Source organism: Epinephelus lanceolatus, chromosome 15 (genome assembly GCF_041903045.1).
Source record: "Epinephelus lanceolatus isolate andai-2023 chromosome 15, ASM4190304v1, whole genome shotgun sequence".
Taxonomy (NCBI): domain Eukaryota; kingdom Metazoa; phylum Chordata; class Actinopteri; order Perciformes; family Serranidae; genus Epinephelus; species Epinephelus lanceolatus.
In genome coordinates, this window is record NC_135748.1 from 28,486,356 (window position 1) to 28,587,639 (window position 101,284).

The 101,284-nt window shown below is 38.6% G+C and overlaps 5 protein-coding genes across 56 annotated transcripts; 2 read left to right on the plus strand and 3 right to left on the minus strand.

The window, feature by feature from the left end:
* Positions 1 to 851: 851 nt before the first annotated feature.
* Positions 852 to 8,633, plus strand: LOC117266930 (uncharacterized). 2 transcript variants are annotated; one of them, XM_033642365.2, is made up of 10 exons: positions 852 to 1,220; positions 1,420 to 1,805; positions 1,903 to 2,036; positions 4,532 to 4,685; positions 4,879 to 5,075; positions 6,960 to 7,048; positions 7,142 to 7,210; positions 7,437 to 7,541; positions 7,631 to 7,705; positions 7,804 to 8,633. In XM_033642365.2, exons 2-10 carry the CDS (start codon positions 1,453 to 1,455, stop codon positions 7,972 to 7,974), a joined length of 1,347 nt encoding a protein of 448 aa, XP_033498256.2. In that variant the 5' UTR covers positions 852 to 1,220; positions 1,420 to 1,452; the 3' UTR covers positions 7,975 to 8,633. The 2 variants fall into 2 exon arrangements, with proteins under 2 accessions (XP_033498256.2, XP_033498257.2); XM_033642366.2 differs by having other exon boundaries at positions 1,208 to 1,267.
* Positions 8,634 to 11,259: 2,626 nt separating this feature from the next.
* Positions 11,260 to 62,247, plus strand: LOC117266976 (uncharacterized). Of its 50 annotated transcripts, none has more exons than XM_078175103.1 (97): positions 11,260 to 11,674; positions 14,279 to 14,470; positions 14,572 to 14,655; positions 14,747 to 14,851; positions 14,929 to 15,084; positions 15,311 to 15,454; positions 15,573 to 15,716; positions 16,025 to 16,168; positions 17,008 to 17,127; positions 17,256 to 17,375; positions 17,484 to 17,528; positions 17,609 to 17,656; positions 17,765 to 17,791; positions 20,096 to 20,233; positions 20,325 to 21,701; positions 24,169 to 24,228; positions 24,403 to 24,468; positions 26,044 to 27,285; positions 27,460 to 27,555; positions 27,786 to 27,878; positions 29,203 to 29,250; positions 29,384 to 29,428; positions 29,664 to 29,720; positions 30,121 to 30,171; positions 30,264 to 30,308; positions 30,998 to 31,048; positions 31,297 to 31,365; positions 31,595 to 31,690; positions 31,821 to 31,871; positions 32,019 to 32,069; positions 32,159 to 32,203; positions 32,461 to 32,511; positions 33,090 to 33,146; positions 33,403 to 33,471; positions 33,718 to 33,813; positions 33,932 to 33,982; positions 34,135 to 34,185; positions 34,589 to 34,639; positions 34,900 to 34,968; positions 35,207 to 35,302; positions 35,425 to 35,475; positions 35,621 to 35,671; positions 35,944 to 36,012; positions 36,266 to 36,361; positions 36,505 to 36,555; positions 36,685 to 36,753; positions 37,183 to 37,257; positions 37,700 to 37,747; positions 37,963 to 38,013; positions 38,401 to 38,451; positions 38,879 to 38,929; positions 39,017 to 39,061; positions 39,357 to 39,407; positions 39,847 to 39,897; positions 40,325 to 40,375; positions 40,463 to 40,507; positions 40,803 to 40,853; positions 41,532 to 41,582; positions 41,798 to 41,866; positions 42,123 to 42,191; positions 42,444 to 42,539; positions 42,685 to 42,735; positions 42,932 to 42,982; positions 43,390 to 43,440; positions 43,591 to 43,638; positions 43,794 to 43,844; positions 44,022 to 44,072; positions 44,567 to 44,635; positions 44,968 to 45,036; positions 45,297 to 45,392; positions 45,523 to 45,573; positions 45,723 to 45,773; positions 46,046 to 46,096; positions 46,229 to 46,297; positions 48,425 to 48,466; positions 48,620 to 48,667; positions 48,754 to 48,816; positions 48,904 to 48,951; positions 49,036 to 49,071; positions 49,153 to 49,194; positions 49,278 to 49,346; positions 49,509 to 49,556; positions 49,814 to 49,864; positions 49,987 to 50,031; positions 50,363 to 50,413; positions 50,498 to 50,542; positions 53,553 to 53,585; positions 53,667 to 53,714; positions 54,736 to 54,777; positions 55,527 to 55,574; positions 56,516 to 56,557; positions 57,142 to 57,189; positions 57,921 to 57,965; positions 59,415 to 59,456; positions 59,551 to 59,595; positions 59,673 to 59,708; positions 59,844 to 62,247. In XM_078175103.1, exons 1-97 carry the CDS (start codon positions 11,665 to 11,667, stop codon positions 59,927 to 59,929), a joined length of 8,715 nt encoding a protein of 2,904 aa, XP_078031229.1. In that variant the 5' UTR covers positions 11,260 to 11,664; the 3' UTR covers positions 59,930 to 62,247. The 50 variants fall into 50 exon arrangements, with proteins under 50 accessions (XP_078031229.1, XP_078031230.1, XP_078031231.1 ...); XM_078175104.1 differs by having other exon boundaries at positions 59,676 to 59,708; XM_078175105.1 differs by having other exon boundaries at positions 49,039 to 49,071.
* A 2,637-nt stretch (positions 62,248 to 64,884) lies between these two features.
* On the minus strand, positions 64,885 to 66,208 carry fabp7a (fatty acid binding protein 7, brain, a). The gene is made up of 4 exons (XM_033642497.2): positions 66,051 to 66,208; positions 65,694 to 65,866; positions 65,491 to 65,592; positions 64,885 to 65,202 (listed from the first exon to the last, which is right to left on the minus strand). The coding sequence occupies exons 1-4, from the start codon at positions 66,121 to 66,123 to the stop codon at positions 65,152 to 65,154; spliced, it is 399 nt and encodes a 132-aa protein (XP_033498388.1). The 5' UTR covers positions 66,124 to 66,208; the 3' UTR covers positions 64,885 to 65,151.
* Positions 66,209 to 71,602: 5,394 nt separating this feature from the next.
* usp40 (ubiquitin specific peptidase 40) lies at positions 71,603 to 88,649 on the minus strand. Of its 2 annotated transcripts, none has more exons than XM_033642650.2 (31): positions 87,939 to 88,649; positions 87,752 to 87,819; positions 86,777 to 86,890; positions 85,771 to 85,935; positions 85,404 to 85,550; positions 85,021 to 85,164; positions 84,647 to 84,775; positions 84,366 to 84,482; positions 84,141 to 84,248; positions 83,830 to 84,030; positions 83,584 to 83,719; positions 83,282 to 83,363; positions 82,274 to 82,445; positions 82,089 to 82,173; positions 81,928 to 81,998; positions 81,437 to 81,846; positions 81,205 to 81,358; positions 81,034 to 81,094; positions 79,656 to 79,709; positions 79,332 to 79,420; positions 79,064 to 79,150; positions 78,933 to 78,969; positions 78,750 to 78,814; positions 77,255 to 77,329; positions 76,336 to 76,569; positions 75,914 to 76,032; positions 75,734 to 75,799; positions 75,417 to 75,627; positions 74,002 to 74,097; positions 73,813 to 73,907; positions 71,603 to 73,543 (listed from the first exon to the last, which is right to left on the minus strand). In XM_033642650.2, exons 1-31 carry the CDS (start codon positions 88,132 to 88,134, stop codon positions 73,435 to 73,437), a joined length of 3,897 nt encoding a protein of 1,298 aa, XP_033498541.2. In that variant the 5' UTR covers positions 88,135 to 88,649; the 3' UTR covers positions 71,603 to 73,434. The 2 variants fall into 2 exon arrangements, with proteins under 2 accessions (XP_033498541.2, XP_033498540.2); XM_033642649.2 differs by having other exon boundaries at positions 83,584 to 83,722.
* A 538-nt stretch (positions 88,650 to 89,187) lies between these two features.
* LOC117267469 (thrombospondin-type laminin G domain and EAR repeat-containing protein-like) lies at positions 89,188 to 100,952 on the minus strand. The gene is made up of 13 exons (XM_033643395.2): positions 100,620 to 100,952; positions 98,081 to 98,304; positions 97,159 to 97,520; positions 96,672 to 96,762; positions 96,423 to 96,579; positions 96,186 to 96,314; positions 96,027 to 96,097; positions 94,582 to 94,740; positions 94,237 to 94,438; positions 93,900 to 94,132; positions 91,203 to 91,381; positions 90,969 to 91,070; positions 89,188 to 90,802 (listed from the first exon to the last, which is right to left on the minus strand). The coding sequence occupies exons 1-13, from the start codon at positions 100,702 to 100,704 to the stop codon at positions 90,649 to 90,651; spliced, it is 2,148 nt and encodes a 715-aa protein (XP_033499286.1). The 5' UTR covers positions 100,705 to 100,952; the 3' UTR covers positions 89,188 to 90,648.
* Between the last annotated feature and the right edge of the window lie 332 nt (positions 100,953 to 101,284).

Sequence of the window (101,284 nt, forward strand, 5' to 3'; positions counted from 1 at the left end):
AACAGCATCCCTAATCAGATCTGCCCCTCCACTGACTCTTTCAAGTCCAGACTCAAAACCTTCCTTTATTCATTAGGGTTTGAGTCCCCCTGATGTGGCTTTCTCTGAGCTGTGTACCTGAAAGTTATGTTGCCTCTCGTGTATTTGTTTTTCAGCATTTTATTCCTTTTGCACAGCTCTTCGGTCAACGTAAGGTGTTTTTAAATGTGCTTTATAAATAAATTTGAGCCGAGGTAAGTTAATATCAACAAAGTTAAGCTAATGTGAACTTAACAGCTTAGTAACTTTATAACAAACTTAGTTTAAGAAATGAATACAAATTTTGAAAAGCGTTCATGATTTTTTTACATATTAATCTGTTGTTAAAATGGCATTTTGTTTGGTGAAGAGTGGATAATGGCTTCTTTAGGACTTGAAATTCAAACTTTAGGACTTGAGACTTGGCTTGTGGCTTCAGTGCAAAGACTTGAGATTTACTTGTGACTTGCAAAACAGTGCCTTGATCCCACCTCTGTTTGTCATTAACTAGTTTAAAAGCTTCCCCGACTGTTAACCTTTTACAGAGAACACGCAGCAGATGTGGAAAAAGGTGTCAACAGAAATCCGTCACTGTTGTGTGAATGCATGCAGCTGGAATAACTGATGATTGAGGGTGATTGATGCTTTGTGGTTTTCCCTCAGGCTGAACTTGATACAAGGGCAACATGACTGAACTCAGGATATATGCAAATCACACAGTAGGTGTCCTCCCGACAATTAGAGTGCATTCAGCAGGATAGTGGAGCAATCTCTAATTTAATACCTGTTGACTTTGTGTTTGTTGTAGATGCATTTTGTCATGGTTTCAGCTTTTTATTTGTTTGGAATTTCTGTTCAGGCTAAAATAGACTATTTTTGTGGAATTTTGTTTGACTTTAGCCTCTTGTTAGTCATTCTGAGTACATCTTAAAAGCATTACAGCCCATGTGTTGTTGTTGCTTCTACATTTGAGCAACATTTCAAGGAAAATCATTTCAGCAAAATGTTTTTTTAACAGGTAATTCTAAGAATAAGACTCCACTTATGAAAGCTATCCTCTAATTCCTGGCTGAGCAACACAAACACTGCATTCTTGCCTCTGATTGGACGCAGCTGAAGCAGTGAAGAATTTGCATACAGCAGTCTGGAGCGCACACAAGCCTCAGCACTCACAGGAGTGTAAAGAATCCAGCAGAGAACAGGTAGGCCATTGTTACTCTTACTTTTCAGGGTGAGCGCTCGTGCCCAGGTGAGGATATCATTTCATGTTCTGTGCGACTGCATATGAGATAATTTCTATGTCTTAGTTCAACCATGTTTTAATCAGACAGCCAAGTTTGCTGTAATTCACTTTTTTTTCTTCTAACTTATGTTTTTTCTGCTTCTGTCTGTCACTTGCAGGACTGCAGGCTGAGCTGAAGTAACCTGGCTGAGATGGAGAAATCTGAAAATGTTTTTTCCACAAATAAGTCAGACAGCTCCCTTAAACTCTTCAGCCCTGACGTCACAGTAAACAGTCTATTTTATGATAATCCACATCATCATGGAGTCACACCAACCTGCTGCACAGATGCAGATTATTTCTGCCAGAAAACGTCACGGAGAGTCGGACATGTTTACCACAAGTTCATGGGTCAGCCGATGCAGCACAGAGAGCCAGAAGACAGAGGAGCAACTCCTGTCAGGATGAATCTCCACCATCGCCCTCGTCCTGCAGAGACCAGAGAGGGAGACGTGAGAGGAGAGAGCTGCTGCTGGGACCAGTGCCGATCAACAGACACAGCTAGGTGACTGAGACAGACAGCCTCAGATAATGGAATATTATTCGTATTCACCTCAGGGTTTAATTTGTGATGAAGTAATTGATCTATTTTTTATCTTCAGGAGTGATGATGACTACAATTCTCAGCTTCAGAGTGATGAAGAGGATCTTGAGCCTCCTCTGCCGCTGAGATCTGATGATGAGTGGCACCACTGCAGACCCTCTCTGCCTCCTCAACACTACATGCACAACTACAGTAAGGAAAAATCTATTAAGTGTGTTTAATTCATTTATTCCACCAAAATTGGCAAAAGTGGTAAATATGCAGCCTGCCTGATTTTAAAAAGATGATGCTGTTCACTTTAACCCTGCTACATTTCCCCAAAGCACCTTAGTTATTTACTACAAGATAGGGAAGGAAGGGAGGAAGTGAAGGAGGGAGGAAGGGATGGGCGGATAAACAAAGAAATGGGAGGGAAACAAAAACTGGATTTTGTTCTTTAAATACTTAAAGTTGTGGAAAATTACCTTATTTTTCTTCAAGTGTAATTCTGGCCTCCATTTTTAAGGCAGTGCACATGTTACGAAGATATAAACTTTATAATTCTCAAAATTTCAACTTTAATAATATTCTAACAGGTGACTTTAACTTCTACTAAAGTAATTTTTTGGTAAGACATCTGTACTTTTACTCATGTGGCTTTCAAGTATGCCGCCTACATCTGGTTACAATGTAAAATTAAAAATTCTACAAGTAAAAGTACATAAGTATCATCTGCAAAATGCACAGTATGAAAAGTAAAAGTGCTCACGTCAGAATGGCTCCTTTCAGAATTGTGTTTGTAGATATTATTGGTTTATTATTACTAAAGCAAAAACATGTCAGTAGAACTTTAAAAGTGCTGTATGAAACTCTGGAGAAAGACAGTTGATTGTTTAGTCTCATTCCCAGGTTTTAAAGTACAGTTTCTTTGGGTTGTTAGACGCACTGAACCACCAACCCAAAACGTCAGTATTTTAAGACCTGGGAATGAGACTCAAGAATCAACTATCTTTCTTCAGAGTGACATACGGCACCTTTAATGCTGTAGCTAATTGAGGTGAAGCAAATTTAAACTACTTGTTATAATGTTGGGTTTGATAATCTTTAGCAATTCTGTACAACTTGAATACTTAAAGCTGAGGTTCGTTCAAGTCACATGACTTAGACTCAAGTCAGACTTGAGTTACAAATTAAATGACTTTAGACACAACTTGACAACATGAAAAAAGTACAGACTTGCAATTCGATTGGCACTTAAACACTAGTGACTTATATACCATTGTATGTCCACTATATGCTGTTTGTCTTGTCACATTTCACAATATAAAAATAAATAAAATAATAATAATAAAAAAAAACACCAGTGACTCGTGACCTCACTTGGATTTGAGCCTTTTGACTTTAAAATACTTAATACCTTTCTCCAAGTCCAAACATTAAAGATTGTGTTATTTCAAAAATGTGCCTCAAATCATTTCTCTTTATTTCTTGAATCAACTAAAATTAACACTACTCATTCCCAGCAAGTCCAAACCTAAGCTGTGTTCACATGGAGTCTGACAGATGATAGACGGCAAACTGGATATCATATTACTCATGTTAGTTGAGAGCAGGACAGTAAAATTAGCTGAGGCTGGCAGAGAATACTTGCAGCAGTAACAGTAGACGGTACTGCCGTTCAGAGTTAAAATATTCTAACTCTTTGCTGTCCTCTGTAGAAGGATTTATGGTGTATCTTAGCTCCTTCACACAAGAAGGAAATCACAGGTAGTCTGGATAATTACTTGACATTACAAGAACAAAACTGAAATAATAAACAACAAATAATTGTAATTTATATCATTTATTCCAGTCTTTGTAAACAATACGGCATCACTATTGCAACATATCATCATGCATGTTTTGTTTTACCATCCTACCATTCTACTGAACAGTTGGATTTGTTTTTCCCACACCGTTCAGAAGGTGCTGTCAGTCAGCTGTCTACTGCCTGCCTGATTCCATGTGAACGTAGCATGAATTCATTTCAAAAAGCTTTCGCACATTTTGTAAATGTAAATGTTTTGTAAATGTTTGGGACTCGAAACTCAAAGTTTAGGCTTGATTTGAATGCAAAGAACTGAGATGTACTTGTGACATTGCAAAACAACGACTTTGTCCCAGCTCTGCTGTAAAGCACCTGTTACCTTTAAAGTAAGAAGTATAATATTTCACTCTGAATCACAGTGAAGTACCAGAAAGTGCTGGGAGTGTGCATGTAAAAGAACCTAAAGTTGAGTGAATGCCTAGCTACTTTCCACCTCTGTCATTGGGAACAATATGGATTGATTACTGAATGGGCCTTCAGGGCACAGGCGCACCCACAACATGTCACTCAAATTAACACATACCGACCAGGAAGAGACTCTAAATGACCACAAAAAGATGCAAAGGAGCTACAAAGAGAAACAAAATGACCACAAAGAAACCAAAAGACTACAAATAGATATGGTATCACCACAAAGTCTGTGTGTATTGCTCCTAAGTAGGGGAAGTGGTGGGCTTGTTGTCTTGTAATCCGCCCATGAGTAGCCCTTGATTTTTTAGCTATTGGGCTATGTTAAAACATAGTTTTCATTTAGCTGACCAGTATAGTCTGTATGTATCTGAGCTGTAACCTCCTTATTGAAGCATTTTCTGCCTTCGTCATGTGCTTCAACCATCCACAGACCTTCATCGCACCATGGATGTCAGGTATTATCACTCTGCAGGAGCAGAGCAGTACAACCGTAATCCAGTCAACAGATACCCAGCCACGCCTCAGCCATGTCACCACTTTGCTCCCTGCCAGCTCAGAAGTCCCTGGGATGACTCCCAAAACTGGTAAAAGCATAAAGACTGTTGAAATGAAGGCCAGGTGCACCCCCTTTGTAACCTCACCCAGCACCAGCAGTACACAAACGCACAAAGTTGCTCCCAGCTCACTGTTAATGTTTGTGAGAAAATATAATAAACCAGGAGCTGAGACTACTTTGCATATTAGCCTTGTGTTTATTTTTCTGTCTCACTGCTTCAGGCTCCAACGTCATCATCACCTTGTGAATGACAGCGTGGCACAGGGAAGTGTCTCAGTGAACGTGCCTCAGTTCTCCGTCCCCCCCGTGGAGGGCGTGTCACAGGTCAGCGTCATGAACCTGGGCCCAACAGGAGCAGAGGCGTCCGTGTCACATCCACAGGAGAAAAGACGGACCATCAGTCTGCCTGATGAGTGCCGTGAGTCACTTTAATCCTCCCATTTAAAGGAAGGTGCTCATGTTTCAGGAGTATGAAGAAATATTTGCATGGGGGAATTAGAAGTGACAGCAGGTCTTATTTGCATGAGGATACAACAGCAGGAAGCAGGGTGTGTTGTTGGTTGTGTGTTGACTTTATAAACCTGCCAGGTCTGTTTAGGGGCTTGGTAAAATAAATCACAGTATAATTGTTACCTCTGTTGTTTATGTAGGAGGTTAACATAAGGTATTCACTAAAGGATTAGGTTGTTGCTGTTGTTTCCACAGGACAAAAGTAGTTTAAAATAATAATCATTTTAAAAATAGCCTCTGATTTGCACTGTTGGAAGACTTATCGTAATATATCTGAGTAAGACAAGCAGTGAGACAAACACCAATCAGTAATAGATAATTATTATTAATGATAGGTTAAGACTTTTGACTTTAGAAGCCAGGATGCAAATCACTGGCATATATTTTGGGAGTGCCCTGTAAGTGAGTCAGTTTAGGTCTGAGATGCACGAAATACTGCAAGACATTTTTAACATAAAAATAACTTTCCTATTTCATACTTTTATTTCAAGAAAAGCTGACTTTCAACCTGGACATTTTAATGAATATTTATTTGGTGTTTTGATATCCGCTTTTTTGCTCAGCTAAACCCTTTAATAATGAAAAAGATTTTAAAAAAGACTTTAGACTTAAATTAGTAGGTATCACCATGAAACTTCCCCAGTTGATAACTTGCAGTAGGACATTTATTTTTGTATTACAAGGTTTCAGAAATTTTATTTTAAATATGCAAATGAGGCATTATCCAATAATATATGTGCTGATTTGCATTCATTTCCAGAACAGAAATCTGAACACTGGATAAAAGCAGGTGTAAAATTCTTGTTTCATTGTGTTGTCTTATTAGGAGTCACATGTGTTACAGAGGGAATTTTTGATATCAGAAAATACTGTCAAACAGCCATATAAAATATATCTTTGCCAAATTTTTTTAATTAAAATGTTATTTAAATCAAGCTATGAATGATGTATGAATAAACCCCTGTGCAAAAACATTCATAATATACTGTAGATAGTAATAAAACTAAGAAGTGTGGTGTATGTAAGTGCAAATTAAATCGACATTTTTGGCTCAGAGTTTGAAACTCATTTTGAGAAAATGGCCTTTAAAGATTTATTTATAGGACACCACAGATGAATAGGGTAAAAATTTTAACTGATAGATATCACCATGAAACTTCCCCTGTTGATTATTTACAGTAAGACAATTATTTTTTGTATTATGTGTTTTCTAAAATTTTAATGTTTAAATGCACAAATGAGGTATTCACTAATTAAATATGTGCTTTATGCGTACATTTCCAGAACAGAAATTTGAACTAAAATAAACACCTAAATGTATATTTCTGACGTTTTCTTCCCACTTCTCTGAAAAGAGACATGTTATGGAAGCAAAATCATAAAACTGAACAGTGCATATGAAAGTATGTTTTTTGCCTTAAAGTCTCAAGCTGGAAAAATAGAAACCACTTTACATCCAGATCAACTTCTTACTGAGTTGTTGTTGAGAGTTTCAGGTTTCAAGTTAATGGTGATTTGTGAGGCCCTAGTTTGTGGTGTTGTATTGGATTACATAAATTATAAGGTGTTCTTCAAAACCTTCCAAACAAAGCAGTAAAGTCTTAACAAAAATGTAATATTTTAACTATAAATCATATTCAGTTTAGCTAAGATATATGTCTGCAGAGCTCTTCTATTGCATGGCTTTACAGCATACAGGTCTTTTGGAACTACAAAACTACAGAAGAATCAGTTCTGAGATTAATTTGATTTTCTGATCTCTTTCTCCTCTCCTCTCCTCTCCTCTCCTCAGGAAACGTCTTTATAACTTATTCTTCGGACATTTCCTCAGAGATAGTCCCGTTTGTAGACTTCCTCACGAAGCGAGGTTTTCGTCCAGCTGTAAGCTCCTTCCTCTTCACTGAAAAGCCAGATTTAGAATAAAAACAAAAACACTCATTGATTAATTAATTAATTACTTAATTAATTCCACAGATTGACATATTTGACAACCCCATCAGACGCATGGATATCAACAAGTGGAAGGACAGTTACCTGAAAGATGTAAGTTTAATCAACCTGTTTTTACTAGATTTAATTTGCTCTGCTTACACTGTCACATGAAATGTTTAAAAGTGGTATTAACAGATAATCAGTGATGACTTAAAAGACGAAATCAGACTAAACATGACTTTGTACTTTAATATTGGATGTTTTGTGTTGTTTTGTGTGTTAAATTTGACTTTTCAGGCAGTAAATGTGTCTAAAATGTGTTCTGTTTTTTTGACAGCCATCAACCCTGATTATCATCGCCATCAGTCCAAAGTACAAGGCAGACATTGAAGGATCTGTAGTGGACAGCCATGGTCTACACACTAAATACATTCACTCCATTGTAAGAACATATTTGTTTAAAAGAGATATGATTTGAATTGAATTGCTTACAGGTAAAATGCTTAAATGTTAAACGTCTTATTTTTCCAGATGCAGAGTGAATTCATCCAGCAAGGCAGCTTGAATTTCAGATTTATACCACTTCTCTTCCTCAATGCATCCCAGGTCTGAAAGGATTTTTGTTTAATAACCTCAGGTTTTAAAGTTACACATTTTTCCACCTTTTCTCTCTTTTAAAACATGTATATGCATACTCTTTACAGATGCACGTCCCATGTTGGCTTCAGAACACACGTATTTACCGCTGGCCACAGGACACTGAGGATTTGTTACTGCGGCTGCTCAGGGAGGAGAGATATGCTCCTCCTCCTGTGCCTCTGGAGCTCACCCTCATCATCAGGCCCGTGACCCCCAGTGCTGCCACTACACTGTAAAAAGACCTCAGACTCTATTAAAGAAGCGGATGTTGTCTCCGACTCTAAAAAGTGAGACCAATGTGGAAGTGCCTTAAACTTGGGTTCTTTATAATGGCCAGCAGGGGGCGACTGCACTGGTTGCAAGAAGAAGTCAGATAATATACAAGTCCATGAGAAAATGACCCGACTTCTGGCTTGATTTATAATCTCTGTAAACATTTTCCTAATGAATTTATGATCTAGATCAATAAGTTCAAGTCTACTCCAATACAGCATGAAGTTCCATTTGTAAATTATGGTTCCTTGTGATTGTCAAGTTGCTACCATGGAGACCAGTCAATCAGAATAGAGCTGTAGCAACGTGAATCCTCCTCAGCTCAGCTCTCTCGTCCAAATGTGGTCACTTCTTGCTCCTAATGCCAACCTCGATGCTTTGAAACAGTAGTCCAAAAGCTTATGACTGACATCACGTTGGTTATGTCCACTTCTTTTATACAGTCTGTGGTGAAGACATATCTGCGTTTATGTATGTCTCTGATGTTTTGTTTCTAGTAGATTTTATTTTGAGTATTGTGCAACGTGTGAAATTAAAAATCTGAATATAAGCTCATGTTAAATAAAATGTACAAATGTTTTTCAAGATGTTTTAATAAAGTCTTTTTGTCTGTAACACAACACATCCACCACTTTTGTTCAGACTGTGATATATAAACAACTATAGAATTAATTCCTGTGAAATTCTGAACAGAAATTCATGCTCCTCAGAGGATGAATCCCAACAACTTTGGCGTTCCCCTGACTTTTTCTCTAGCGCCACCAGAAGGGTTGACATTTGTGGCCTTAACTGACATTTCTCGATAGCTATTGCCTAGATTGTCCTCATCCCAACTCATCAAATATTGCCACTTTGTCAGTGGACTTTAACGTCTACATATGACACGCGAGGTGTCCTCCTGCATCTGCTGACAATCTGGGACACTATATCAATTCATGCTTGTTACATGCATTGTGTCTTTCTAAATACATTTGGGTTTTCATGGGGTATTTACAGTTTCTGCTCATCAGGTTCATACAAAATAAACTTACATAGGTAAAACACCTAATTATTTTTATATTTATTTCCTTGGGTAACAAAAGCAAGTGGTTAGGTTTAGAAAAGACATAATGGTTTGGCTCAACATTGACATGGGAGGCAACCAGTGTCATGCACCACCCCTCCCACCTACCCCACAGGGACTTTCCAGCCCCTATATTACGTATACTCGTTTACAAAGAAAGATTGCATTTAGATTTTGAAGAATTCTATAATTTGAACTTTGAAATTTGTTAAAATATTGTTAATTTTTATAGATTTAATTGTGAAAACCTTCAGTCAAAATTTGTAAAAAAAATTAAATATTTAGACAAGGGAAGGAACAAGCATAACAGGTTATATATTTATTGGATATTGGATTTATTGGATATAGGATATATATTTTTTGTATAATATAATACTATATGTTTCGGTAGTGACAAATTTTGGGAGAGGAAAAACATTCCAATACAATCTGAAAATACAATATAAAAATTTACAGTCATTTTACTAGAAATGTGACCTTTACATATGGTACAATATATACAGGGACAAAGTTTTGGAAATAAAACATACAAAATTTCAAAATATTTCCAGCCTAACTTTGCACACATTCGGTAGAATGCCCCTTATACTGGCAGTGTTTCAAGCTGATGGCACTATAAACTGACGCACCTTTTCTGGCGTTATGATAAGCCACCAGGCGCCATGAGAGGTGCCTTTTCATGTCAGTATCTGATGCTGAAATCACTGACAAAGCGCAGTATTTGATGAGTTCGGGATGAGAACAGGCTTGAAAATTTGGTAAAATAGAGCCTATTTATACACCCTTGCCTTAACTCTCCACTTAGCCCCATCATAAGGTTGTTTTTCTTTTGTCCTACAGTCACTTAGGTTCCTGCATAACCATCAGATTCACCTGTACTTTGTGTTTGGTGCTATTAAGCTAAGAAAACATGTCTTTCAAACCAGTTTGGAAGTAATGTTTTCTTTAAAAAAATGACCATAATTACATCATTTATCAAAGCCAGAAACTGTAAAAACAGAACTTACCACTAGATTTTCAAATGTCCGACGGTCCTCGAACATATTATGTGGGACGAACATCTCTGGCAGTAAAAACCCATAACCAGATCTGAGTTTAAAATAGTGATATTTTATCAAATTCACTTTATTCTACGTCTCACTTAAAATTTTGCCAAAAATAAACCATTTGCGTGAACTAAGCATGCACAAAAAGAGTAAAAAAAGACAACTCCAGATTTTTATCTTCAACTTTTAATTTGTAACTTTCAAACATCAAAAGGTACATTTATCTGCTTATCCTGTTGGGAGGCTAAGCAGTGACTTGCCAGGGATGTTAATTTGCAACATTTCCTCATAATGTCAATAGCAAACTAGTTTGCTCAACATAATGTTTCCCTCAAAATGCTGTTCCAAATTAGTTATATATAAATTTTGATTTAGGAGACAGGGCTGAAGATGGTTAACATTGTAGCTACTTAGCATTAGCGAGTTAAGATTGTCATTGCGAGCATGTTAGCATACTAATGGTAGCATTTAGCTCAGAGTACCACTGTGACAGCACAACCTCACAGAGCAGCTAGCATAGCTGTAGTCTTGTTTTTTTAAGTTTTAAAGAGAAAATGTGATCATTCTTTCTACTTATATCAATATTTTTTACTTATTTACCTTGTAAACAGTCTCAGGAATGTATATTCACAGGAGTAATATAGGAATTCACCTGTTGCAGGTTGCTAAAAGGATCACAGGATAAATGCTAATGCTAGACCTTTCTTTTTGGTTCATTGGTGAGGTAATTTGTAATTTTGGAAACTGCTGCATATAACCAAATGTGACAACACAAAAATAAAGTGATGAGCAATGAAAAACTTAATAAAAAATATGAAGTCACCCACATGAATACCAGGCAATAAGTGTTGTGAACATAACTTTTGCTGCTGGTGTTTAGTGACAAGCTCAGTTTCACCTGTGTTGTTGTCCATTCCTCGTCCTCAGCACCTGATTTGTTCCAGTTTAGTGGGCAGATTAAACTGGCCCGCCAGTAGGGTCTCCCAATTCAGCCAACTGATCTCACACACACACCCTTCAACCGCCAAAAAAGGCCTGCCAGAGCGGCTGGTGTGCAGGGCTCCAGCTAAGAATAACCCGGACCTTCTGGGGGATAAAGTTACCTTGAAGCCTCCCTGTGCTGTACCCTGACCTATACCCATGTGAGGCACCAATAACACTGGGTGGGATATTCTGTCTGTTCCCCCCTCACCCTACCCAGGCTCTCTGCTTAGCCTGGCTCTTTCCTTCCCCTGCCTTGCTTTCCTTTGCCCCACCGTCCCCAGACCCCTCTCTGCAATGCTGCCGCATTGGCAGCTCCAAATTCTGCCACACCTGAAAATCTTTCTTCATTTTTGTTAAATCTTCAAGAAGACCAACCTGAGGATTATACAAATCAGACAACAAGAGTGGAAATGGAATAATTCAATTGACTTGGACACTTTTTACAGATACGTGGATGCTGATTGGATTCCTACTGAAGCTGTGATTGTCCATTCACTTCTGCATGAGGAGGCTTTGCCCCCAACTCAAAGGACTATAACTGAAATTGTCTGCATATCACCATGGCTGAAGGTAGGACTGTTACACCTGCATCAACACTGAAATAAACAACATATACTGTCTGCTACACCACAGAGAGCCTAAGTCATATAGCTTTATAATAACTTAATGGTGGTGTTTTCATGGGGTGCGTCCTCTAAGGAAAATGTGTTGAAAGTAGGTTGCTATAAATACAGGATATCATGTAGCCAGAGTATTAGCATTGCTCTCCTGTGACAGACGTGACTGCTGCTGGGGCTGACCTCTGCTTTGCAACTTTTTCTATTTAAAAATAAGCCTGAACTTCTCATTAGTTTTTGAGCAAACAAGTTTTCCAACCAAATGTTTTGTTTGATGAAGCTTCAGGACTTGAATGTACTGAGTAATAACAAGTGGTGTCATTTAAACTCAGCGCACATTTGTGGTAAAATACTGACACCATCTGACCGTCCTGAATAATTCTGAAGGGACTGTTTTGAGTTTTTTCATATCTCAGCATTTGTATATGAGGAAGTGAATCATGAGTCAGGCATGCTAAGAGTTCATTCACAGTTGGAAGGTGTCTCTAACACCTTGGCACCAGGTCCATTTTGGAAAGTATGTGTGTTGATGATGGTGAGGATGTCACTAAATGCCATCACATGAATTTTCCACTGGACTAAACAGATGGGAATCATATGCGTATATGTTTGGATCTGATGAAATGAGAATGACACATGATTACAGTTTTTTCTGGTCTTTAATCTGACAAAATATAGTCTCAATAGTTCACATATATTATGTGTTGATGCAGTGGACAGGTTGTCATTTGATAAATGGAAATACAGATACGCTCTCCGTGGTATAAAGTTTAATCCTTTTGAGCACAAAGGAAATATCTTTCACCTGTCGGGGCTTAGCTGCAGTGTGTTGAGGATGAGTGTGACGAGACTGGAAAGGTGGCTATGGAAGGGCACTATCGTCCCAAACATGCTACAGGAAACTCAGAGATTTGACTAAACCATGTTACCGTGTTAATGTTATACGTTGTTGCTAGCTCTGAATAGATGGGATAACTATAGATTTTTAAAGCTAGTGGATATTCTTAGTTTGTTTTTTACAAGGTAATATCTTGACAAAGTAATATTCAAGATTAAAAAAAAAAAATCACTGTGGTTAATCAGTTGCTAAACCACGTCGTCACTCAGAGGTCCTAAAAACCTAATTTCTTAACTGACTTTCTACTCTGTGCAACACAGGTCTGCATGAAAACACTGTTTTCCATTAAGTGTGAGAACTTTGAGAAGTTTTGTATAGTTTTTTACCTAAGAGATTTCTGTGTTTGTGTTTTTGTCCTTGCATTTCTTACTGAACTGAAGTTGGTTGTGCTCCATTTAGAGTTTGCGTATGATTCAAGACCACTGTCAATCCAGTCCGTGTGATCGAAACACATCCAAACAGTCCTGATGAAGCTGTTTAGATGAGTTATTGAGTCTTAAACTCTCTACGTGTAATAACTAATGATGTTTTTTTCGAACTTTTACTGATCTTATTTGCTTATTTAAGCGAACAAAACACACAAGATCCTCCACTCTAAAGACCCTGTCAATACTTATATCAACTTTTAAAAGTATAATAAATCAATTAAAAACAATTAGCCAATATTATTTTGTTTGTACAGATACATATGACATAAACAAACATTTTTGAAGGGTCTGTTTAATGTAATAATTAAAGAACTGTGACCAAGATATGTAGTGCAACATTTTACGATTAAAAAAACAAAAATAATGTGTCAGCCCTCTGACACACTTCAGTGAAGTCATACATGCACATGCTGAAATATTTGCAATCTGGATATATTGGTCATGTCGATTTACTGGTCAGGTTCTAGTATTTTTAAAAAGGCCCTTGCACATCCATCCATGCATTGAAGGTCCGTCCATCCATTTTCACCAATTTATCTGGGACCGGATCACGGGGGCAGCAGGCCAAACAAAGCACCCCAGACATCCCTCTACCCAGCAATGCTTTCCAGCTCCTCCTGGGGGATCCCAAGGCGTTCCCAGGCCAGATGAGATATGTAATCCCTCCAGTGTGTTCTGGGTGTACGAGTTGGACGTGTCCAGAACACCTCCAACAGGAGGCACCTTGGCATCCTAGTCAGGGATGCAGGCCGTGCCTTGGGTCATGGGGCTCCACTGGGCTCAGCCCGAATAAATAGTATGGAGCCATCGCCCTGTGGGCCCACCACCCACAGGGATAGGTATCAGGGTCTGGTGCATTGTGTGCTGGGTGGCAGGCAGGGGTCCTGGGCGTGCTGATCCCTGGCATCACATTAAAGGCGTAGGGCATGCAAGGAACACTGAAAAAGAGCAAAAAATACCTGTACACAGCACGTTCCCATAGCACTTACGAACGTAGCCTCTTTGAAACTGTGATCATATTTAACCTGCGTGCCACTGTGCAACGTTATATACTATGTGAATTGAGTCTGACTGTAAAAGAACAAATTAAATATGTAAGAATACATTAGAAACTCAAAAATAACACTTGTTCCAGTGTAGCAGAGGCAACGGTCAAACTAAGCGCCAAAGGTTGAATCCCCACAGGACTGTTCTCAGAGTGAATTTACTGTCTTTTATTTGTTCACGTAAGGAGCCTCCTCCGCAGCCGGTGGGTCCAATGCAGCAGCTGCAGCACAGCCGAGCTCGCTCAAGTCCGCAGGTCTGGGGTTCCTCAGGAAGCTCAAAGTGTCTGCAGAGCTGCTGATTGCCCTGGCTGCTCTCCTGTCCTGGCTGGTGGTGGGAGTGGTGATGTTTGACTTTGTGGAGTACAAGGCCGTCCCCGGTTAGTCACAAATACCATAAAATGTTTTAAAAATGTCTCTTTATTGGAATTTCATTTAATCAGACATTCTTATCATCATATTATCTGTTATTATTCTCAAGACATTCAGCAAATTGTTACCGACCCCGTGCAAGCTGTGAACGACGCTGTTGATGAAGTATCCAGTCTGCTCAATAAGTTTCAAGGTATGTACGAGAGACCGAATGCATGTCACCTTTTTAAAAGTGTTGAAGTAAGTATTGTAATATATGACTCTCATATTTCTGCCCCCCTTAGAATGTGCACCTGATTTAAGTGACCCCATGTCCGTTGCCACCTACGCAGCAGAGGAAATATCGGAAGCAAAAGATGGAGTTGTTCGATATTTTTCAGATGAGGAAGGTATGAAAACACACACAAAAATTTTAGCATACATGTGATGTAACCATGACTCTAATAATCTACTCCCAAACCCACAGGGAACTTCTACCTCAGCTATGTGGACCCTGTGGTCATTGGGAGACAAGCTTTCCATTCAACGAATGACTTCATGGGTGGAGTTGTGGGCACCTTCAGGGACAGACTGTGTGCTATAGTGGACACTGTATTGGACACTATATCGGGTATAAATAAAGGTATGTATCCCATATTTTATTGCTTATTTCTTATTAAGGAATTTGTCTGCCTCCCCCTTTTTTACTAACAAGCAAATAATGTGATAATTGCCTTACTAACCTGAGAAGAAAAAGACTAATGCAAGTAACACTGTATTTCAGTAATACTTGTGTTAATGTTAATGTTAATGTTAAAGTTAATGTTAATAAAATGATTTCCCCCCATAAATGTCCTTGTTTTTCTCAGGAAAAGTTGACCTTAGCTACATAGACCCTGTGGTCATAGGCAGAAATGTCTTCAGTGTTACAAATGAGTACATGTGTGGAGTGGGGCGCTACATCCAGGGTGTGCTTTGTGCCATTTTGGACACATTTCTGGATGTAGTGAAAGGTATTTACTCTACTTGTGTTATATCTTTCTAATCTGTACCTCTTAACAAATTAAAACACAGCCTACAGTATTGTTTTTATACATGCATCCTTATTTGATTTCTATTTGTCCTCCTCAGGAGCTGTGGATATCAGCTACATGGACCCTGTGGTGGTTGGCAGAAGTGCCTTCAGTACCACTAATGAGTATGTCAATGGAATAGTGGGCTCCATCCGGGACGTGCTCTGTGGCATCATAGACAGTATACTGGAAATAACCAAAGGTACCTGTGTCATATTTTAACCTTTGTATTCCACGCCTGTGTTGTTGAATCCTTATTTGTTGCCTAAGTTTATGACTAAATCAACATTATTCCCCATAACTCTTAGCTTGTGTTTGTTGTGAGTTTATAACAGGACTTTTTGTATTGACAATTATTCACTACTGGCCAATATGTTGTCCTAGTTGTCTAATGGGGTCTTTTAAAATGTCCATATAACGTAATAATAATAATAATAATAATAATAATAATAATAATAACAACAACAATAATAATAATAATTTGTTGGCTTGAATGTTTGCTCTTCTCAGGAACCACTGACATTAGCTTCATTGACCCTGTGGTTGTTGGCAGAAATGCCTTCAGTACTATTAACGACTTTGTGAGTGGGATAGCAGGATACATCCAGAATGTTTTCTGTACCATCTTTGATGTAATACTGGACACAATAAAAGGTACAGTATTCTAACCTTTATCTAATCTATGTATGTACTGAGGAGTATTGGGGCCAAGCATAAGGAAAAAAAGATTTTTCAAAATTTTGTATTACGAGAATGAAGTTGAAATGTCGAGAATAAAGTGAAGATGTTGAGGACAAAGTAAAATTGTCTAAATTAAAGCTGAAAATATCTACGATTAAGTTGAAATGTCAAGAATTAAGTTGAAATGTTTAAGAATGAAGTCAAACTTTAGTCTTAGTGCCAGGCATAAGAAATGATAAGTCAGAGAAGGAAGATTTTTTTTCTTGCATTTCGAGAATAAAGTTATATTGTTACAGTCGAACGTTTGAGAATAAATCAGACTATTAGCGTCAGTGCATATAGCTGCCTCCACAAAATATCTAGTGTAGATGAATTGGTGATAGTAACAACAAAAGGATTTCTTTATTAGCCCATAAGCACAGTGTGCTAATTAGCACGCTATCATAACTTTTGAGAGATTGTGCCGAAAACTGCGTCTGTCCAGAAGGAGAAATAACACAATCTTGGAGGAGGTGGCCGCATTTGTGCAAACTTAACTAGCTGGTAATGGACGATGCAAGATGGTTACACCTGCGTGCAATAAATAGAGGATATATTTTGTCACAAGTCACAATTTGATGACCAGAGGAGATGATTTTACTCTTGCCATTTGGCTTCTTGTGATGTGATTTCTTTTTTAAATCTCTGTCGTTTCAATTTTTGTCCCTATGCCTGGACCTAATAATCCTCTGTAATGTTGATCTACCACTACTATGTATGCTCTACTGTAGCCTGCTAACAGCAGTTTTCACTTTGACCTGTCTGCTGATCAGATATCCAGAACGCTGTGGGATTCAGCCCCATGTCAGCTCTGAAGAGAACAGCAGAAATCACCACAGAACAGATTAACATGCTCGTGAGCTACATCTCCACAACGCTGACTGGTGACCAAGGTCTGTTCTAACATATAACGACATATAAATGTTATGCTGGAATATTATTGTGTTTACATTTACTGTAACTACTTTCTTTGTATTATTAACACCAGCTTTCACTGACTCTGTGGTGTTCTGATATTTAGGGATCTTACCTGAAGTGTCCATTGACCCCATGAAAGTTGTGGAAGACGCTGTGTTGGAGTTCACAGACAAGAAAGATTTGTTCGTGGCCTACATGTCCAGTATGCTTGTTGGTGAACAAGGTATGCTGGTTTGCATCAGTTATATACAATAATAACATAAACTTTACTAAAAGATTCATAAATGCGTACTTTGATGCATATATCATCATTTTTTCTTTCTTGTTTCAGGTGAACCTGTTGCTCCTCCAGTTGTAAATGTTGTAACTGAAAAAGGTTTCACTTTTTAGTAGTTTTAATTTACCTAAAAGCATCTTACCTGCAAAACACATCTGATTCTGATTTTCTTTGTTTAGATGAAACTGTAGCTCCCCCAGCTGATATACCTCTGGTACGAAGGAAAGGTAAGCAATGATAATATTTTTACTCCATTTTCTTTGCTGTAACACTAAAATCATGTGTCAAAAATGAAGCTAATTGTCTCTTATTACCACTCTTTCTTTGAAATGTAGGTGAATTTCTGCCACCATTTGAAAAAGGTAAGAAAACACCACCATTTACAGCAGAACTGCACTGTAATGTTTATTTATAGACATGTGCAGTGTGTGCTGCCAGCAGCTAGTCGCCTTTCATGCACGCTTGCATTGATTTTTGTTTTTCATTCTTCTTTGTATGACCTGGTCTGCTCTGTTGAGTGTAGTACACTTAGCCTGAAGTACAATGAAACTGTATGTCAGTCTTGTTTAAACAAACTCCATTTGCACTTTAACAGATATGCCGCATAACCATTGTGTACTTCCACTGTAAATTTCTATGTAAGGATGAAGTGACTGCATCTCCCTCTGTTTGTCACACTGCCCGTTTGTGGGATGTTACATTTCGTGGAACTCTGCATTCATGTGTTTTTCCATTCATGTTCCAGTATTTGTTTTGTTCTATATGTTTTTAAAAATATATATATATATATTTCTATGTCATACTGAGCATGAAAATTTGTCTTTAATATGTGTCCTTTGGAGTTGCATTCCTCTGATTGACCAACTGCCACCTGTATTTCATCCATTTAAACATCTGTGATATTCTGTGTCTGTGTTTGTATGTCTCTGGATTGTTTGTATTGAATGACGTGTTACTGTGTGGAATATTACATTTTATCTTTGCATGGAGTCATTCAAGTGCACTCCACGTGTTTCAGAAGTTAGCCTTTGGAATATTAATGACTGTAGTCATTTTGAGTGGTAAAATTTTGGGGAATGGTGATGGCAGGAAAGAGAGTAAAGGCCTTTACACACCGAGGGCGTGACAAAAAAACAACACACAAATATTAAATACTTGCCTGTAAATATTGTGCATCAAAATGATATATTCTGGCAACGATGTGAATTTGTGGTAACAGATTTGTTGATTCCTGTATTTGCGGGGCGAACACTGAGAAAAATTGACCTTGTTCCAATAGAAGTGACTGCTTAATATTTTCATTTTATGTGAAAGTACTTAAGACAGACACAAAAGTTCAAAAAAATATTTTGACAGGCAGATTAATAGCATGGAAAAAGAAAATGCATCTGGTGTGTGAAGGCCTGAAGTTGGTCAGTGTTCCGTATTTCTCTTTTCATAAACAAATCCCATGAAAAGACTAAAACCAAAAATGAATTAATCCAGCCAGCAAGTCTTTGTCTGTGTAGCCAAAGCCTGATATATTTTATTTGCCTGCACCAAAGACCAGGGATGTTGAGTTCCACGTTTTTCACAAACTTAAAGACTTCACAGACTTTAAGAAAGTTGCTAGCCTAGTAACACTGAAGCTACAAACAACCTACAACTTGACCCTCTTTCCATTCATAATGAATATCTGATGTTCAGTAGTAGCTTATTTATAGAATTTTTAGAAAACTTGATCATGTACATGTGCCATTAGTGATTGATTAATTTAGTATCCTATAAATATACCAGAGACCTCCACTGTTGATGCACATTTTGTTTATTTTATGTCTATGTATTGTGCAATATACACTGTTCTGCTGCTGTAAATACTCACTAGACCAAGAAATGTGTAGTAATATGCTGCTGAAAATAGTCCCCATTAAATCCATTATTTACCACTGTCAGAATGAAGCTTGTTAAAAAGCACAGTGCCAAGCTGTAAGTTTTTTTAAGCTACCAACCTTTTTTAAAAAATTAAACTGTACATGCATGAAACATTGTGTTTCTTTTCTTTTTTAATTTAAGATTTACAACTTCAGTAAGAGGGATGAACTCTTGCATTTTTGGTTTTGGTCATTTCCTAAGATTTGTTTGCGGTAAGCTCATTTTAAAGGAGCTGTGTACAACATTCAGAACATTTTTATGGTTGCAAACAACTATTTGCTCTGTAAAGATATAGTGGAGTAATGGCATCATGAAGTCACACTGCCACTGTGTGTGCTCTACTCTGAGCTTCTCTGTGTAATGTCACTGCTGTTCTGCACTGTGCTCATATGATGGAAGCAAATCAAGCTCTCTAGTTTCCCCCCAGGTTAACCATGTTAGCTCTGTAAGCACTGTTACCATTGTTAGCACTTTTTGAGTTAGCACTGTTAGCTGATGTCTCAGCCACCTCATGTTGATCTGTGTGCAGACAAAGTGTCCCAGACTGTGAATGTTGTATACAGCTCTTTAAGCAAATGGGGAGGGTCATGAACTGCAGCACGTGGTGTGTACTCCAGTATATAATGTTATGAGTGGTCATTGTTCCCATTTCACCCCATCAAATTCTTCCGTACCTGAAAATAAGTTTGGGGCTGCGTGTCCGTGTAAAAGATGAGAAGGTCAGATAAGAAAGGTCACATGGGTTGATGATACAGTTGCAGAGATCATGCAAGCTGCCAGAGATGAAGCTGCTGCTGCTGCAGCACAGTTAAAGACTGAGGAGGAGGAGGAGGCCGAAGTTCCTATTGAAGCCACCAGTGAAGAAGATGTGACAGAGGCAGAGGATGATGATGGTATTCCTTCGGTTTTTCTTTAGTAGTCACATTAATTAGTCAGATACAGGATCAGTAACAGACACTAAATTTGTCACTATCACATCACTAGTGAAACATGTTGACGCCGAGGAGGCTGAACGTGAGCCATCACTGGAAGATGAAGAAAAGGAGACTGATACTGAGGAAGAGGAAATTAAAACAGAGGAGGGTACAGCACACCAGGAGGAGGAGGTAAAAGAAGATAAGAAAAGCGTTGGTACAGAAGAGGAGGAGGAATTAAAACAAAATGATGACGAAGAAGAACAGGAAGAGGGAGATATTAAACCAGATACTGAAGAAGAGGAGACCAAAGCTGAAGAAGTTTTGGTTGAAAGGGACGAGGAGGAAACAACAACAGAAGAAGATGCTGTAAAAGAGAAGGAGGAGGAAGGGGAGGCCACAATGGAAGATTTGGTAGAGGAGGAGGAGGAGACCAAAGCTGAAGAAGCGTTGGTGGAAGATGGGGAGGAAGAGGAGGAGACAAAAACTGAAGGGGACACAGTAGAAGATGCTGATGAGGAGGAGGAGGAGGAGGAGGAGGAGACAAAAACTGAAGGGGACACAGTAGAAGATGAGGAGGAGGAGGAGGAGGAGGAGACAAAAACTGAAGGGGACACAGTAGAAGATGAGGAGGAGGAGGAGGAGGAGGAGGAGGAGACAAAAACTGAAGGGGACACGGCAGAAGATGATGATGATGAGGAGGAGACTAAAACTGAAGGGGATGCAGTAGCAGATGAGGAGGAGGAGGAGGAGACAAAAACTGAAGAAGAAGAAGCAGTAGAAGAGGAGGAGGAGGAGACAAAATCAGAACTTGTGGTGGAAGAGGAAGAGGAGGAGATCCAAACTGAAGAAGATTTGGTGGGAGCTAAGGAGGAGGAAGAGGAGGAGCCAAAAACTGAACAAGTTCTGGTAGAAGATAAAGAGGAGGACACAAAAACAGAAGAAGAGGCTGAGGAGGAGGAGACTGAAGATGAAGATCTTCATGTTGATGAAGAAAACATTGGAATAACTGACACTGATGTCAAAGACCAGTTTGTTAAAACCGACCAGGACGATCAAACTTTAGATCTGGACGATGATGAGACTCCAGAAGAGGAGGACGAAGGAGAAAAACGGGACAAAGTTGAGACGACAGAGGTGGATGATGATGATGACAATGAAGATGAAGAGCCACCTGTCCAACAACTTGATGTAAAAATTCTGTCAGCTGAAAAACCTGATAATGCCAGTGTAGTGCCTGAACCTGACGATGAGGAAGACGAAGAAACAAGTATTCCCGAAGATGACGAATACTCTGACATCATTGTTGATCATGATGAAAACAACAACAACAGTCAAAGCGGGAAAACTGAACACAAACGAAAGCGGAAGTTTCGTATTCCCTTTGAGAAGCTCAGGAGAGCCGGATCCAGAGCTCACAGAGAACACCTTGGCGAGCATGAGAAAGGTACAGCACTCCCACCGTCATCATCATCATCACATAGTTTTCATCCTGTTTTTCATTATCGGGTAATGAACATGTTTCTGAATGGTGAATGTGTTAATGATAAATGTAATGTGTCACCTTTACATTTTCTTAACATATTTTCACGGCCATGTTGAATGCTCTTTGACCTGTCGGTTGAGACATGACTAAACTTAATAGAGCCTGACAGATACCTGTTCAATGACGATTGATGTAACATATTTCAGATTTTCATTTCAGTGCTTTATGTTGTGTGTTCATTTGTTTTGTGTGTTGTTAATCATCAAGGTTTATAGATTAGAGAAATATTCCAACATTTTAGGATATACTATATTTTGTTGTTTTACCCAGAATCAGAGAAGACAAACAGGATGAATTCTAGCTAACGAACTAGCTAAACTGCAGCAACAAAGAGTCACATGCAGAACATGCCTTATAACAAGGGTATTCAACTGAGTGTTCAACAAGCCAAGGACCCCATAGCTTAAAGAGAGACGGAGTACATTGTATAAACCTGAGTTAATCCTCTGAATATTTTTGGGTTTTCTCTCGCTTGAGCTTGCCTGCAGCTGCTGAGTTAGCAGCAGGTGTCGCATGGCTAGGTGCGTTAGCTTCACTCTCTACGTTTTTGCTTTTGGTAAGTCAGAGTCACTTGCTTGAAAAGTTACAAAACAATTCATTTTAGCTCATAAGAATGTCCATACACTTGGAAAAATAATACAGCTAAGTGACCAATATGTTTCAATAGTAGCTAATTTTAGCTAACTGGTTCACCTTGCCGCACAGTGATTTAGCGTTAGCTAGCTTGCATGAATGCGCAAGGAATGGATTCAGCCGTTAGCCTATCATGTTGTGTAACGTTACTGTAAAGTAAATGTTTGGTTTTAATGAATAGGTTGATATATTTATTGTGTATTTTCAGACATTTTTTAATTGTTGGAAAAGAAAAAGAACTTAAACTGTCAAACAGTAATTTGGCGCCCCCCTTGCAGAGTGCCCCAGATATAAGTCCTAAACAAGTTAGCATTTTTGTAAGCTCCTGTGCCCTTGTCTTGAAGTCAATGGGTTTTTAAATGGGTTTCAGGGAGGGAACCAGTGTGATGCTAACTTCTGCGTTAGCTTACGGAAAAACATCATCCCTGCAGCACTCCACTAACTCTGAGGACCCCTTTTTAATGCTTATGCTTTCAAGTTTTCTTCACTAAAAAAGTAATTCAGTTATAGTTGTCTGTGTATCCATGGGTACATTGCAAACAGGAACTGCTAACAGCTTATTCTGCATACTTTTAAAAATGCCAAATTGCCAAAATGTAAACAAATATAGGCCAAAAATAATAGGTCTCAAGTTGTAGGCCGCAGTTGAGCTAAGGAACTCACCTGGACATGTCTTAACTTCAATTTATGTTGCTCACACAGGCCTGCTAAAGTCAAGTGATGTCTTTGCATTGACTGTACTACACTGTAGCCTCTAAATTTAGCTTTGAGTTCAGTCTGGACAGTCGCAGGTGTTCGGGCTCACATAGCTCTCGGATCATAATATACCCCACTTACTTGTGGAAAACAATGTCACCTTTACCATATATATCTCTGTAGATATTTTCTATTCCTCATTCTAGGAAAAATAACTTTGTGCTTGACCAATCTATTTACTGGACTTACAGGGATGTAACTAATATTGATCTTCTCATCTGACTACAGGAAAGATGGGCACATTTACTCATATGCTGGTGTGTTTCTTTAAGAGATAAATTGTCAGTACAGTTTTAACTGAAAGGCAAAGATGGAAATAGCAAGATTAAATCAGGTTTTATATAGATCAGAAACTCATTCTCAATATAGCTGCACGGAAAGAAGATCTCCGGACTAATACAGTACAGGGTCTGCGATTTCGAGCTCGTTTAACCTGCATGCTCCCTCTGATGAATCAGCAAAGACAAATCTATTTTCCAAGGTGCAAATTGTGTACTTATATGTTCCTGCTTTAGACCCAATGGTCACTGCCAGTGAGCCAATAGAGAAAAGGGCAGCTAGATGGAGCTAACAGGCTAAGAAAAACATGAATAGATTTCTGGATGAGGACATGAATCAGCATTCTGATGTACTGTATGATCTTCCCTCCAGAGTGAATTATGTATCAATAAAAAATGATTACCAAATGATCACTTCATTGTAGACATAGCAATGTGATGACAGAAAGACATTGGACAGATGATACTTTTTGTTGGAATGAAAATCCGGTCAGGACAGATTGTTTTAACAATATAACACCATTTAGCTCGGGGTGTGTTTTTGATCATAGTGTTTTTAGCAATGTAGTGCTTATAGTGCTTATGCAAGCATGGTTATTTGTCATGATAACAATATCACACTCTGATTACTGGTCAGAATTGCACTGTTATCTGCTATTTTTTTTTTTTTTTTTTACATATTTCTGCATGATATAATTTAGTTCTCAAAGAGGCAAAGGAAAGACATGCAATAAAAGAAGTTAAAGATGCCATTATTAAAGGTAATACTCTTAAAGTTATGCACCCTCTTCACTTTGCTCACTTCCAACATTCAATTTATATTTCTTAATGTTGTAATTAAATGTATTGATTTGGTATAATTTAGTCAAAACAATAAAGCACTCCACACACACAAGCACCTGATAGTTCTGCTTATGATTTACTGTTGCTAACAGAACTAAAAGAAGAAAAAGTAAAGGAGGAGGCCAAACCCCTGGAGAAGAAACTGCCAAAGCCCAAAGGTAATTACACTTAATGATAAAAGTAAAATATTGTTTAAAAGTACATGTGAAAAAGTAAAAACAAGACTGAAACTTTATGTGGAGTATGTACCAAAGTTCACAACCTAATGTTGATATAGTTTTGTTTTGTTTTTTTTTCTCCTGCATATGACTTTTTCCCACTATTATTACATACTAATTACAGTGGTTAACATGAAAAGCAGGTGTACTGTATACGACTATATTTCTCGAAACAAATTACATTCACTTGCCTCTTTATTAGGTACACCTGTTCAACTGCTTGTTAACACAAATAGCTAATCAGCCAATCACATGGCAGCAACTCAAACCATTTAGGCATGTAGACATGGTCAAGACGACCTGCTGAAGTTTAAACCGAGCATCAGAATGGGAAAGAAAGGTGAGTTAAATGACTTTGAACGTGGCATGGTCATTGGTGCCAGACGGGCTGGGTATTTCAGAAATTGCTGATCTACTGGGATTTTCACGCACAACCATCTCTAAGGTTTAAGGAGGATGGTCCAAAAAAGAGAAAATGTCCAGTGAGCAGCAGTTCTCTAGGTGAAAATGCTCTGTTAATGTCAGAGGTCAGAGGAGAATGGCCAGACTGGTTCAAGATGATAGAAATGCAACTCAAGCTCAACCCGAATAACTGCTTGTCACAACCAATGTATGCAGGAGACCATCTCTGAATGAACAACAAATTGAACCTTGAAGCAGATGGGCTACAACAGCAGAAGACCACGCCAGGGAACACTTGTCAGCTAAGAACAGGAAACTGTGGCTACAATTCGCACAGGCTCACCAAAATTGGACAAAAGAAGATTGGAAAAATGTTGCTTGGTCTGAATTTGGCATAAACAACATGAAAACATGGATCCATCCTGCCTTGTATCAACGGTTTAGGCTGGCGGTGGTGGTGTAATGGTGTGGGGGATATTTTCTTGGCACACTTTGGGCCCCTTAGTACCAACTGAGCATCATTTAAATGCCACAGCCTACCTGAGTATTGTTGCTGACCGTGTCCATCCCTTTATGACCACAGTGTACCCATCTTATGATGGCTACTTCCAGCAGGATAACACACCATGTCACAAAGCTCAGATCATCTCAAACTGGTTTCTTGAACATGACAATGAGTTCACTGTACTTCAACAGCCTCCACAGTCACCAGATCTCAATCCAATAGAGCACCTTTGGGATACAATGAAATGGGAGAGTCGCATCATGGATGTGCAGTCGACAAATCTGCAGCAACTGCATGATGCTATCATGTCAATATGGACCCAAATCTCTGAGGAATGTTTCCAGCACCTTGTTGAATCCATGCCATAAGGAGTTAAGGCAGTTCAGAAGGCAAAGGGGGGTCCAACCTGGTACTAGCAAGGTGTACCTAATAAAGTAGTCAGTCAGTGTATGTTTCAGTATTGGTAACCTTCCAACTTGTACACAAAGGGCACAGGGTACTTTGACCAGCTTCAGTTATTTCTATGGAAAGTGCTTTGCCACATAAATGTATTTTATTATCTACATGGTAAGTGCAGGGAAAACTGACACTTTGATGGTTGCTTTTAGAAGAAGAGCCTATAAAGAAGGAAGAGCCAAAGAAACCAACCAAAGAAGAGAAAGAAGTCAAGATAACACTCAAAGAGGAGGAAAAAGTCAAGAAACCTCTCAAAGAAAAGAAGGAAGTCAAGAAACCTGTCACAAAAGAGAAAGAAGTCAAGAAACTTGTCAAAAAAGAGAGGGAAGTCAAGAAACCCCTCAAAGAAGAGAAGGAGGTCAAGAAACCTCTCAAAGAAGAGAAAGAAGTCAAGAAACCAATTAAAGAGGAGAAAGAAGTCAAGAAACCTCTCAAAGAAGAGAAAGAAGTCAAGAAACCACCCAAAGAAGAGAGAGAAGTCAAGAAACCTCTTAAAGAAAAGAGGGAAGTCAAGAAACCACCCAAAGAGGAGAAAGAAGTCAAGAAACCTCTGAAAGAAAAGGAGGTCAAGAAACCTCTCAAAGAAGAGAAAGAAGTCAAGAAACCAATTAAAGAGGAGAAAGAAGTCAAGAAACCTCTCATAGAAGAGAAAGAAGTCAAGAAACCACCCAAAGAAGAGAGAGAAGTCAAGAAACATCTTAAAGAAAAGAGGGAAGTCAAGAAACCTCTCAAAGAAGAGAAAGAAGTCAAGAAACCTCTCAAAGAAGATAAAGAAGTCAAGAAACCTCTCAAAGAACAGAAAGAAGTCAAGAAACCACCCAAAGAAGAGAAGGAAGTCAAGAAACCTCTCAAGGAAGAAAAAGAAGTCAAGAAGCCTCTCAAAGAAGAGAAAGAAATCAAGAAACCTCTCAAAGAAGAGAGAGAAGTCAAGAAACCTCTCAAAGAAGAGAGAGAAGTCAAAAAACCACCTAAAGAGGAGAAAGAAGTCAAAAAACCTCTCAAAGAAGAGAAAGAAGTCAAGAAACCACCTAAAGAGGAGAAAGAAGTCAAGAAGACTCTTAAAGAAGAGAAAGTAACAAAGCCTGTAAAAGAAGAACCAGAAAAGATCTCCAAAGAGAAGAAACAACCAGTCAAGCCTTCTAAAGTGGTGAAAGAGGAGGGAAAACAAGAGAGGCGTTCCAAAGAAAGGGCAGTACCAAAGAAGCCCTCCAAAGAAAAGCAAGAACCAGAGAAACCTTCCAAAGAAAAGAAAGAGGTCAAGGTGATTCCCAAAGAAGAAAAAGAACTAAAGACAATCTCCAAGAAAGAACCAACAAAACCCTCTAAAGAAGAGAAAGAAATCAAGAAGATTCAAAAAGACAAAGAGCCTGTCAAGAAAAAGGATACTACGACAGGTAGGCGTAGGCCAGCATTGCAATGTTTTTACACAAGGATCCACTGACTATCCCTACCTTGTCAGTTATCAACAGTAAGCACCTGCAGCCATGCTATGACAATGCTAGCATGTTCACTATGCTCACCATCTTAGTTTAGCTTGTTAACTGATCAGCTTTGCCTTTTTATTTAAGATGCTGCACCCAAAAAGGCTGCAAGGAGGGTGAGAGTAGTCAAGAAGAAGGTTGCGCCTGTCCTGAAGAGGGAACATCTGAATGTTACAAAAGCAGGTGAGATAACACAGCACGTACAAAGAACATGTCACAGTGACATTATTTTCTTAATTAGCATTTGATGAATTTTGCACTAACTCAGCTTAAACCCAGTCAATGGAACAAAAAGACATAATTGGCTACTTGTTCAAATGGCTTAAAGCAACCCATGTTTACATTTCTGCTTACATAAATTCCCACAAAAATTGTATTGAAATCAAACTTTGTTTTTCTGCTGTTCATTACAGCTGAAGAGCCCAAGAAGGCAGTAAAGGCACTGAAAGCAAAAAAGCATATAGTTCCTGACCTGAAAAAGGAACACATGAATGTCACAAAAACAGGTAAATAACAGGCCACACTTATTACCATATGCTAACGTTAAGATACAGTGTGTAAGATCACAAACAATAGGCAATCTCGAAAATATAAAGAATCAAGAGTAGACCAAAATTTAAAACTACTGTTCCTCTAATATTGTCTTTAAAACATAGATCTCATTAGACCCTTTTCATCTCCCCACTACAATATGCCTTCATTATTCATGATGCTAACTGCTAAATATGCTTACTCCTTAAAGGTAAAAGCCAACATCAGATTCGCTCTCATTTGGTGTTTTGCATTGCTATATTTGCGTTGTCTTCAGCACTGCATCTCTTGGATGCCTGCTGCTTATGATCTGGCACCTAGTTGCTACCTGACCTCACCTGAGTGCTGTGGAGATACATGCCCAAAAACAACATGGCCTTACTCCAAAGTCGTTGAAATACAGCACTTGGGCAGTGACTTGCAACGTTAGACACTGACAAAAAAGCCGTCCTTTAACGTCAGCATGACAAACGGCCGGTTGCAGTCATAGTTTCATGGTGCTCGGAGACATCAGGGGGATATGTGGCGGGAAATGAATGAAAGTTAAGGGGAAGACAGCCCAAGTAGGTCAGGTGGGAGGGGTGGTGGATGGGTCCAACAAACACCGATTTCCACCCAGGAGAGCAGTGTTCATGTCCCATAAGATTGTAAAGCCAAACCCTGTTCTTTTTTCCTAAACCCTACCACGTGTTTTTGTTGCCTAATCCAACCATGTGGGTTAGTTGTTGAAGGCAAAAAAAACATCAATTTGCTGTGTTTTACCAATGTAGTGCATTTATTTTGAAAGAGACTCCATGAAAACGTTAAATTTGAAAGAAGACAATGCATGTAACAGACATAACTTGACATGGTGTCATAGAACGTCAACATCCAACGCATCAAGGGTACCTTTGAGATCATATCTGGACATGGAAAGTCCATGATACCCTTGGTGAATATGGAGAAGTTTCTTCTTTCCACACAAAACTTATAGTGGGATACATGTACTTTATGACTGCATATTCAACATGTCTCAAAACATATCCCATTTTTATAATGTACAGTCTCTGCCCTGCCATCAGGTGTTTCATTTTGTATATACTTCAGATCATGCCTAATAACTTTAGTGAATATGGAGAAGTCTCTATTTTCATAGTAAACCTTGTAATGAGTCTGCAACATGTATCACATTTTTTGGGGTCTGGTATGATATTTATTGAGGTCTAAAAAACATCTTACAAAGCACTGAATTTGATTTTAAAAATGATGTAAGCCCCTTGGCTTGACTGATATTTTTGTTTTTATTTTTTGCTTTTAAAGGTGAGGTTCCCAAAAAGAGGAGGGCCGAGCCAGTGTCTCCCAAAAAAGGTTTGTGTTTCTTTTGTGTTGTAATTTATTGCACAATGTATTTTCAATCACATTGTAGTTTTGCAGCAGTAATTTACTCTCTAACTGAACTGTATACATTAGAATCAATAGAGCCATGAATGTTTTTTTCTAGCACCTGTTATCAAAGCAAAACCTAAAGCTGCTGTAAAGAAGAAAGGTATGCAGCACAAGTGTGTTTCTGTAGAGCTTTAGTAGCTTTAACATGTGGCTGCTGATGAAAACAGTAATGTTCAGACTGTATTTTCAGTCTGCAACATGAAGAGAAAGTGTGCACAAATTGTTTCAACATTTTTCTTTTTTGTCTCAAAAGGTCTTAAAAAGAATTGAATCTTACTCTAAAACTGATGCAGGACCCCTGGCTTGACAGATGTTTTTGTTATTATTTCCTATAGAAGCTGAAGTTCCTAAGGAGAAGGCCAAGAAGGCCGAGCCAGTGACTCCCAAAAAAGGTTTGTTTCTCTTTGGTACCTTCATTTATTAGTTAATTTCACGATTTCTGACTTAACAGTTTACATTAGAATCAATAGGGCCATGAATGTTTTCTCTAGCACCTGTTATCAAAGCAAAACCTAAAGCTGCTGTAAAGAAGAAAGGTATGCAGCACAAGTGTGTTTCTGTAGAGCTTTAGTAGCTTTAACATGTGGCTACTGATGAAACAGTAATGTTCAGACTGTATTTTCAGTCTGCAACATGAAGAGAAAGTGTGCACAAATTGTTTCAACATTTTTGGAGTTTCAAATAATTTTTCATGAGGCCTTAAAAATGTCTTTGAAAGCACTGAATTAGACCATAAAGTGATACAACACCCTTAACTTGACTGATATTTTTGTTTTTTATTTTTTGCTCTAGAAGCTGAGGTTCTCAAGGAGAAGAAGGCCGAGCCGGTGACTCCCAAAAAAGGTTTGTTTTTCTTTGGTACTTTCATTTGTTAGTTAATTTCACGATTTCTGACTTAACTGTATATATAATAGAGCCATGAATGTTTTCTCTAGCACCTGTTATCAAAGCAAAACCTAAAGCTGCTGTAAAGAAGAAAGGTATGCAGCACAAGTGTGTTTCTGTAGAGCTTTAGTAGCTTTAACATGTGGCTGCTGATGAAAACAGTAATGTTCAGACTGCATTTTCAGTCTGCAACATGAAGAGAAAGTGTGCAAATAGTATTGTAGAAATAGTAATCTTCAGAATATTGTCAGTAATATGATTTCAAAGACATGTTAAGGTAACAACCTAAAATCAAAATGTGTTGTTACAGTTACATGCTTTGCTATAGGCAGACAAATTAGTTTTACTGCCTTTTTTTTTTTTTTAATAGCTGAATTATACAAGTAGTGGATTGTCATCACTCAGTCTCTGAGTAATGACATAGGCCTAATCATTAAGAAATAATGTAATCGTCATTGTCATTTAAAAAAAACACATAAAACTTAGATGCATGTTTTTTTCACAGTGCTTTACTTTTGGAATGGTCATAAAGTAGTACAATAAAAATGTTCAAGGAAGAACACTGTGATAGTTATTAATTTGAGATTGAATTTTGAATTAAATTGAACTGAATTGAATTAGTTTGAATATTGAATTTCACTGTCTTTTAATCTTTTCTAGCTGTCATTGTCTCAAACAGTCTACAAAAACTGCAGTTTTCATAGACTAGCTACTTACATTACATGTTTAATGTGAAGCTAATATGAGCTAATGAATTATATTTTTGAATATTCCCCAATAACAGAGGCTCCTGCAGTTCCTGAGGTGAAAGCCAAACCAGAACCTGCAAAGAAAGGTATGAACATGCTTTTATTCTTTTGTATCAACTGTCAATAAATTTGTAAAAAATAGTGATTGTATGGATTTTTTAGCACATCAGTATTTAATTCATTTAATGATTCAGCCAATTTTGTGGTTGCTGACATTGGCATTTTATGTGAAGAACATATATATTCAATTAAAGTGTCACACAACACGACATATTAACACTCATCTTTACATATACCTAAAACCTGAGGGCTAATTGGTGTCATGATTTTCCAGCAGTGGCAGCTCCCAAGGAGCCCAAGAAGGAACCAAAGGAAAAAGTCAAAGCTGAACCTTTAAAAGCAGGTAATGTAAAACCATCCATAGAGCCATACTGAGAGCATGACTGAAAATACTGTATTGTAAACAGTATATGTGAGCATTAGTTGTACTTCACTGCAGACGGCCCCAAAATAGAGGGCCAGGTCAAAGCCTAAAGAAGGCTAAATAGACAAAGACTTATTTTCTTTGTTTAATGAAGGGTATATTTCTCTGTACATAAAACTTTTCAATCAGCTTTGTCTTTGTATTTCAGACGCTGCACCCAAAAAGGCTGCAAGGAGGGTTAGAGTAGTCAAGAAGAAGGTTGTGTCTGCCCTGAAGAAGGAACATCTTAATGTGACAAAAGCAGGTGAGAAAATACAGTGCAATTTTAACCTCATGATCAGCATCTCATGATTTTGCAGTGACACAGTTTACCTATTTAATGTGAAGCTAATATGAGCTAATGAATTATATTTTTGAATATTCCCCAATAACAGAGGCTCCTGCAGTTCCTAAGGTGAAAGCCAAACCAGAACCTGCAAAGAAAGGTATGAACATGCTTTTGTGTCAATTGTTGTTTGTAAAAATATTTAATGAGGCCTTAAAAATGTCTTAAAAAGCATTGAATTCGACTTTAAAAGTGATGCAACACCCTTAACTTGACTTATATTTTTTGTTTTTATTATTTACTTTAGAAGCTGAGGTTCCTAAGGAGAAGAAGGCCGAGCCAGTGACTCCCAAAAAAGGTTTGTTTTTTTGGTACTTTCATTTTTTAGTTAATTTCATGATTTCTGACTTATCAGTATACATAATAGAACCTTGAATGTTTCTCTAGCACCTGTTATCAAAACAAAACCTAAAGCTGCTGTAAAGAAGAAAGGTATGCAGCACAAGTGTGTTTCTGTAGAGCTTTAGTAGCTTTAACATGTGGCTGCTGATGAAAACAGTAATGTTCAGACTGTATTTTCAGTCTGCAACATGAAGAGAAAGTGTGCACAAATTGTTTCAACATTTTTGGAGTTTCAAATAATTTTTTTATGAGGCCTTTAAAATTATTTGAAAGCACTGAATTAGACCATAAAGTGATACAACACCCTGAACTTGACTGATATTTTTGTTTTTTATCTTTTGCTCTAGAAGCTGAGGTTCTCAAGGAGAAGAAGGCCGAGCCAGTGACTCCCAAAAAAGGTTTGTTTTTCTTTGGTACTTTCATTTGTTAGTTAATTTCACGATTTCTGACTTAACTGTATATATAATAGAGCCATGAATGTTTTCTCTAGCACCTGTTATTAAAGCATGTAGAGCTTTAGTAGCTTTAACATGTGGCTGCTGATGAAACAGTAATGTTCAGAATATCATTATTAATCTAATTTCAAAGACATGTTGAGGTAACAACCCAAAATCAAAATGTGTTGTTACAGTTACATGCCTTTCTATAGGCTGACAAATTAGTTTTAGCACTTGCACTCAAAAATTTGTTTTAAAAACAACAGCTTGATTATATAAAGAATGAACGCCATTACCTAAAAAAGACAGAGATGCATGTTCTTAACACTACCTTATTTCTGGATTGGGAGTAAAATGATGCAATGAAGATGTTCAAGAAAAATCAACATGATAGATATCAATCTGACATATTGAATTTCAACATGTTTTAATCTTTTCTTGTTGTCATTGTCTCAGTCTACAAGAATTACAGTTTTCATAGAGTGCTAACATGTGAAGCTAAGATGAGCTAATGCATTTTATTTTTGAATATTCCCCAGTAACAGAGGCTCCTGCAGTTCCTAAGGTGAAAGCCAAACCAGAACCTGCAAAGAAAGGTATGAACATGTTTTATTCTTTCAGTTGTCAATACATTTGAAAAAAAAAAATACAGTGATTTTATGGTTTTGTTTTGTTTTTAGCAGATTCCCAACTACTCAACTAAATTGTTTTTGGTTGTTGACACTGACCTCTTATGTAAAGAACACATGAAAAAATATTTATTTAATAAAGGTTTTACATAACACTACATATTAACACTTACCTTTACATATACCTAAAACTTGAGGGCTTATTGGTGTCATAATTTTCCAGCAGTGGCAGCTCCCAAGGAGCCCAAGAAGGAACCAAAGGAAAAAGTCAAAGCTGAACCTTTAAAAGCAGGTAATGTAAAAACATCCATAGAGCCATACTGCAGCTGTTGTAATACATATATAGTTTTCATCACAGTACAATATCTGTAAACATTAGTTGTACTTCAGCACAGGAGGTCGCAAAATAGAGGCTTGACAGGAGCCTTAGTAAGGCTCAACAGACTGATAGGTTTCTTTTGTTCAATTAAAGGTATTTTTTCTTTCCTCTGTATAATGTATGTGCAATTTTTTAATCAGTTTTGTCTTTGTATTTCAGACACTGCACTCAAAAAGGCTGCAAGGAGGGTTAGAGTAGTCAAGAAGAAGGTTGTGTCTGTCCTGAAGAAGGAACATCTTAATGTTACAAAAGCAGGTGAGATGATACCGTGCATTTCAACCTCATGGTCAGCATTTCATGACGTTGCACTGACACATTTTACATGTTTAAGATGAGCTAATGAATTATATTTGTGAATATTCCCCAATAACAGAGGCTCCTGCAGTTCCTAAGGCGAAAGCCAAACCAGAACCTGCAAAGAAAGGTATGAACATGCTTTTATATTAAAGCGATTATAATTTCTTTTAGATGTTCAGATGCTCCATGTCCTATTGTTAACTAATATCTCACCTCCTCCTTAATCGGCTCATTCAAGAATGACAAAAATGTAATTTTTGGTGTATTTCCCAATAACAGAGGCTCCTGCAGTTCCTAAGGTGAAAGCCAAACCAGAACCTGCAAAGAAAGGTATGAACATGTTTTATTCTTTTGTGTTGATTGTCAATTCATTATAAAAAATAAAGTGAATCTATTAGCTGTTGAGATGTTTTATAACCTGATATCTCACCAATCTTTAATTAATTAAAGATTTCAACCCATTCAATACTTAAACAAATAGATAGATGGTTGAGTTTTGATATCAAGCGTCACAATAAACACTTCTCTTTATAAACACCTACACTTGAGGAAGATAGAGCGTCTTAATGTTACAAAAGCAGGTGAGATGATACAGTGTGTAGAAGAACAGGTCACATTGACATTTTATCCTCGTGGTTAGTATATCGTGAATTGGCAGTGACACAGTGAAGATATTCAGTATGAAGCTAAGATGAACTAATGAATTTTATTTTTGAATATTCCCCAATACCAGAGGCTCCTGCAGTTCCTGAGGTGAAAGCCAAACCAGAACCTGCAAAGAAAGGTATGAACATGCTTTCATTCTTTGATGTCAACTGTCAGTTTATTTAGTAAAGTAAATTTGATCATTTTTAGCTGCTTATGCTCCATAACCTTATATCTCATCAAACTAAACTAGATGTTTTTTGTTTCTTTGTTTGTTTGTTTACACTGACTATTTATGTGTAGAACACATGAAAAAATATGTATGCAATCGAGGTTTTACATGACACTTCTTTACATATACCTAAAACTTGAGGGCTTATTGGTGTCATAATTTTCCAGCAGTGGCAGCTCCCAAGGAGCCCAAGAAGGAACCAAAGGAAAAAGTCAAAGCTGAACCTTTAAAAGCAGGTAATGTAAAACCATCCATAGAGCCATACTGCAACTGTTGTGATACATAAATGGTTTTCATCACAATACAGTATTTGTAAGCAGCAGCTGTACTTCAGTGCAGGAGGTCCAAAAATAGAGGGATGACTGAAGAGGGCTAAATAGACTGATAGGTTTCCTTCGTTCAATGAAGGGTATTTTTCTTTCCTCTGTATAATTTATGTGAAACTGTTCAATAAGCTTTGTCTTTGTATTTCAGACGCTGCACCCAAAAAGGCTGCAAGGAGGGTTAGAGTAGTCAAGAAGAAGGTTGTGTCTGCCCTGAAGAAGGAACATCTTAATGTTACAAAAGCAGGTGAGATGATACAGTGAAATGTCATCCTTGTGTTTAGCATTTCATGATTTTGCAGTGACACAGTTTAATGTGAAGCTAAGATGAGCTAATGGATTATATTTTTGAATATTTCCCAATAACAGAGGCTCCTGCAGTTCCTGAGGTGAAAGCCAAACCAGAACCTGCAAAGAAAGGTATGAGCATGTTTTTTATTATTTTGTGCTGATTGTTGTTTGTTAAAATAAAGTGATGCTCCATGACCTAATATCTCACCAATACTTTATCGGCTCATTCAAGAATGACAATAATGTAATTTTTGTGTGTATTCCCTAATAACAGAGGCTCCTGCAGTTCCTACGGTGAAAGCCAAACCAGAACCTGCAAAGAAAGGTATGAGCATGCTTTATTCTTTTGTGTCTATTATCAATTCAGTAAGTGAAGTGAGTTAGATATTTTTTAGCTGTTCAGATGCTCCATAACCTACTATCTCACCAATCTTTCATCAGACCATTCAAGAACTAAAATATTCTTAGATATGATGCACACCATAATTTTTGTGTCGTACACATAAATATATATGTTCAAAGACGCTGTCACATAAGAAACACTTATCGTTACATATATCTAAAACTTGAGGGCTTATTGGTGTCATAATTTTCCAGCAGTGGCAGCTCCCAAGGAGCCCAAGAAGGAACCAAAGGAAAAAGTCAAAGCTGAACCTTTAAAAGCAGGTAATGTAAAACCATCCATAGAGCCATACTGAGAGCATAGCTAGAAATATTTTTATGATACATTACAGTACAATATTTGTTAGCATAAGTTGTATTGTAAAAATGTTTACTCATAGAAGCTCCCAAAGAGAGGCCCAGCTGGAGCCTAAATAAGTCAAAATAGACTGATAGGTTTCCTGTGTTTAATGAAGGGTATATTTCCTTTATCTGTATATTTTTTGTGAAACAGTTCAGTTTTGTCTTTTCATTTCAGATGCTGCACCCAAAAAGGCTGCAAGGAGGGTTAGAGTAGTCAAGAAGAAGGTTGTGTCTGTCCTGAAGAAGGAACATCTTAATGTGACAAAAGCAGGTGAGATGATACAGTGTGTAGAAGAACAGGTCACAGTGACATTGTATCCTTGTGGTTGGTATTTGATGACTTTGCAGTGACACAGTTTATGTGAAGCTAAGATGAGCTAATGAATTATATTTTTGAATATTCCCCAATAACAGAGGCCCCTGCAGTTCCTAAGGTGAAAGCCAAACCAGAACCTGCAAAGAAAGGTATGAACATGCTTTTTTCTTTTGTGCCAATTGTCTTTTCAATAAGTAAAGTAAATTTGATATTCAAAGATATAACATAATAAACACTTACCTAAAACTTGAGGGCTTATTGGTGTCATAATTTTCCAGCAGTGGCAGCTCCCAAGGAGCCCAAGAAGGAACCAAAGGAAAAAGTCAAAGCTGAACCTTTAAAAGCAGGTAATGTAAAGACTCACAGATGCTGCAGTCCATTTACATCCTGTCTCACTCAGAGAGGACTGAAAACATTAAAGAAACTGTAACTGAAACACTGGAAATCCTCACATCAACATCTTTATACCCCATTTATATCAATGTGTCACATGACCCTTGTCTGACTAGAAATCTATGTCAGTTCAACAGAACGTTTTTTGTCATTTGAACATTTAATTCTGTCAGATTAACATAAATATTGGAGTTTGAAAATATAATTAAATCAGTGTTCTATACACAAAAATATTGTGTCACAATAACTTTATTTGTCATGCTGAATTTGATCAAAAATTAGGTTGAATTCGTACATTTTTTTCTTACATTATGTATAAATAAAACTAAAGGATTAAAAAAGCAGACAGTCCTCATTGGTCGTCTTTCTGCTTCTCATTTCAGCTGAAGAACCCAAGAAGGCAGTTAAGGTGAAAGCTGTAAAAAAGCACAAGGAACATGTGAATGTTACTAAAGCAGGTAAGTGACAGGCCACACTCGTCACATCAGGCTTTATAATGCTTTGACATATAATAGATGAGCTGACAGATAATTGAATTTCCCCTTGGGGATGAATAAAGTTATTCTTATTCTGTTTTTCTTATTCTTATATGTTAACGTTTTAAGATGCAGTGTGTGAGATCTTAAACACCATGGGATTCTTAAAATATCATGAATCAAGAGGAGTACACCAGCATTTAAAACTATTGTTCTAATAATAATACATTTATATTGTGTTTCAAACACGGATCTAAAGTACTCTCTATCAGATCACGACTATAGTCTGCCTTTATCATTCAAAGTGCTGCACAACATCCATTTTTTTAAGATTTTGTATTTCAAACCTGAACAAAACTGAAACTGTCTACATAATCTTTTTTCAGCTGTATGTTTTCACACACTGATGTTTTCTCTGTCACAGAGCCTGTAACTCCAAAAGAAAAAGTCAAACCAGCACCAATAAAAAAAGGTAGCTACAGTGATTAATTTAATTTCACCAATAAAATATCATCCGTACTAACTTGTATGTTTTCGGTCTGCTTATTTAACAAAATTTTTAGTCTAGATGCTTGAATGTTGTGGTGTCAGGAATCTTTGTGTGTGTGTGAATAAACTGCATCATGAAAACAAAGTGCTGTAAATGACCAACTTGACTCATTTTAGAATTTTTATTATTTGTTTAAGAAGCTGAGGTTCCTAAGGAGAGGAAGGCCGAGCCAGTGACTCCCAAAAAAGGTTTGTTTTTCTTTTGTACCTTCATTTATGTCACAATGTATTTTTCACTGGTGGTTCCTGACTCGGGGCCGTGTATTCCTCTAACACCTGTTATCAAAGCAAAACCTAAAGCTGCTGTAAAGAAGAAAGGTATGCAGCACAAGTGTGTTTCTGTAGAGCTTTAGTAGCTTTAACATGTGGCTACTGATGAAAACAGTAATGTTCAGACTGCATTTTCAGTCTGCAACATGAAGAAAGAGTGTGCACAAATTGTTTCAACATTTTTGGGGTATAAAATCATATTTAATGAGGCCTTAAAAATGTATTTAAAAGCTTTGAATTTAACTTTTAAAAGTGATGCAACACCTTTAACTTGACTGATGTGTTTGTTTTTGTTATTTGCTTTAGAAGCTGAGGTTCCTAAGGAGAAGAAGGCCGAGCCAGTGACTCCCAAAAAAGGTTTGTTTTTCTTTGGTACTTTCATTCATGTCACAATGCATTTTTCACTCCCTTCATTTTTTTTAGTAGATTTGCATAGTTCGTAGTGTACTTTGTGGTCTCTGACTATAGACATGTATTTCTCTAGCACCTGTTATCAAAGCAAAACCTAAAGCTGCTGTAAAGAAGAAAGATATGCAGCACAAGTGTGTTTCTGTAGAGCTTCAGTAGCTTTAACATGTGGCTGCTGATGAAAACAGTAATGTTCAGACTGTATTTTCAGTCTGCAACATGAAGAGAAAGTGTGCACAAATTGTTTCAACATTTGTTTTAGTCATAAATAGTGTTTGTTTAGGTCTTAAAAAGGTCTAAAAATAACTGAATCAGACTTTAAAAATGATGTAAGACCCCCTGGCTTGACAGATGTTTTTGTTATTATTTCCTATAGAAGCTGAAGTTCCTAAGGAGAAGAAGGCCGAGCCAGTGACTCCACCAAAAGGTTTGTTTTTCTTTGGTACTTTCATTTATTTTACAGTGTATTTGTGACTTAACTGTATACACAATAGAGCCATGACTTTTTCTCTAGCACCTGTTATCAAAGCAAAACCTAAAGCTGCTGTAAAGAAGAAAGGTATGCAGCACAAGTGTGTTTCTGTAGAGCTTTAGTAGCTTTAACATGTGGCTGCTGATGAAAACAGTAATGTTCAGACTGTATTTTCAGTCTGCAACATGAAGAGAAAGTGTGCACAAATTGTTTCAACATTTTTAACCCTCAGGCATTAGTTTAATTTACTACCCTTCAGGACAAAAATGTCCATAATGAAGCATGAGGGTTAAGAATGTCTCAAAAAGCACTGAATTAGACTTTAAAAATGGTGCCGGACCCCTGGCTTTACAGGTGTTTTTTTAATTATTATTTCCTATAGAAGCTGAGGTTCCTAAGGAGAAGAAGGCCGAGCCAGTGACTCCACCAAAAGGTTTGTTTTTCTTTTATGTTGTAATTTATTTCACAATGTATTTTTATTTTTAATTACACTGTAGTTTTGCAGCATCAGTTTACTTCGTGGTAATTGTATGAATAAGAATTTATAGGTCCATGAATGTTTTCTCTAACACCTGTTATCAAAGCAAAACCTAAAGCTGCTGTAAAGAAGAAAGGTATGCAGCACAAGTGTGTTTCTGTAGAGCTTTAGTAGCTTTAACATGTGGCTACTGATGAAAACAGTAATGTTCAGACTGCATTTTCAGTCTGCAACATGAAGAAAGAGTGTGCACAAATTGTTTCAACATTTTTGGGGTATAAAATCATATTTAATGAGGCCTTAAAAATGTATTTAAAAGCTTTGAATTTAACTTTTAAAAGTGATGCAACACCTTTAACTTGACTGATGTGTTTGTTTTTGTTATTTGCTTTAGAAGCTGAGGTTCCTAAGGAGAAGAAGGCCGAGCCAGTGACTCCCAAAAAAGGTTTGTTTTTCTTTGGTACTTTCATTCATGTCACAATGCATTTTTCACTCCCTTCATTTTTTTTAGTAGATTTGCATAGTTCGTAGTGTACTTTGTGGTCTCTGACTATAGACATGTATTTCTCTAGCACCTGTTATCAAAGCAAAACCTAAAGCTGCTGTAAAGAAGAAAGATATGCAGCACAAGTGTGTTTCTGTAGAGCTTCAGTAGCTTTAACATGTGGCTGCTGATGAAAACAGTAATGTTCAGACTGTATTTTCAGTCTGCAACATGAAGAGAAAGTGTGCACAAATTGTTTCAACATTTGTTTTAGTCATAAATAGTGTTTGTTTAGGTCTTAAAAAGGTCTAAAAATAACTGAATCAGACTTTAAAAATGATGTAAGACCCCCTGGCTTGACAGATGTTTTTGTTATTATTTCCTATAGAAGCTGAAGTTCCTAAGGAGAAGAAGGCCGAGCCAGTGACTCCACCAAAAGGTTTGTTTTTCTTTGGTACTTTCATTTATTTTACAGTGTATTTGTGACTTAACTGTATACACAATAGAGCCATGACTTTTTCTCTAGCACCTGTTATCAAAGCAAAACCTAAAGCTGCTGTAAAGAAGAAAGGTATGCAGCACAAGTGTGTTTCTGTAGAGCTTTAGTAGCTTTAACATGTGGCTGCTGATGAAAACAGTAATGTTCAGACTGTATTTTCAGTCTGCAACATGAAGAGAAAGTGTGCACAAATTGTTTCAACATTTTTAACCCTCAGGCATTAGTTTAATTTACTACCCTTCAGGACAAAAATGTCCATAATGAAGCATGAGGGTTAAGAATGTCTCAAAAAGCACTGAATTAGACTTTAAAAATGGTGCCGGACCCCTGGCTTTACAGGTGTTTTTTTAATTATTATTTCCTATAGAAGCTGAGGTTCCTAAGGAGAAGAAGGCCGAGCCAGTGACTCCACCAAAAGGTTTGTTTTTCTTTTATGTTGTAATTTATTTCACAATGTATTTTTATTTTTAATTACACTGTAGTTTTGCAGCATCAGTTTACTTCGTGGTAATTGTATGAATAAGAATTTATAGGTCCATGAATGTTTTCTCTAACACCTGTTATCAAAGCAAAACCTAAAGCTGCTGTAAAGAAGAAAGGTATGCAGCACAAGTGTGTTTCTGTAGAGCTTTAGTAGCTTTAACATGTGGCTGCTGATGAAAACAGTAATGTTCAAAACTTTTGAAGACTTGTTAAGCAAATAGCCCCAAAATTGTTGTTCCACTAGTGTTGTCGTCATTTTACGTTTGACTTGAACATTTACATGCTTCACTATATATTGACGAATTAATGTTAGCTCTTGCATTCAAGAATTAGTTTTAAAAAAGTGACTGTCAAAAATGAACTGTCATTACCCTAAAAAAGACTGAGAGCTTAATGACACTGGGACTAAAATAATGTCATGAAAATGTTCAAGGCAAAACAACATGACAGATGTCGATCTCACACATATTGAATTTAAATGTTTTTTAAATGTTTTTAGTGTTGTCCTTGTCTCATATACAGTCTGCTGGAATTACAGTTTTCATAGAGCATTCACAATACATGTTTCACGTGAAACTAATGAATAATATTTTTGAATATTCCCCAATAACAGAGGCTCCTGCAGTTCCTACGGTGAAAGCCAAACCAGAACCTGCAAAGAAAGGTATGAGCATGCTTTATTCTTTCAATTATCAATACATTTGTAAAAATAATAATAAAGTGAATTAATTTTTTTTTAGGTGTTTAGATGCTCCATAACCTAATATCTCATCAATCTTTAATTCATTCAATAATTCAACCCATTCAAGAATTAAACTCAACTTAATTCTAGTTAGATATTACGCATATTTTTTGTTTGCTGATGTCATAATTTCCCAGCAGTGGCAGCTCCCAAGGAGCCCAAGAAGGAACCAAAGGAAAAAGTCAAAGCTGAACCTTTAAAAGCAGGTAATGTAAAACCATCCATACTATGTAAAATATAATGATGTGTGCAACAATAAACTGTCAAAATAACATTTATTAGTAAACATCATGTTATTGTTTGTTAAAAGTAAAATAAGTAAAGTTTAATTATCCACCAATCTAGCATTTCTTAATTACGGTTATCACAAAGTGTTACCAAAAGGGTCATATAATAAAAATGTATTGTATAGTGTTGCATATATCTAAAACTTGAGGGCTAATTGGTGTCATAATTTTCCAGCAGTGGCAGCTCCCAAGGAGCCCAAGAGGGAACCAAAGGAAAAAGTCAAAGCTGAACCTTTAAAAGCAGGTAATGTAAAACCATCCATAGAGCCATACTGGGAACAAAGCTAATAATGCTGTTACAATACATGTTTTTATTACAGTACCATATTTGTGAGCATAAGTTGTACTGTGCAGTGCAGGAGATCCCAAAATAGAGGCTTGACTGAAGCCTAAATAATGCTAAGAGAATGGTTTCCTTTGTTCAATGAAGGGTATATTTCTGTCTTCTGTATAATTTATGTGCAACTGTTCAATGAGTTTTGTCTTTGTATTTCAGACGCTGCACCCAAAAAGGCTGCAAGGAGGGTTAGAGTAGTCAAGAAGAAGGTTGTGTCTGTCCTGAAGAAGGAACATCTTAATGTTACAAAAGCAGGTGAGATGATACTGTGTGTAGAAGAACAGGTGGTTTCTATTCTTGTGGTTAGTATTTCATCAATTAGCAGTGACACTGGTCACATGTTTAATGTGAAGCTAAGATGAGCTAATGAATTATATTTTTGAATATTTCCCAATAACAGAGGCTCCTGCAGTTCCTAAGGTGAAAGCCAAACCAGAACCTGCAAAGAAAGGTATGAACATGCTTTTACTCTTTTGTGTTGATTGTTGATTGTAAAATTAAAGTGTTATTTATTTACTTTTTTTTTTTTTTTTTCATTTTTTTAAGATGTTCAGATGCTCCATGACTAACTAATATTTCACCAATCTTTAATCGGTTCATTCAGGAATGACAATAATGTAATTTTTGTGTGTATTCCCCAATAACAGAGGCTCCTGCAGTTCCTGAGGTGAAAGCCAAACCAGAACCTGCAAAGAAAGGTATGAACATGCTTTATTCTTTTGTGTCAAAGTGATTTTAATTTTTTTTAGCTGTTCAGATGCTCCATGAACTAATATCTCACCAATCCTTAACCAATCCATTCAAGAATGACAATATAATTAGATAGTATGCCCAATATTTGTGTATTACACATAAAAAATCTATATTCAATATATTCTGAAAAAATGTCACACTTCTCTTTATATACACGTAAACTTGAGGAAGATAGAGCATCTTAATGTTACGAAAGCAGGTGAGATGATACAGTGTGGTGAAGAACAGGTCACATTGACATTTTATCCTCGTGGTTAGTATTTCATGGATTTTACAGTGACACATTTTACATGTTTAATGTGAAGCTAAGATGAGCTAATGAATTATATTTTTGAATATTCCCCAATAACAGAGGCTCCTGCAGTTCCTGAGGTGAAAGCCAAACCAGAACCTGCAAAGAAAGGTATGAACATGCTTTTTTCTTTTGTGCTGATTGTCATTTTATTGTAAAAAATAAACTTCATCTGATTTTAAACATTAGCAAAACTGGAACTTTCCATGTAATCTTTTTTCAGCTGTATATTTTCACACACTGATGTTTTCTCTTTCACAGAGCCTGCAACTCCAAAAGAGAAAGTCAAACCTGCACCAACAATAAAAGGTAGTTTAAGTGATTAGTAAAATGATACATAATATGTGTGATATGTGGTGTCAGGAATCTGTGTGTGTGAATAAACTGCATCAGTTGTATAATAACATGATAACAAATCGCTGTAAATGGCCAACTTGACTGATTTTTGTTATTATTTACTTTAGAAGCTGAGGTTCCTAAGGAGAAGAAGGCCGAGCCAGTGACTCCACCAAAAGGTTTGTTTTTCTTTGGTACTTTCATTTTTCTCACAATGTATTTTTCACTCTCTTTAATTCTTTTTTTGCAGATTTGCATAGTTTGCAACTGTAGTTTATTTTGTGGTTTCTGTTGATACCATTACATGTTCAACAGGAAACTAATAAATTATATTTTTGAATATTCCCCAATAACAGAGGCTCCTGCAGTTCCTGAGGTGAAAGCCAAACCAGAACCTACAAAGAAAGGTATGAACATGCTTTTATACTTTTCTGTTGATTGTCAATTTATTGTAATAATAAACTGGATCTGATGGTTTTTTGGTTTGTTTCTTTCTTTAGCTGTTTAGATGTTTCATAATGTTTCATTTCACTTAACCATTGTAACACACTAAATGCCTTGGCTTCTCATAACTTCCTCACAAAGCTAAGAAATGAGGCCATTAACAAATAAACCTCAACAGAGCAGGCAGCTACATCCTTGTAGTGATGGTTAAGAGTATTATTTGGTCTGCTCAGAGTAAGCTAAGTGTGTGCATCTGCCCAGCTGTGTGATACATCCTAATATCTCACCAATATTTAATTCAGTAAAGATTTCAACCCATTCAAGAATTAAACTCAGTCATAGATGAGTTTAGATATTAGGCATTTTTTTTTTTTTATTGATACAAACTTTTTATATGCAGAGCACAGAAAGACACTTACCTAAAACTTGAGGGCTTATTGGTGTCATAATTTTCCAGCAGTGGCAGCTCCCAAGGAGCCCAAGAAGGAACCAAAGGAAAAAGTCAAAGCTGAACCTGTAAAAGCAGGTAATGTAAAACCATCCATAGAGCCATACTGATGGCAAGGCTAATAATGCTGTTACAATACATGTTTTTATTACAGTACAGTATTTGTAAGTATAAGCTACACTTAAGAAATGTTTACTCATAGAAGGTCCGAAAGAGAGGCCTGACTGAAGCCTACAGAAGGCTAAATAGACTAAAGGGTTCAAGGGTTTGTTTAATGACACTGACTTTTTATGAGTAGAACACATACAAAAAATATGTATTCAGTGATGGTGTCATATGACACTACATATTGACACTTATCTTTACATATACCTAAAACTTGAGGGCTTATTGGTGTCATAATTTTCCAGCAGTGGCAGCTCCCAAGGAGCCCAAGAAGGAACCAAAGGAAAAAGTCAAAGCTGAACCTTTAAAAGCAGGTAATGTAAAACCATCCATAGAGCCATACTGGGAGCATGACTGAAAATACTGTTGTGATACATATGCAGTTTTCATCACAATACAATATTTGTAAGCATTAGTTGTACTACAATGCAGACGGTCTCAATGTAGAGGCTTGACTGAAGCCTACAGAGGGCTACATGGACTGATAGGTTTCCTTTGTTCAGTGAAGGGTGTATTTCTGTCTTGTGTGTAATTTATGTGAAAATGTTCAATCAGTTTTGTATCTTTATTTCAGACGCTGCACCCAAAAAGGCTGCAAGAAGGGTTAGAGTAGTCAAGAAGAAGGTTGTGTCTGTCCTGAAGAAGGAACATCTTAATGTTACAAAAGCAGGTGAGATGATACAGTGACGTTTTATCATTGTGGTCAACATTTCATGAATTTGCACTGACACCGGTCACATATTTAATGTGAAGCTAAGATGAGTTAATGAATTATATTTTTGAATATTCCCCAATAACAGAGGCTCCTGCAGTTCCTAAGGTGAAAGTCAAACCAGAACCTGCAAAGAAAGGTATGAACATGCTTTATTCTTGAAATGATTTTAATTTTTTGGTGTTCAGATGCTGCATGACCTATTGTTAACTACTTTTTCACCAATCCTAAATCGGCTCATTCAAGAATGACAATAATGTAATTTTTGTGTGTATTCCCCAATAACAGAGGCTCCTGCAGTTCCTACGGTGAAAGCCAAACCAGAACCTGCAAAGAAAGGTATGAACATGCTTTATTCTTTTGTGTCAAAGTGATTTTGATTCACAGAAAGTGTCACACTTCTCTTTATATACACCTAAACATGAGGAAGATAGAGCATCTTAATGTTACAAAAGCAGGTGAGATGATACAGTGTGTAGAAGAACAGGTCACATTGACATTTTATCCTCAGGGTTAGTATTTGATGGATTTTACAGTGACAGGTTTTATATGTTTAATGTGAAGCTAAGATGAGCCAGTGAATTATATTTTTGAATATTCCCCAATAACAGAGGCTCCTGCAGTTCCTAAGGTGAAAGCCAAACCAGAACCTGCAAAGAAAGGTATGAACATGTTTTTTATTCTTTTGTATTGATTGTTAGTCCAATAAGTAAAGTAAATTTGATATTCAAAGTAGCTACTTACCTTTACATATGCCTAAAACTTGAGGGCTTATTGGTGTCATAATTTTCCAGCAGTGGCAGCTCCCAAGGAGCCCAAGAAGGAACCAAAGGAAAAAGTCAAAGCTGAACCTTTAAAAGCAGGTAATGTAAAGACTCATAGATGCTGCAGTCTGTTTAAATCCCGCCACACTCAGAGAAGACTGTTAAACAGCACACAAACTGCATCCTGAAAGATCAGAATCAGATTCCAGTGTATTGCCAAGTTTGTAGATAGAAGGAATTTGCTTTGGTTTACTGCAGAAATCAGGAAACATAAATGTAGAATAGAAGAAAATTAAATTTAAAATATGAAAAAAATGCTCTAAAAAATATGTAAAATATAATGTACAATATATCTGACTAAAAATAAAGGAGCAGTTCAGTTTTTGAAGTAGTAGCTTGTGCAGGAATATGCAAAATTTAGTTCACAGTAGAAAGTATAAACAAAAGTATAAAAAGAATGTGCAACGTACATTGTACAACAATATATATGTTAGACTGTGTAACCCGGGTCACAAAGAGTTAACAGCACAGCAGACGCTTGGTAACACTGTAGGGAGAGGACCTGCTGCTCAGTGCATGTAGATGTATGTGTGTGTGAGGGGCCCTCCTAAGAGAAACCTTACGAGTGGCGCAGAGGGTCCCCCGAATAGTTCAGGGTTTTTGAGTTGATTTGGAGTTTGATGGCGAGCCGACCCAGACGAGACCTCTAGATCCCTGGACTGAAGATCCCTGAGCCAGAAACTGCCGACCTTATCCCATGCTGCCCCGGCGGTAGGATAAACATCACCTGCATAAGGCTAACACCGCTTGCACAGACCCGAAGCCCAGACTTTTATTTTACCCCCATTTGTTGTTTTTATTTGGCTGGGAAAAGACATTTACCCTTTTAGTTCCTCTTCGACACATCCCTGCGCTTGTGGAAGGACTGAATCTTAACCCTCACTGAATTACGTGAATGGACTGAGTATTAACATCAATGATTGTAAATGGTTATGGTGACTGTGGTGTTGTCTAAACGGTGAATAGTAAACTGTTGTTAGGTCGCAGCTAGTTGTTAATGGATAGTATTGAAACAGGGGTTTTAATAGTGTTACCTTCCTCATGTTGGATCCCAAGAGTGAGATTTGAGTCTTGATTACTTATAATAGGGTGACAGACAGGAGAGTAGTAAAAAGAGTGATGAAAGAATTCATTTGTTGCGGACCTGTAACTGAGGTGTCTTTGTAGAGTTGTATTGTACATTGGATACTGTTTATAATAATTTTATTTTGTATTGTCTTTACTTTCATGTCAATTTCAAAGAAAAAATACATGGTACAGTTCACAGCTCTTTGTCTCGTGTGGTCAGTGTTGCAAATCGCCTTTTCTGCCTCCTGTTTGAATCTGGTATCTTCTGACTCTGGTCCAGTATGATCTTTACCAACTAATTATTCATTACTGCACCACCCCCCATGCTGGTATACTACAACTGCACTATTAGTCAAATTAGTGAATAAATAAATGTACAAATGACAGATAAATAAATACAGAAATAGTGAAATAAATGTATAAATATAGAAATAAATAAATATGAAAATTTAAAAAATACAGGAATAAATTAATGCAAAATTGAAAAAGAAATACAGGAAGGAATAAACAAATAAATGTGAAAATAATTAGATAAATAAATAAATGTAAAAATAAATACAGTCAATAAGTAAGTATGGAAATAAATAAATGCATGACTCAATAAATCCATAAATAATTTAAAATATAATGAATAAATACATATTGAAATAAACATGGAAATAAATAAATAAATGCATAGATAAATAATAATTACGCGTCTTAAATTGATTTATATAGATATATAATAGATATTTATTTCTGTATTTTTTTAGGCATTTATTTATTCTTTCTTTAGTTCTGTAATTATTTATTTCCATAGTTTTTTCCATAGATTGTGTTTGGAAAGGCACCTTTTAAATAAAATGTATTATTTTTAGTATTATTATTATCACTACTTTTAGCTGTGTATCTAAACTGAGAGTATAAACATGGTTTACAGCTCACACAAACATTGTTCTTCCACACCTTTCAAAAACTACTGAAAACTACTTGAAGAAAATACGTCACTATAATGTGAGGACCAGTTTATCAGTTTACAGTGCAGATGTTTTTGATATAAACTCTAAAAGTATCTTATCAAAAGGCAAAGCTAATTTTGTGCCCCATTTTGTGACACAGAAGCGCCAAAGGAAAAGGCCAAAGCAGCTCCTGTTAAGAAAGGTAACACACACACACACACACACACACACACACATCATAAATTTATAAGTTTTTGATTATGTTTTCATTAATCACTAAAGAGAAAAATGATTGATTGTCACAAAGGGAATAAAACCGTCCTGCTGTAACAAATATTTTGCTTTTTACACACAGAAATTGTTGCTCCTAAAGAAAAGGCCAAACCTTCCGTCTTGAAAAAAGGTAAGTGTGGAGCATGTTATAAAATATACATAAAATCATTTACATCTTGCTATATGTGTATCTTATTTCCATCTTTCCACTCACAGAACAAGAGGCCAGAAACGCCACCCTGGTGAAACACAGATTCAAAATAGTGCCCATGAAAAAAGGTATGTTTTCTTTATATGTTTCACTGGTTTCATATTTCAGTGAACTGAGTCAGTGATTCTGAGCATTTATGTGTTTTATGTTTTCAGAAGTCAAGCCGCCAAAGGAGAAAGTCAAACCAGTCGCTGCAAAGAAAGGTACGACACATTGTATATATTTCAAACACCAAAATGTTCGTGACATCAGTGCAAACCAAACATCATGTACTATATTTTCTTTAGCAGCCGAGAAGCCCAAACCAGCCAAAACAAAGAAAGGTAGGACAAATCTTTGTGTTCAGATTTCTCCTCCCAGTATGCATGTTTCTGGAATGACAAACCTAAAAATCACTTTTACAGAAGCTGCTCCAGTCAAGACAAAACCAGCCCCGGTAGTCAAAGGTAAAAGGACACTAATTAACATTTATGTTTGTGTTGAAATAGTGAAGCGACTGATTTTCCCACTCATTTGGATTTTCTTACAGAGGCAGAAGTACCGCCCAAAAATATCTCAGTAGCAAAGGAGAAGGTGAAACTTGTGCCACTGAAGAAAGGTACTTCTTTTAGTTTACACACTTTTTAAATGGTCATCACTACAGTGTGCCCTTTTTTATTCAAAGTGCTGACTGCTCAACATTTATGAGTTTTGCATTTTAAAAAATAATAAAACTGGTGATTATTGTTTTTTTTTTTTTAATCTTTTCACTCTCTCGTAGTGCCTGTAATGCCAAAAGAAAAAGTCAAACCAGCGCCACCAAAAAAAGGTAGTTAAAGTTATTAACGTAATTTCATCAATAAAATATCACCCATACTAACACCATACATAGTATGTATTTTCCCACAGTATTATTTATTCACTTATTTTTGTATTTTTACAGTCTGCTTATTTAACAAACGTTTTAGTCTAGATGCTTGAATGTTGTGGTGTCAGGAGTATTTGTGTGAATAAACTGCATCATGAAAACAAAGTGCTGTAAATGACCAACTTGACTGATTTTTAAATTTTGATTATTTACTTTAGAAGCTGAGGTTCCTAAGGAGAAGAAGGCCGAGCCAGTGACTCCCAAAAAAGGTTTGTTTTTCTTTGGTACCTTCATTCATTTCACAATGTATTTTTCACTCTTGTCACTTTTTAGTAGTTTTACAGCATCAGTTTACTTTGTTGTTTCTGACTGGAGACATGTATTTCTCTAGCACCTGTTATCAAAGCAAAACCTAAAGCTGCTGTAAAGAAGAAAGGTATGCAGCACAAGTGTGTTTCTGTAGAGCTTTAGTAGCTTTAACATGTGGCTGCTGATGAAAACAGTAATGTTCAGACTGCTTATTAATATAATTTCAAAGGCTTGTGGAGGAAACTACTAAAAATCTGTTGTCCTCATTGTATCTCTCCACTCCACTACATTTTTATTCACTGTGATTTATAATTTGGCCTATCAGATCTCTGGATTTTTGTGGTGGTGTCAGGAATCTTACTGTGTAAATAAACTGCATCAGTTGTGTAATAACTTGGACACAAAGTGCTGGAAACAACAGTCAGCATGAGTTGTGTTTTTGTCATTATTTGCTATAGAAGCTGAGGTTCCCAAAGAGAAGAAGGTCGAGCCAGTGACTCCTAAAAAAGGTTTGTTTTTCCTCGGAGCTTTCACTTATTTTACACTGTATTTGTTATTCTATTTTAATCACATGGGGCTGTGTATTTCTCTAGCACCTGTTATCAAAGCAAAACCTAAAGCTGCTGTAAAGAAGAAAGGTATGCAGCACAAGTGTGTTTCTGTAGAGCTTTAGTAGCTTTAACATGTGGCTGCTGATGAAAACAGTAATGTTCATTGAACATCATTATTTATATAATTTCAAAGGCTTGTGAAAGAAACTACTGACAATTTGTTGTTCTCTATCAAACTGAGGCTATCGCTCTACTCTTACATTTTCCATATGTAAGACGAAACTGATTTAAGTATCAGTAAATTAGTAAATAAATAAATGTACAAATGATAAACAAATTAATACAGAAATAATTAAATAAATGTAGAAATACAGAAATAGAAAATCAATCAATCAAATAAATAAATCAATTAATATGAAAATAAAACAAATACAGGAATAAATAAATATGAAATTAAAAAAGAAATACAGGAAGGAATAAATAAATAAATAAATGTAAAAATAAATGTATAAATGTATGAATAAATTCAGTGATAAATCAATAAATAAATGTATGAATACATGTATGAATAAATAAATCCATAAATATTTTTAAAAAATAATGAATGAATAAATATTGAAAAAACATGGGAAAAAATTATTAAACTGGACATAGGCTAATTACACATCTTAGTTATCATCTTTATTTATTTCTACATATTAAAATATTTACTTCTATTTTTTTCTGTAGTTTGTGTTTGGAAAGGTGCCTTTTAAATAAAATGTATTATTATTATTATTATTATTATTATTATCATTATTATTATTATTTATAGATTTATTTATCTATTGATAGGCTACTTATGCCAGTTTTCATCCAGCATGCCCCCTGCTGTCAGGGTGTGTGCATAATTCTTGAGGACACACCGGGTTGCCTGGCCCTAGGGTTTACCCATAAAGCACCTGTGCTGGCCTGTAATCATTAGGCCCGTTTCCACTGCAGGAACTTCGGGGTAATTTTACGGGGCCGGGGCCGTTGGTGCTTGTCTCCACCACAGGAACCATCCTCTCCACTCTGCTCTCTCAGTGGAGACACGGCGGTTGAGAGGGCCGAGCGAGAGGACGTTCCTGTAGTAGTTCCTGCCCCCCAAATAGCACCAGGAACTTCTTCAGTGGAAACGGACCTATTGTTTGTCTGATCTTGACCTGAGTCAGGGTGCATTGTGTGACAATCTGTGTTGTATCTTGAAAGAAAGGAGAGAGAGTGTGTGTGGGTTAGAGCACCGAATCTGCAAAGACTAGAGGCCCGTTTCCACTGAAGAAGTTCCTGGTGCTATTTCACGAGCAGGAACTACTACAGGAACGTCCTCTCGCTTGGCCCTCTCAACCGCCGTGTCTCCACTGAGAGAGTGAAGTACGAGGAAGGTTCCTGTAAAGTTATGGGCTTTGGATGTGACGTAATCGTTGCGTGACCATTTTGACCGGGGCGAGGTAGGGACGCCGTTAGCTGTTAGACGATAGCGGTGTTCCAGCGGATGTCTTAGTTACAACATGATTGAGCTAACTGGAGTAGTTTCATGTCGTATCCGACAACGGGAGGCTTTTAACAGATGACGTCCTGATGTTAGCTTTGCTGCTGCTGCGGCCACTGATGCTTTCTAGACATCGTGATTTCCCAAAACTGAATAAATACTACACATATCAATACACATATCCACGTACGGACGTTGTTAGCCGATAGCGGTGTCTGTCAAAACTCACTAAATGGCCCGTGAAAATAATATTTTTTCCGGCGGATGTCTTAGTTACAACATGATTGAGCTAACTGGAGTAGTTTCATGTCGTATCCGACAACGGGAGGCTTTTAACAGATGACGTCCTGATGTTAGCTTTGCTGCTGCTGTCAGCTGATGCTTTCTAGATATCGTGACTTCACATAACTGAATAAATACCACACATATCAACACAAAACTGCTTTGCTAGCTCAATCATGTTGTAACTAAGATATCCGCTGGAAAAAATTTTTTTTTCACAGGCCATTTAGTGAGTTTTTTTTAGATGGCGGCGGAAGCTATATGAACGAGCTAACCCTCGTCTGCTGAGTTTTAAAAATGCCAGCTATTTTGTTGCTTTCTGTTGTTGTCACATCCCTCCTTGAGTATATCCAATCAGCACCAAGTAACCCCCAAGCCCCAGCCAGGAGTCTTTCGGGGCCGTTCTGAGTACCTACTCCGAGGCAGGGACTTGTTTAGCCCCTGTAAACTCTGTCCTTCGGGGGTGGTTCCTGCCCCGGCCCCGTAAAATTACCCCGAAGTTCCTGCAGTGGAAACGGGCCTTAGGAAAATGTAACATAATGGGGAAAATAGTCTCCTCAATCAGAGAACCAAGGTTATAATGTAAGCTGACAAATTTGTTTTAATACATTATAATCATCTAAAAAGACTTAGAGCTGAAGAAGTTGATATTTTAGGGATGCATGTTTTTTTTACACCAGCAATAACATGCTTTATTTGAGCTGCATTGCAAGTTTGAGACATTTTCTAGGCAGTCACCTTAAACAATTGCTGCCTGGCTCATGAAAATAACCGAAGACCTTTGTGGTGTTTTTAACCTTGAGTAGACTCCTTCCTATTAAATGTTTTGTTCCTTTGAATCAATGCACTCTTTTAAATTAAAGTTGTATATTTTTCTTTTTAAGGAAAAGGACAACTAGTCAATTCGAAGAACAATGAACTGTCTAACTTACATATCCGATAAAACAGGATTGTTGTGGAACTCAAAATTTTGTACTGGTATTAGTGTATGCACATCAGATAATAACATTAAAACCAGAGCAAACCTATGTCAGTATCTAATTCTGTAACTTTCATATTGAAATAGTTTTCAGCTAACAGAGAATTCAGTTATGACTTTTGGTTTTGGCCACCCCTATGAAAAATGTCTCAGAATGCTGCTGCTTTTCAGATTGAAAAGCTGTCATACACAAGCCAGATTTTTCTGACAATGTTATCATGCTTAGTAGCAGACATCTCAAACACATCTTAATGAATGTGAGTTTCAGTTCACTTATTAGAAAGCAAGAATGATCATGCCTCTTATTTTTTCTTTCTCCTCTTTAGAACCTGAAGCCAAGCCAGTTCTTGCCAAAAAAGGTAATGCAGACACAATCCATCATTATTAGGCAACAAGTCAACTTTCTTTCTTTCTTCACAAATCATTTTTATTACACTCAGCGCCTGAGGTTACCAAAGAGAAGCCAAAACCAGCTCATGAAAAGAAAGGTAAATACTTAATTAAAACAACACAAAGTAACAGACATGACATAGAATTTTAGATTTATTTTTAAAAGTACAGTGTGAAAGGGGGGATTTAGTGGCATCAGTGAGGGGACTGCAGATTGCAAATAGTTGATACTTCCCTAGGTTGAAATTTCGGCAGCATTCATTGCTCAGGAGGTTTTTACCGGGAGCCAACTTAGCCAAAGAGGTCTCTTCCTCTCCAAAACAAGTGGACCTGGTGATTTAAACCAGTAAAGCAATGAACAAAGCTGTTAATGTTTTCCTGACGTCCTCATCGTGGAGGGGCCCTATCTGGAGCCAGTATTTGTTTGTCCATTCTTGGCTACTGTAGAAACATGGCGGTGCAACATGGCCATCAGGATCCACTCTCTATGTAGATTTAAACGACTCATTCTAAGGTTAAAAAAAAAAAAAGCACAATAATTCATATTTTCAGGTGATTACACACTAAAGAAAGCATACTCATTATATTAAATTTATTTATGCAGATTTAGCCCCCTAAATCCTATACACTGGACCAAAATTATGAAAATCCACAGTTTTAAAAATGTTTTGTGTGTGTTTCCTGTTTGGATTAGCTCCTTCTAAAATAGAGGCTGTAACAAAGAGGGAAAAGATCAAACCAATCCTAAAGAAAAAAGGTAGCCTGCCTGAAAATCATCCACCTGCAGATGATTTTCTGGGATTGTAGCTTACAAAAATTATTGATATCCTCTAAATATACATAATAAGATGCTAATAATGTATAACTGTAATGTTACTTAAGCAACTATAACCAAACTAGATAACAAGGCAACTTAATAAGTATCATAAATGCTCACGTTCTTATTTACTTAGAGCCCAAAGTTCCAGAGGACAAAGTAAAACCAGCTGTTAAAAAAGGCACAAAACAACATTTACTGCTCACATTGTCATGTTTGGTGACCAAAAAAAAAAAAAAGAATCAGCTTGTTTGGCATTTCCTCCTGTTGTACTAAGCACCATCACAAATATTTTTTTTCAGCGTTGCCGAGGAAAAAGGTCAAACCGGTCCATGTAAAGAAAGGTACATTAGTTCAGCAGGATTAATCCATATAACCAGTGTGGGATTGTGATGACAGTGATTTATTTATCAAATGTAGGTCACTGTATTCTGTAATTGGATTGCTCAGGAGTGAAACAAGCATTTTGCCTATGAGATCAACAATAAATCAACACAGGAAATGGAGAGTGGTTTCTCTGCAACAGCTCCATAGGCAAACTGCTGTTTCTATGTGATCCTGAGGAATAATATAAGCTTGTTTATTTGCAAAGCAGATTTTGTAAAGCTTTTATAAATCACATCTTACCTTCTGTAATGTTGACAAAAAGAGCTGCAGTGCCAAAGCAAAGGCTGTTCATCCCACCAAACATTAACAATGTGTTGTAAAAGTTGAAATGTTTGGAACGCTTCCTACCCCTTGCCCTACAGTGTAGAGGAAATAAAACAGGTAATTCACACAGCCAGACGCATCAAAAGTGGAGAAACCAACACTTGCCAAGCAGTTGTTTTTTTTTTTACAGAAAAAGCCCCCAAAATGAACAAATCAACATATTTGTTATGATGAACTTTCTAACATGAATAACAGTCTTCCTGTTGTAGATTCTTAATGCTGTGCCGGCTGTTTTCAGCTTTTAGAAATCCAGTTTTGTCGTGGTAATGCTGTGGCTCAGGCTGCAATATGCCTAGCTGTAAAATGAACTAATTGTGGCTTCTTCTGCTCTCCGTGTTCTGTGTCGCGATTGTACGAGTCTGACCTCTGTTTCCTTTTGCAGAACTGGAGATTCCTAAAGAAAAGGAAAAACTTGCTGCAGTGAAAAAAGGTAAAGTGTTTGGTACAGTGACAACCATTTTACCATTGACCATTTGATGACCATACTGCCCTGCAAAGGCTAAACCACAGTAGATAGATAGATGTAATTTAATTTCATTTAAAAATCTGTCGCCATTCAGGTGTGGTAATTATAAGTGTGTGACACATCAAAAGCCCTGATTGGCAGCCAGTGTGAGGGATGATAACATTTAAAAGGAGAAAGGCATAAGTGGGATCGCTCTATTGTGCGTAGCAAATTACAACAAAGCACCAGAGAAGATGATGTACCACTGTAAGAAAAGAGAGAGAAAAAAAAACAGTGTCACAGAAGCTACCTGTCTCAGTTCTTCTTATTTTTATATTCTTATGTCATAATAAGAGCGATAACACACAAAAAGTTTGAAAACCACTGCACTAGGGGTTCTTAAAAATTTTGCTATTACTACTTTAAAAACTGACATCTGTAAATGAAACAAATACACATTGAATCTAGCTCCTCAAAATGAAAAAGATAAGACACTAAAATTTGGTCATTGCACTTTGCATTTTCATCACCTTTACAACTGTTCAAGGTTACACAATAGAAGAGTGCAGTAACTACACTTTACTACTTTTTGGGGCTTACTGATTATGGGTTGCAGGCATAAAAACCACTTAATAATTAACCACTTTTCTACATCTAACACGTTTAGCTGAAGAGTAAAAACTTTGAAGCCATTTTTCTCAGTTCTAGTGTTAGCAAAGTTATTTTGGTTAGCCTTTGCAGGGCAGCGTCATCTACATCAGTTTATAATGGAACAAGAATACTGAGTTAATTTGGTGATGTATCTGAGGCAAAGGTTTTAAAGTCTGTCGTACATACAGTATGCTGAAATTCTACTGCCAAAAATACCCTCACACATAAACAATAATGTATATTATATGAACTGCATTTTCTTCCTGATGATGCAGCCATTTCTAAGGAAAAGACCAAACCAGTCCGTGTGAAGAAAGGTACATTTGTGTTGCTTCAGTAAAGGCAGCACTTCATGTAACCATGTAACCTTCATAGTGATGTGATTACAACATGCAGCCTGAACGCTGAGAATGTTTTCCTGCTGAATGTGACAGCGTTCTTTATAAGAAACATCTAAAATTAAGATTTTGAAACATGTTTTTATTCAGCAAGAAAATATTCTGTTGAAGATTTATAGACAATAATTTACGGAATAACACAATGCTGATTTATCTTTGTCTATAAATCTTGGGCTTATATACAGTAAATGTATAATTTAGCAATATTTTCCAGTCTCTTACTGAGCATGCATGAAAATAGTTTTAACAACCCTAAACCTTTTGCAGCGTGACCTTAGGCATGTCTTCTAATAACAACATAAGTTTAAATTAATGAGTCTTCAGTGTCATCCTGACACTAGTGAAACGTGCTGTATGCTACACAGGCTTACACAGGAAAGAAAGAAAAACCTGTTTTACTTTTAAAATGAAACAAAACATCCTTTTTTGTTGCCTGGAAATGAAACTATGTTGTAATTATCCATGCTCTTGCCCACTTGTGTTCGTTCATATTTGTGAAACAGAGCCTGAGGTCTTAAAAGAAAAGGTCAAACCCACTGCAGCAAAGAAAGGTACTGCATAGCATCAGTTTTGAGTAGTGTTTATTTACATCAATACATCTCAAAAATTCAATTAAATTCAACACACTTAATTTGTACCTTAGTGGTACTTTTCAGAGGCATGTAGAGTTGATTACACAATACAGAAAGTACAATAGGAAAATCCAAAGAAAAGCTGTACAAATAATGATAATAACGATATTATTAATGCAATTAAGTATAATACATTACACAGAATATATTGGTAGCATGCTGTACATTTATGGCAAATTTGTGATTTATGGAGGATTTTCTGTGCACATTACGATAATGATGATATAAGATAAAGATGATAAAATAGTGCAAAAAAATAAGCTGTACACATTCATAAATGATAACGATATGAATGAGAGTGCTAAAAATGGGCTGTACACATGTATAAATGACAATGATATAGGAATGAGAGTGCAGGAAATAAGCTTTACACACCATGAGAATTAAATGAAAATAATAAATATAAATGCAATTAAATATAATGCAGTATACACAGTATAGAAATACAGGTAGTACGATGTAAATTTATGTAAAATTTGTGATTTATGCAGAGGACAAGGTTCGTAAAGAAAAACCAGAGGCAATAATGAAAAAAAAGTTTGTCAATAACCTGACTTTGTGACCACACACAGTTTACAGTACACCTACTACTGCACACTGTAGATCTGAGTTATATGGACATTATATTGTTTTTTCATTTATTATGTCAGAAAAACCAGTTGAGAAGAAGGCTACGAAAGAAGAGAAAACTAAAGGTAATGGAAATCAATTGTGGCAATCATGAACATTAACGTTACTGTGTGTGTGTGTGTGTGTGTGTGTGTGTGTGTGTGTGTGTGTGTGTGTGTGAAAAATCTCATAGTGAAATATCAAAAAAACAAAGTATGGTTTGTCAAAACAACATCAAATTATCATTTCTCAAACATGTTAAAGAATATCATGTCAAAAAGATGTCATAGTAAAGCATGTCAAAAACACATATTTCTAAAAGAATGTCAGAAACAAATGTCAAAAAAAGGTCTGTACTGGATGTCAACAAAACATCATACTAAAATATATATATAAACAAATGTCATTGTATAGTATGTCAAAGAAAGTTCATAGTATAGTATGACTTTTTAGACATAATATACTATGACTTTTTTGCACTTTTTTCGACATACTGTCCTATGACTTTTTTCCTTATACTACACTATGGCTTTTTTTGCACTTTTTTCAACATACTTTACTATGACTTTTTTGCAGTTTTTTTCGACATACTATACTATGACTTTTTGCAATTTTTTCTTCATACTATATTATGACTTTTTTCGACATACTCTACTATGACTGTTTTCGACATACTATATTATGACTTTTTCTGCACGTTTTTTGACATACTATACTATGACTTCTTTTCCACTTTTTTTGACATATACTATACTATGACTTTTTTCAACATACTATACTATGGCTTTATTGCACTTTTTATGACATACTATACTATGACTTTTTTAGCAGTTTTTCCGACATGCTATACTATAACTTTTTTGCACTTTTCATGACATACTATACTATGATTTTTTTCAACATACTATACTTTTAATGGCATACTACACTATGACTTTTTTAGCAGTTTTTTCGACATGCTATACTATGACATTTTTGCACTTTTCATGACATACTATACTATGACTTTTTTCCAACATACTATACTTTGACTTTTTTAGCAGTTTATTTGACATACTATACTACTACTTTTTTGCACTTTTTATGGCATACTACACTATGACTTTTTTAGCAGTTTTTTCGACATGCTATACTATGACATTTTTGCACTTTTTTCAACATACTATACCATGACTTTTTTGCACTTTTTATGACATACTATACTATGACTTTTTCGACACACTATACTGTGACTTTTTCCACATACTATACTATGACTTTTTTAGCAGTTTTTTCGACATACTATATTATTACTTTTTTAGCAGTTTTTTCGACATGCTATACTATGACTTTTTTGCACATACTAAAGTATGTCTAAAAATGTCATAGTATGGTTATGTAAAAAAAACATGTCAAAGCATGTCAAAAACATAGTATAGTATGTCTAAAAATGTCATAGTATAGTATGTCTAAAAATGTCATAGTATAGTATGTCAAAAAAGTCATAGTATAAACTAGACTGTTAATAGTTATTTATCTTGTGTTGCTATTTACAGAGGACAGAGTTCTTAAAGAGATACAGGAGACAGCAAAGAAAGGTATTTGTTAAGCAACTAAATTCAGAGTGTTTTAGATACAGCCACTGAAGCTTTATCTGATTTATGTACAAATGAATCCTCTTGTTATTTGTAGAAAGACCTGTTGAGAAGAAATTTGACAAGGAGGAGAAAGTCAAAGGTATTGTAGCAAAGCTGTAATTTACAGTAAAATACCATTTTATTGTTTAATTGACAATTGTTTTGTCTTTGTGATAGCAGAGCCGTCTGTATCAGACAGCTTTCAGATGGAAGGTGAGTACAAGCTGCCCCCTCACAACTGAAATATCACACAAGAGTGCAGATTTCATGCTCAGTCTAAATGCCAAACAGAGGCGAGGAACACAGCGTACTGAACTGTACTGTTGCATATTGTCCCGTCCTCCACAGAAGAGCTGCCCTACTTCCAGTGTTTCTTTGTGGACGAGGATGAGGCCCAGTTTCCTTTCTACGCCTTCTCGCCGCTGCAGATTTGAAGCTTCAGTCTAAATCCAGTCTGAGGTTTACAATTTAGTCAATTTCACTCATAACGACAAGGTCGCATCACAGCCCAGTGCTGCTGAAACGCAGCCTACTGTTCACTGGTGGTCCTCAGGAGAAAACCCTGGACAGCAGAGGATGCTGGGTGATTTCATGTGATGGACCGATTTGATTTTGGTTGAGCTCTCGTTCCAAATACATGCAGCCAGTGTCATTCCTTTCCATTGTTTTTATTTATGTATTTTTTGTGTTTGGTTGTTTTGAATGGTGGATATTGTGAGAGTGATGGAACAGTGAAGTATGTTACCTCTGTGGATCACACATTTAGATCCTCACACTAACACATGCAAATAAATATGACAGTGATTTTTCTTTTTTCTTCACGAAGGAACATTTTGTAAACAGGGTACAAAAACAGCCACAAAAGCAGATTCAAGGTGGACGAGGGTTCAGTCCCCACATTTACTTGAAAAGTGGTTTGTACATTACATAAACTGAAATGAATTTTTCTGCACCGTCGTCTGTGCAATTTTAGCTTTTTCCTTTTTATTATTTTATGCTCAACTTATCTTGTTTTTAAAGCCCTCGAATCAACAATTGGGCATTTATAGTTTGTGTGTAATTCCATAATTCTTGATATTATTTCAGTCATTTCAATGAATTTTTTTCTTGTTCTGTGTATGTCTGTCAAAAGGAATGACCACGTACTGTACACGAGAGCTCCCAAACATACGGAAAAAACCTGTAAAGTCTTATTAAACTACCTAGATGTGTACCAGCGCTTCATTTTGACACTGGTGCTAAATTGTCAGAATGAGTTTTGAGTAGCAGATTGACTCAATAATTGGACAACATGTTGGAGAAGTCTTTCTCCAGCTGCTCAGTCTGTTCCAATTTGATGCCACCTGAGTTAGCCGATGAGAGGGCGGGTGTTTTTATGCACTGTCGTCAAACAAGCTGGAACATTAAGAGCAGGGCACATGAGATGGATTTCTTTTTGTCAGTCAAAGAGGGATGTGGAGAACAGCGATTCCTTGGTAGACCAAAAACACACTGTCACTACCTTTGGTCAGTGTGCACAGCTCAGAAACATGTTTTATTTTAGCACATTTTATTGTGAACGGGTTGTCACGCGAAAATCGTTCCAAGTTAAAAGTCTATTTTATGTTTTTAACACGTCTAACATCTCACATTTTACATCCCATTAACTGTGCCAAAACAAACAGGAGTCATGTTATAGTATGAACATCCTGTGCATGTGGTGTGCAGTATGGGTGATGATTTCAGATTGATTTCAACTCACGTGTTTGAAATCTCTGAAGAATGACAGACCATGAGGACAAGAGAGCTGCAAGAATCAGCTCGTCTGCAGGTTTATTTAACAGCCTGAGTGTGGTTGTTAACGTGGTTATGTTGCAGTTAAGTGTAACGTTGAAATGAACTTTCATAATCTCTGCACCGTGCGCAGATGGCGTCACGTTTAGGCAGATGATCTCAGATGTAAACTGGTGCATTATTTCTCAGCGTGTACCAGCTGTTGTTTACATATGGCTTTTTACATTGCGCTCCATATGCTGCTTAGAGGACAGTTATTACAGCTTGTGGCACTAATCCTGAGTTTAATCTAAAGTAAATTCACTTATCTTTTTTTTATTAGAATAATAGAGACACTATCAGTCCATTGATGGTGCATCAGACCCAAAACTGCTCAGGCTCCGGTAGCTGTACTGTGACAGCCGCAGTTTTATGGTGACGCTCCACTATCCCTGATGTTTTGTTCCCATTGTCTTTTTGGACTTTTGTAAAGAAAACATTTTGATTCATGGTGACAAAAGATGAGAATTTGCTTCAGTCGAATTTACAGAATCACATCTAGAGACTCACTTGAACCACGTAAAGGTGCAATACGTACATTTTTAAATATCTCAGTGATCACAGCACTGTATGTTTGTCTCATAGTCCTTGAATGAAATGTGCATGATGTGTGTTTTTGTTTTAAGCTCACAAATGTTTCTTAATATTTTTTTTCCCAACTTTGAGAATGGCAACACTCAATACTTGCACTTACGAATCATTTGATACCAATAACAGACACTTGTCTCCAAGTGTTGTCTCTAACAAGTACCTAACGAGTCATACTAATCAATAATCTCATTGTAAATAGTTAAATAAATATAAGTTTTATCCCCCTCTCATTACTACTGAAACTGCTCTTTAATAGCAGTTAAAACCACATTATGTATTATTTGTCACTTACATCTTCCTCATGCTTGTGAATAGTAGCAATTTGACATTAAAACACAGCAATGCAAGAGTTTCTTTGTAAGGCTTGTTTTTCTCTAAATGTGCAAACATCTCCAACACAAAAACTCAGCCCAGCCTTTTTTTGCTGGTCTCAACTGTTTTATGTTAAAACTAAGTGGATTCAATTTTTAGCACAGAAAACAAAGGACAAATTGAATGTAATAGCTTATGTATAAGAGTGTATAAAGTTATTATTTACCTAGGCTATTATTTATGCTTACATTTTCAGTTTTGCATGTGTTGGCAGGTTTTTCAGTCCAGATATTTTGATTATTATCTTTATCATCTGTGATGAAGGTTGTTAAATGATGAAGTTATGATAACTTCAAAATATTATTCTCCATGAATAGTTGATATTGCCATATTCCCTAGGCTTTTTGTGGTTTTATTACATGTTTTATGTTCACATGAGTGTCAGGGCTATATACAGGACTTTCTGAAATGCTGAGTTCATCAGCCTAGATTCCTCCAGTAAGCCCCCATTTTTGTTTGTTTTTTATCTTTTTTTTTCTCCCAATAAGTAGTTTTCCAAAAGTATCTGAGAAGGAAAAAACATCCTATTTGGACAACATGGACCATTTTCATCATTACTCTTGTGCATATTTTTGCAAATATAAACACATAAACAAAAATAAAGGAAAAATACCAAACAAACAAAAATTCACCAATTTTTTTTTTAAAAAATAAACAGGCAAACAATGAAAAAATAAATTTAAAAAAATGACAGGGAAAGAACAAATACAGTTGTCGGGGACCGTTATGGACAACTTTTTCAACGTAAAAAAAAAAACTTTCCTCTGACAATGGTAGGGAAATTATTTTTTTTATATAGCACAAAATTCTGTATAGATTTTTTGACTGTTTAAAGATACCAAATTTTATTTATTCATTTAACTTTTCAGGTTTATTTCCTATGAATTTTTGCGTCCATAACGTTATAGAATATATCTTTATTGTGGAAATTTGTCTTCAGCTCACCAAACACAAAAGACAACACTGTAAAACGCAGACAAATAGTTACTAAGATAAGCATGTAGAGTCATTACTAAACACTTAAACACATTAGATCAGGTCATTGTCTGTAGTTTAAAAGTCATCAGTCATTTTGTTGACTTATAGATAGGTTATTTCAAAGCCAGGTATGCCATTGCATTAGAAAATATAAAATCCCTTTTATTTTTATTTAATATATTTAAATGTTTTACCTAAAAATGGCCAAATTTTAAGATAATATGGCTTAAAGAAATCAGAATCAGCCTTAAAAACTCAACATGTGTAATATATGTTTCATCATGGAAAATAACCCCCCACCTCCATGTTATTAATCCCCCAAATTGCCTAAAAATTTGATTTTTAAATGACATGAGGAGCAGTTGTCTCAGCTGTAGCTTCAGCCCTGATGAGTGTGTGATGTTTGAATGGGAACTAGAGTTGACCACACTGAGGGGGGTGTAGAGAAGGTGGTCAGGTCTTCACAGTATATTTCCCTAATGAGGCCTGAGAGGGGTTACTGCTGGCCAGTTTACACCGCTGACACAGATTCCACACAAAGAGGAATCTCCCTGCGCTCTCTCCTGGGAAGCGTGTAACAACAGAAGAAGCTACATTAAACTTATCTCCTGCTGTTTCTCCAACACGCACTGTGGTCATCTCCCTGTTTCTGCCTTTTCAGTGTGACTGTGCTGCTGTGAACATTGTTACACACACTCGCCTGATCTTGTCTTGTAACAGTTTTCACCCCCAAATACTTATGCTAATGATTTCGCCTGGTTTTGTGAGAATGGAGGCAATTTTTGGCAAACTATAACTGGAGCATTAAGACGGATTTCGATTGGAATTAATTCAGCAAGCAACAGCCCAATGAGTTCCACTCCAGTTACCACGGTTTCTTTGTGTCGCACGCTATTCAAAGGTGGCCAAAAACTTGGCAGCCTGTGTGTCGGGATGAGAAGAATGGCCACTTGTAGTCACAGTGCTCAGTACGCTAGACACAGCTCACAGGGCAGGACAGGGAGGTGTTGGCTTGGCTCCTTCAATGTGGGAAAGATGGAGGAAACTTAAAAATGAGCACGAGCTTTCACACAGTCCCCTCTTAATCTGAAGACCAGCACTTGGGGATCACAAAGGTTTACTGTCAGACTCTAATTTTAGATGTTGAACTACTAACCGTGGGATATTGGATTGACACAAACTGTCCTCATCCGGCACGGTATCCTTTCTCTGGCTGTCATCTGCCATGCCAGCGGCAGCATTCAATCACGGTTGGTCCACACAGCATCGAATGATGCCTCTACGTAATGACACCACAACTAAAACCGGATTATCCCAAGGCGTGTGACATCAGCACCCCCACCCCCTCCGGCTCCTAGTCCTCTCTGACCATCTGGGGGTTACTGCAGGACATTCATTCCCATGAGTTCAATGGTCACACTGGGCTGCACCGTCACCCTGCAGCTGTCACCTGGAATTGACCCATCACAGGGAGAGCACTGTTCCCACAACTTAAGTCCACATATTTGAAAAGAAATGTAGGACTACATTCAAAGTTGCATGAAAGAAAATGGCTTAAATAAAGAAGAGAGCTCTGTTAAGATGAAGCGATGGCACTCGCATCACTTCTGAACAACTGAAATCTCGGAGGCATAAAGAAGGTTTAGTCAAGTAGTTTATTTTTCCCTTTTTCACATGTGATGAAACAACTTTTAGGCCCTTCACAGTCTGAATTTCTTACAAAAGATCTTACAAAAAATGCCCCAAAATATTTACCTCATGTTACAACAGCAAATCAAGTGCAAATCACTGCACACTGTAAAAAAAAAAAAAGAAGCAAAAAACATTTGTTAAAAAACAGAGAACACCTTGTTGAACGTTTGCAGTGCAGGGAGGATTTGCTCATTCAAGTGGAGGAGTAAAGTTAGACTTTCTCGTACGTGCGGACGGCACTGACTCCCTCATAAGTCAAAGTCTGTGAGGCAGAGAAGAGACAAAGCAAAATGCAACGTATATTAGCTTTGATTTTTAATGCAAGGTCTATGTAAAGCAAGTTATTTTTAGTCCATTTGGGTCATATGACAGCAGTTATTACACTACTGCAAAGGTGAATTTACATGTAGCCTACAGCACATTCCAACAGGGCAACTCAAAATGATTTACATCACCTAATTTATAATGCAAATGGCTCCATAAACTGATAAATATAAACACTTAAAAAGATTATTTGCACTTGTTCCACACATGTGCTATTCAATCTTACCGCCACCATCTTCCCATCCTTGATTTCTCGGACAAATTTGGTCTCCTTGCCATCCCACTTCTGCACCTGCACAAGTTTGTCTCCTTCCATGGTGAAGGTGGACTGCAAGCACAAGCACAGTGTAATTTAACCCACCTCATGCTGACCCAGAGCACATGTTGCAGTGAAGATTATTACACGCTGACTTTTTAAACTCAGCTGACTTTGACATGCCGGTCATCAGGTGTGGTCTCATCAAACTCCTCTCCCAGTTTAGCGGCGATCTCAGTGTTCCTGAAGGTGCTCAGGGTTTTCACCACCACTTTGTCCCCATCCTGGCTGATCAGTACTGTTGGTTTGGTGATGTTGCCCACTTGTCTTGTGGCAAAACCAACACCTGTCATAAAAGTGTCTTTAGTAATGCATTACACTGGACATATTAGGACAATAAAAACAACTTATTTTACTTCTTATCTGCACTTAAAGTGAAACCATATGAGCAAAAACAAGCAACTTCCTTAAAAACACATTGCTGACACTAACAGTATCTCTATTTCAAGGAGAAAAATAAATGATCTCACCAAGTGCCTTCATGTAGTCATCAAAGTTCTGGCTGTCCACCAGTTTCCATGTAGCACAGAAAGCATCCACCATTTTTGCAGATGTAATTGGTCCAGTTCAGTGTCAAACTGTAAGACAGCCTCTGTTCACCGTGCACTGAGTACTGCAGCGTCTGCCTGCTTGCCAAATTAATATACTGTGCCAGAGGGCGGGCACTGGAGCAGGAGCGGGAAAGCTGACTGGACGCTCCAGACGCTTCCTGGGCTGTGATTGGTCATCGTAAAAACTGGGCACATGAATGATGATCGTACTATGATGTCTCTGTGATAAACACAAGATATTACAGTAATTATTTACTACAGAGACGCATATTAAAACATTTTTTTTCCACATGTGTCATTATTGCACAGGGATAAAGTTAATAGTTTTATTCTACAGTTAGACTTGTGGCTTTGTGAGGCTGAATTAAATGTCACGTTAGCATGCTAACTTGTTTAGCAGGTGTAACTGTCTTGGTTTAGCATGTTAGCTTGCAAACCTTAGCTAAACACAGCGCTAAACAAAAAGAAAAGAAAGACAGAAAGCTAATACTAATGACAACTTAATTATTTTGACAAATTATTTAGTCATATCAAAATTTTATCCTGATGATGGCACTCGAGAAAACGTTAAAGAGTTATTATGATTCACTAGTTAAAAAGCTGTACAGGATTTTCACCTTTTCCAATCATGTTTTTGTAGTCACGTTGTTACGTTGTCGCTCGCAGCTTCAAAGTATACGTCTCAAGTGTTTGCCCTTAAGTCCCAAGTCTCAAGTCCTAAACTTTGAGTTTAACGAGTCATTATGCGTTCTTTGCTGAATGTAATGACATTTTAAAAAAGAGTAATAATACATTTACAGAAATCATGAATGCTTTTTAAAGTTTGTATTTATTACTGAGGAGTTGACAAGTTAGTTAAAAAGCTGCTTGGCTATTAAGCTAACGTTGGCCAAGCATTAGCCTACTAAGGCTTAACTGTTAAGCTAATGTTAGCCAAGCAATAGCCTGCTAACTATAAGTGCGTTTTGAAATACTCCAAGTGCCGGAGAGCAGTCTGGCACAAACTGGACGGTTCAAAATTCGGAGCACTGTTAGAATATACCCGGTTATCTTTTCCAATCATATGTTTGTGGTCATGCTGTTGCGTTGTTCCTTGTCGCTTAAACACAGCATAAGTCTCAAGTTGTTGCCCTAAAGTCCCAAGTCCTAAACTTAAAGTTTTGAGTCCTTAACAAGCCATTATGCACTCTTCACTGAATGTAATGTCATTCAACAACAATTGCATTTAAAGATTCATATGCTTTTTAAAGTTTGTATTATTATTATTATTGTTACTGACGAGTTTGTTAAGTTACTGAGCTGTTAAGCTACTGTTAGCCAAGCATTAGCCTGCTAACGTTTAGCTCTTAAGCTAACATTAGACGTACATTAGCCTACTAATGGTCAGCAGTTAAGCTAATGTTACCCAAGCATTAGCCTGCTGGGAACTGCCCATTGGTTTGACAGCCCATTGGTTCGACATCCCATTGTTCCGGCCATATTAAACTCATTGTTCCGAAGTCCGTTCCGAAATCATCATGATGCCCTGTGGTTAAGGTCTGGTTAGGTTTAGGCACAAAAACCACTTGGTTAGGGTTAGGGTTAGGAAAAGATCATGGTGTGGGTTAAAATGAAAAAGAAAGTGATGAACACAAAAGCCGTGAGCCTGCTTCGCCTCAAGCCGGTTGCGGCGCACCATATGCCCGCCGCGAGCCGTTCAGCACCGCGGACCAATGACATGGACCCAGCCTTCTAACGCTTAGCTGTTAAGCCAGGGGTGTCAAACATATGGCCTGAAGGCCAAAACTGGCCCGTCAAAGGGTCCAATCAGGCCCACTGGATGACTTTGCACATCTAATATTAAAGCTGTTGTAAAGGCTAAAGCTGCGTTCACACCAAACGCGAATTTGCGAATTCGCACGTCAAGATTACATACAAAGTCAATGCAAAGACGCGATTAGACGCGAATTCGCGCCGGGCGGCGCGATGGACGCGTCTAGCGCGACGCGATGGACGCGATAGAGGCGTTCAGCGCGGCGTGATAGACGCAAAATTCGCGTCCAACACCTCATCGCTCGAGTTGAAAATATTGAACTTTTGAGGTGAATTTGCGTGACGCTGTGCCGCGAAAGCCAATCAGCGTTGAGATTCTCCCGACGTCACTGGCGTGTGTCACCAACAATAAACTGCTACTCACTGGAGACAGATGGACAGGCGCTCTGCAGCTGAAATAGAGCGGTTGTAGTTGGTGTCCTGCCGGGAGATCCTGGCACCAACCCTCGCCAACCGGTCCTCAAACTGGGCCCCAGTCAGCCTGAAGTACTGCTGAAAGCGGCTATCATCCAGACGGAGTTCCTGGAGGAGGTGGTGAAACTCGCCGAGCTGGATGCGCTTCTGCAGGATAGGGTGAACCCAAAAACGACGGCGTTTGGCCCTCCGACGCATCTGGGACTTCCAGAGGAGGTAAACAACAAAGCAGCGATGGTGGTTATCTTGCCATGGTCGTCAGTGACGTCTTGACGCCCCGATGTCCAGTTTTTGATGCCGAGATGAAGGAGAAACTTATTATTGCGGTGTGCAGCTACCCGGAGCTATATGATACTACGTGTCTACTCTGCAGAGACCGCAACAAAAAGGAGCAGGCTTTGGTGAAAGTTGCCGAGGAGACTGGTCTACTTGGTAAGTTCTGTAAATATGTGTGTTTAATTAGTTTGCAGAATGGTTGTACTATGAACGTTAGCACTAGCTTAGTTCCGGTTAGCACAGCCGGCTTCCCCGCTACTCGCGCGAATGACGCGAATGAACAAAATGGTTAGGCGTCCAAACTCGGGCGTTACGGGCGGCGCGTTACTCGCGTCACGCGCGTGCAATTCGCTTCACTCGCGTCCGGTGTGAACGCACGGTAGGTGCAGCTTTCAGGAGCAAGTTAAATGAGCATCCTACTTCATGTAAAATGCTGCTTCTGAGTTTTACCAGACTAATATTTTGAGACGCTTTTGGTGGAATCCTACAGCTCCTCCTCCTCGTACCGCGAAAAGTTGATATGTAAATGGTTTGGGATGTGCAGATAACTTAACCTTCTTCAATAGCTTCCACTTTAGTTTGCTGGTGATGCCAGCATTACTACAAAACAGTGGAAATGTATGGAAAAATGTAATGACAGCAAGTCATAGACCTACTTAATGTGGAAAAACTGAGGCATATTGTTGAAATAGCACTTTTTCCTTAAGATATAGCAGGCTGTTCATCATCTCTTAATAAATAAATAAATGTTTTTAAAATGTACTTGTAATTCTTTACACTAAATGAAAAGGAAAAATGTCAAGGTTGTTTTTATTTCTAGATTATTCTACAGTTATTTTATTGGTCCGGTCAACTTGAGATCAAATATGGCTGAATAAAATGAGTTTGACACCCCTGTGTTAAGCTAACGTTGACCAAGCATTAGCCTGCTAAAGCTTAACTGTTATGCTAACGCTTAGCTGTTAAGCTAATGTTAGCCAAGCATTAGAACCTAATGAAGAAGAACCCCAACAAGCCCATTCTACCACTGACGATCCAGCAGAAGAAAAAGGAGGAGGAGGAACCAGAACTTATTATCGACTACATGACCTGCATGTCACCCATAAGTGACTTGTCACCATCACAGGCAGAGTCAGGACCCAGAGGAGAAGAGGAACCACCACAGGAGAACAGCAGTAAGAGGAGATGGGGATTCAATCGAAAAAAAGATTTAAAAAGCTAAAAGTATTTGTATAGAAATGGTATAATGTGATGTGTGATTTATTGTTCATTCTGTAAAATTTATATCGAACTTTTGTTGATTTTATACAGAAATGTTTAAGAGTGAACTTTATGATAATTGTAAAAGTTTATTGTGAACAGATTTAACATGAACTAATGATTTGTGTGTGTATTGGATAAATAGGTAAATGAAAGGATCGGTGGAAAGTAGTCAGACTGCTGAGTAGGCACAGATGGCTGGAGAAAATGGGAAGTACCTTAAAATAAATGGTTTCATTAACAGATTAGCTAAGCTCAGCAAAACATCGGTTCATGACCAGGGCTGCTGGGGTTATGACCTTATGTACTCAACTTTTAGGAAAGGACACCAAGTTTCCGTCACTTAGCGCTTGTTTATCATAGCAAAGGTGAACACACCATCTGTGACTCTCCTCGTGCTAGCTTTGTGCTCTCCAATGATCTAATTTAGGATATTCATTTAGGGGCAGTAAAGGAGGGGATTTGATGAAGGATGTCCATGTAGGGATGGAGAAAAAGGTATAAAAAGTCAAGGTTTTAGAAAAGTGCACATCTCCTGATAGATTGCTGGGGCTCTGAACGAGAACGGGAGCTGGACAAAGTTTTTCAATCTGAGAACGAGACATCAACTGAGCAGAACTTTGCTGATGCCATGGACTGAGACGAACCAGAGCCTGATGAGATGGGACGACCAAGAGTGCTTGAGCTCATCCTGTTCGCACTCAGTCCCCTAAGCGAGTTGCTGTTATTGATTACTGAGATTTTTTTGACTCTTTGTATTTTTACTTCCAGCCTTATTCTTCAGAGTCCAAGGAGGTCATGAGTAAAAGAGCAACAGCGTAGAGATAGGTAAAGAATTGACTGATTGTCTTTTATTAATTTTGTTTTGATTACATTATTGTATCTGATTGATAACAGCCAGTCCACAACGCCAGGAATCAGCATGCCCGGGGCCCTGCCCCTGCCTGCCACCCGGCACACAATGCACCCGACCATGATGCTAGTCCCTGCAGATGGTGGGCCCACAAGGTGGCGGCCCCATGTAATAACTCACGATCCTCCTTATTTTTTGGGTTTTAATCAGGAGGTGTCAGAAAAGTTACCACAGGGATAACTGGCTTGTGGCAGCCAATCGTTCATGGCAACTTCGTTTTTTTATCCTACGATGTCGGCTCTTCCTATCATTGTGAAGCAGAATTCACCAAGCACTGGATTGTTCACCCACTCATAGGGAACATGAGTGGGGATTAGACCGTCGTGAGACAGGTTCGTTTTACCCTACTGATGATGTGTTGTTGCAATAGTCAACCTGACTGTTGTTGACTCTGCTCCAGGTCGTCCAAATCTGAGGCCATGGTTCTCATGGTGCCGGAAAGAGGTGGACTGCCCCCTTGGGGGAGGGGGTACTTCCTCAAGCGATGGATTTCAAGTATCTCTGGGACTTGTTCATCAGTGAGGATAGAATGGAGCGTGAGATGGAAAGATGATTTGGTGTGGCTTCTGCAGTGATGCGGGCGCTGTGCTGGTCCATCATGGTGAAGAGGTAGCTGAGCTCTCAATTGCCCGTAGGTGTGAATTTGAGCATGAATGGTTGCTTCAATTGTACAGTTCTTGAGAGACTGACCGACCAATGGACACTGCCATTCATGAAGACATGCAGCTAGGAATCTGTTAGAATCTGTATGAAAGCCACAGTGAATTAGTTTCAGTCTAATTAACACAACATGACAGACAGTTACTACATTATACCTTTATTATTGATAAAATATTTCCTGCACTTTCAATCTGACACAGATACACACAGAAGTCCACTGTCATAATACAGCAGGGCAGTCCTTCTCAATAACACCAAAAATGTAATCAATAATACTAGTAAACAATACAAAATGAAATTCAACTATTGCTGAGTATATAGCCAAAAAAAAAAAAAGTTATTTGTACTTGCAAACTCTTGGCACTGATAAAGGCCAGATTTATACATGAAACAAAACCTGCAAGCACCATAAAAATATTTCATAACAAAATCAGATTTCCATCACGATTCATACAGTAACAAAATTATTTTGTCGCTTTTTTCTTCAAATAAATTATCCATCAGAATGATTTTTACTTCCCTGAAGTTCACATATAGTGCATGCAGATGAAACATTTAAATGTCCCATGATGAAAACTCTTGGAGCAACTCAGGAATTTGCACTTTTACATAATGAAGAAGAAAAACTGTCATAAAGAATTTTAAATGTTTTACAGTATATTTGTGGAGCAGCAGTGAGCAGCAAATTCATCTGGCGCCACAGGTGATTATATAACACAATGATGTTTGGCTCCATACAGTTATTCAGTTGAATGTGAAATGATATATTGAGGTGAGAGTGAAGACAGTCTGCTTTAATTTGGAGCTCTAAAAGGGGAGATTATGTTTGATACGTTTATAGAACATGACTTGAAGTAAACAAAGGCAGACGATCTACACTTAAACAGTAAATGTGTCACTTCAAACCTTAAGTTGAGAACACACAGAGCAAAAATGATCTCACTGTAATACTTATTTAACCGTATTTGACTCTTGATGAAGCAGGGCTTTAAGTTAGGAAGATGCATTTTAAAGAAATTAAAGGGAGCAGAGGTAGAATGAGAGAGGTAGAGCGTGAGGTAGGGAGGACGGAGCAGCATCGAGGCGTCTCCACGTTAAGGCCCATCTCTCCTCTCCGTTATCAACCTAAAACAACCCCATGATCCAGATAAACGTTTTGTTCTTGGCGCACAGTGACGGGTATATCATAAAAATGAGCATCACTTCAAACACCTAATGACCAACATCAACACATCATGGTTGATTTTTTACTATAATGGCTTCTTGTACTGAACAAGTGAAAGTTTAAAGCCACTAGCTTGTGGCTACTAGTATATAACATGTCACCCTGATTGCTATAGTTAATATAAAACACTATATGAGATAGAAACTCCAGTTTGCACAGGTGTCAGCCTGTGATAGAAAAAAAACACCAAGTAGAAATAGTTTTCTCTCTGAGCTCATACTTTCACTATAAGGTTACAAAGTAGCTACTGATCCATGCAGCAAAAAAAAAAAAAAAAAAAAATCCTGAAGGTCACACTGTCTTCAAAAATCCCTCAGAAAATTTTGAAAAAGCAAGCAAACAGCAACTGAGTTAAAAAAAAAAAACAGCATGTGTGGTGGCTGTAAGTTAAAAGAGCTTGAACAAAAAGGAAGCAAGCTTTAAAAAAAAAAAAAAAAGTCAGTTTTTTGAAAACAGCAAATTAAAGAGTCCAAATAAAATTCTTCTGCTCCTCTGTCGACAAATCAGACAGGAAGTACCTCAGAGTTTTTAGCCAGGTTTGAAAGATTTGCGGAGAAATACAGTTAAAAAAAAAAAAGTGGCACAAGACTGACGTCGAGTGGATTGTCCTCATTGCAACATGGCATCTATGTGTGTGTGTGTGTGTGTGTGTGTGTGTGTGTGTGTGTGTGTGTGTGTGTGTGTGCGCACACGTGGTTTTGTAGGTAGTTCTGATTAGTCCATGCACCCATGGGAGCAGGGTGCTATCTGAATTCCCCAACGCTGATCGACAGTGCTACCTCTGGTTTCCTGGATTTGGTCGGAGCAGTCTTCTTCTGTGGTCCGGCGCCATCAGAGCCTGCAGCCTGCCCTCTGAAAACAAGCAAGGGTAAAAAAGAATTAGGATCTTGAGCAGACGTTGGACGACATGAAATCTTATCAGAGCAAACTGACACAGTGGTGTGGTGTTACAGCTACTTTACTGATCACAGTTGTTACAAGATGATTTCCAAACAACACATGCCATAAAAGGTTTTTTGAGTTGTTTCCTGTTCTCTGTACTCAAGCCATGATCACAACTGTTACACCAAGAAACAAGCATGTTCCCCGCAGCTGCATGTGTCTAAGTAAGTAAGTCCCACCCTTTCCTGCGTTCCTCCGCCTGCTCTCTCAGCCTCTGCTGACCCCGCTCATCCTCCAGGGTGAGGAAGTCCCTGTTGTTATCAATCAAAAGATTCTGGGAAAGACATCAAGGACAGATTTAGTGTTTCTCAAACAAATCAAAGCAAAACTGAGTCGTTTTTAAAAAAGGGATAGGATTTCATTGATACCTTGATGCCGATTGTGTCGCCGTCTTTGAGGTGAAATGGTGCTCCCAGTAATGATTCTGCTTTTCTCTTCTTTTTCTTTTTGGAAACCTGCTGACTCTGAGAGTTAAAGGCAAATGACTGATTATTCACTGATGATGTGACAATGAATTAGCAACACATACAAGAACACTGACATTCTGGAATACTTTCTTTACTTATGCTCCTGATAAAATTATGGACTGAATGATCAAGGTTGACTGTCCAACTGTTAGCCACTCTTTGCTACATTTCATACAGTCATTTCTTTCTCATGTTCTTCCCAAACTGTTTAAAGCTTTGCCATCTCCTCTACCAACTTAACTACTGAGCAAAAGACTGCAAGTACACATATGGGTTTAGCCTGACATTGACAGACTAAATCGCAAATGCAAAGAAGTCTGGAACCTCTCTGTTCATTTCCATTTTCATGGGGTTTTATCAAGGATTTATCATGTGACCAAGCAACAAATGACCAGATCAGCCCGGTGTACATGACCAATCACAGCACATTAAGGTGGGACTTGGTGCAAAGCCATGGAAAAAAACAATGCCTGAGCAACAGTAAATGTAAACAGACTACAGCGTGCAGAAATGAACTGGCATGCTGTCAAAGTAAACACATCTTTCTTCTCAAGGAAAGCTTTAAGTGCTGTTGATTGTTCTTCTTTCAGCCAAAATATACAGTTCATTCAATACTGATACGGAAATGGCTTCAACAAAAAGCTTCACATCAGCTGCTGCCATCTTAGGATGCTTTCACATTTGCCCTGTCAGCTTCGTTTGCCCCCTAAGTACGGTTCGTTTGGACAGGTGCACACCAAAAAACTAACGCTGGTACGGTTCGTTTGTGGTGAGAACGTGTTCCGACCTGGATCTGAACCAACTGCAGTCACATGACACATTGTTTGGGTTTAACATGAGCATGATACAGTCCTGGAGGATTATTAATGTGCACCTCCTCCTGTACTGCCTTAATATGCACATTCAGCACATCCAATGCATCAAAACATTGTTTTCTAGTTGGAGCCGCGCCTCGTTTTCAAACTGTATGGTTTGACTAAAATGAACAATGACAGCAATATAGTCCACGATGAGCAGCGCTAAAATCAACCTGCGTAGTTGTCCCTCCATTGTGACATTAGAAAGTGTCACATTTATCTTGCAAGTGTACTCTTCTTCAATGCTTTGTTTACTTCCTGGATTTTTCCCACATGGAAATTTTGACCAATCAAGAGCAGCTTTCTCGTGCAAGGCATTTTATCTGGTCTGCTTGTAAATGCTGCCGTGAGAACACGAACCAACTTTGTAAGTCCCTGATTCGGAGCAAAGCAAGCAAACTCTAGGTCTGAAAGCACCCTGTGTTGCAAGAACCAAACCAGATTCTCCTTTAGTCTTACCCAGTTTGAGATTTCCTCCCAGGTGTGTTTGTCTGGCTGGTGTTTGGCCAGCAGCAGAGAGTCAGGGGAGAGGCCGTAGTGTGCAGCCAGACAAGTGCGTAGAGAGCGTGGAGAAGAGTCACGGGATGCATCCCACACCAGCTCCTCAGGAGGGTAGAAACACCTCTCCCCTGGTACTCCCATTTTAACATTCAGCATCACATCTTTAGGGCTGAGGAACAGAGGGACAAAAAAGAATTTAACTAAGAAATTAAATCACGGAAATCTACTGTATGTATTGGACAGATGGTTAATGGTGGTGACATTCCAAACTTTACCCCAGATCTTCTTCTTTTAGTAGCTGTTGCACACAGAGGTCAGTGCCACTGGTCAGCTTCAACTTCCTGATCGGGAGGAAACCAAACAGAAGGGCTGCATTTATCGATAATAAATCTAGTGGCCATCACATTACACATAAACGGGAATAAACACTGAGTCAGAAAACTTCATAGTCATACTTGAGTGTGAGCTGTTGTCCTCTGAGGATACGTGTCAGCCTCCATCCCTCAAGCTGCCACACACGCATGAACGCAGTGGTGGGCACACACACATCTTGAAGGGCTGGCAGCGTCAACACCTGATGCAGAAGTAGAGCAAGAGGTTTGCATTTGGTTAGATTAAAAGCATCAAAACTGCATACACTTACATTTACCTGGTTTGTGTTTTGTTGTGTTTGGCCTCCTAAACTAAGCAGCTAGTAAAATGTCATCCAATAACAATCTATGTTATACCCTTAGAACTAACTGGTAGGATTGGGAAAGGGGTTGATCTCTGGGTCCTAAGTAATACGGACGGAAAACTACTAGATTCAAAGAGGATTACCACACGAGTATGAACAACTATCAACTCTTTTGCAATACACATAACCTTCATACGCTACCTGAGTCTTGAGATCCTCCAGCGTGGCTTCGTCTGATATCTCCACCTGCCCTGCACTCCTCAGCTCCATGTTGCCAGCACACAGAGGAGGTCCGTGACTTTGTGTTTCACCTGCAGTCACAACCTCCGGCACTTGCTCCTCAGTGAGGCCGTTGTCAGTGTGATTAAAATCCTGAGAAACCGCTGAGTTGTTTTTGGGATCCAGATAAAGCCACACAGATAGCTTGAGGAAACCCTGACAGATAAAGAGACAGCAAAGGCTGATTACAGAGGTGAAGTTTTAATGTATAACAGTGGTGGAATGTAACTAAGTACATTTATTCTAGTACTATACTTGAGTATAATTTTGAAGTACTTAGACTTGAATATTTCTATTTTATTTTACTTCATGCACCCACTCTAATACATCTCAGAGATAAATGTACTTTTCACTTGACCTCGTTTGTCTAATGAAAAACCTTCTTGGATCATCTGGAAACCGCATCGTCAAAAATCTAGAAACAGGGCTGTTTTTCTGAGCTCATAAGAAGTTGACTCAACTTCTTTAAATATATGATAACCTTACAGAACATGATGCATTGTTGTAGATTAAACTACCCAACAGTATAAATGAGTTAAAATGAGCACAACTTTAAACATCTACAGCAGTAAAATGCAACAAACACATTAAAACAGCAGTAATATTTATCCAAAAATATCAGACAGAATAGTACAACTTTTACTTTCAGTACTTCAACTACATTTTGACGATAACACTTACATACTTTTACTTCAGTAAGGTTTTGAATGCAGGACTTTTACTTGTAGTGAAGTATTTTCACAGCGTGGTATTAGTTCATTTGCTGAAGTAAAGGATCTGAAAACTTCCTCCACCACCGGTGTATAATGAATCTCCAGCCCATATAAAAACCTTGAAGTACCTTTGGAGGAAGTTGTCCTTCTGTGACGACTAATGTCTCTCCATTGTTTATCTTCAGCTCTGACAGAGAAGCATCCTGAGAATAAAAGGTGGTTGTGATTAAATGGGAGAGTATTAATATATTTTTGTCAAATATGCAGCAGAAGTTGGTCAAATATTTCAAAAAATACTCAAGAGTTTTGGTGTCATGTGATTGGATTTTGCCTTCTAGTATATATCTGCTTTTGGGTACATGCAAGTTTAGTTTTGTTAGCTTACAAATAATATTCTCTCTATGAACTTTGCCTGCTGCTACAAATCATTAAAAATCTTCCCCTCCAGGATTTCACAGAGTTTTTGGGGGGATTGCTGCAGCCAAAAATACCTGATTTCACGCCAGCTTTTTAAATAAAATGGGAAGCATGTTGTAATGTTTTTTGGCATTTTTTGCAATGAAAATTGCAAGTAGTTGTTTTATTTTTTGTACAATTCATTAAAAATCAAGGCAATTTGTTCCAGTGAGTGTAAACCGCTCTATTCTTGGTTTATGTGTTGTGTGTCCTTTACGCACGACATCTACTGCACGTCTGTCCGTCCTGGAAGAGGGATCTCTCCTCAGTTGCTCTTCCTAAGGTTTCTACCATTTTTTTTTTTAAAGGTTTTTCCTTATCCACTGTGAGGGTCCGAGGACAGAGGGATGTTGTCTTCTGTAAAGTCCTCTGAATTAAATTGGGATTTGTGATACTGGACTTTATATTTAAATAAAATTGTATTGAATTAACGTCACCACCGTCCATGCATAATTAATCTCACTATGATTTTTTCTGCACTTGCAATGGATCTGTAACAGCCTCTGTCACGGTGATTTGTCTGTTGTCAACGTGTTTCAGCTATTCTCCACATTTTGAGGTACAAAAGTGTTTGTTAAATCAGTGACTTTTGTTTGTGTTTCATCACAACATTGCTCACGGGGTGAAACATCAGGGCATTGCCTTGCATGGTCTTTAACTGTCATTTTTGTTGGTAAATGTGAGATGTCAAAAACGTCTGCATCTTCGCAATAAGAGGGCGAGTTTGACGATGTGCTACTATTGGTGAAACTCACGGCAAACTATAATGATTGTTCCAATCTGTGGAAAAGTTGCAGTGATTGAACAAAACTGCAAAGTCCCACAGAATTCATAGGGTTTAGTTGAATATGCGTTAATTATTGCTACTGCAACATCACAACATCCTGGAGGGACTGAAAAAGTATGTGAAAATGCTCAAACAATCAGCAGGGTAAAATGAGCAAAGCAAAAAATATCTATCTGACATCTACAAACAGTTTGATTTAGGCTCTGCCAGGAAGCTAAGGCTCAAGTCCAGACCCTCCAGAAAGAAGGTCATCCTCAAATCCAAACCTTACTTTGAACTCAAGGCTCAATTCAATCTCATTCTTGAGGTGTGTACCAGCAGTGAGTTTTTAAATATAACAAATACTATTCATACTGTGCACAATACAGTCAGCCACCCACCTCATCCATAATTGGTTCTCCAACCTCCTCACACCAATCCAGCCTCCTCAAGTGCCAACAGGTGCCTGCAAACACACATTTAAAATCATATTACAAACAGTTAACAACCACAAAAGTTGAGTCTACAGTACATACTAGTTACATACAGTATGATCGGAAAACAGTAGAAAACTGTAGTTTTACCATCAAGTCCCACGGCATCCAGCATCGCCTTTAGACACTGCAAATAACAATCAAAAGATAAAGATTTTTTAAAGTACACAAACATGTAACATCAGCACATTATGAATGTTTCACAAAATATGTTTCCTCACCTCTTTGACAGTACAAGTTTTCTCCACAATTATGTCCATCTCCATGCCAGCAGAGGGCGCCATGCCCACAGTGAAGTGCAAGAAAAGCTGCCAAGCAAATGGAAACATCAACATCAGTCAAGCATATTAAACACTCGTAACTCTTCAGCTCGATTTGTTTTAAAATGTGGGATCCGATGGTTTTATTGGTACTTAAACATTCTGCGACATTCAGCTGTGCAGCTGCAAGTACAAAGGATTTATTGAAGATCTCAAATAAAAGACACACCTGTGATGCCTTGGGGGCATTTCCCGGACAGAGAGTCAGTGTGGTCATGAGTCGCACGCCTGCATCCCGAACACTCAGCTCCTCACACACTGTCAGGTAAACCACGGTAAGACAACATAAATGCACTTAGTAAATGTGCTCTAAAAACTTCAAAGATACATGATGAGAAGAAAAATTACAAGCAGGGGGAGTACCTTTTAAACATTTAATGAGGGGGCAGTGTAAAGGAATGCCTATCTTAATATTTTGGTTAAAATGAGGGGGATTTCCAGCTCTAACTCATCTGCACCATTAAAATCACCCCCAGGTTACAGAGTACAGTACCTGGAGGAAGGAGTTTCCCTGTGCAGTCCACCTGCCTCAGACAGTATTGTGCACCTGGTCAGTGAGAATAAAAACAACAGCTGATTTAGGAATGTATGCTTGCATAAGAACATAAGATTCCAAACACAAATACACATTTCACTGCCTGAACAGTAACTGAGAGTTTAAAAAAAAAAATACTTAAAGACACTTGTGAGGTCCCGAGCCAGTTTTCATCTTGGGCATGTTAAAATTTATTGAGGTATTCTGTACTAACCCGGGTAAAACCTAAAGCAGTGTAGCCTCATGTTTGAAGTGTTACAGTTTAATGGGCTGTAATTTTACATTTGCAAGAGACATTTACGATATATGTTTACTTCACTAACCTATCTTAGAACGTTGCTGCAAAGACGCTACATATTTTAAAACATGGATGCTTCACTTTGTGTAAAATTTTGTCACAATTAGCGCAAAAATTCTTGAGTTACGGCCAAAAACATGTTTTGTGAGGTCACAGAGACCTTGACCTTTGACCACCAAACTCTGATGAGTTCATTGCTGAGTCCAAGTGGATGTTTTTGCCAAATCTGAGGAAATCCCTTCAAGGCCTTTTTTGAAATATCGCATTTACGAGTATGAGACAGACACAAGGTTACAGTGGCCTTTACTTTTGACCAATCTAATCCATTCATTGTTGAATCCAAATGGACGTATGTGCCAAAGTTTTAAATTCCTTCAAGGTTTTGAGATATTGTGTTCATGAGAATGCAACAGATGCAAAATCACAGTGACGCTGAGCTTTTACCAATCTAGCCAATTCATTGTTGAGTCCAAGTGGACGTTTGTGCCAAATTCGAGGAAATCCCTTCAAGGCCTTAAGATATCACGTTCATGAGAATGAGACAGACGGAAGGTCACAGTGACACTGACCTTTGACCAATGTAATCTGTTCATCGTTGAGTCAAAGTGGACGTTTGTGCGATATTTTAAAAATTCCCTCAAGGTGTTGTTTAGACATAACATTCATGAGAATGAGGCAGAGGCAAGATCACAGTGACCTTCACCTTTGACCACCGAAATTGAATCAGTTCATCACTGGGTCCAAATGGGCGTTTGGGACAAATTTTAAGAAATTCCTTCAACAATTTCTTGAGATATTGTTTTCCCAAGAGTGAGACAGACAAGGTCACAGTGACCCCAACCTTTGACCAACAAATCTAGTCAGTTCATTGTTTAGTCCAAGTGGACATTTGTGCCAAATTTGAGGATCTGTGTTCGCAAGAATTAATCCACACTTGTTTCACTAAGTGGGACTCTGCATCTGCATATACTCTATAATGAGGAGAGTGACCAGGAAATCTTTTGCAGACACAGTTATGTATAAGACTGAGCATCTAGCCTGAGATTTGCTCCTGTAGCTGCAGCTCCTCTATGGCCCTCTGCTTCACCTCACACAGCAGCTGTAAGAGAGACACATTAATCACATGAATTACTTTTAGAAAGGACAATGTGATACTTTAATGGAGAGACAAAGAGCACAGCCAGACAGAGCAGCACAACAATTACTGACCATACTTCCTGTAGCTGGAACCTTAATCTTCCTCCTCTCCTCTTCTTTCTCCACTTCTCCTCCTCCTCCTATAAGTGGTCGAAACTCCACTTGGAGCCAGCGGCAGTCAGACGGTGTAGTCACAGTGACAACATCTCCATTTAGAGCGAACATGCTGAACAAAGTTAAGAAGACAGTGGTAAAACACATGGCTGATGAAAACAACACGTACACACACTGTTGAGGATTTTACCTGCTGTCGAAGGACTGTGGCTCCAGCACCAATAGTGCATCTCCGTCTTTCAGCGACAGCTCCTTGAGCGTCCGCTGCATGTCATCGGGTGGGAACACCCTCCATCCACTTGCCCCTCCTCCCTCTCCTGCCTCGTGCTCTCCTCTCTGTCCTCCTTTATGCTCCTGGCACAGCAGACTCTCCTCAGGCTCCCCCAGTGCCTCCCTCACCTCCCCGAGGGTCGCAGCACCTGCAAACCCTCTGGCTTCCTTTTTAAGCCCTGGTCCCCCATTTTCAAAACCTCCTCTTCCCTCCTCACACTCCATCCCATCCTCCACCTCCTGACCTTCATCTTCACCCAAAAAGGGACGGACAACATTTAGCAGCACTGGCTCCCACTCTGCTCCAGTTAGGACAGTCGCACCACAAACCTGAAGGGAGACAAACAAGTACATTAGTCAGCAACTTGGGATCTTACCAAGTGAGCATTACAGATAATGTGTTGTACGCACCTCTCTGCCGTTCCACACAAACAGATCAGAGTTTGTACAAATGCCTGCACTGTACAGGGACACACCATCATCTGCAAAGAGAACCACAAGCAGAATATAGTTAAGCAATTTGCCAAAACGTATTATATCCTCTTGAGGTGTTTTACATTTAAGTGTCTCACCTGTAAGAGTGTTGTAGAGGTGTAACCCTGCAGGAAGACTCCTGGCCACAGTCAGAGCCATGTCCCCTTCCCAGAGTTCCTGCATCTACATAAACAAATGCACATATGCACAAAAAATAGCTAATTTCTCTCATTCTCTTCAGTGTTTTATAAACAACAGCTAGAGTTTTTGGAGATGCAGTTACCTGATAAACAGCTAATCTGAGATCTCCCACAGTTTTTCTGCGGTCGAAACTCAAATTGGTGCTCCCATTCTGTTCTCTGCTGATTGGCTGCAGGGCTCCATTTTCGAGCCTATACGAGGGGGCCAGGTGCAGATGCAGCTCGATGGTGTTGTTAGTGGCTTCAAACTCCTCGCTGTAATATAAAGAGTGTTGACTGATATGAATAATCTATGTAACAAACCCATTTTTATACAACTTCTGTTGATCCTCACTGATTGTGAAATTTAAGATACCACTTAAATCTCACACTCGTAGAGGGGAACGTAGAGAATACACCATAGCGTGACACGCAACTCCCCAGGAATGTAACTACATGTCGCAACGACACAGACCTCCTGTTTTTTTTTTTTTGAAGCTGAGACCATTTCTCTCAGTGGAAACGAAGCTTTTATTTACTTCAATATCACAGATAAACAATAAATTGTGTGGATAATAAAGCCTCCACAAAAACAGCATTTTAAGTCTTCTGTGTGATTTATGCTTTGGGGATTTACACTCTGGGATTTATCCTGGCTTCATATGAGCAGAGGAAATCTCTATCATATGATGATCATAATTCATACAACGTAAAATGCCATAGGCTTGTGCTAAAAACATTATCTTTTGTATTTGTGGGGAAAATGTGTCCAGATAAAGACAAGTGTTTGTCTGTGAATGCTGTGAGTTATAGTGAAGCTGATTTGTGTACTTGTGTTTGAAATTGTCTCCATTAAGCCATATTTAATGTGTGTTTTGAATCAACTAAACTTCACAGAGACCCCGCCGCCGACTAGTGTTTTGGAGGTGTAACTGCAGAGTGACACAGACACACCACAGCACAAGTATAAATGCTCACAACGGGAAAGGTGACATGCGTAGGCTAAGGCGTAAGGTGCGCCACACAACTATAAATCCCGCTTAAGTCAGAACCCACTTAACAGCTAAAAGTGTCACGTGGTGATAGCGTAATATGTGTGTTTGTCTCTGTACCGCATGTTCTGCAGTTTGATGTTCTCCTCCTGAGCCATCTGGATGAGGTTGAGAGGAACTTTATACTGGGGATTGTTCAGGGCTGTGAATGTAAACACATAAAACACATTTCAATAGATAAATATTAGTCTTCTCATTACTTTGCCTCCTGTGTACTTGATGACATAACTATTAAGTTATCAAACTAAACAAATGATGAACCAGTTTGCTGCTTCATTCATTCAAATTACCCATAATAATTTTTTCCTTCGCTCTTTCTTTCTCCGATTCTCTTTTCCAACATAAAACATGGAGTCTGTTACCTTCACTAGGCCTGTGCAGCTGTGTTTTTCTGTAGAACAGCATGTACGCGCTCTCTTTGCCCTGGAACTGCTTCTCTATGTCAGACTCCCTGATAGAAGTCACCGTGGAGTCGTTCAGGTCAAACCAGTGGCTACCCTGCTGACAGACAGGAAGAAAAACCATGAGAAACAGGCACCTAAGTAATCACAAGATGTCCACCAGGAACGGTCTTTGTTCACTTTAGACCTTTTAGACTGTTGCTCTACCTCTTGGTCATGCTCTGGCTTCTGGTCTTGTTCCGGCTGTTGCTCAGCAGCTCCGGGGTCTGAAGGTGTTGAAGGATCGGAGTTAGTGGTCTGCTCTGCGGGGCTGGGCGGCTCAGTCACAGGGCTTGGCGGGTTTGCCTTCAGTGCCACTCGAGTACCATTGGACACCAACATGAAAATATCACTATGGGACTGCAGGAACTACACCAGGAGGGAAAAGCAAAGAAGTAAGAACTATTGGTATGAGATATACACTGGTATGAGCTCAAAATGATAAATATGAAAACATAAAAACAAGAACTCCTAAATACCTTTCCTATGGGACCATAGTGTTTTCTGAACTTTTTGCTCCAGGATGAACCAATCTTATTCATGAGTTTCTGTCCCAGCTGGTCCAAGAGGACACTCTTTGATGGTTCCTAGTGGACAGAAAATGCATCCCACCTAATTAAAAGAGCTGGCAATACTACTGACTCAACAAGAAACACTTGATGAACTAAAAATATTCTGATTGAGGAGAGTTGCTGTGGCTATACCTGGGCAATAATGGCAGTGAGGACAGACAAAGGGTCATCTTCTTGTACTTTTGGCTCACACATTTTCTTGACCTCCTCCTTGACTTTCCTCTGAGTCTTGGGTTTACATTCCTCCTCCTGACAAAGAAACAAGGAGGTGATGCCTATCCTGGTGCACACATTCAAAAACTGAATGGCAAACTTTATTTAACATTGCTGATACTAAGCACATCCAAAAAGTCTGCCAATCTGAATATTAGCAGTAATTTTATTGGGGATGTTTGCCCTTGTGTGTTTCTCACCGTTGGCTCCCATTGGCCAAGCTGGTCAATGTCCCTGATATGAACGTGGTAATGGCCACCATAGCAGCCGCCCTTATGAATAATCACAGAGAACAGCTCGTAGGAGTAATCAGAGTCATCTCCATCAGTCTGTGAGGGAGGAAAATATAATCAAGACCTCTTAGTGTGTCAAAACCTTCCAGAATGAAGTTCACCTGAGCCTGGAAACCAAAAAACTGAACTAAAATAACAACAAATACGATCATTATTAAATATTCTTAAGGGTGCTGTATAAATAAAGTTTGACTGAATTATTGAACAACAATTAAGAAGAGTCATGTTAAATGTGCCTGATCTAAAAAGAAGAGAGGTTAGTGTTAAAATCCGTCAGGTACCTCTTCACAAAATGGCCGTAGGTTGATGCTTAAGGGGAAACTGTAGCGTCCCGTCTCCTTGTATCGCTCACATTTGGCAAAGTCAAAGCTGAATCTCAGCAAAGACATGGTTATGAATGGAGGGAGCTTCTTCAACTTGGCAGACTGCAACAGCAAAATAAGTAAAGGAAGGTGAGGAACAACAAAAAAGGCAACAGTTTTGATGTAAAAAAGAAAAAGAAATTACACGAGGAGACCATGTTTATTTAACAAGTTTTTACATGTTTAGTTTTAATGCTCCTTTCCAGGGAAAAAGAGGGAAAAGGAGAATTTTATTATCTCTTATGGCTCACTGTGATATAACCATTGTTATTGTGTTGACACAGTCTGAAGCTGGCACTGACCTTGGCAGCAGTCACCAGCTTGTTACACTGTGCACAGCGGTACAGGTTATTGCCCTCAAACAACTCTTCCTCTACAAACATGTTCCACAGAGCCTCCTCCAGGCTAGACACGCCACAAACACACGCCGTCAGGTCCAGGAAGTCCTCCTAAAGAAGACACAGACAACAGAGCTGGGTTAATTAGTCATCTTTGTGTTAGCATTTTATAGTAAGACTTTTTCCCACTTAGGACTACTCCCATTGTGTCAGTCTTGCTAAATCTTACTGACATGAGATTTAGACAAAAACAGTAACTAATGGGCAGAATATAACTTTTAAAAAGGAGCCACATCAAAGAGGCAGAGAAACCTGGCAAACATGGACGCACCTGTCTCTGGCTGACGTTACCACACTCCTTGCAGACAATGCTGTTGACAATGGTCCCATGGTACAGTTGGTGGATAAATGTACTACCACTGGTGCCCACAAGAGAGTGCTCCAGGGCACTGAACAGGATCCTGTTCAGCTCCTGCACATCATGCTGGTTTGTTCCCTGAGAGAAGAACACACAGAAAAGGGATCAAATTACAAACAAAAGACATCTGTTGTGCCCCAGTTCCACACTATGAACTAACTGTATACAGTGCATACTGTATTAGACGTGTAATGGTATGTTGTCGGTGTGTTATCATTGAAGAAATCAATGCACTTCACCCTTAAATACAAACAGGAAGTTATGCAAGACTTGCACCAATAGACATCAATAAAACTTGACTGAAAATGCAAAATGGTTCTCCACTTTTCTTCTCTAGCTAGAAGCAGCTTCCTGTGGTGTAGCGGTAGCTGATGTGGTGGGTGTACTACTAAGTTGATGGGTAGGTTTCCAAGAAGGAAGTGGGTGCACTCTCCTATATATTCTGATGGCTTTTTGTCTGATATACAATACTGTATACTGTAAACGGACAGAAAAAGAAGTAGGTACACCCATAAACCTGCATATACCCTCAGCTACACCACTGGTCACTCCCACCCGCCGGGCTGAGATCATACTCTACATTTTGATTGGTTTTAAAGCTCTGGTTCACATCTAATCACATCACTGTATATGCAGTCTTGACCTGGAAAATGTGGTCATGCATGGCCTGTGTAAATCTGTGAATGCTTCTTCCTGTTTTCCCCTTTTTGTGAATTTGTTTTGCATGACTGCAGCTGGGATGCCTCCAGACAAAATGTAAGTGAAATCAGGCCTGACCTGCCAATAATGTGAAATCCACTTTTGTGCATTTCAGCATGCAATTCCTGGTATGACTGGAAGGTAAATCGCTCACTGAAATGAGAAGTGTAACCTGAGCCTCTCTTTCTCCCTCCCACTGACAAAGATAATGGACACATACCTCACTGCTGTTCCAGCCAAAGCTGTCAGTGAGGTCAGCGGTGGAGGCGCTCTGCTGGTCCACCAGCAGCAGACTGGCAAACAGTCTCTGCAGCTCCAGTGGGATCACTCTGACCTGAGGAGAACAAAGGAAAACCTCCTTAGATATAAGTTAAATGTAAGACTTTTAAAGACATTTTTAATACCACCTTATATGAAATTTAAGACCAAACCTGCAATGGGAATACACATTATATATATACACTTCCCAGCCATTTTATTAGGTACACCTGTTCAACTGTTTGTTAATGCAAATAGCTAATTAGCTAGTCACATGGCAGCAACACAGTGCATTTAGGCATGTAGACATGGTCTAGACAACCTGCTGAAGTTCAAACTGAGCATCAGAATGGGGAAGAAAGGTGATTTAAGACTTTGAAGGTGGCATGGTTGTTGGTGCCAGACAGGCTGGTCTGTCAAAAACTGCTGATCTACTGGGATTTTCACACAACCATCTCTAGGGTTTACAGAGGATGGTCTGAAAGAGCGGCAGTTCTCTGGGTGAAAATACCATGTTGATGCCAGAGGTCAGAGGAGAATGGCCAGACTGGTTCAAGATGTTAGAAAAGCGACTCAAATAACCACTTGTTACAACCAAGGTCTGCAGAAGACCATGGCTGAACCAACAACACGTCCAACCTTAAAGCAGATGGGCTACAGCAGCAGAAGACCACACCAGGTGCCACTCCTGTCTGCTAACAACAGGAAACTGAGGCTACAGTTCACACAGGCTCACCAAAACTGGACAATAGATGGTTGGAAAAATGTTGCCTGGTCTGATGAGTCTGGATTTGAGACTTTTTAAAGCCTCATATTAAGAAAACTTAATTTAAGACATTTTAGGACTCTTTATGGACCTGTAGACACCCATTACAATTCAAAATACAGACATTTCATTTATGGTTAAAGCAAGCAATAGGCACTTTATATCACTTACTTTGGCCCCTGGTTTCTCTTTGTCTTCCAGACATCCTAATTCCTCTGCTCCCAACTTGAATAGCTCCTCTGTACAGATACACACCAAACAATGAATATGTAAACATAAATAAATAAATAACTGCTCTCTGGTTGTCTGCTGCACTCAATCTCATCCCATGACTCTAAAAGAAATAATCTGTCCTCACCTCTGAACTCTGGGGTGAACAGCAGGGTCTGGAGCAGAGAGTTGAGGTAGCAGGTGCCACCCTGGTTCTTTATGCCGCACAGATTGCTTCTTCCTCGGGGTGGAGGTGGCTCGTCTCCCCCCTTCCCAACTCTGCCTCTGGAGGAGGTGGAAGAGAAGCCTTCCTCCTCCTCCTCCTCGAATAGATTCCCAAACATGCCGTTTGAGTGATTCACTCCGTTTTCTCTGCGTTATGCTCGGGCTCTCGTGGTAAATCGTGTGTTAGCACTGTGATATGCCCTCTTGCTATCTCATCTTGGTCTTGCCGAGTTCTCTGTTGACAATGGCCGGGCTCACTCTGAAATAAGAAGACTTCACGGGGCTAAACATAGCGACTATTACCGGATGTAGCATGTAAGCGTTGGCCTCGCTGAAAGGTTGTTTAGCTAGTTTAGCACGCTAACAAAGGCAAACGGTCCGACACCGATGAGCAGTATGACAGCTCAGCGAAAGTGGGGAGAAAAAAATCAGGCTGTCAGTAACGTTAACGGTAACTGTTACTACAACTGGACAAAATGGCGTATTCTCACCGAATCTCTAACGACTCGTTTAACTGAATTAATTCACGGTGTTGCTCCTGACGCTCTTTCTTTCTTCCTCTGTCTGTCTTAAAACGAATAAACGAAACGTAAATAAAAATACCGTCGGTGAACAGTGGGCAGCCATGTTTCTTTCTGGCTGAAAATGGAGCGGTGCATTGTGGTACTTGTAGTGTCACACTTAGCTAACGAACATACTCACAATGAATATAACTGATTATATTTTCATAACTTCGCCAATACGCATGAACATCTTAATTCCAGTAATTTGATGTCACTTTATGATACAGCCATAACATTTATGATTATATCTACATTTTCTTTTCAGAGCAGCCATAAAAACTACATTTCCGGCAAGTCTTGTCTTGAAGATATGGGGATTGTAGTCTTTTATAACAAACGTGTTTTATTAGTGTTTAAAGCATGGAGATGTATAGTGGTTGGAAGTTATGTGCCCAGGGCCATGTGTATAAGTTTGCATACCAGTCAAAGACCTCACCAGAATTTTAATTAGCCACAAAATGACTTGGAATGAAAACTTGTGTACTTTTGATCCTGCAGGGTATGTTCGCCACCTTAGAAATATGTTTGCCACCCTTGTTGCCGCCCCACAAGCTCTAAATGAACATAGCTGAGGTTTAGCCAACTCATAAACAACTCATGCATTGCATATAAACATATTAAGTCTGGTTTATTGTAATTTCAATAATTTACTGTCACTTGTTACGTATAATTCATGCAGTCAGAGGCAACGAGTAACAATCAGTCCATTGTTTATGAGAACACACATTCCAGTTACTGAACAAAATGTTAAATATCATGAACATCTTACGGAGACTGTCTAGAGTTTTTAATTTCTGTCAAACAATGCAAACAAGTATCTATATATTACCATTAAAATATTGTGCTTGTGATAGTTTTGTTGAAATGAGGTACAGGTCCAGAGTGTAGGTTTGTTTCAACATCGGGGGAGACACATTTGAAATGGGGAAATTTTAAGCACCACACACTTAATTTAAGGCATTCTGGTGAATGCTGATGCATCAATTTGTGCATTTTCTGCATCAACTTATTTTGTAAATGTCTTTAATTTTGTTAAAATAAAGGTCTTCTGCTACGTTCATGCTTATATTATAATATTATATAATATTATACCAAATTATCCTAGCCACAACCTTTAGGACTTCAGGGCATTTGTGAAAAAAATCTCTGGAATTTTCTTTTTACTTTACTTTTTTTTCTCATTTTCTTCAGTCATGTATTTAGTCATCTGCACCAGTTTCAAAACCTTAGGATAATCTAGGACGTTATTATTGTGAAGAAATGCTACATCGTTTTATCATATATCAATTTAATCTAATAATTCTTGCAGAAAGCTGTCATATTTAAAGATAATTACTCCAAGAAATACCAAAATCATTCTTCAAAAGCCACCATGTGCAATTTCTGTTGAATGTAAAATCCTCTGCAGGCTATTAAACAGACAATTTTTTAGAAACAATATTAAGGTCATGACCTTAATGGTTCCTACAGTCCTGACTGTACTATGTAAATTGAGGCACAGTATTGTAAAGGCATATTTACTTTAAGATATACTATGCAGGATTTTCCAAAGAAACAGTGTATAGACTCACATATGAAATGGGGTTTGGGGTCCACCCCCAAGGAATTTTGAGCATCAAACCCTAAATTTCCTGCATCCTCAGTGTGGCTATTACTTTTACTTTCGCTGGCAAGCATAGTACACCTATAGATCGGCTCATGAGTTGTGAGAATGTACTTTGAGTTGAGTTAAGTTCCCTGAACTTGAGAAAACAAGTTCAACAAACTTAAGATATTAAATTAAATTAAATAAATAAATGAGTTAAGGTTTTTGGCTGCAACTTTACTGTTTGAATCGAAACACCAAGCGAGAGTGAACCTGGGACTGGCTTTTCCTTTCACTTCTGCTGGCGAACATGTTGCACAACCAACAATCCTGCATAGTATACCTTTAAACTCACTCACACATTTCAAATAGTATTGCAAAGATTTTCTCACACAGGAGCACACAGATACTTACAAAAATAGGACAACATGTACACAAACATGAATACAGTACACAAAGCTACATGCACACTCTCTTTTTTTGGCCTAGTAGGTTTTCAGCTTGAACACTTTGGAAAGAGGTGCTTTGGCACTAGAATAGATCAGATACGATTCTCCTTTAGAGCTGAAAAACTCCCAGTCACTGCACCCAATGGTTGGGAGCCAATGAACAGGAACAAATCCTTCATATCCCTGCCACCTGAAAACACACAGAGGAGAGGAATCAAATGAAATATGTATTTGCACCTGCTTAACAAAAGCTGTATACCCCCATAAATCTACATTACAACGTTAGAGAGTAAGAGGAAAGTCAGAATGGTTGAATTATTTTACACTGGGAGGGGTGTTGCTGACACGTTGAGTACCTGTAGAGAATGCTGTTGAGAGAGTAGGACTCTCCGTTAAAGGAGTTAGCGACAACCAGAAAATATTCCTCCCCGAGGGTGAAGAACTCCCAGTCCACCGCACTGGAGAGACAGAAAGGTATGTGGCGATGAGGAGAGGTTGAAATGGCAGCAGACACGTTACACAGGAAGTGTTCTGACAGTCTGTCTTCATATACATGCACCTGGTGTACTGGAGTGTTTACACATCTGTACCTGTAGGTGACAATATCCTGGAAGCGGACGAACAGCCGTCCAATCATGTCCAGCTCGTAGATAGTGGAGTTGATGGCGTATCGACTCGGTCCGTTACCATGGAGTCTGTGTCCATTGGCAACGACGAGGAAAACTCTGCTGCCAATCTGAAACATTTCCCAGTCTGTGGCGCAGAACGTCTAGATTGACAATGAGATAAAAAACAAACCAGTGTTTTTACTTGAGTTAAAGATCTGAGTTCTTCTTTGACTGTTGTTTGGAGACAGAAAAGCGAAAAGAGAGATCGCTAAGAAAGTAACACATGTTAACAAATGCCAAAACTGTATATTTTCACTCATTTCTGGATGATTTTACATGATTAATTTCCACCTGCCCCAAGGTGTTCTTCCTCATATCCAGCTGTGGAGTTCCCCTAAATCATCCCCTTATGTGACTATCAATGTGTCAACACTCTCCTCAAATGTGGCTAGATTCAAATATACGATTCACTATCAGTTACATGTCAAAGCACTGCTATCTCTCGAGCAAATCGAGGCAAACCGCACGCTCTATTTCTGGCCTTGTCTTAAATGCACGGACACACCCGTTCCTTGCTCCCCATCTCTCTCTTTCATTACCCTTTTATCTCTCCCCGTGTTCCCTTCCTTCAGTGTGTACAGACAAGATGGTTTTTCATACTCAAAGATACAGATCTCATCAGAGGAAATCAAAGCACAGCTGGAGAGGAGATGAATGGCGTGGAAAATCATGCAGCAAAATGCTACCTAAAAGTGCTATTAAGCCTAATTTACATCCACGCTCAAACACCTTCCAAATTTGCCCAGTATTGTGGTGTAGTATCAAACAGATATTCCTCAGTGTGCAGGACTTAGAAGCATCTATTTGTAGGAATGGCATATAACATATAACTAGTTTTTCATTAGTGTATAATCACCTGAAAAGAAGGGTTGTTGTGTTTTTGGTACTTAAGAATGAGCTGTTTATATCCATATACAGAGCAGGCCCTCTCTATGAATTTATAAAGAGATCAAGATACAGCATTGGAGGTGGGGCCCCTGTCAGTATTATGGAAGCTGCTCAGTGGGACATGAAGCCAAAAAAGTTCAACTTTGAGGGTGTTAAGTTACTCAGATCTTCCGCATCACTACAGACTTTCGCAAGCCAAGCAGCTAACTTCTGGTTTAGCCGTCAGCTAACTTGAATGGGAGTAATCATATGGCTCTCCTAGACTTACGAAATGTTTGGACTGAATCCCAAATGTTTCAAATCCCTAATAGTGAAACAAGTCATTTCTTGAGGGGTTGTGACACTCAAAAAATGCATCGTGTGATTTACACATCTATTTACATTTCTGGGGCCTGTGGCAACATGTGACAGATCTGGAAGTTGTAAATCCACTGTTTGGCCAATACAAGAATTGGCTTCAAAGCCCAGCGCACCTCTTGGGGTCCAGCAAGGCTATTTAGACCTCGTCACCTATCGACGTTTGGTCACAGATCTTCCACGTGCAGATACAACATGAAAGGTACCCTGGGTGTGTTGGTTTTTGACATTCTGGGACACCATGTTAAGTTATGCCTGTTACATGCCCTGTCTTCTTTCAAAATACACTTCTGTTTTCAAAGGAAATTAAACATTTACAGCAGTCTTACGCACTCTGAAGGTCGCCACCTTAACTTTCACTCTTGTCCTGTTCGTTTCCCCCTGACGCCACCAAGTGCTGTTAAACTATAACGACGAACATCCATGTACAGTATCATGCCAACATGAGAGGACAGCTTTTTTTTATCAGTGTCTGACACTGGAGGTCTCTGCCCAAGTGATGGATTTCGACGACTTCAGAGTGAGAACGGGTTGGGGACACAGTCTTTGGCATCATGGAAGCTACAAGGTATGACACATGCGCAATGTAGACATGAAGACATAAAGTTATAGTGCTCTTTGGGTGCACTCCTTTTAGCCTTTTTGGGTGCCCTCAGCCTCACAGAACTTTTTGGGTACACTCCAATAGATGGCTGCTGATAAACAATACAACATTTATTGACATAGAAAGCATTTGTTTTAGGCTTTATTAATGATCTTTTTCAAATTCTCAGAATTGTAATTCTCACCCACGTCTTTATTTTGTGTATAAAATATATTTCGACTCAAGGCCAAATCTGGACGCCTCAGTGAATCAAATCAATCATCCCAATGATCTATGAAAGCGTGCCAGCTATTAAGCCTTTAGCAGCTGCAGACCAGATTTCATTGTGCACATGGTGTACTCCAGTAATATGACGTGATATGACGCCATGACTTCTCCTCTTTTAACCTCCTTGGGGGCTGCAAATTCACAATTCCTAGGATAGCAAAGGAATGGCCCGCCTTACTCTGCCTCTGATCGGCTTAATCTGACTTACCCTAGCCCTAGCCAGTCTTAATCATTTTGGCTAAGCCTAACCAATGAAGACAATGAGTACTAGCCAATCATAGGGACAGTAGGGCAGGACATTCCTTTACTATCCTAGGAATCAACACTGGCTTTAGTTAAGATAATTCACATCTTTGCATTGGCCACTGTAGTTCTCCTACAAGCTTGGCAAACAGGACAAGTTTCAGTTCTGCAGCCTCACCACTAGATGCCATTAAATCCTACACACTAGACCTTGAAGGCCAATTCTGCATTTCTTTTGCTGTTTCGTGTTCACCACTCACCTTAATTGTCTGAAACACTTGGAAGCTTCCACTGACCCAAACGTAAATGACTGAGTCCACAGAAGTGGTTACTCCATCAAAGGCATTTGCGACCACCAGGAAATGGTACGGTCCAACTGTGAAGAACTCCCAGTCATAGGCTCCTGAGGTCAGCAGCATTTGGTGAACCTCAAAAGACTTTGTCAACTTGTTCCATTTGTATATCACACTGTTGATAGTGTGGTTATTATCACCTGAAAGACAAACCAGAAAAGACAGAGAGTAGTAGAGTTTGTGAATGTCATGTCAGGATTTCTGGAAGTTAAAAGTAGTCATTTGATAGTTATTCAGTTTTTACCTTGTCTGTGATTGGCCACAGCAAGATAGGTTTGCCGATTGATGTTAAAGGCCTCCCAGTCCCGGGCACAGAGAGTCTGCAGAGTCTGGAACCGCACAAACCGTTTCCTTCTTTTGCTCCACTTATAAATCACAGATATGTCAGTCTCTGAGTGTTTACGCTTGTCTGTCCCCCCTCCAGAGTTAGACACCACCAGAAATGTCTAGATCAGAGTTAAGAGAGAACAGGAATATCCAGATTAGAGTAACAAAATCCTGGAAATATCAGTTCTCTACACTACTTTGACCAGGTGGATGCAAGTGCTTGATTTATATTACATAACCCATCTCTTCCTTTTTGTCATACCTTCTTGCCCATGCTGAAGTGTCTCCAAGCCAAAGCTTCATATGTGCTGATATTCTGGTAGAGCTGGAAACCTGTGCGACCCCACAGATATACAGCGGAGCCAGAGGCTGACCGATGAGCCATAGCAGCCATCAGACCCATGCCAGGTACCTGGAACACCTAAAGATTGGATTAAAAAAAAAAAGATGAAAAAAGTATTCTGAACATTTTGTACAGCCTTAAAGGTTGAATCAGCTGTTCTGGAGAAAGACTGATATTCCGCACAAAGTTCAGTACAGATTTACTGTCCCTCTCACTCTCACTGCCCTTCTCTTTATACATCCATGGCCTTTTCCCTGTCCTGTACATAAGCATGAATGCCCCCTGTCGCTGACTGGCTGGAATAGAGTTGTGTGGCTTGGTCAGAGCCATCAACATGTTCCAAATACTGCCGCTTTCAGGTGTCTCAGGTGTGTGTGATGTGTCTTCATGCGACACATCCTATAATTTCTGTATGTGACACACAACTGTCTCCTGGGTGAAACTCATAACGTGGCTAAGGTTGTCAAATGGTCACAATTAGGATTAGGCAATAAAACCACTTGGTTAGGTTTTGACAAAACATCATGTTTTGGGTCAATCTATGTACATAACGTGATGTAAATCTGTCACATGGCTTTTGGTTTCACACAGGACACAAACAGCAGTGTCCTGGGTGAAAGTCTGCATTTGTTTGACCTATCCATCTGCCCTCCTGCCTGCGCTACACAGACTTTCTCACTTTATATATTATATCAGTTGCTCTGAGCATCAGATATTGCAACAGATGGGTTTACATTGGAGTTAGCTGAAAGCCCAGAACATCTCATGGATGCTAAAGGGTGCCTTTGGTGTCAGTATCACATGCTGAGGGGCATGACAAAGTGTTGGTATTTGACAACCTGGGAGTGGAGCCACTTTGTTTCCCATTTACAGAGCAGAGCTATGTATGAACAATGAATTTTTTAATGCGCACACAGAATGGACAGCTAGTGGACCGTGAGGAACTATTCACTGAATTTGACAAAAACTGTATTGAATTAGAATCGCTGACGAAACACAAGTTCTGTCTAGAACCTTGATTCACAGCCTTTTTAAAAATCATTTCAAAATTAGAGAAAAGTCTGGAAAATAAACATAATTTTCGTTCGGCAAGTTCGGCAATTCACTTTGAGTGGTCGGAGAAGATGCTACTCAAATGTGAGTCCATTTACCATCCATTTTGTTGTATTCATCTTGTGACCCCATAGATCTATCTCGTGACCCCTTGTGGGATCCCTGACACCCTGGTTCTGAAAACCTGGTCCTGAAAAAAACACAAAACTCCCCTAAAGAATTTTTTTCTCTTCTCTCTAGCCCTTGGTTTTCTAACGAGTCCTAGTATAGGCACAACATATATATATTTTTTTTACAAAATGGAAGGATACCTCTACATCATGTGTCTCTGAGCTGGTGGTGAGGACTTGATGCTCCACCACATAGTCCAGTCGTTTATGATCTGAGCAGATGCAGAGATAAGAATTATGTACATTTTCAGCTGAGTCAAAACATGCTCATGAGCTGATGGTTGGATGTTGGATTCTCACCCTCTAACACAGTGATCCACACTGTACCGTCGCAGAGGTAGAGGCCTTTCCTGTGCGGATTGAACCACATCTGGCCCTGCTGCAACTCTGAGCACGACTGCTCCAGTCCCACTGACACCCGCTCTGTTTCTGATCACAGAGACAAGCAGATAATCAAAGAGGCAAAGAAGCATGAAAACATGTCATGTCTTTCATCATATTGTATCATATGTCTTGTAGAATCCGTCTGGAAGTTACCATAGGAAGTCACATGGTTGCCGTCCTCCCTTCCTGTGACAGATAAGTCTGAGAGAAGTGGTGGTACTGACAGAGCTGCTAGCTGGGGGTCTGAGGAGGGGCAGACATAATGGGTAGCATCTGAACCTGGCACCAAAACCAGCTGTCGCAACAGACCCTGCACGAGGCAGCAGATATGAAGGAAAAATGTATTAATTGTGTATTTTAGCAGCTTATTTCTCATGAAAGTTAGTAATGAGGAAATCTTACTGAATACAAGCCTTTCCATCTCCCCCGACTGCCAATGTGGAATCTCGATCCCTCAATGTTGAGGTCTGAGGGTAAAGGCCTGGAGGGAATTCTGTTTGCCATAGAGAAACATAATTATTTCTAATAGCTGAGCTAAGTTGTTTTCCTTCTATAAATGATCTTAAAGTCACTATAATTAAAAAAGTCTTCTCATTCTTGTGTTTGTAGACAGGACTAGTATCATATAGGCACCGTATGGGAGCTGATATTCCTCCCTTCTGTGTGCCAGAGGGAGTTTCCACTAAAAAACATCTATCACACACTGTCAGGCCACTGTGATATGGCTGCGGGGTGTGAGCAGATTTGGAGCACTGCCATTGTATTGTGGTGAAGGATCTACTATCCCTCAAGGGAATTCAGAGGCAACAGGAAGAGAGGATGGTGGGAGGCAGACAGTGCACCCACCCCATGAACAGAGAACAGAGCGAAGCAAGAAAAAAACACTTACATTTCCTGGGGTGAGCTGCAGTCCACTGTGAGCTTCACACGATGACTGGCAACAACTAAAACCAGAGTGTGCCACTGGTTGTCAGCTAGCCGAGCGCCTTGAAACCCCCAATGCTCTACGACCCCTCCGTGACTTTTCAAAAAGAAATGCAGACGTTTTCTCGAGAGCCTCATTCCCAGGATGACCCGTCCACGTTCGTCAGTACTCTGGACTCGCCTCTCCTTCCCCCTCTCTTCATGTTGCTCTTCTTCTTTATTCCTTTCCAAAATGTCCCTTTTAATGATCTCCTCTTCCTCCTTCTGCCCCGCTCCTCTTTTATCTGCATTTTTTGGCTCCATCAAGGAAAAGATGTATTCATTTCTCTGAAAGGCAAACAGGAAATACACTCAGACACTGTTTTGGCAGGATTGACAAGTAACAAAGCACATTCACAGAAATTAAATATAAGTATGTTTTCTTGTCCTTGTCCACAGAGATCGCCATGTTGCACCGCTGGACAAACCAAACACTGGCTCTAGATAGGGCCTTTCGTACTTTCATGTTTGCCACGACAGTTGGCAGCCCCTTTGCATTGAGCAGCATCGAAAAAAGTGAACGTCAACTATTCAGTGTTTTACTGAATATAACCACCCAGTTGTTTGTTTTGGAGAGGAAAAGACATCTGTGGAAAATCCAGCTCAAAGTAAAAAACCTCCTGAGCAATAAACACTGAAGGAATTCTAACTGGGAGAAGTTTAAGATGGTTGCAATCTGCAATCTTCACCACTAGATGCCACTAAATCCCCCTAAATCCTACACACTGGACCTTTAAGTACCATTTTGAATGCAGCACTTTTATTCATAAGGAGTATTTTCTCATTGTGTTATGGGTATTTTCACTTAAAGAATGTAAGTTCTTCATCCACCACTCATGGATGCTCACCTTGGATGCAATGTGACCGACTTTCAGCGTCACAACGATGGAGAATTCTGTGGGCAAAAGTTCGCAGTTCGCCAGCACCTGGGAGGAGAGAAAGCTCATGGAGGTATGAGGGCTTGATAACTGCACACCCCTCACCCCTCCAGCCTGCTTCATGTGCACCCCTGGAACGAGTTTGGAGGTGTCCCTCTCCAGGACAAAAGACAGAAGATCCAGAGGGAGCAAATCTGCAGACAGTAACAAAATAAAGAGGTCAGGAAGGTTGTTTTACTGCTTCAATCTTTTTATGCGGAATTTTCTATACTATTAACCAGTTGGTCCTAAGCTCGGGGTCCAAACTCCCTGAAGAGGTTGCAAAATGAATCTGAGGGACTCTGAAATAATAATGGGATAACAAATAATCAAAATGATTATCTGCTTCCCAAATTATGATTTTTCAGACTTTTCCACAGGATTCCATTAATGATTCAAATTAAACACCTGGAGAGGAGAAAAGCAGTGGTGAAATGTTAGTATGTGCATTTACTCAAGTATTGCACTTAAGTTCAATTTTGATGTACTTGCGCTTTATTTGAGTATTTTCTTGTCATATTTTCACTCTGTTACATTTTAGTGGGATGTATTACTTTTATTCCACTACTATTATTAAATAGCTTTAGTTACTTGTCACTTAAAAATTGAATATTAAGATTTTTGTTGATAAAACATATGACAAATTTGAAAAATATGATGCTGTGTTATAAATGAAATTACCCAACACTGTATACAAGTAGGGCTGGAACGACTGGTGGATTGACAGAAAATAACTTGCCGACTATTTTGATTATTTTTCATACAAAAATGCTGAACATTTTATGGTTCCAGCTCTTGAAACTTTACAGTTTGCTGTTACAACGTTTGGTCATGGACTTTCCACATCCAGATATGATGTGAAAGGTACCCTGGGTGTGTTGGTTGTTGATGTTCTGAGACACCGTGTCAAGTTCTGCCTGTTACATGCATTGTCTTCTCTCAAAGTACACTTCCGTTTTCACAGGTTATTCAACGTTTACATACAGTCTCTTTCAAAATAAAAGCACTATGTCAGTACAACACCACAAATTGACCTCAACAACAAAAGCATGCGGTTGGGTTTAGGAAAAAAGAACAGGGTTTGGCTTTATAATCTTACGAGATGCAAACACTGCTCTCCCAGGTGACGGTCGGTCTTTGTCAGACCTTTCCACCACCACTCTGACCCTCCCTACTCAAACTTTGTCACCTTAACTTTCTTTTTGTGTCTTGCCCCGTTTCCTCCTGACATCGCCGAGCACCATTTAACTATAACGGTGACTGGCAGCGTATAATGCCAACATTAAAGGACAGCTTTTTCGTCACTGTCTGATGCCGCAAGTCACTGCCCAAGCACCAGATTTTGACAACTTCTGAGTGAGACCGGGTTGGGGATATGGTCTTTGGCACCATGAAAGCTATAGGGTATGACACTGCAAGTCAATGCCTAATGCCCAGATTTCAAAGCCCTCAAAGTGAGACCAGGTTGGTCCTCTACCACAAAATTTCTGAGGAAGTCTTATGCACCAATATGTGCCTTTTCTCCATCAATTTATGATATAAATGTCTTTAATTTTGTCAAAATAAAAGTCCTCTGCTACTAACATGCTCTAAATAATGAGGGGGAGGTGTCCCCTGTGTCCCCCCTGAAATCTATGCCAATGAACATTAGCTGCCAAAGTTAAAAATGAGCTCCACCCAAAAACACGAGTAAAATGCTACTTACACATAGTAATCTAAAGACATAACAAAGCTATAGTTGTAAAACAGTCACAGGAGATGGAGTATGTTTACTTTTAATACTTTAAGTACATTTTCCTGATTATAATTAACACTGTCAATGCAGGACTTTTACAAAGTAGTAGTAAAGGAACCTCTTTCACCTCCGCTCATTAGTTAATATACTCCATATGAGGCACAAGCACGCACACAGTAGCTTTGTTTTATGAGGACACGTGTTAAACAGGTTTGGAACACCCGCTATAAACTAATAAATCAGTTAATGTCACAGCACACCAGAGTCCTGACCCCCCTAGTGTGTGAGAAATAGCCCTGGGTGGCGGCAGAGCTATAGGAGCTTTTAGGAGGGGTAGTTATTAAGAAAGGCGTTCTTTGAAAAGCGGGAATAATAGAAGAGAATTGCCCTGAATTGATGAGACATCAAATAAACATGCACCCTGTTCGTCCTCATATTCTGATGTGTACAGAATTGTTGTGGAATCCCAACAGATGTCTGTACTTGTTTGTGGAAGTTAATTTAAGTTAATATTGCACGCAATACTGCAGACACAAACACTCCCACTGTACTGTAAGCAGACGCAGACAGTTGGAATTAGCCAAAAGAATTTTAGCTGGAGGGGTTTCCCAGGTTTTCAGGTGAAACCCTAAACCATCCGCTGAATAATCATTAACTGAACATCAGATGTGGTGAAGTGAGCTGAGGTAATGGAGAGTAAAGCTGAGGTAAAACGGAATAAAAGTAGTGCCTTACCTGTGCAGCGTCTCCATGTGCCTGCGGTGGTGTCGATGACCCTTAACCCCAGGAGAAGGAAGTGCACGAATATGAGCGATGTCATCACAGAAAGCCTGTTTGGTTCAGTTGCCAGCTGGTGCGAATGTCTCCATTTTAAAGATATCTCTCTATGTATTGCTCCTTTTGTCTCTATCAGAGGTGACAACACACACCAGGAGACTGTGCGTTCTTCATATTGATCCAAAGGAGCATTCTCAGAGAAGCACGTCTAGCCAACAAACTTTTTAAAACCATCAAAGGCTGCTCTGGCTACCTAACATTCACAGATGGAGAGTCCCAGAGCATCTGTGCTTCAAGAGTCCATTCATCTGTGCGGAGAATCCTGCACCTGCAGCTCCTTTTAAACACCACAGCCATGCAAATCACTAACCAGCCTGTCATTCATCCTCCCTCTGATGACACAGACCTGCCAGAGGGGTGAGCTGCTCCACTGTGTGTGTGCATGCTCACATACAACACACACACTGGCTGACTGGCAGACAAGCGGAGTATTTTAATGTGGTATAGAACGTTTCTATCAAAAGACTTATTCCTACAGACATTTGCTACATTAAAGAAGCCCTAGAAAAGAAAATGTAATTAAAAGGAAACCTAAAAAACAACAACAGAACACATGTGACCTT

What these genes read in the sequence shown, in the direction of transcription:
- LOC117266930 (XM_033642365.2), top strand. Translation starts at nt 1,453, where the DNA reads ATGGAGAAATCTGAAAATGTTTTTTCCACAAATAAGTCAGACAGCTCC. An exon ending in AGGACAGTTACCTGAAAGAT is followed by an intron (nt 7,211 to 7,436) that starts GTAAGTTTAATC and finishes TTTTTTTGACAG; the next exon opens with CCATCAACCCTGATTATCAT. An exon ending in TCTTCCTCAATGCATCCCAG is followed by an intron (nt 7,706 to 7,803) that starts GTCTGAAAGGAT and finishes TACTCTTTACAG; the next exon opens with ATGCACGTCCCATGTTGGCT.
- LOC117266976 (XM_078175103.1), top strand. An exon ending in ACCTTCCGTCTTGAAAAAAG is followed by an intron (nt 48,668 to 48,753) that starts GTAAGTGTGGAG and finishes TTCCACTCACAG; the next exon opens with AACAAGAGGCCAGAAACGCC. An exon ending in AATAGTGCCCATGAAAAAAG is followed by an intron (nt 48,817 to 48,903) that starts GTATGTTTTCTT and finishes TTATGTTTTCAG; the next exon opens with AAGTCAAGCCGCCAAAGGAG.
- fabp7a (XM_033642497.2), bottom strand. Translation starts at nt 66,123, where the DNA reads ATGGTGGATGCTTTCTGTGCTACATGGAAACTGGTGGACAGCCAGAAC. An exon ending in TGACTACATGAAGGCACTTG is followed by an intron (nt 65,867 to 66,050) that starts GTGAGATCATTT and finishes CTTTTATGACAG; the next exon opens with GTGTTGGTTTTGCCACAAGA. An exon ending in AGGATGGGAAGATGGTGGCG is followed by an intron (nt 65,203 to 65,490) that starts GTAAGATTGAAT and finishes TCTGCCTCACAG; the next exon opens with ACTTTGACTTATGAGGGAGT.
- usp40 (XM_033642649.2), bottom strand. Translation starts at nt 88,134, where the DNA reads ATGTTTGGGAATCTATTCGAGGAGGAGGAGGAGGAAGGCTTCTCTTCC. An exon ending in AAGAGAAACCAGGGGCCAAA is followed by an intron (nt 86,891 to 87,751) that starts GTAAGTGATATA and finishes TGTTCTCCTCAG; the next exon opens with GTCAGAGTGATCCCACTGGA. An exon ending in TGGAGGATCTCAAGACTCAG is followed by an intron (nt 76,033 to 76,335) that starts GTAGCGTATGAA and finishes CTTCTGCATCAG; the next exon opens with GTGTTGACGCTGCCAGCCCT.
- LOC117267469 (XM_033643395.2), bottom strand. Translation starts at nt 100,704, where the DNA reads ATGACATCGCTCATATTCGTGCACTTCCTTCTCCTGGGGTTAAGGGTC. An exon ending in CACATGGAGACGCTGCACAG is followed by an intron (nt 98,305 to 100,619) that starts GTAAGGCACTAC and finishes TACTGTCTGCAG; the next exon opens with ATTTGCTCCCTCTGGATCTT. An exon ending in GATGGAAAGGCTTGTATTCA is followed by an intron (nt 96,580 to 96,671) that starts GTAAGATTTCCT and finishes TGCCTCGTGCAG; the next exon opens with GGTCTGTTGCGACAGCTGGT.